Below are 144,179 nucleotides of genomic sequence, written 5' to 3'. Positions count from 1 at the left end.
TTTACCTGCTCCTTTTTTTGCCAACTATGTGCCCTTTGTCCAATCATTGATTCTAGTAAAGTGGTATTTAATTCAACTTTTCCAAAGGGTCTGCATTTAGTTCCTCTCCCAGGTGCCCGTACCTGAAACTGTGACAAATGTGGATGAATGGCTTCTTTAATGATGAGTACATCTCACCATACTAATGAAAAACAACGAGATATTTGAGACTGGGAGCTTACAAGTGGAGTTTTACCAAGTTAAAACTGGATCCAAAATATCACCTTCTCTTAGAACCTCTAATTAAATGTATTGCGTGAACAAAAGGCCATCCCTTCCAGGTGTGCTGTGTGGGTAACAGCCATTCTTTCATCCCAGTGCAACAGCAGCCACCCGTACAGGCTTTTTCTAATGAAATGCTCCATCTCTGTCATCAGACTGCCATTTCCACGATCTATTAAACCTCGAACTTTCATTGCACTGTTATGCATTAAATGCCATTGCCTTCTGCTATCCTGCAGCATTGTTTCAATTTTGAGGAGGACGGGTGCCTTGACGCTTCATCAAGAAGTCATATCATGATTTCACACTTTATGGATTTTTTGTTTCCCCCCCCCCCCGAGGAGTTCAAGATTACTTCCTGTGTGATTTTCCACCTTGTGTGGTGGCCTTCCTTCGTGCACAAATGGAGGATCAGTGGCTGGCCTTTAATGTATGCATATTGCTTAGTTTTCGTTGATGTTAATGTGTTTGCAGGGTTTAGCATTCACCAAGTCCAACACACTTCCTCTAAAGTTGCACTCCACTTAAATGACCACAGGGTTGAATTATGGAATAATCTCCACCAACAGAGTGGTGGCTCTGCATGTAATGGCACAGCTTAGATGTTTATTGGGATTTAGACCACAATATTTGCCCACAGGGTACAAAATAAATGCCAGATACTTGCTTCAGCCAGTGTGACAACTTGGGAAACCAGAAATAAAGTTTGCAAGCCCCAACATATGACTCAATAAACATGAAGCTGTTTCAATGAGGCTGAATCTCTGTATGTGAAAGCAAGGACGACAACCGCATCTCATGTCGTCATTTTGAGGTACTGATTCTTAACTTGAGGATTTCAATTTTATCTTTCTTTATACTTCTACTCCACTACATGTAGAAGGCATAAAGAAGGCTAGTTTAGACTCCGCAACGATGAAAAATTATCGGCCAATATCAAACCTCCCATTTTTAAGTAAAATAATTGAAAAAGCGGTTTTCCAACAGCTGACCAACTTCTTGGCCGTAAATAACTGCTTTGATGTTTTCCAGTCAGGATTTCGACAGCACCACAGTACTGAAACTGCTCTTGTTAAGGTTTTCAACGACATCCACTTAAACATAGACAATGGCAGAAGTTCAGTCTTAGTGTTACTGGATCTCAGTGCTGCATTCGACACAGTCGACCATTCCATACTCCTAGAAAGACTAAACATCTGGGTGGGACTCTGGCACAGCACTTAACTGGTTTGAATCCTACTTGAAGGACCGAGAATACTTTGTGTCTGTAGCTGATTACACATCAGAGCTGACTAAAATTACATGTGGTGTTCCCCAAGGTTCAATACTGGGGCCTCTTCTGTTCAACATCTACATGCTTCCACTAGCTCAGATTATGGAAAGCAACAAAGTGTGTTATCATAATTATGTAGACGACACACAAATCTACATAACTATGTCACCAGGGGACTATAATCCCATACAAGGGCTGGGTAACTGCATTGAACAAACCAACAACTGGATGTGCCAGAATTTTCTTCAATTAAACAAAGATAAAACAGAAGTAATTGTTTTTGGTACCAATGACGAACAATTGAAAATCACCGCTCAGCTTCAATCACTGATGTTAAAACCCACAAACCAAGCCAGAAATCTAGGTGTAGTTATGGATTCAGACCTCAACCTGAACAGCCATATCAAGACAATTACAAAATCAGCCTACTATCACCTGAAGAATATATCAAGGATTAGAGGACTTATGTCTCAACAGGATTTGGAAAAACTTGTCCATGCATTTATCTTCAGTAGACTGGACTACTGTAACGGTGTGTTTACAGGTCTCTGTAAAATGTCTGTCAGAAAGCTGCACTGTTGCACATCCTTTGATTTGCACAAGCTGCACATCCTACTGTTGGTTTACAAAGCTACCTTATGAACCATCCCGACCCCTTAGGTCGTCTGGGACCGGTCTACTTTCTGTTCCCAGAGTCAGAACTAAACATGGAGAAGCAGCGTTCAGTTTTTCTGCTCCACATATCTGGAACAAAGTCCCAGAAAGCTGCAGGTCTGCTGAGACCCTCAGCTCATTTAAATCAAGATTAAAGACTTTTCTGTTTGCTGCTGCCTTTAATTGAACCACATTCAATTCATATATTAATCAATTTCCTGCATTTCACTACTGTATTTAATTTCTTACACTGTTCTTAATTGCTGTTAAATCTCCTTTTCTTTTGCCTTATGTTTTGATGCTTTTAATGGTTTTAAAAGGACTGCACAATATATCGCCATTTCCTCCGGGACCGAGTTCGTGCAAGGCGTACACTATAAAACGCAGATCGGCAGAGATCTTTTCCAGACGTGGTTTGTGTGCGAGTAATTGCAGAATTGCGGCAGTGTATGGTTGATTGCGTGCAGCGTAATGTCTCGGAGACATCGATTATTGTTTCAATGTATGTTTTAAATCTCCTTTACCTTTGCCTTTATGCTTTTCATGGTTTCATGTGAAGCACTTTGAATTACCTTGTTGTTGAAATGTGCCATACAAATAAACTTGCCTTGCCTTGCCTTACATTTCAGAGGGTCAATATTGTACTTTTTAATTCATGAGATGTATTTGACAGCTGTAGTTACAGTTTACTTTTCATATTAAGATTTTACAGAAAAACCTTTTTGGCGTGCGACCTAAAGGGGTGGGTGAAATGCCCAAAATCTTCATGGTAATTTCATGTCACGGTAGCAGTATATACATCACTATACAGTAATCTGGCGCTGAACACATTTCTACCATTACCCGGTATATTCTGTCACATCACCCATCCCTAGTGACCCCTTACAGGAGCCCAAACAGTGTCTAGTTTGGGCTCCTTGTCAGATGTCTGTGAGTTGTTAGTAGTTCCACCAAAGAGACATTTCCCCACTTGATTGTTTAATTTAAATTCCTGTTCACTTTCAGAAAAAGCAAAGAATAGAGAAAAGTCCAACAACACACATTTGTGTTGCAGAACTCTGTTTTTACTTCTGAATTCAGTACTTTTACCTGCAATGGAGTATTTGATACTTTTACTCAAACAAATGATGTAAGTACTTCTTGCTTCACCGGGCACAACAAACTGAATGTAAACCCAAATATCGTTGTAATATTATCATATTTCACCCTGAAATTCAACAGCAAGTAACCAGAAAGTGTTTAGCTGCCAACGCCGACAACAAAGCCCAGAACCTGAACATGTGAGCAATCCAAGAGTGCTATTTTTAAAAATGTCTGACATCTTTTAATCTGTATGTTTACATCATGAAGAAGTTGAAGAATGAGCTCTGTCCCTCACCGGTGGTTAAATACAGTCGTACATATCGCTGTGACTTTATGGGAAGGCGTCTCATCATTTATTCTGTCAGTTGTAGTCATGAGATAATGAGACAGCGGATTGTTTGCATCACAATCCTTCAGTATTCAACGATAATAAGGCACTGTACACAGAGTTAAACAAATTAAAAGAGCGTCTGAATGAGGTCAAACACTTTCCATATCCTGCCTCATCATAGATCATCAAACATTCATGTCAAAGAGCTGGAAGCTTTTCCTTTTTAAAGAACAGTCCAATATCCCACTGCACAAAGTTCAGCACTCTTTTTTGACAGCAGTCCAGGGAGCATTAAAGCACTCCTGAGAGCAGATAGTGGCCTTATGTTTTATTAAGTATTCAACATTCATTTACACTTCAGACGGTAAAACTGCTTGAAAAACTCTCAAATGTGAGGATTTGCTGCTTTTCACTGTTTTATGTCATTGTTCGATTGAACATCTCTGAGGTTGGTCTTGCGAAACAAGCAACTTGAAGACATCACTTGAAGCCCTGACAAATGTGATGAGAATTCACTAATTGTTTGATGATTTCACAGCAATAAATATATAAATCAAGAATTTATCAGCGGACTAATTCATAATAAAACGGAAACTATTATTTCGAATGTCCTCTAGTCCCAACCACTTTAATCTTTGGAAGACAAATACCTGTAAGCATAATTAACATCACGTGTTCCAGTTTCTTGCGTAACAGCACACTAATGGTCCGCATGAGGCATTCACGGGCACGATGCCATCACAAGAACAACAAATCAAAGACATGCTGCAGTCATAATACCCAAATATTTACCAATTACAGAGTAGAGCTGAATTATTAATGATAGTATTCGTTAACAAACCCCATAAACCAGAGGCTCCGCCAGAGAGAGTTGTCTGTTCCCTCAAGCTTATTGAGTGGGATGCACAGGATCATTAGAGGCTAATGCTCGAGGTCAGACGCTGCAGTAATGAAAACATACAACCTCAAAGGACGACGCGGCAAGCTTAGAGGCAAGTCGTGTAGGATTGTCTCTTTGGATTTTGCTTTATATATTGTTACATCAAACACCCACACTGTATCGTCCCGATGAGCTGATATTAGATGATATTTCCCATCATGCTTTTTTGTTGTCAGTTTACAAAGAAGAATTTTGCAGCACACCAAGTCTCAGAGAGAACTAAAAACACAGAAAATGTCATTTTTTTTGCATTTAGCTTGATTGAATGATGCATGAATGATGCATATCTACAGTTTACATCTCAATTTAAGCAGCCGCCTACTCATACATTCACTAGAGCTGGAAACCGAGGAACATTCTGTTCATCGGCAGCTATTTTGATCATCACTCGTTTGAGTAATTTTTCAGGCAAAAAAAACACCAAACATTTCCTGGCTCTGGCTCATAAACTGTTTACTGAGGTGATACATCAAGTGAGAAGTAGGTTCATTTTCTCATCGACTTCTATACAATCAGACTTCTTTTTGCAACCGGAGGAGTCGCCCCCTGATGGCCAGATGAGAGAATGCAGGTTTAAGGCACTTCTGCATTGGCTTCTCTTTTCAGAGCCGGAGGTTGCCGCCTGATCCAGCCTCTAAAACATGAGAATTTAGATAAATGAAGCACAAAACAGATTCATTGATTATGAAAATACTCGTTGCAGCATTCCCTAAACTATCCAGCAACCCTAAACCGATACTCGGCCAGACAATCAGTGAACAGCTACAACAATCTGATCACATCTTCAATCACTCACAGCTCTCTCATCTCCTCATAGAGATCAAGCTAACTTCCAGCTGTGCTATGATATGGCTTCAATGACAATAATGCTCTTTAAAATCCCTTTGTAAATTATATTTATACACTTGTGTCCCCCCTCTCTTGTTTGCTTGTTGCACGGCACATGCCTAATCTACTTAAAACAAGTTGATAAACTGGTAATATAAATGAGACTGCCTGGCCATCAGCGTATCTGTCTCCATTAGGAAGCGGATCTGGAGAGAGTTTCTATTAGCTCACTATCAAGATGGGGAGACTGTGAGGAGGAAATTACGCATGTCACAAGACAAAGTGTGGTGCGGCCCACAGCTAAGCCCAATGGAGGATGAAAAGCCTTAATCAACGACAAGGACCACCGGTGACAGGGCACCATGATCGGCCAATGTGTCTCAATGGAGAAGATTACATCCAACCTCTGACGGATCGACACTTCCTCTGTACGTTCGTGGCTGGAGAGAGGAAAGAACAGCTTCTCCTCTCCTTGCTTTATTCGTTGCCATCAAAGGTCTTTCCCACATTTGGGTCATTCTTTTTTGTGTGTCTCATCTGCAAGGGTAATAACGCTTACTGTTCTCTGACAGATAACAGCAGCAGAGTGAGCCCCGAGAGGACCATAAACATGACTCGCCAACACTGTTAGACGGTAAATTACACCAACAACGGAATGGAAGAGTTCAAGATATCTGAGGATGTTCCCATGTGAGATACTTAAACTCAATTTAAAGGTCATTAGTAGGGGTGTAACGATATGCGTATTCGTATTGAACCGTTCGGTACGAGGCTCACGGTTCGGTACGCATGACGAACCGAATACGTTTGAATAAAAAAAAAAAAAAAATAAAAAAAAAAAAACTTTATTTAACCAGGTAGTCCCATTGAGATTAAAAATCCCTTTTGCAAGATGTAAGTAACAATACAAGATGTAAGTAACAACACTACATAACATTTTTTTTAAGGATCAGTTTTTGTTTTTTATGCTTATGTGTTGCTAAGAAGACACCCCAGAAGATGAGTCACTCAGGTATAGTTCCATCATTGTTCAAAGTCAAAGAATAACTTCATGATGTTAGTTTCAATGAATAAATATATTTTAAAATCAAGTACATTTCTCTGGCATTTATAGTTTTCTACTGTACCGAAACGTACCGAACCGTGGCTCCACTGTATCGTACCGAACCCAACCGTGAATTCTGTGAACCGTTACACCCCTAGTCATTAGCCATCTGAATGAGAACCCTCACAGTTATGTTACTTTCATATCTGTCTCCTGTGTCACTCTCTTGTCCTTGTCATGTTACTATTATGAATAAGTGTCAACAGCAAATTCTGCCTTCGGTTCATTTCTGTGCTTCATTATTGTCTGACCTTCCTAGGAAGACTTCATTTACTCACGATATGGCTCGAAGCAACAATGGGTGCTTTCCATCGTGCAGATAGGATGATGAGTTCAGGGCTATCTTACACGCATGACTAATAATAGCTAACTAACAAACAACAACAACAAAAAACAATGTATGTGGGCCTTTGTCTACCAATTCATGGTGTTGTGTTTCTACCAAAACAATTCACCGTTTGAGCCTCACTTGGCTGTAGCTTCATCCATTGCCAAGGTTACTGGCCATGCCTACTTCTCCTGTTGACATTCTTCTCCTTCATGGGGCACTGGCTGATAATTAACTTGATTTAATAGCCCTGGTCCTCCAAGACAACTGTGCTAATTAACACACATGAGCCCATATTTTCATCTTGCTCTCAAATTAAAAGGGTGCTAATTGTTCAAATCAAAACAGTCTGTCTGTATGCTGCATCTGCAACAATGGTAAAACCCATTCTTTGTAGGTGGATTTAGCTTTGAAAATTTTAAGTAGATTGTCTTTTTCATTTCATACATTCTGCTACAGGTGCCTACATTACCCACAACACATCACAACGGCACACAGTTTGGCCAGAGATTCATGAATGCAATGCTCGTCGGAGCGAGTGAGTGAGTGTGCACCTTTGTGTCTGTCCACGGCTGCAAACCAGATAATAATTTGGGTGGCCGGTTACGGCTGCTTAGCCAAAAGCCTCTCGTGGTTTGCGGTGACTCGAACTTTCGTTATTTTCAACTACTTTGCATAGTTTTCTACTGTGTTGTTTTTTTGTGAGTAATTGTCACTTGTTAGATGTTTTGCTATTGCTTTTACTTATTTACAGGCTGAAATAAATTCCATTCATCCATTTTTTCATCGATATTTTTAGAAAATAATCATGAATTTAGACTCTGATGATTTGTATAATAACAATGACTAAACCTTTTTTTTATGTCTGCGTTCTTGCCCAGTTAAGGGTTAACATCAATGATGTAAACAAAGGCTCATTTTCGAGTTCATGTTGAGCATTAAATGAAACATCCAAGCGAGTCAAAAAGTAGAAAAAAACTAAAAACAATGTCAGCGCAAATAGGATTCATCATAAATGTCACATCTAAAAAAGGCCACATGGCAGTTAAATCACAGTGTTAAGCAGTCTTAAACCATATCTCACTGAACGATGTAATTTCTAAATATCATAGATAATGCCTGGCATATCAAAGTCTTTCATCGCAGTGGTATGTGCTTCTTTGCTGTTGTAGATTTGCTGTATATTTCAGTTTGTGCCAGTGGTTATGTAATGAGGCTTGTCACCAGGGGTTGAGCCAACACAAGGGACCCTGCTCTCTTCTCTGAGTGCCAAGAAAGAGAACCCAGGGTTAGCAGGAGGAGGCAGGGAGAGTAAAAGCCGGCTTTCTAAATCCCAAAAGCTTTATATGAGATTGAATGATCAAGAGTGAATACAGCATCTTAATAAGAGCGAGAGATACTGTAGTTGCAGGACTTTTATCTGGATAAAGAGCTACAGTTGGGGCCGTGAATATTGACCGTGAAAAAAAGGTAAAATAGTCAATAAGGAAATGATATGTTTATTCTACATTAAATAGGAACTATAAAACAACTATTCATTGAAATGATTTTCTTAGTTTCTTAGGTGTTTTATTCATACAGTGATGATTTTTGGGTACTATGCATGATGATATTGTCCAATGTCAAGTCACGTGATGAGACGGTACGATGATGGGCTCGCCATACCAGCATGCACTCACTGTGACTACCGTACGCCACCGCCTACACCACACCACAGGTCTAAGATGTATTTCACGGCTGATATCAAATACTCGTCTACTCCGGGTCTCTACTGACCTTTACAATAAAGAGCCTGCAGATATGACAGAGGTTCAGTAAACTCCTGTGAGCGGTCAGGCTGCGGTTTCTGCAAAACATATCAGCATGGCACAGTGACACTTGTCATTGTGAACGGTTGGCTGGGAGCAGTGAGCATCGAGAGCCGGAGCTTGTCTCCACCCGGCCGCCTACAGTGATTAAAAATGGCAGGGCAGTTAAACCCTCAACCACGAGCGCTCTTCAGGGTATCATGTCATGTTTAGTTTGAGGCAGACTCCTGATGCTGCATTTAAACAAAAAAAACAAAAATATGATGTCGCTTTCTCCTGTTCTCGCACGTTTTGCAGCAATCTGGTGCTGCAAATGAACGTTGAGAGATCCGACACAAAGCGATTGTGCCTGTCAAGGGGACTGGCAGTTATCATGTAATAACAGAGTTTCTCCATGGAGCGGCACCTTGTTGAGACTTCATTGTTTTCCATTCTAATCTGGTTATCCCCTGCATTTCCAAATTGGGGGTTCTGTGTGTTTTGGACACCCAGCATTGCCAGCTTGCCCAAAGTGTTGTTGGATAAGCAGCAGCTCTCCACTTCAGGGGTCGAATCAGAGCCTGGAGGGAGCATCAGGATATAGCTTTGAATATAGCTTTGAAGCTCTGAGGGCAGGACAGAATTTACCCAACTGCCAGTTTAATGGATTGAGTCGGGCTTTTCAGGGGGGCCACAGAGACGGAGCTGTTAAAAGTCACAAGACAGAGGAAAGGGATCTGTGCTTTGCCTGTCTCTCACCCTCTCCTCTTCATTTATTCACTGTGTAACTGTGAAACAGGTAAGCAAAAAGGAGTTCGAAAACACTGACGCAGGCACACATTTTAACATCTAGTCAGTGGGTGCGAAGTCAATACCGCACAGATCAGCACATCTTAACTGTCGGAGTTTTTAATCGACATTTCAAATGTCTTTTCAAACAAAACTGCAATCTAATGAAATTACAGTTACAGAGGGTTCAGCTCTGGATAAACTCAATATGTCCGCTCTGAAAAATCAGTCATCAATCATAACATTCCTAAACTGCATTAATAGTGTTAACAGTGGGAATAAACCATATTTAATTGTGTTTTCACTGTTATAGAAAGGGTGTGTGTGGGGGGGGGGGGGGTGTAGAAAGGGAGAAATTAATTGAAAACAAGATGAAAAATGTCTATCTTAGAAAAAAAGAACCTCAAGGACAGCCATATGAGTCACATTAAGCTGGATATCAAACACTGCATGTGTCAGTCTGGCAGCCACTACTTTCATACAAATGATGAAAGAAACAGGAAAAGCTAACTTGCATACTCCAATGCTAAACAATGTTGCCTCACATGAGTGACAAGCTAACGTTACGGAGAGGAACAGCTTTTCCTTTCTTCCAGAATTATGCTTCCTCATATCACTTCTGATGGTTTTCTTGCATGCAGGCTTGATGTTCAGAACTATAAGATTGTGGCTTGGGCAGCAGTTTCAGCTGATCAGAATAACAACGCCAAACATGGAAAAACTGTGTCATCAAAGAGGAGCCGTCATATAAACTTCCCTGAGTCAACTGGAGAGTTTATGAAGCAAATAAAACTGTGGCCTGAATGTCACAGAATTTAAACAGCACCACTGTGTCACATAAGACAACATATTATGTATATAATGAGCTACAAAAATCTGACATTTACAGATTGGCAGCCATTTGGAAACTGCTTCTATCTACAACCAGTGTGTGTGTGTGTGTGTGTGTGTGTGGGTGGACAACATGTTTGAAGAACAAAATTGGGATAATTTTAAAAAACATATATATTTCAACCCACAAAGTACAGAATGTGAACAAATGTTAAAATGCTGCAGCATCTGTCGGATTGATTGTTCAGCATTGTCGAACAACTGCCAGGAATTGTGTTTTTTTTTCTTTTACAACACCAAGGAGGTTGAACATTGGACACTCTGTTACCATACCAATGGCAATGCCAGAAATCTGAATTTAGGTGGTCCTATATACTGATAGAGAGATATAATGTGTGTAAGAACCAAGGTGAGCGGGGTCCGGGGGAAAAGCCCAAAATTGGTGGCCTGTGGCAAATGCTAATGCCACCATTCCATCATGTGCATTGATAGTAATTACTGCATTTTTTAAGTGCCGATTGTAAACATTTCGTGGATTATTGTCACGCAAAATTAGGCTTCTTGTGTGTTTTAGCCCTGGCAGTTGGTAAAAGCTGTTAATATTTCAAACCAGGATTATTCCTGACTGAACTTTTGTAATTAAGAGTTGTTCGACCATATTTATTTTATTTATTTACTTTTAGTCACTGAGGATGTTCTTCATGCTGGACTTGAATGAGTAGTCGGCTGTTTGGCTGGCAGTCGACACTTACAGAAAGCTCTTCTTCTCATAGTCTACATTTTTCAGTGATTATGTTGGATGTGCCAGCTAAAGATTGAGATGGCAGAGGCACATCTGGGCACACCCAGAAAACACATTCAGCAGTTCCTCCGCGAACACCAGGATGAAGTCAAACTGCTTCCATGAACTCCAGAAACACATGAAACCTTTATGAGATGTAAAGCAGAACCCCTCCTCATTCACCCGCAAACGGCTGGAGGCTTACACACAGTTCTGCTGCTCAGAGGCAAAATGTCGGTCCGACTCCTCGCTTTGTGCCTGATATTCATATCCGAGTTGAGAATATGGTTTTAACGATGACAAAAACCCTTGTCTGACATGCATCTCTTACGTAAATGTGTCTGAATGAGCCACTTCTTTGTAAATTGACGAATATTTATGTGTTCAATACACAGTGAAATTAAATGCATGTCTTGTTCGCCTGATTAAGATCACTGGTATGCATCTCATTGAGGTGTCATCTTATGACGAAAGGAAACAAAATGTGTTTAATCAACTGCAAGACACTCTGAATAAGCAGATTATACGTAGTTAGGTGGATTCTTCTCTTGTCAGATCCTTCTATAATAAAGGATTTCCCCCCCACTGTGCGACCAGGGCGTTAAAGGGTGACAAAAAAAACAACCCCTCACCCAACTTCAGTCCTGCACAGACAGCAGTATATCTTCAATTTCCACGATGCCAACTGCATGGATGAATAAATGAATATCCAGCATAACGGTTTACATACAGCATGTGAGCAGTTTCATGTGAAAGAGTTGAAAGAAAATAGTTCCGACAATAAACTGCTCACAACTGTCTGCTGAACTGTTTCCATCGCTATATCAATGCTCTCCCTGTGTGCAGCGCTACTGTATATGAATGCATACTGTAATAACTGACATTTATATTTTTTGCACTTATTTTTTGTAGGACATTCTGAGCGACATTCTGAGCTATGAAGTAGTGAAAAAGCATAAAAACATTGTTCCAATTCAGTTAGCGTGTGTAAAATAAGCATCTTTTAAATTGGTAAAAGAAACTCAACGAATTGGACGCTTGAGTTAACGGTTCCAGGATGCAAAGCGCATCTGGAAAGTGTGTTTTTGCCTCCATAAGGAAGAACGACAGACGAGCCTTTTAAATTGGGCTCAAAGCACAAAGGCATCGTGCCGCCTATAGCCTCTTACACTGTAATAGAACTCAAAAGTGATAAATAAAGGCCTAACAGCTCTAACTAGTTGTCAGTATGGGGTTCTCCTCCCATTACACAACCCACTCTCTTCCCCACTTCTCCTTCCCTCCTCCTACGCAATCCCTTCTGCCCCGATCCATTTTAACCTACTTTCTCTCATTGATACTCTCTATGTTTAAATTAAAGGAGGCATTTCAAGGTTGTCTCCATCTTTGATCGTCACACAGTGGACCCCATAGGAAATATCAAATATTAAAGCAAGAGCTCCTTAGTAGTGCACACTTTGAGGCACGCTATGCCATGAGAATGCATAGTGTGATGCTCGAAATGCAAAGCAGGGGTGTTACAGGCTTTCCACGGAAGTTCCCACGGGATCTTCTTTCCACTGCTTTGAATCACGGGCCATGAAGGACAGAGAGCTTTCAGATCATACCTGATGAAGAGATGAGGAGGAAGCAGTCAAATCGTTTGGGGTTGTTTTCACAAACAGAGAAAGCAGGAAAAAAAATGCAGTTTAAAGGTGATTCAAGAAAGTTCTCCAAATGACTGAGGAATGAAAATACTTTTATTTCAGCGGCGAGGTTTTCTTCATCTGACTCATAAAATGGGCTGATGGAACACCAAATGACAATACTATGACCTCAGTTTACCACTTCCTTGGCTGAAAGTGTGGTTCTCTGAAAATGCTTCTGTCCCAGATCACATCAACGTGTCCTACGGAACTGGGCACCAAGAAAAATATGCGATCGTTATATTCAAAATCTGTAAAAAGTCGAAGACAAACAGCCACGAGGCTCCAAACAACGCCTGTGCATGTTTGCTGAGAAGCAGGTTCCTGCCATTATTCTGATGCGTTACAGACAACAAGCAGAAGCCCAGAGTGTCCTCCTACTTTTATAGAGAAGAAGCAATAATTCCCATGTTTGCAGGGGAGGCACGAACTCACAATGAACAATCCTACACAATAGACGCTTCTCACCAAAGACCCCATTTACACTTCACTTCGTATGTCTGTCCTCTGTGATAGTGACAGCTGAAGTGACTCTGAAATTAAACCAAAATTAGCCATCGTTCCCCTCCGTCTCTTTAAAGCGACAGATCACACTGAAAGTGCACCAAGCTGTGCAACCGCTGAGCGTGGGTGAGCGAGAGCGGCTTGAATGACAGCCGGGAAGACAACAAAACCTTTGTCTCGCTTGTAGTGCTTAAATAAGATCCACCCGCGTGTTTTCTGTTAGTTTATGGGTCGCTATTAGCAAAGCTAACTGTTATTGTTGTAACCATGGATGTTAACTGTGTAAGTGCACAAGTTACTCTTCTTTGGGGGGGGGGGGGGGGGGGGGGGGGGGGTTTGTGGCAGTTACCAAATAGCTTTAGTACCATCTAGACTGAAGTTGGGCAGATTTGCAGCTCGCCCTGAAAGACCAAGACGGATTGCAATCAGATTTATGATCTGGTTTACAGAGACTCATTCACTCTACGTGGCTAAGCGTAAACGAAAGTGAATTAAAAAGCCTCTGCGTTTGATCTGGATAGACGAAGAATGACACGACAAGTGTAAATGGGGCCAATAGGACGCAAACACACATTGCACCATGGCATCAAATCCCAGTCTGGAATATCTTTCAATTATTTCTGCTTGCTTTCAGTTGAGTGGATACGATAAATGTGTCGTAACACTTCTGTCGGTTTTATGTTAGGAGGTGATGAATACGAGTCAAGACTTTGACCGATAGTAGTGCGGAAATCCCGCATAAACACGTGAACGCTCATCGTCGGATGACGGAGACGGGCGTGTCATCAGCGACACCAACAACAATAGAGAAGTCTGTTGAACCGATCAATGCTGCTTGTTTGGCTCACATGGTGCGCACATCCTGTGGTAATGCCATTAATCTAAGCCGTGGAACAGTGTAAATGGTGTAATAGCATTGATTTATTGAGTGACGAATACAAACTCGTCCCGAATGAGACAAAGATCCACCACAAATATCACCTATGCACAATCTAATCGGCAGGACCGTGATAGCTGCCGGTTGCTCTGAGGGGTTTTGAGCCTATTTCTGTTGGTGCTGCAGCCAATGCTCGTCTCTTTAAGGAGATCTAACGATCAATAGAAACCCCCTATAAGGGCTTCATTATTATCATGCTTTATATATATTTACTAGGACTTAAACTGATTCTAGTTTCTCCACTGGAACAACTAAAGCTTCGTGAGTGCAGCCTCTGGTGCAGTGATGGTTCAAATGAAACCAGCACACTCCAGAGCACATGATTTGACACCCCTTTGGGAGACTGTGATGTCACCCAAAGACAGCGACAGTGCTTTCACAGGGGTGTGGATATTTCATTTTCTGGGTCAAAGCTTCTGGCCTCACTGAAACTTGGTAAAGCTAAAGAAAATAAATAAACACAGTCTGTGTTTTCACTTCGTTGACGACAGAGTTCTTGAAAGAGTTGCTCGATCAACTGATATTTTGTTGTTGAGACAGCTTATGTGCATAGAAAGCAGCACTTTACTGTGCCTCTTACATAAGTCGCAAGTCATTTGAAAGTCAAGCAAAACAACATTGAAGATCCATCGCAACATAAAAAAACTCCACAGAGAATACGTCTTTTTTTTTTCTTTGCCAATTTCCATCCTCCTGTGTCTCCGAGACAGATAAAGAAGAAGTCCTGACCCTCGCTCCAGCGGAGATGAGAAAAGCTAAAGGGGTTGTGAGAGTTCACCTCACGGGTCCACAGGGAAATGTCACTGTGGGCACATTAGCTCTCTGCTCTCCTCACTTCTACTGTCAAATGTCAGTATGCTAATAACCAGAAATCCATGTCCACAATGTCATGGCGTGCCATGCTGAGCTCGCGGGTGCTTCTGCGGTATTTTAAGCGAGTCCTCTGCGGATTCCCTGGGTGCATGTGGCTTCTTTTCAGTACATGCTAAGGCAGGTACGATCTGATGACACATTAGAGTTTCAGTGAGCCTTTCTGGTCTCTGCGGAGGGGAAGCAGATGCTGCATGTATGTTCCAAGGTATCACATTTCCAAACCCTCTGGGCATAACCAAAAGTGGAAATTGTGTATTTTTATATTTATTTTTAATAGAAGCGCGGGCAGGATGCAGATCTCATATGCATGGATGGCTACAATACATGCTGCATAGTGTCACTGTACCAATACGTATTCAGCACTTTTACTGTATGCTCGTAAGAAAGGTTGATGATATACACGCGCTTGTGTCGTTGTAGTCTTCAATGAAAAATCCCAATCGTCACAACTTGTCCCTGAACGCTGTTACATTTGATCAAATGCTAAGCTAACTTAGTTTGTTCCGGCTGTCCGAGGCAGCTTGTTCAGGTTGTCCTCTTCTCTCTCTTGAGAGAGGGCAGAGTTATGATCACATTGTCCAGTGTAAAGTGTGACAGGTTGTGCTTCCACATTATTTATTTCCCAAAAAGTTCTGTGAAAAGGGGAAAAGTCACCCAGTGCATACCTCTGACTGACGGAATAACTGATTAATTCATGCAAGATATCATGGGGCTGGGGTTAATGTGGATCGTTATGAATGTATCTGTATTGTTTTCGTATTAGATCGTGGACCGCGTGTCTGGATTAATATTGAGTCGTCTGACAGGGAGAGATACACACACCTAACATATGCTCACACACACACACACACACACACCAGCACAAAGCTGCCTTTCTATGAAGTGCGGCGGTTGACTGAGCAAGCATTTAGTGTTGGTGTTTGTTTGTGTCTGCCACAGGATGGCTCATCCATCTGCTGCAGTCCTGCAGCCGGATGGTGAGATTCCAGTGTCCAGTGGAAAGTGACAAAAGAGGAAAGAAATAACTGGCCCCATATGCTTAAGGACAACAGAAACACATTAAGAGCTGAGAATTACGCAGCAACCTCACTTCAAAGAGATGTACAACTATGCTCGGAGCGTTTTTTCCCTCTCTTTTGTCATTGTCTTGACTCACTTCTTTCAGCGCCATCAGTAGAACATTACTAAAGTGCCAGAGAGCGGTGCAGCGCGTGACACTTCTACAATGAGCACACATAGGTTGTTGCCTACGCATTGAACTTTTTGTTTTCAACACGTCTTGTTCTGTATTCATCGAGCAGCCTCAGCCTCATCACCACGTCAATGACAAATAACTGCTTTTCCAACCTTGTTGCGCACAAAGTAAAGCGAGCTCTGATTGTGATGGCTGTGTCAGGAAATTAGAGTGATTACTGTAATGTGGAAACCTTTCTCGCCCGCACAGCAGCTACAACAGCATGGACCTTTAATAGGTGCACCGCAGATAGAAGGGGTTTATTCTCCGCAGTAATTAGTGCTGTTCAGAGATGAAGCTCTCTTTAAGGAGAACGTTTCTTAATTGCTACCTTTGTCGCAACATTGCTGCTGTTTGAAAGGATAATAACAGCCGGTTAAAGTAATTGTTGCTGTATGAATTCATTTGTTGAATTGTGCTGGAACGTTCGCCCAAGAAACTGTTTTTTGTTCTGCACTCAAAGCTGTTGCATTGTTGCACAGATACTGCTTATTATGACTAGAAATATAGATATATGCTAATATGTTCCAGCAGGAAAACCTGATCATTTGAAGAAATAAGGGGATGATGTGCACCTCCAGGGACTTTGCATTTCGGAAATTACAATTCCAACCTGGAAACCGGTATTGGTTGTGAATTTAACGCCTTCAGTAATGCAGTGATATTCATGAATTAATTGGTAAACAACTCAAAGGTTCCTTGTGAAAGGCCAGTGCAGACCTGCCCTTGGAAATTGATATGCTGGCCATTGACAGTGATTCAAATGCATGCGGTTCTCCCTCCTACGCCTTTCCTGTCAGAGTAAGGGCGATAATGAGACAGCACGCATTATTTGGCCTTGCTGTGATCATGTCTTACCAAGCAAACAGCAGCAACGGTAACCTAGCTGTTTCAATGGTCCTGGAACTGTGATAAACCAAGCACTCTGCTGTAGGCCATGTGTACAACCACGCATACATCATCATATAAAGAGACGGTGACAGCAGTTGATACAAATCCATCTCGTTTTAATCAGTGGAAAATGGATTGCTGCAGATTTGGCACAGTGTGGTTTAAAAGCTATGAATGCAGGAACATGCTCGTACAGAATCTGCACACAGGCATTCTCTATCAGGCTTGTAACAAATCATGAATATTCATATTTTACACACTTCCCTGGACAATGATCTTAACTTCCCATCAATCTCTTTACAATGAGCCCATGTTCACTTTTCTCTAAGTTTGTATTGTTGAATCCTGTTTTATGCATCTGTATTTGCGGTAGAAATATTTATATATGTATGCATTATATATATATATATATATATATATATATATATATATATATATATATATATATATCTGACCCTGGACATCTATCACATGTCATCCCCTTGTCTCTCTCCCAGGCTTTCCTGTGTCTCAAACTTTGGGTAATAAATGTGAAAGATAAACGCAAATTAGCCGCCAAAAAAAAAGAAAAGAAAAAGATCTCATCCCCTGAAATGTAGATACATTCAGAGGGCTGAGCCTTTACACCCATTGCATGCCTAATCAACATCCACTGAGAGAGTTTTGGCTCATTAAACAGGCCCTTTGTGCTGGCATTAATAATGCAGAGGCGATGTGAGAGGCGTGATGTGCTCAAAGACCTGCCATCTAGTTAATGCACCATTAATCGTGAAGGTTAAGACAACAGCCTTGGGGGCAGCTGACCCCTCCCCTCTCTTTAGGAGGTAAAGTCAGAAGTGGGCACCTGGCCTCCTTGTCTCTGATGCTCATCGGTTCCACCTGGAACGCCCCGGACGGATACAAAACGGAGCAAAATGTACTCACGGAATAGAGGCATTAATGTGTGACACTTTGTTCTGCATTGTACAGAATTGATCCATTACACCCTAACTCCTTTGTGTATGTCAGACGCACATTTTTTTCACATTTGTATCTTGCAGTGCTAAAATAACAAGGTGAAATTGACAAAATATGGGTAGAAAACTATCAAGTTGAAGAGAGAAAAGAACAGGATGTTAATGTAAGTGCAGCTCTAAATTTAATCCTTAAATTCCCTCTGAATATTTTTAAGTACAATCCTTATCATGGCACCTGTGTTTGCTTCACTCACAAACATCCTGTCGCTCGCATATGAAGATGAAGACACAAATCCTCAATAAACATTTCTACATACTGGACAGAAAAAGTCTGAAAATAGTCGCGTTTTCATTGTGGTAAAGAGATAAATGCCTCATAAATTCCGTAAATGTATGAAATTAGGGGAAGAAGTTATCACGGTGACCAGGACTGTCGACTGACTTTTCCCCTGCACCCACGTGCGCACTGCTTCGCTTAATCTGACTACATTTCCCTCGACTGGGCACAGACTGCTAGCTTGCAGGCTTTTCTGACTCGCTCCTATTCCCTTTTCCTCCCAGCTGCTTCTTGAACTGAAATCAATGTTCCAACCCTTTCATGCTCTCTGAAGATTGCCTCAACCGGGGCAGAGTCTATCAGGCACCACCAGACTGACATTTCCCTCTAGCTGCAGCACCTACGGGGGGAGTCCATAACTGACTCAGCCCACCGAGGGACGGATAATCCCGGGTTAAAACCCCCAGATTGTGTGATTAATGATATATGTCTCGTGGTTGTGACCCTTGTTCTCTTGCTGTGATGCCTCGTGTCGAGCCCAGGGAGCTTTGGAGAGCTGACAAGGGAGACTTGTACAATTATGCACTGGCTCAGCAAAGCAGCCCCCTGGCGAACATAGCCGGAGCTTGACAGGACCTTTATTAGCAACAAGACATGCGCTGCATCAACAGTATATTAAGAAACAAAGCCGTGTGTAGCCGAAGTTATTTATACACTGTGTGCGCGGTTTGCAGGGTTCACAAAGAGTGTAAATTTATTCTAAATGTTAACTCATGTGTGGTTGAAGCTCGGCTTTTCTACAAACATGTATTCTGCATATAACCACACATATGTTAAAAGGTACCCTGTGTTGTGCGAGTGTTTCCCATCAAATGCATATCGCATTGTACTCTTGAAGCGTACAAATACACAAGTTCTTCTTCATAAAACATTAGCAAAGATGTTTGCGTCCAAGTTACGATCAACTATCAGTCTTCTTCTTCTTCAGCTCCGTTTTCTGCCACCAACTATCGATCAGTGTAATGAACTTTATAAGTACGTCTGCAGTAATAGTATGCTTTAGGGCGGAGCTACCTTGTGATTGACAGGTCACTAACTCAATGTTGTCAGGTCTGGGAGTTGTCAGTGTTCTCGTCTTCAAACTTCAACCCTTTCACAGTGTGTTTTCAGGTCATGAAAGTTAATTGTAACCTGCTGGTTGCCTGAAAATGTCTCAATCAGCTTTAGGTTGTAGGCTACTGAGCTCAACCGTCACGTTCTTCGAATGCTGGTTGCAAAAAGCCCAACGTTGATGGTTAAAAACCCTTCTAAACAGTAGTCCACAAACCAATGGCTGCCGTCAATTCCCGGAGGCAGTGCTTCTGGCTTGGCTCCACTAAACACAACTGCTTGTTCTTCCAAGTGAGAAGCCATTGAGGGACCAGGTCCTGGAAACTGGTTTTGTCAATAAGAGTCTTCTGCCTTCACCTTTCCAAAAGCAAGATTGGGATTTAGCAGTAACAACTATATCCTACAAAGAAAATGCAAAACTCGAAGTGATGCCAACAAATTTGATGATTGTTTACAGGTGAAGAGTTTTCACTTGGGGTTGCATACTGTACTAATCAAACAAATGCCGTTGACCTCGTTGAAAAAGGATTGCAACGTGTCTCCATCAGATCATTTTACCCACAGGAACACTTTAACGGCTGCTTGGCAAAGTGCTCAGACTAAAAAGTTTCAGACAGGCATACGATTTAGACAAAGAAGGAACAAATCAAATGTTTGAGAGCAAAGTCCGGGATCGTGCTTCTGAAATACTGTATGAATTTGAATACTCATCTCTGCCAAAGTGGAACATTTAAAGTACTTGTTTCAAGTGTCTCCGTTTCGCTCTTTAGCAGCTTATCTCCTAAACAAGTTGACTTCGGTGCAAAGCTAGGCGAATAAACTTCAGAGGATTGAATCTAATCCAGACGCACCTTAGATTACCAAACAGACAGCACCTGATGGGTTTAGCGATCAGCTTTTGTTCTTCTCCCCCAGACCCAAAAGATGAGTGCGTCACCAGAAGACGGATTACGCTCCAGTACTAATCTTCACCACAGCATCACCCAGCATCCAGCTGGAACATTTCTTTTCCAAAGACACTCATACAAATCTTTTGCATGATCCTGTTATCAAAGTCTTTCTCGAAGCTTTTTGCTCAGAAAGTCCCGATTGTTCAATCAGACACCTATTTCCTCCGAGGAGCCTCAAGTTAATGACCCCGTTTCTCATCTGGGCTCCTCCCTGTTTTCCTCTGGCGTTGAGGGTGAATGCTTAATCTTCAGGGGAAGCTGTCAGAACATGATGAATGCTAGCAGTAGACTGGCTCTCAAAAGCTGCATTCATTGTTAAGCACAATTACTAGAACAACATTTCTTTATTAAGCTACGTAAGATGACTGCAGAGGCACACGCAAGGCCTGGAAACTGGCACAGGGGGCTTTCGCTGCAACAGTGTTTTAGCATATTTGAGTCTGCAAAAGTTGTTGCTGAAATCTCAGAGGGTCGTGAAACAGAGACAGAGTTCTCACAAAAATGTTTTCGCCTTGATCTCCAGGCACAGATGGCCGTGTTGTGGGGCTGTTAACCCGTCCAACTCTTAGCTGTGGTTTGCAATCAATGTTCCATTCATGCTCTGCCTCGTCTTCTTTGATCCAAGCATTAACCAGAGAGGAGAAAGGAACAATTTACAGGTCCCACGCTTCACTTAATGGACCGTCTTACACGAAGTTAGCTTGGTTTACGCTGAGCTTTGCTACAAAGAGGTTTGCATTATCCCACTATCTGCTGCGGGAAATTCGACGAAAGAGACCGAGGCGAGAGATAAAGAGGACTAAGGAGGCTGTGATAGAGCAGGGAGGGGCGACTAATTAATGGGCTGTATTCAATTGTGAAAACTCAAGATGCACACAGCAAACCTGCAAGTATGGCGAGGGAGAGAGGGAGAGAGAGAGAGAGAGAATCCTACCATTTCAGAAAATCCAAGCATGTCAAAGGACCCTGAATTGGAAGGTGTCCTCCTCTATCCCTGCAAAAATGACGTTTGTGAGACAAAGACCTTGAAGTTTTGACACAAGGATTTAACAGCCAGCGAGACTAAACAGGAAGAACCCTGGAATCGAATGTGTTTCCTGCTGAAAGCCACAAAGGAGCCACAAGGCCGGCTGAGCCCAGAGGGTGTCTACTGTTCCTGTGTATTGACATGGAAGACATGCCTTCTATTTTATTGCAAGCGGCGGGGGAGAGCAAAGCCGTGCGTCATCTCAACCTCAAAGTTCTTTCTTTTAACAGGTTCTATTCTGTGGTCATTCATTTCTCTGACAATGTTCAGTTGACACATTCGGGACATCGCACAACATTTAACCATCTCTTTCTCATATTATTTATATTCGTATGAGATTCCTATGATTAGGCGTTTAATTCCTGGCGCAAAAACCTCATTTTCTTTTGTATAAAGTTAATCCGTCTCACTTAAACCTAGTGAAATAAGCCTGACCAAGATGTTAATACTGCATGCATGACTACAATTAAATATTATTTTCATTGTTGATTCATCTCCTGATCTTTTTCTCAACTGATCAATTGTCGAGAAAAACGTAATAAAATAGTGAAAAACTCTTAAGAGGCTTTTTGTTGTCCAACAAACGATTGTCCAAATGTGTTTTTAATCATAAAAGCCTCAGAAAACCATTTTTTTGCGGAATTTTTCGAAAATGACTACATCAATTAACCAATGATCAACATGTTGCAGAATGATAATACTGTCAGTCAGCCTGTCGACTAATTGACGAATTGTTTCATCTGTTAATGTATGAGATGTACGAGGAATAGCTTTCTGAAGACGGCATTTTCATAAAGGTTGTGTTTCATGTTACAGCTCTGTTCTATGTTCCTTCACAACAAATACAGAATAAGAAGCAGTGTGAGGATGTGTTCCAGCATTAAGTCATGTCAATTACAGAGTTTGTCACTTGACTTGGATTTTCACACTTTCCTCCGGTGGGGACAACTGGACAGGTCACCATTATCATGTCTCATTTAGCCACCAACACCTTCAATCACTGCAGCTCAACTGTCACCGACTCAACGCTCCTTGAAAGGAGCTTCTATAAAGTCGGAGGGCGGTTACTTCTCAAGTCCTCAAACAGCCTCTGCAGAAGGTCAGAGGCTTCTGATGGCAGCGAGATCACAGCTGACAGGGCCAAGCTCGGGGCCATTGTCACGAAGCCATGTGCTGGACCCCCTCGGAGAGACGCACGCATGCATGCATTCGTGACCGACTTGAAACGCTGCTGGAATGTCAGATTTTAGATTCTGTGTTCACAGAAGTCAAGTGAGGGGGTTTTGCAGAGCCGTTAATCACAGTTACAACCTTGAAAGGCTGCATAATGGCCAAATCATAAAACAGGAAATGAAAAGGACAACCCCTCCGCACCCACCTGGTTGCGAAGGCTTGGAACATGAAAAAAAAAATAGTGGCAGATTTTGACAAGAGCGCACTGGCAGCCCAATTAGCAATGATGCAAAGCTTACAAACTAATACCCCTTGATTCACTGTTTCATTCCTGGATTTAACACTCTGTTCCACTCCTCTTGGCGTACTGAGAACATGCTCTTTCAGCCACACTCCAGCTGCCCAGCATGCACATTTGACAAGACGACACATTTGACAAGACTAAAATCTTTAGTTTGGGGATTAACTCCATGTCCATGAGACCAAATGCTCACTGGGTACCCTTTGAAGCTGGATAGATCCATCTAAGAAGAGATGAATGGCAAAAAAAGAGGAGGGATTTTAATGTTGGCAGATAGTATTAAGCAAGCTGGGCTCTGCTCACCAGTTTATTTAGTAACGATACGTAAATAAGAAAGAAGAAAGATGAGTAAAGAAGAAAAGATAACAGGGGAGTCCATGAGTTACTGGTGGAAACAAAAGTGAAAACTCCTTCTTTAAGGTTACTGCTCTTTCGTCACAGTTTACGTTTTTTTAACAAATAACCAAAATGGTGATTGTTCCCTTACCTTGTTGCCCTAAGAGTTAAAATAATCAGTCGATTCATCAACAAGTCAAAGCAACAGAAAATCTATTGCCAACTATTATGATAATTGATTGATCAGTTCAGTCATATTTTTTATTGCAAAAATGCCAAATATCAATTCGTTTTAGCTTCTTAATTGTGAATATGTATTGGTTCTAAACGTGATCAGACTTTAGCATGACGTTGATTATAGTAACGTGTAGGAGGCGTCTCTAAGCTCTTTTTCAGCCACCTGTCCAGTAGACTACAACCTTCTACATCACAAAAAACCACTGACAACCAGCAACGTGCAGGTGTTCAAGAAACAGTGAAAATAAAAGATGAACCGCACGGGAACATTAAAATCAATACAATCACCAGAAGCCGTGATCTTGGTAAAAAAAAAAGGGAACCAGTAAAATTGATGAACATGGCAATAAAGAAAAGACTATCACCGGGTAGGAGTACAGGGTTTAAAATTTGTGAGAGTTCAGCGGAGCTCTTGCACAGAGGAAGAATGAAACAAGAGCGTCGGTGCTTTTCTCTGTGCACTGGGAGAGAAACGTGTTATTGCGGCCCTGCTGCTGTGACCTCCTGACACTCGTACAAATCCCTCCTTCCAGTAAAGAGTGCCGCAGGAGTGAGGCCTTTTGCATGTCCGGTTATCTCGTCTCAAAGGCAATGGGTTTTTCTGATTGATTTTGTTTTTGGTCAGAAGCCTGAAATATGGTTTGTGGTTAGCTTGAAATATTTTAACGTCTTGTTCTACATTATAAAACATGTCAGTAAATAGCCCTTTTTATGAATTTTGAAGCTTTTCCGTGTCTTAAAAAAGGTGGTTTCAAACGCCTTCACGCCGACTAGCACAGCCTCTTTGTGTTTACTCGCTCTCTCATGTGACCTGTGGTGTATTCCGTTTGTAGCCTAACGTTAGCTTTAAACGTCTGCTGATTGCATTCTCGCTTGAAAAACCATAAAAGTGATGTTTACATGTGAAGACTATCTTGCTGAACAAAACATGTAAGCATCTGTGTTTGCCACAGAGCTAATTTTCTGCAATAATCCAAAACTTGAGTGATGCTAACATTTGGGTGGACCAAGAATACGTCATCGCTGCCATTGACTGACAATTGAACAAAATGATCAAACTACGGCAGGTGGTGAGGTTTAAGAAATACTTCTTGGGGTAAAGATAATAATGTAATACGGATGCAATTGTGTGAAATGCATGTGTTTACAACTCACCAATGTTAGCCATTGTTTCAGGGAGGCACAAACAGCACGTGCCATTTTGTGAAACCGTGTCCACTTGGCACAAACCAGCATCGTGTCACGGGGTTTGGAGCTCACCCTACGTTTCCTGAAAACACCATCACAAAGGGAAGATTTATCTCTCTTCGTTCTTCATCAAATATAATGTTGCCCTCAAAGCCCTTCAGGAACAGTGAGCTTTCCTTTGCATCGCACGTCTGTATGGAAAAGAGCACAGAAGCGAACGGTGGTGTTCTCATGCCAACAAATCCACTTTATCCTTTCAAGCGTGGCTCAACATTGAAACCCTCTTTGACAGTAACTGGAGGGATGCAGTATTCATACAGTGACTTCTGTCTCCAGGAGCAGATAAACCCGGGCTATACTTAGGAGCTCAATGTGCGATTTGAAATATGTGATTCCTCACAAATAAGTCGGTGCCCCCCTATTGTTACCATCAAGGGAGGTTCACTTGGAGCGTTCGCTTTCTCTGATAAAACTATCTCCCTTGCACACTCTGAAATGTGCTCAACACTCTGAGCCAGCTATTACTTGACTGTTAGGGTGCCGCTCTTGGGGAGAGATTTATTGGATTCAGACTTTACATGGCAGCTGCCCCAGTCTTCCTCCATTTGATTTCTGTGCAGCAGACACAAAACAAAAGTCTCGTTCTAAGCTTGAAAAAGATTTGCCTGGCAGCTTTGTTGTTTCTTCAGACCAACAGCAATGTAGTATCCACACTGCGTAGGAAAGTTCAGACTTAAGAATGGTTGAATACTTCCAAATGAACTGCAAAAATATTCTAATACTCAGCCTTTACTGTGAAAGAATCGATTTTTCTTTCAGTCCATCCTCTCATTTTGTGCCATTCCTGTCTCTCTAATCCCACGCATGACACCAGCTTATCGAGCTGCAGGATACAAGCGTCACAGCATCATCTGGCTCGACGATCGATCGGCTTGAGCGGTTGTATTCATTCTCACTTGGTTGGGAACCCCGGCAAATGAAAAGCCGCATGTGGAGCGACCGCGAGAAGCTGTCCCATGTTCAACATCGACGTTATAGTTGTACTAATCCTGTTTCGACCGGTGAATCTACTAGGGTGTCTCTCTGAGTCATGTCTCCCCATGAAGCAAGCAAGCGGCAACATTAATCAGCTGCATTGACGAAATAAAAGTTTGGTTCGTTGCTATTTGAGGCTTGTCTGCAGCCTAGTTTGTGAAAGCAAAAAGGCATTACGCTGCAGCCGATCCTTCATACCGTCCGCTCCAGACGTTGGTCTCATTTGGGACACATTTAGGACAACGTGATTCAAGAGGGAACAGACTCCTCAACAGCAAAGCTCAAAGGGTGCTTTTTGTGTGTTGTTATAAAATGTAGTGGGACAGGAAAAATGTGTCCAAGCAAAGTGGGACACACGTAAAGCCTCAGCTAGAGCCGCTTGTTCATTGCTTCACTGCCTCTCTTACAAACATTTCATATCTCTTTCTCTCTCTTAAAAAAAAATTATTAAAAATAAAGGAAACAGCAGAAGAAAGTCACATCTCTCCTTCACCCCTACAATCCTTCCTCCATTAATGCGCATATGTGTTGATATGTTGGCAGAGCCTTAAAGGATTAACCATGAATAATTCACACCTTACAGTGCAAGGATGTTGCATCATGTAGCATAGAATCTGTATGAAGAGCCACTTAACGGCTGCAACACTGCGGCCGTCCAACAGTTCAGTCCTTTGATTCAATTCTATCATTCGGATGTGTAAGAGCAACAAAGGCGTCCGGCTGAGGGAAAGATATGTGTTCCTGCTCAGAAGATACTCTTGTGCTCTGCCTGCGTTCAGCCCGTATAGCTAGATTTGTTCATTTGAACAACAACAAAAAAGGAAATAACATTTGGGATTATTTTCCGGAACAAGGACACTATGATTCAGGCATAAACACAAAATAAATAGTCTTTTGAATCTGTTGTCTCTTTATTATGTCTCTGTGACCTCCTTAACGAGCTGTCTTGACTCATTCTGCATTCTCACCGTCAGACGTTCTCCACGGAAGTCTTGGATCGTCTTCCCTGTTAGCCCCGGGCAGTAGCACAGACTGTTTGTTAATGGAATCTGCATATCGCATGAAGAAAGTGTTCATGAGCGAATATGAATCGACCCTAATATCTCCGGCTCCGGTTGAGCGAGCTAATGGACAGTGTCCTGGAGAGGGAGAAGAGGGTAATGGAGAAAAGGGGAATTAGTTTTGAGGTGGGTGTCTGATGCCTGTCATGGAAATGGGATGAATGCAGAGCACATAGTACTATAGAGTCACAATGCATGTAATGCAGCTTTGTGCACACTCCCCTCAGCTTTCCATGTCTCTCAAGCACTTGCTCTGCTCCTGCACCCTGGTGTCCTTGTTTTTTTGAGTCTGACTCATCATACAAGGGAAGTTTCACACAGATTGACTGCGACAGTGACTCAGAATATAATGCATCCCCGGTTATTTGCGTAACATTTGCCACAAAGGTCACTCTGCACACTTGCATCTGAGATTATCCCAATGTCTAACACAGGGGTTTTCACAGGGATACACATATTTTATAACAATAACCGCTGTCCAGAATAAACATCCATACATTTGCTTTATCCAGAACTTGCCTGAGAATCATCACGTTTTTAAGTTTTTCCTCAGCATCAAAGTGATGGTTTTCTTTACATCCATGGGTACGTTGCAAACAGGAACTCCTGATATCTAACTCGGCTTACTTTTAAGGGTGTTCAGGTTTTCCTAAGCTCTCCCAATGCATTATTGGATCTGTTCATAGAGAATCATTTACCCTCAAAATGAGACACTCATAATAGGCATGACAAAACCCATTCTTTTTTTAATGTTGCTCTCAATATAATGTTTTTGTAATTAGAGTGGAAGGTATGTTGAAACCACCTCAACACACACAACAGTTCCACCCATTTCATTTACGATTTGCGTGTACGGTAAATGCAAAAGATGTCAACTGTCACATATAAAAACGGTTACAAGACCAACATGCTGCTGCAGACTGCATTACATCCTCTCCTTCTGCAGGATACTGAAGTGTAAATAAAATGGATTCTTCTCAAACACCATAGCCAGTGAGTCACTGCGTTTACAGGATCTGTCACTACTCTCCTCAGCAATGAGGACAGGCTTGTTCCCCCCCCCCCCCCCCTCGCTACTTTTATTGTCTGAAAAACAATAGTCACACTCATCAGTTTGACATCAATAATAATTAAGCTCCCGTTTCTTTTGTAGTTCAGCAGAAAATGACACAGAAACGGTCTATGTCACAGAAAGAAATGCTACAGAGGCAACTGAATATTACAATTCTCTCCTCTGATGGATTGCTTGGATAAAAAAGAAGAGAGAATAACGTTAAAATGACATTTCTTTAGAACAGTTGCTCGAGCTGCTCAACATTTTCCATTAACTATCCACGTGAACTTAACTAGTACCTGATCATTTACAATGAAAAATAAACATCTATGTATCCGAGCAGCCCGGCAGGCAGTGTAACCCTCTCTGTACTGAGGACTTGATCTCCATCCTCCACTGTGATCATTTGGTCTTTTGGGCCTAAGTATCGCCTCTGCTGAAGCAGAACGGCCAAAACAGCAGCTCTCTGTTGGATTAACTGTCAGGCGGTCCCAGCTACACTGTGACAGACCTATTAGCAGGCCGCATGTCATTGCGGGGCTTTGCAGACACGACAGGTTGTAAAATCGAGGGGGGGGGGGTGTCTTGCTGCATGTCTTTGGTGCTTTTCGGAGTTTAGAGAGAATGAATAAAACATCCAAGCATGACACCATCAAATACTCAAAGTAAAAAGTAGTAGTACACTTGTAGCACCAGTATTTTCTGTGCAGATTGTTTCGTATTTCTGAAGATAAAATATTCACTGCTTTGTTTGGTTGCATAGCGTTACATGTTCTTAGAGCAGTGTCATTGTTTGGTTCAAGTTTTTCCGGTATTCATCGAAATACGGAGAATAGGAGACACTAACTAAAGACATTAACTGCACGATTGTGAAAAACACCAGCTAAAAAGATGGCTTCGATGCTATTTAATACAAACAACAGCTGAAAAGATATTCTGTTGCTAATTATCGGCCCGAGTTGCCTCGGAAGCTGTCTGGCTTCTGGGGGTTTGCTTGTCTTGCTGTTTGGCGAGTAGCCAAAGGCTGATTCAAAGTTTAGAATTCCTTTCGGCAATCTTTGATCATCTGGCAGAGAAAAGGTTTTGCACTGTTTCAGAGGCCGTTCTCATGTGTCCCTTCATTCATTTCATCTTTTTTGCAGCTCTCAGATACTAAAGTTAAATAGCTCACAGAAGGGCCCTGGAGGGCATTCAGCTTCCCCATGCTTGTAACAAATTTAAGTAAATTGCACTCAATTAAAGCGTCAGAACAGAGTGTGTGGTGCTGCTAAAGCAAAATAGCCTTTATTCAAAAATCTCCATGCAGCTAATTTCTCTGGAAACAATTACCAAGATAGATTTTAAAATATCTATCAAGAAAATATATAAAAATCATAAAGTCTCTCTCCAAAACGGTCAGTTGATAGCAACCATGACATGAAATGACCGGAAGTCACTGCTCACTCCGCGCACACCCGCATGTTTACCTTCACTTTCCTTAAAGCCAATTTAAAGTGCAAATAAATGAGCTGAGCATTGGTGAGATGGCTTTATCGACTATTCGCTGTTGAAAATTGGATTAATTTGCACCCACACCGTAAACAAACAGACTTTAATCGCGATTCATTTAACTTTAATGAATGGTTTCCGTTCACTCAGCCGTGTAAAAAGCACACAAATGCCAAAAAAAAGAAGGCGTCCCTGTCTCATCAATTCTAGACACACTCCAGTAGATACTTAAAAGTGTATTCCATGGCAACGTGTCATTCCATTTTAGAGAAACCCTCAGTGGACTGAGCCCTACAAGCTCTGTCAGCCATCAGTGAGGGAGCGCACACAGCAGCGGGGGACCGTGTGCAGAGGAAGCCGGAGTTCCTCCCCGTCACAGTGTGGGGAAGACGGCTGCTGTGTGGATTCTGCAATTTCCCCCTCACTCCTGCTCTCTGCAGACAGCTGATGTTTTATCTCCTCTGCCCATCTGGGCCTTGTAACTAAACATCTGGTAAAGCTGCCACTGTGCGTGCAGTATTTCTCAGAGCGATGACAGTATAGGGCCACCGCTGTCCACCTCTTCCAAAAAGATCCCGAGAGACAGGGAGGACCTCATCCGAGTTGTCGGGGCTTATTCTTAAAACGTGACTCAATTATTACAGTGTTGTCCGGCACTTCCCGACTGTAGTTTGTCATCACAATGACGAAGGACAAGGTGATGTGAAATGTGAGCCTGCAGCTCCCTCCATGCAATCGTCAAATTAAAAAGCTATTTGCGGGCCATCCGTGCTGCAAATCTTTGCAAAGTATAGCATATGGCTCTAGAGAATCCTCATGGCCCAAACAACATTGACCACTTTTTACATGGCGGTTTTGTCCTGGTGCTTAAAAAACAGGTGTCGCTCCGGCATCACTACCCAGGCGCAGCTTTGAGCAAGTGCAGCAGTGTCGCTTCTCACCTGTTTGACTGTTTTCAACTCCATTATAAAAGGCCGAGCCTACGTGGCCGTCCATCTCTTCGAGGCTTTCCCCTGGAATGAAATGTTTTGCAGCGACTGGTAGGCCCTCATGCATTATGGATGATCTGTTTTAGAGGGGTGATCTGTGCAGGATGATATAAATATCTCCCTTTGGTTCCCAGCAGGGCCAGAGGAGCGGCACAAGACAGGCCGCCTTGAAGTGTTTAGGCCCGTCTCTATTATTTGATTTGATGTCCAAATTAAAGAAAGCAAAGATACACACGTGGCGGCGACGTCGTCTTTAATTCATGAGTCGCGGCGAAACTCTTGACTCCTCCGATTCAACGAGATTGTCCTACAAACGTGTACTCAACATGAGAGGGAAAGATGCGACCCACTACACCTCCATCCCCATTTAAATAATCGCAAAATGTCGCTGCTCCACAGTGATGCGTGCCTCTGTTATGGGCCGCACCGCCGCGGGTCGCTGTATGTTAGCACACAAAAGCAGCATGAAGTAAAGCCTGACAGATATGTGTGTGAGATGGTCAATTGAGGCGGAGAGAGAGAGAGAGAGAGCGAGAGAGAGAGAGAGACAGAGAGAGAGAGAGAGAGAGAGAGCTGCAAGACTCTCCCACTGTGTCCAGATCCTCTGCTCTATTAGTCTGGCACTGTGGGGGAGGCAGGACTACTGTTGCGAGAACACACACACACACACACACACACACACACACACACACACACACACACACACACACACACACACACACACACACACACACACACAGTACCCATTACCACTCTTGATACAAGGGTTATGCGAGGCCACGAGGGATCAGATGTGCAAAGAGCAGATGTGTTCACAACCCGAGGAATATTTTTTCTTTCGTTATCAGAATCCCATGCTCTTAATATATCACTATATTTCATAACCTTTTGGTTAAAACACTCCGTAGAGGTTGCATGAGCGGAGCAGTGTGCGGTTATGAAGTCTATGAAACGGTGCCAAGCAGCAGCGAATCACTTCTGCTCAAGGCACATAGAAATAATTCATCGCGCTGCTCTGAAAGCAGCCGGGGCATGAGTGCAACACACAACAGATTTCCCGTGTGGAGTGCTGGGTCTCCGGTATTATTTCTGCTTGAATTTTAGGATATGGAAACTAGTTTGCATCGCTGACTGTCCAATGCAGTTTTGAGTATGATATTATCAATTAAAATATGGAGAGCGTGACATAGCAACTTGTCTCCCATTCACTGCGTTAAAGACTATTACAAGGCAAACCCACTGCATTAATCCGTTGTATATTAGATCAATGCGATCGCTTTTAATCTATAAAGTTCCCTTTGCTCGTTCTGTTGATTCCTTAGTGTCTAACGCCTCCCCTCTCTTTTTTCAGGAGCCTGCTGTGGAACCCGCTGGCTCGTCCCATGACTTTCAGCCTGCTCGAAGGACCAAGAGGAGCGCTAAACGCACCCGAGTGATCCCGGAGAAGCAGAGAAGAGAGGCCGACTTTCCCGCCTTGTGATAATTCTCTCTGTGGACTCTGTCTCAGCTCACCCCCGTGCTGTTTAGTTACTGCCTGAAGCCGCCACTCTGAGGTGCAGGAAGAGAGTGAAACACAGAGGGGAAAGAAGAAAGAAGAAAGAAGAAAGAAGAGAGCGAGGGTGCATAATTAGTACCACCGAGTTTGTGTCAGAGCTATACACCATGAGAACAGACTTCTGAAGACGACAGTGCTCTGAAAATAATTGTGCCTAACCTTCAGGACATTTGTGTGTGTGTGTGTGTGTGTGTGTACATGTGTGCACGCCACTTTCTTTTTCAAAGAGCTTGAATTTGTATTTGGATGCAGATTTAGCCTTTCATTATGACTCTGCGTGGAGGCTTTGAGAGTGCGTGGATTGGCTGCAACAGAGGCGTCTGCTGCTGGGTGTTGCTGCTCACTTGTTATTTCTCCATCGCCTTGGCAGCCAAACCCAAAATGCCAGGCCACACACACCTCAATTCAGTACGCATCGATGGGGACATATCTCTAGGTGGGCTGTTCCCAGTGCATGCGAGGGGAAACGATGGCAAAGCCTGCGGGGAGCTGAAGAAGGAGAAAGGGATCCATAGGCTGGAGGCCATGTTATTCGCACTGGATCGTATCAATAACGACAACGAGCTGCTGCCGAATATCACTCTGGGGGCGCGCATCCTGGACACCTGCTCCCGTGACACCCATGCTCTGGAGCAGTCGCTGACATTCGTTCAGGCATTGATTGAGAAAGACTCAACCGATGTCAAGTGTCTCAGCGGAGGGCCGCCCATCATCACTAAGCCTGAGAGGGTGGTTGGAGTGATTGGTGCGTCTGCCAGCTCCGTGTCAATCATGGTAGCCAACATCTTGCGTCTCTTCAAGGTCAGTTTCTCCTCCTTCTTACTTTACTTTTTCTTCAACATCTTTCCGATGGTGGTTGCAGTGCACAGATATATTCCCGACAGGATGTTCCCTCCAACATGTTCTTGGAGATCAGATTCTCAGTTAAAATCAATATTAACCAAAGGAAAACTTAGAATTTCATTCCGACACTGTGGCGATATCACCACACTGTAAGCAAACTTCACCTTAGACGAATAAACATGCGCACACAAACACACACGCTCTTTCATCCCACACTTCACAGTCCGTGTCCTTATTGCTTCTCCTTTGACCTTTTTATTTTCCTCAGAAGCTCGAATCACAGTAGTTTCAGAAATGTCTTCCCACTGTCCAGAAAACTAGGCTCTGACGACTACGACACAATTCCCCTCACTAATGACATTAATATGCCAGGAGTCCTTAGTCCTTCTTCTAATTCATCCGGGTAAGCCAATGCATGGCACCATGAGCACATTGCACTGCTTTCGAATATAGTGCATAAAATGAGCCCCTGCATTGTGTTCGCTCAGCAGATGCAAACATAATGTGCAAATGAGAGCAACACATAAATAATATATGACAGAACGTTTGTAATACCTGCTCAGTGCTGTCAAACAAAACTGCAGGTCACAACCCGACTAATGAGCATAAGGACTGTGTCAAAACAGGTTGTCTCTTTTTCATAATATCCCTGGAAGAGCCATTTAGTATTCTTAATAGTTTTTGTATTTTATGTTTATTGCAAAAGTATGTGTGTTATGTTCTTTAGAATGTTTACTATATAACAGAGTGAAGATAATTGGTCATGTTGTAAAATGTGCTTCAAATGTGTGTTTTGCCCTTTGAAGTTAAAAGGCTCCTCTATTCTGTCCTGCTATTGGATATTTATTGGTTGACTCCTTTAAGTGAGTTCAGTGTAAGTTAGGCTTTGATGGAGCAGGATGTGGAGCAACAATTTTTCTGACCGCAGATTCTAGATTGCAGATTATAGAACGCAGATTATAGACTTTTTAGTTATAGCCAGTTTAAGTCAATGTTTTCGTACGAGGAAATTGTTTTGTTTATCTTTTACATGGAATAAAACCACTTTTAACTACGAGCTACGAGCCTCATCTTTGGACAGCTAGCAAGAAAAGTTTAGCCTGCAAGATCACGTAAATTGGACATGGTAGTCTACGCGAGTCAGAACCCTTTACATCCTGCAAGAAGTGGCCAAGAAGGACGGTAAAATAAGCTGCCACTACAATCCCAATATTCATGCCAGACTAGCTGCAGTAAGACGTCAGTGGTTATGTAATGTAACCCTTGCTCTACGAACACAAGTGAGGGCCTGTAATGGGCTTCCAGGGCTTGATGGACTTGTTTTTTACGAATTGACTGACAAAAATTGTGCATGTATGTGCCCAGTCATGAATATAATTAATCCTGTAGGGACTGAACATTAAGTATATAATTGTCTTACCGTTGCTTTTACTCATCCATGTTGCTTTTGGCGATGAGACAAGAGGCATTCAGGTGTTTGAACAACAAGATAATCAATATGAAGCTGCTGTTCTATTCACAAACAGCCCTATAGAAGATGAGGCCTGAATGCTCTGCTGTTGCATTGATTGAACAATGTCTCAAATGCCACTCTAGGGCCGACTAACTGCTCAGCAGAGGCCAAGAGGGCGAATAGTAAGGCAGAATACATACCGCATTCCTACATCCTTGCTGCTTTTTTAGAAAGTGGTGGATGAACTAGCTAACACAAGGCCGTCATCAGTTTCCAGCCGTCACAAGTCCTGGTCCTGTACATCCAAGTCTTTTTTTGTACAGTGTACAAACCTGGCACAGAACTTTCAACATAAGGGGAATACACATAAATTAATCTCGCAGCTGAGCAAAAAGGAGGTTGGTGACATATCTCATACAGGAATTGTCTCATAGCTCAGCACACCACACAAAGGGTTGGTCAGCACACTGCTCCATCACTCTATGTCACATGCCAACATCTTTTCAGGCTGCACAGGACTGTTTTATACATGCACTAAATCTGTGGGAAATGTTTCCAACAGGGATGCACTGATCCAACTTTTTCAGTCCCAGTCCTGATACCTGGGCTCTGGGTGTCGGCCGATACAGAGTACCCATCCAATACCAGGGATTCATAAATAACCTGTATGCCTCACTGTGTGCAAGTGGCTGCAGGATTAAATGAAATAAATGAAGAAATGAAACAAAGGCTTGCTGCCAGACTCCTTGTGGAGGGCACATCAAATCGCCAGCGGAGGGCCTGTCCACTCGCAAGCTTGTGCGACTTCTTCACAAATTGGCAAGCCTCTATTTGAGCAGGATTTTGCCAAGGAGTTGTTGTGTGTTCCAAAAAGTTTGCCAAATCCTGCAAATGGGAACAAATTATTCCCCCTCTCCCCCCCTCTAAAGGGCATTGAGCTGTTCCATCCAAGACTTTGTGTTCTTGTGCAAAAATGTAATTTTGTGTGAGTATGGTGCTACTCAGATACTGAAAGGCTGCACCAGTTATTCTCCCTCTGGACTGAGGTCAGAGTAAGCAGGAATCCCGTTTTTGATAGACAATGGCCTTAAAGGTATCTGCCCGTGGGCTTGAACGGCCTGCTTGAGAGGGCCTTGAGCATGATGGACAAATCCCACTGAGGGACAGAGGCGAATGCCACAGGATGAGGCCACTTCACTCCAACAAGGAAACACTATATTTCAAAAGGCAGCTAATAAAAACCCCCTTTCTCCAAACCACTCATAGCAAGAGCTAGAGGGAACATACACTTTGATGTATGGAAGGACAATCAAGACTCGAGCAGAATAATTCATTTCAAAGAGTCGGAAGTGATCTTGGCATATACCATTTCTGGGTACAATACTGGAATCTCCAGTCCGTCATTTACGTGATACAAGGAATATGGGCGGCATTGGGAGCAGCCATTAGCTGAGCATGTTCTGCATATCTCAGAGCTGCAGCCGAATAACCATGAGCTGCACCTGTCCGACTCTTTGCATGAACAGTGGGATGAGACGGAAGGACGGAAACGCATAAGAACAGGCTTTTATGTAATAGAGTATATGTGCAAATGCATCCACCTCCAATGGTGGATTTCTCACTGGTGTGGGGGAAAAGAATCACAGGGTGTTCAGTCTCTACACAAACAGTTGACATCAGTCCAGCTTTAAAAAGTGTATGGCTGTCTTGAGTCAGATGATGACACATTTCAGGTTTATTTTGGAACACCAACATGGCATGGCAGTACAACCAGGATGAAACATGGATGGTAAACAGGCAGGTTGGTAACAGTGGTGCTATTTGTAAAGTAATCAACCCTGAAAACCCCACGATTGTCGAACGTTATACGAGGGTTTCAGTCTGAATGTGTAACACTGTGGTAATGAATTGTATAAAGTGCAGCAATGAGTAGCTCAAATCCCTTTTTATTGGAACACCAACACCGACAGACAAGTGCTTCACCCTGTCTGAAAAACAGATGCCTATCAACTGAAAGTATTGTCTCTAACAGACACAGCAGGTCAGCGTGGCTTCCCCTTGGTATCTATTTCTTTATGTCTTTGAAATTCTTACTTTGTTCAGTGTTGGTTTTCATAATGTTACACCAAATGCCAAGTCGGTAGCATTAATTGCAAATAAAAAGCAGAGCCAGTCACAACTCTGGTGGCGACGTTTCTTAGAAAAATCGCTCTTTAGATATTCATTCCTCAAGTATTTCAAATAAACATTGTGGAAAACTGGGAAGCTCTAAAAGCCTTTAATCGACTTATCTTGTGTTTTGCAGTCGACATGAACATTTTTTCATGAATCTCACTGATATGGAAACAAGAAGCCGTGGAAATGTGATTTGTATGGGGCCCGGAAGTGGCCTCAGGTGAAAAGAATATCACAGGGTTTAATATTTTGAATGATGTTAACACTACACGAGTGGAAAGATGACAGTGACTATGCATGAAGTAGACCTGGTACTCGTTTTTTTTATTTACTGTCGTGAACCAGATGCATATCACCTCTTTGTTTTTGTTAAAGTCACATAAAACCATAAGTAGGACTCCCTTGAGTGGCAAAGGAGAGTTTCACTGCTCACCACTTCCCTCTAATGGCTTCAAAAGTCGGCTTCTTCTTCTGTCAACGTTTTCCTCACCTAAACTGCTGGGCTGAAACTAAACCCAAGATGATGATGATGTGGACTCTTTCTTTCGTGTGTGTGCATATAACACACCACTGGATTGTTTTGCAGACAATCCAGGTCTGATGATCAAAACACTAATAAGTTGTTATGAGGTGTTACAGCATGTGCTATGAGGTTTGGGGGCTAATTTATTTATTATCATGCTGTGTGTATATTTAGAGTTGCTCCATCAAATTGTCATGTTTATTTGATGACTTAAAAAAGAGACGCATGAAAGCATACAAAAAAAATAACATACCACCGATATAACGGCTGCTGTTGACGCTGCTTGCCGTCCTCGTGAGGGAAAGAATTTGTTTCCTGACTGTAACTGGCGTCATGCATGCAGTTGTTTTTCAAGCTCCTTACTTTTGGACTCTTCCTTATCCTGCTCACAGTCTTTGAGTGCCTGAGGGCGAAGTGTTTGCTCAGCACTTCAGAGCAGGCAGGATTCCGTCCCCATGGTGTGTCATGAATATTTTACTATATTGTTGCGTAATTTACACCCTGGGATTGGGGTTGAACGCTCCCTCTCCGCACGCCCTCCTCACAGGGTCCAGCCTTTGGTCTGTTCTCATCAGTTGTCTTTTTATACTACTCCATAAGCAGGAGCAAAGTGCACCAGCACTTGTGGTAATTAGTGGTTGGGTTGCGTATGATACTCAAGACAGTCTGAGAATAATTAAAGCCCCAGGCTTTTGATTGTGTCTCTTACACATCACTGAAAACAGCTACACTGGCTGGCTTTAGGGATATTGCTGCAGCAGTCAGAAACTGCAGAAGCATGCGCTGTGTTTCAGGTAGGCCAAGTTGCTTTGCTGAGACAATCATAAGCTCTCAGACAAAGAGGGTGGTGGCTTGGGCAACTTCCTCACAGCAGCTCTCTAAATTAGGGACAAGCAGGCACAGTCAGTCTGCAGGAGTCTTTCCTCTGTGGAGGAGTGAGCTTCGAACAGTGAGGAGAGGTGCTAGCAAGGTAGGCTGAGCAGAGAGAAGAGGTTTAACTATTTCCCTGTTGTGCCATCTGTGGATAAGAGAACTTGCATCCTACTTTCTCTTCCCTCATTATAAAATATTTGTTGGCTCTGTCCTTTTGTGCTTTGGCAAGATGTGTGTTTTTTTTATAGCTTTTTTTGCTGGAAACAGCTGCCTGCACTCTACAAAGTGATTTGAGCCGTTGTTCATTGCAAAATATCAATTTGTGCAGCTTTAAATTCTGTATGATGTCTTCTGACTTAATGGACATTTTGTCAACTCCATCAGAAATCTGATGGCAAAGGTTCAACCTTGACCTCTGAAGAAGTTAAAGTGTGGTCCACTGACTCACAATAATCATAACATAAGTAGGGCACACATTAAAGTCATTGTGATCAATGGGATTCTCGATCGTCAGAGTATGAAACAGTTATACGCTACACTTGTTAGTGCTCTATCACAGCTGGACAGTGCTCCCAAGGTTTACCCTGTCACCTTCACAGAGAGAGAGAGAGAGAGAGAGAGAGAGAGAGAGAGAGAGAGAGAGTCTGGATAGGAGAATTGATTCTGACTAATTGCACTCCCATTCTGTGCTAAGAGTAATTTGGTGCACACTACGCTACATTAGTTCATTCACGCAGCCCATTCCGTCAAACCCACCCATCCATGCCCAACAAAATCCCATGTACTCGCTGAAATTCCTACACCCGTCGAGTCTAACCGAAACAAACAAACAGGGAAGCGGAAAGCAATTGTTTTCAGTGTGCTCACAGACCAATGAGCTTCCACGGTTTTATCCGTGCCCCTCAACTTGACTTTTACAACTGAGCAGACTAAATCCATGACGCCGTCTCTCTCTCGACCCCAGATTGTGGACATACTCCATCCACCATGCTCTGGCTACAAAGGAGAAGCTCCTTTAGTTCAGGATTAGTTCCGACTCAACTCACTCTGCCCACCCAAGCCCAGGCGGTCAATTCTCAGGACAGTCATGAGTGAAGGCTGCCGAGAGCCTTGCCTTTTCTTGGCACTAGTTTATCCCCTTTCTCCTGCCGTCGGCAAATCCCTCTGCAGGCAATACGCACCACTGCTGGTGATCACCAAGCACGGTGACAAAAAGCTACTGTGTGACTGTGTCCTCATGTGCATTCTCTTTCTCGATATGTTAGGTTTCACTCAAATTAATTCCTGGCATATAATTAGTGTGCACTAGCAGGCCCACTGAGGGGATGCTGGCAGGAGGGTAAAAATGTATTTTCTTTTTTAAATGTGTGATTTAATTCTGCTGAGCATTGCTGTGAAATTCTCAAAGCCAAGAGGGACATCGAAGAGCACAACACAAACACCAACAGGGTTTGCTTATGTTCTCTGTGCTGGAGCTGTCCCTGTACCACAGTGGTTGCAATCCTCCAATCTCGTACATTCAGATGTGCATCTGGTACTCTGCTCTGACTTTTTTGAAGTTGAAAAGAAGAAGAAAACCCCCCCCCCCCCAGCGTCTTAAGAACTGAACAAACAGAGCCCTGACATCACATAGTTTCCCTTGAAAGAGCATGGGATTAAAGGCTTGGAGCTGTCTCACCTGCATAATCTCACCGTCAACCCAACAATCCATCACTGTCCTGCTGTGTTGAGGCTGTGCTGCTTCAAATTTACTCAGACTTAAACAAAGGGTTGATTCCACAAGGAAGAGAAAACAGAAAACCTTGAGTAGCTCAAGCTAATTCAGATATGAAGTAATCAATGGTGCCATGACAGCTTCCGTATTGATCGTGGGAGAGGGATTTTTATGTTCCTTTAATTTAAGCAGGCAGACTGACAGTGTTCGAGTGACGGAAAATGAGAGGTAACTGGGTGCTCAGTTATGTCTTATTTTCAGCACAGCAGTTTATGTGTTCTGCTCTTTAATAATACATATAAAACCTATGAAGAAGAAAAGGTCAATATAATAAAGATTTCATAGGGCCACTGTCAAGTTCCTTCAAGGGATGATCTTAAAGGGATTGTTCTGTCAGCCTAATGCCAGCCGTTATCTTGAGTTTACCGTGCAGTGGGGACAGAAAAAGAAAGTTTGGCCGCCTTCAGGCTAAGCAGCTTGGACGTCATCCCTTCCAGCACATGAGACAACTTTGGAGCCTTCCATGACTCACTGCTGTGTCACACAAAGGGATTTGCTTTCTGGTCAGAGGCAGTTGGTATTTACCATGAAAACACAAAATTCAGGCTATAATTTTGAAATAACTGGGGCAAACTGATACTTTACATTGTGATATCGTAAAGGGACAGCCATTGTGTGATACAGTGGACTTGATAGACAATGTGTTTTGCAAAACCGGCCTACAGAAAAAACAAGATTAACAGACTAAAACCATGCTAACGCACTCAATGAAACATCCTGATATTTGAGATGTTCAGCATCTTAGCTTATGTTAGCATGCTTACATATGCTAGTTAGCACTGAACACAAAGTCAAGTTTAGGCTGATGGAAATGTCATTAATTTTCCAGGTATTTTGTCATTAACCAAAATATTGAACAGATTGAACTACTTGAGGAAAAGTTAAGGGACAACCAATGTTATTATAATTTGTCCTGTGGGAACCATGAATATCTGTTTTGTGCTAATCCATCCAATAGATATTGAGATCATTCAGTGGATACATTAAAACTTTCAACCTGCTGGTAATGCTAGAGGAAATGTCAGAGGATCACCAAAGTCATTAGGGTTCATCGTCTGGAGAACGCAAATTCACACACATTCAAGTCAGTCCATACAATAGTCGTTCAGATATTTTGGCGTGGTCTAAACACCCATGACAACAAGGTGTTGGTTATACTCTGAAACTGATAATTGACGAGAGGGTTTTGCCTCTAATCTACCAACTAGACTGATAGTCATATACTTTCTATTTGAAAAAATAGAAGACATCAAGCACTAGCTACATTTTGCTTTTAGTAATGTTTAATGAGAATGTCATACGTCTTTTAATTGAACAAATACAAACTCTGCCAAAAGCGAGAGACGTCAAAACCATAATTTCATACGGTATTATTAATGTGCAGAAGTTCGGTGTTGCACCAGGACGATATAATGAGGAAAGTACTGGCGTCATGAATTATACTAATTCATATCTACATTAATTCCATTGATTTTCTTGGCAGAAACCATATGAATTGATTAATCTAATCTCACCCATTGCTTTGAAATATATTAAAAAAAACTTGTTCCAGAGATATTATTTATCATTTTATCTTTAAAGCTGTGGATCCATGCCATGAGTAGAGCTTTGATCAGCTTGAGCATAATTGCTTATTCTTCACTTCAGAAAAATCAAAATGTTAAGCGATGAGCCAAGAAAAAAAATTTTGGGGTTGCATTCCAATTTCAGAACACAGATGAATGTAAAAAACAACAACAAGCTGACAAATAGATGAAATGGTTTCAGTGACTGTGATATTTACTGTTTGTGTGCCAACAGGCAAAGATGAGATGAGGTAAAACAACAGCATGCTATTTGCGTCTCACAAGCCAACAGTACTATTTACACCCGATACAGGCACACAATAGATACTGGAAGTGTATATGTGGCCTACTGTAGGATACATATTGTTTCCTAAATCTAACATATAAAAGTCAGAAAATAATAAGTCAACTCTTGGTGTAAGTCTTCAGTTTGACCCAATCATCCACAACAACCTACTCCCTACACTTACTTTGCCACTATTTATACTACTACTATTACTACTACTATTACTACTACTACTGAATCTTTCTAACCTGTCACGCCAGATGGTTTGTTACACAGAGACATCAGAGAAGCCGTCATTGGAAAATGTTTGAAAAAGGGCAAGCACTTTCAAAATATGTGGCAGGGGATTGGATGAACCATCTGTCGCTTAAACTCTTGCCAAAGTGAGTAGAGAGAAAGAGAAGAGCAAAAACATCTTTTAGATTGAGAAAAAGCCTTCAGTATTTGTTGTTTGCTTTTCTTTCAATGAACAAATACTCTCCAGCTCTGACATAGCCGATGCTATATAGCATGTACACTAACCTCTTCAGGTTCCACCGTTGTTGCTTTGAGCGAACAGACGCCTCTCAGTGACGTCGCACACACCTAAGCCACGCCCATAGCTGCCCTCACAGGACTCTGATTGGTCCGTGCTTTGGCTCACAAACGCATTACCCGAAGCCCGACAAGATGAATTTTCGTGTGATCTGGCAGCATCGCAAGAATCCAGCTGCTTTGTAAGCTACAAATATTTCAGCCAGCTAACTATTGCTAAAATAAGTAGCATGTTCAACTTGGCCAGGTGTGAATAGCTGAATAGCTGCCGTGTGACTACTGATGCACTTAGACACTTGCAATGCATCTATTCAGATTTTTTTATGCTGTTTGAAAACATTCAGATCCTTTGCTTCTTGCTTGCTTGAGCTCCAGTATGAATTTGTAATGGTCTTACACCAGATGGTCCCACTAGCCTCATCCATTTGTTTGCATTTTTTTCCATCAAGATTCCACTGAGCGCTTCCAGTTTTCTGTTTCGACGGCAGTGCAAAGGTGGAGCGCTGCCATCGGGGAAAGAGACTATCTGCATGGCTTTACGGCGGCTGCCATTTTATGAAGTCAGTTGATATTTAAAACCAGAGTCCAATGAGACTGACTGCAAATATAGAGACATAATTCAGAAGCCAATCATGCATACTCTCCAAATATTTGTACACATTCACACAACCAGCTGGCAGAGGGGGAATCAGGCTAATTATCGCCTGAAAAGCTTCCTCAAGCGATAGATCCTTAAAGACTAGCTGTCCGTTTGTCACCGCCACCCCATCACCTTCTTTAACCTGCGATCATTAAGCTATCAAGATTTGAAGACCTTCCATTACAAACACCTGGCTATTGACCCGGCGTCTTCAAGCTGGTGAGACAAGATGTTTGCCTTGTCTGAAAGTCAGTGTTTGAACATGTACAAATCAGAATTCTAACATATTGCTGTTGATTTCTCAAAAAGGTGACATGTTGGCATTAAACTTCAAATGACTGTTACATAATAGTGGCAAACTGGAAACATCTCTGCCCTGCTCCCTCTGAAGATAATTTCCTTAATTCTTGTCATTGAAATGTTGTATCAATGATGATTACACCATTGTGGGCAGTTTGAATTCAGTAAAATCTTTCTACACATGGCATCAACAGAAGTGTAGCTGTGTTCAGCAGTCCGGACAATAACAGCAATAACAATAGTAATAAAACAGAATAATAGTCATCTCTCATGAGGCCAGCGAGCCACAGATTCTTCGTGAAATCTTGTCCTCCGGAACCAGCATTTTTAATTTCATGTGGAAGTAGTGTTTTGTATCCTGAGGTCCTTTGTGTTAGTCACCGCTGATCTGCCTCATATACCGTTTGTTACACAGTTAAAACATATCTTGTAGGTCACCTTATCTAATCTCGGTTGCAATAAATTAAATCACTTAGTATGAAGTGATAATAATTCAATATGTGCTTCAATAACAATAATGATAATAATTAGTGCTGGGCAAGTTAACGCGGTATTATCGCGTTAACGCATTAATTAATTAACGCCGATAATTATTTTATCGCGCGTTAATGCAGGTTTTTTTTTATTATTAAGCGGACATTTTCCGAATACAAGAACCGGGCAGCGAGCAGTGAACAGCTGTTTGTGTGGCATCTCTTCCCGTTTCCTTCATCTACATTCCCCTGGGTCCTAAGTCCCTCCATGTACAGCTTCTTATCACCCTCTATGTACCAACATACATTTATAACAAATACCACACATATTACACGGTAATCAGCGTTGCATATGTGTCTGACCAAAATACCAAAAAAGTAAAAAATGAAATGATTCATTTTGAGTTTTTAAAGTGTTTTTGTTTGGAATATGTATAATAAGCATATCATTGAGTTATAACTGCTGAGAATTTAACAAACATTAAAAAAAGAAAAAAACATGACGTAGAAAGGTTTAAGAGCCATTAAGACAACAGAAATGCTCCCAATCTCGTATTCAGCACCTTTGATTTTTACCATTTTATTGTTTTGCCCTCAAATTGTCTTTTTGAAGATACAAAGTTTCAGAATTCAGAACTTGAAATGCTAGATAAACGGTTGTTGATGAATAAAATTGACCTGCAGATATTTAACTCTTAGTTGAAACTATATGAAAGAACAATTACAGCACACCTTCATTAAGTATATTATCGGCCAGATGTAACGGTGCAGGTAATGTACGCGCAAAAGTTGCGGTCAGATTTCTTTGGATAGTTTCCAGACTTCAGTGGCCACAAGTCCTCAAATTAAAACAACAAGGGTCCTCTCCACTCCACATCTCACCTCCCATTTCCTTTCATTGTCTTCCCTTTTTTCCCTCTCCTCCCATCCCCTCTCCTGTGTTGATAACTCCTTCTGAGAAACCGCTTCCACCACTCCCCATCGTGCACCTCTTCCTCTCTGTGTTTGGGGAAGTTTGGTTAGATTAAGGCACATAAACGACTTGGTTAGGGAAACATCATGGTCGTGGTTAAAATAAATCAACATCGATTGTTGGTTGTAAACAGGAAGAGAATTGCAGCCTTGCGTAATGCGTGTACAAAAATCGTTGCTGGCTCAGAATTATGTTTTTAGGACACATATACATAGCTAATAAATGATGCGTATGTTTCAGAGAGTTTTTACTCTCCCTGTTTGTCTGCACACGACTTTTGCCGGTTATACAGATTTGATTCCAGGAGCTCATGGGTCATTGCCAAGGAGGCTGCAGTTCCCCATCTCAAGCTACTCGTAGTGCATTTCACACACCATGATATCCTCTCAGGGTTGGGATCTCTACCCTGCGGGGCTCCTCGATAAACTCGTGACGTGATCCACAACCTCAAGAGTGTTGCGAGTCCCTGCTGCTGTCCCACGCAGCGAATGAAATGTCGACAGAGCATCAGTTCAATCACATTAACAATGTCACATTCTTTATTTTGTAATGTACGACTTTCTGTGTCAGGGAGAGAATTTAACAGTCTTTATATTATAGCCTCCCGTATTTTTGTTTGACCTGAGATTTACTGTCTCGTGCGTCGCAATAACACGGCAAAGTCGAAAGTACAGATGGTAAACCCACAAGATCCTATTGACCCCTGCTCGAGTGCGACCATCACTTAAAACCCGAGTAGCATCGACACGGGGATGAACACAGTGAATGGATGGATTTGTTCCAAAGTCATTCAAAGGTGTTGTGCCATTAGATTTAAATGATAGTGCAGGCTGTGTGTGGGAGATCAATATCCGGGAATGAGCATAACTAATTCAACTTTCTATAAATTCTGTCATTGATATGTTCAGCAAACAAATGCTGTTGATACAAATAGTGGAGTTTCCATCGTGTCAAACAATCTATTGTGTGCCTCAGGGGAATGAAATCACTTTCAGATTCCACCCTTTGTGTTGGAATGGAAAACATTGTTGCAACACGGATTTATCCATATTATGTGAATCACAAGAGCAAAATTTGCTACATTTTTTTTGTCACCATTTCTGAATAAAAGATACATTATATATATATATATATATATATATATATATATATATATATATATATATATATATATATATATATACACACTGCAAGATATGACTTTTGGTGCATGCAAAAGGAGGAAACACTTTTTCAATGAACTGAAACATAGTAATAGCTCTATTTTGGAAAACATTCCTCTGTATAAGTAATTCAGCAGCCAAGGGGGGAAAAAAAAGCTTTAGATAAGTATATTCAATTACGGAAAGCAGGTAAGTATGCCCAATGTGAGTGTGAAACTTACTTTTACACAAACATAAACTAGTTTCAATGGTGCTTTGAGAGTTCTAGATAAACCCGGAGCAAACTCTGGGTTAAATCAGCTTTTTTTCTTCGTTTCCCTTCCTACGGTTGGATTAGCAACACAGGATAAAGGTTACAGCTGGGTAAGGGGGATAACACTGTTTACACCAATCAGGGAGGCGATCTATAAAGTTAGCCGGAGTTTTGAACCAAGGAAGAACATGTTTTAAATAACAAGAGCAGTCCTTGCAGCAGCGAATGCATCCAGCCAGCCACCGGCCTCCTAACAGCTTGTCTCCTCTAGAAACAGATTACCTGTGCAGACGAGACACTTTTGTGTAAAAGCCATTGGCATCGACTCAGTGAATACATTACCTGCCTGTGTACTGTTCTCACAGTTACTCAACTCGTCGGTGTTAATGGAGGCGTCACGTCCTGACATAGACACCGAAGGCGAGTCTGCAGCTGCAGCTGAGTGCTTTTACCACAATGTTGTTTCAAGTATTAAAAGCACAATAGACGGCTCTGGTTAGCCGAAATAACGTAAAAAGGCTCCGCGAAGTTACCCGCGTTGTAAACAAGGTGTGGCGGACTAATTGTTACCAGCGAATGCTGAATCACACGTGATTCATTCATGAATTACACTGTCCTTTTGTTCAACAATATGAGATATGTGGAACTTCTTTTGTTGTGCGTACAGAAATGCAAAAATAACATCTTAAAATCCTCATTACCCGGGATGCTTGGAAACTATTCAAGGAGCAAAAGACGGTCCTCGGTCAGCACTCTGGATTATCCAGAATAACGTTTCTAGTGCTGTGAGCACCACAAACAAAATCCAATTTTATTCATTGCTATTCAGAGATATACTGTCTGTCACTGTTGCTAAAGTGAATGTGTTGTATTTGGCTCAATATGTCCATCAATTCTGTCCATCCTGGGAGAGGGATCCCTCCTCTATTGCTCTCCCACAGGTTCTTCCTCTTTCCTCCCCGTTAAAGGACTTTTTTGGGGAGTTTTTCCTGTTCCGATGTGAGGGTCTCGGGACAAGAGGATGTCAAATATGTACATATTGTAAAGCCCTCTGAGGCTAATTTGTAATTTGTGATTTTGGGCTTTACAAAAATGAATTGAATTGAATTGAATGTGGGCCTTGTGTTTTAGCCAGTCAGGGAGAATCAGAGAGTGAATGCATGTGTCTGTCACCTGCAGCTTTAATGGATATCAGAGTAACATGAGGCCCTCAACAGCACTGCATTGACGTCATCACATACAATCTCAGTGTATTTGACAGATCTCAAAAGTCAGCTAAAAGCATCACTACCAGGTTTAAAAAAAAATAAAGATTAATCAGTTTCAACTTTGAAGCAATGCGACAACCAGTCGGTAGAGTTTTATGATTTTCAGCAAATTTACTTATTGTTCTAAATATTTCATGCTGCCGTCAGTCTTCCACATCGCGAGTATTGCACCTATGTTTCATCTTATTTCCATTTGCAGGTCCTAAACATCAAAGATCTCCCTCAAGTGAAAAGCCTGGTTTGCTTGCACATGGAGAAGTTGGCTGTCTGTTGGCATCAATGTCAAAGCGCACACAGAAATGACTATATTGAAACACTCAGGCAATCAGCCTGCACTGCCCGCAGACTTTAGCAAGGCACAGCTTGATTTTAAGCAGGAGAAACTGCAGGCACACTCACTCAGCCCACTCTGTTGTCTCATAACTGCTGCACGCTGCATGTGCTAGCAATGCTTTTTCGCCGCCCCGCTTCTCTTTTCTGCAAGTTAAGCTGAAAAAAAGGGAGTAATGAAATATTTAAAATCCAAGTATTGAGGTTAGCAGAGGAGTGCCTTTCTTTCGCTCTGCGTCCCGCAGACGTTCCACATGTAGGTGTAGGTTGACCTTGATTTAATTAAATTGAACGACATGCAACTTATCGGGAGACGAGTGAATGATCACCGGAAGATTTGGATGGTGTCTATTGGTTCATGTAATATGAGGGTAGCCAATAAGAGTGGACTGCCTTCCACTAGTTTACAATGCATGTTTCGATTGTTGTTCCATGTAATTTGTCTCTGTGGGATGGGTTCTAATTTGACTCAACAATCTCTGCAAATGAAATGTGATTTGCATTACTTTGTTCAGTCCAACAGTTAGTTGTCTGCAATTCAAATGCTCTTCAACGGGGGACAAAAGGCCACCCCAGACACATGGCACTCTGAATACTGTGTCAACCCTCAAAGCTTCTAACAAGGATTTACTGATCTCCTATTTTGTGGGAAGTTGATAGTGAGAGAGTATTCTATTGTACAAACGTTCTTCCTGTGTTCTCCTAAAATCTTCTCAATTGACCTCAAATAGCTGATCCAGAAACTGGTTTAAATTTAAACAACCCTCTGCTTTAATGTAACAGTTCTTTTTTATGGTCTGTCATAGAAAAGAAAGAAATAACCCCATTACATCTTTTTTTTATTTAGGAATGGGGCCTTAATAGCTTTGCAATAGATAATGAAGTGGTACTAATCAGTTGCCTTCAAGTACTTAAGGGATACTCAGAAGGGACTCAAATCCCATAATATTAAAAAGACAGATAAAATCTACCCTAGATTAATTTAAAGTTACAGAATGACAACACGATCTACATACGTTTGAGTTGAGAAACTTGCCAATCGGATAAAAGCCAATGTCTTATCTCTTATATCAGTTTATTAAAAGCTTCAAACTTTTCTTTATTTTTTCCCAACAATCTTGTTCGTTTTGATTTTGCCCATTCAATACACATCCGATGGGAAACAGCCAAAGCACACAGATCAATAGTGAAGACAGAGGCTTTAAAAGCTGGCAGGATGAATGGATGCAGAGTGCTTTGAATTATTCAATGGCGCTGTCTCTTTTGCGCTGACCGGACTGTTTACGCAGCTACATTCCAAAGAGCGGCGACCAAGATGTTAAATATCAGAGCAGACACCATTATCTCATTACTTTAACACACCACTTATATTCAAGAAATATGTTTTCTTGTGGGAGACAAGCAATTCATTTTTGTTTTGTTACAAGAGAAATATAGATATTTGTATAAAAACAGCCGTCAAATGAATTTAGACCCAGTTGAACAGCGTAGGATGATATCGCTGGCTGTCCAGATGGAGAAAGTGAGAATGCTGCTTTTTATGCAAAACATGTCTGCGGCTTAATTACATTCAGTCGACACAATTTGGCCATCGATGACAGCAATAACTTGAAAAAAACAAAACAACAATCAACCCATGATATCTGCATGTTAGCACACAAGCTTACTCAGCGCTAACAGAGCTTCATGATCGACAGAGCAGCCGGGGCTCTGAGGAAGTGACAGGTGCAAAACAAAACACTCCAAAAGAGCACAAAATGGACATGAATATTCATTCCTCTGGCCAAAATGGATATGAATATTCATTCCTCTGGCCTCGATTATGGACGCACAATTGCCTAACTCTTGAAACTAAAGGCCCTTGGCTGCAGTATACATTAACATGTTGTATATGTCTTAAATGTAATCACTCTTTAATTAAAATAATGTTTACTTACTGCATTCTCTGTCTTTCAACTTTCTTTTTTTTTTGCACAAATTGTAAACATTCACGACGTGAGCTACGAGAAGACAAAGTCACATGTGCTTTCATTCCCTATTGAGCTGAACTACCAGGGCGACGCTTGGAAACTCAGCCAAATCAGCAGCCAAATCAGCCAATCACATTTCTGGCACATTTTGTTCCCGCAGCCACTATGGTTAGTGTCAGGGACAGCCGTGAGTCTTTTTCTACTTCTAAGAAATGGCAGAAATTAAAGTACTCCGTAGTACAGGAGGGAATCAAAATTGGTTTTAAGTGTTCGAGCAGAAGATTGAATCCAAAAGAAACTGAACAGAATAAAAATAAATCAAGTTTTTATTTGAATGTCGGTTGAAAAAGGAATGTGCAGGTGCTCGAAGACATTTCGAACATTTTGTGATTTAAAAGTTTTAACGACAGTAAATGAAGGCGGTCATCGACTTTAATCTGGACGAAATGTTGGATGTGACTCTGTTCACGCTCTGCAGCAATATGTGCAACATGATACGCTCAATAGAAAATAAATAGACTGATCTATTCAGTCCTTAGATTCGAATATAGTTGTCTCCTTTCAAGTCCCTGCAAACCATTAAAGGAAATATATCTTCTTCACCATTGTTTTTATCCATAGTGATCCATAGTCGACAGTTATCCACAGTGGATGTTTTTGTGTAATGTGCAAAGAGGAAATATAAATGTGTGTATCATATCTTATCACAAAGCTGGAGAACACAGTGTGAAGAAGATCACAATGGAAACATTGTAGCACTGAGTGCAGTAACTCAGTGGACACACTGATTTCATGCTGCATGTATTAATCAAACAGGAAGTGCTCTGAGGTCCTGTTGCCTCCATGTAATTACTGCAACAGCGAACCGGACATGTTTGATGAAAACTCTTTGAGAGATGACGGCAGGAGAGTAGACAACAAAGACGCACTCAGCTCTACTCAAGTCAACACCTGTTCCCATTTGTTTCCGAAAGACTGACACACCGCGACCTGTCAGCCGGAGCTCGGGGAAACGAGATCTAATTAGCTCCAACCTCCTTCTCCCAACTCCGAACCACAATTATATCTCATTTCCTGACACTCCATAGCAGGACAGTTGTCATCAACTTCCACTTTTATCAGCTATCTGTAGTGGCTCTTGACCAAATAAAAAGTGGTCGGATAATTAGTTCCCCTGGGGAACAGGAGGGGGGAGAAAAAAAACTCTGCATTGTTTGTCGCTTGAGGCTATCTTTTCGGAATTATTTGTCAGAGAAGAGACAAGTGAAATAAAACAGCACAGAAGAGGGGGGAACTAAAAGTGAATGGGTTTGAAGAGATGGAGAGTCTCCAGTGGTGCAGGGGAGAAAGGCCGCCGAACCCACCGGCGTCAAGTCCTAAAACTTCTGAAGTGTTGTAGCAGCCCGTGAAATGGCTTCCTGCGGTCATGTAACCCAAAGTTGTTTCAAGGGGTTGCGTATAATGGCATGTATTCCACCACCTCCTACTAAACCACTGAGCGATAATGGCAGGGAAAGCATACAGTACATGTGGGCAGAGTCTTCAGGCTTTGTTTCTGTTTGTGTTTATCAGGCATCCACAGATCCCTTCCAGTGTGGGCGTCTAGGGTAATGGATTAGAGTTCTGGTGCCAGTGATATCGTGCTTGAGAAAGAACTGCATATTTTAGAGGTTCTTTGTCTCCATGTGAGGCCTGTGTATTTCACTGGTGAGTTAGACTGCTACTGATATGCCCCCTGGCATGGCGGTCCAGTGTGAGCGTAATTTAGTGCAACAACAGTGGCCAACCCGAGGGTGTGGAAGAATGGCGGGGTAACAGGCTGGCCAGGGAGGATTAAACATCAGGCTCACTTAATGCCTGCAGAAATATCGATCTTTTTTTTGCATGCAAAATGCAGCCAGGTGCACCAAAAACGTACTCCTGGCAGGTATTATGTATTACACTACCTGCCAATGTTTGAGTGATGACTTTCGTTAAAAAAACTGCATCAAAGAAAATAAACACCAGATGTTTTGGTGCTTGAAATAGTGTTTCTGTTTGTTGTGATTGTTGGCAAGGGGCATTTCCTCACGTTACCTGCACATTTTTCTCAGCTTTTTACAAAATCGGTCCCATTTCAAGTGACACATTTCAATTTCGGAAACATCTCGGTGGAAATTCGCAACAAAAACACAGAAAGGTGTAAGATTTCCGACGACAGTACAGCACATCGTCCCACGGCTTCCCTGCGCGCATGTTCTGTCACGAGCATTCTTTGATGACTGACATCATCTGTCAGCCATCAATTTTAAAACGGGAGCTTAAATGGAGGGAACAGATGCAAAGATGAAACAATGATGAAACAATAATGAGATGCTTACTGACATCGTATGTTGATGCCTCTTGAAAATCCTGAGATGCATAAATTGCTCCCGTGTCTCGAGTGGAAAGTTGCGCAGCTTCATCTGATATGTGATGTTGTCAGCTTGCATCCTGTGGCTTTGTTGAGGAGAGTCTCCCACCTCATCAATATCAACATCGCCATGTCAGGATTACTTGAATTAAAGGCTCAGAGCCGGTAGACTACATTGATCTTCACTGAAAAATTCACATTTGTGCATACCATTAGTGAGTTGAGGAAGCATCCAAACCATTGAAAGAGCAGCGGGGATCTCCTGATATGATATTGAAAGTGCCCACATTAATTCTGCTTGTAGTCCACCGTGGCCTAATCAAAGCCCACATAAGTAGAAGCCCACGGAGAGCATTTTTATGAGCCCATCGAGTGGTGCGGGAATGAGTCCTAAAACAAGGAAATCAGTCAGTTATTTTTCTCACTTCTACTTCCTTCTTCTCGGAGTCAATGGGGTTTCTGAATGTTTTTATTGGTTAAATGCCTGAAATAAGGTCCGTGGTTAACACAAGCTTCGGAGAGTTTCATGTTTTATTTTACAATTTGAAATATGTCAGTCAATATGCCTCTTGTGAATTTAGAAGTTTGTACATTATACTCAACGCCATCACGCAGACTTCACAGCATCGCTGTGTATACTGGCGCTTATGCGACCATGTTTCTTTATAGCCCAACGTTAGCCCATGAAAGTGGTGTTCAGTTGTGGAGATTATCTTGCCGAACAAAAGATAAACTGTTTGCCACACAGCGTATTTTTTCAACATTGTTTTTTTTTCTTTTCGAGGAAGCCTAACTTCCAGGGTTGGCATACAAAAACACGTGGGCCCTGCAGTACTCTATTTGGAAGGCTTCATTGAAGGCCAAATGCCAGACCATCACAGAGAGAGGCAGTTGGTCTTCAAAGCTCATGTGATAATGTAACATATTGGTTGCATATCCACAATTCTTAAACCTAAATAGCTGATATTTTGGCAACTTGGGGGCAGTGGAACAAGCTGCAAACAACAATACCGTATTATAACTTCATATAGCAGATCATTTATTTAGCTTTTTAAAACAACGGGGACGGATCCAGCACGGACAGTTATGGGAGTGAGGGATGAGGAGGTAAGGAAACATGAGAACACCAGGGTAGGGAGTGAGGGATGAGGAGGTAAGGAAACATGAGAACACCAGGACACACATGGAGAACTCTGTCAAGCTACATATTAGACAAAGTGAACATCTTTTTTTCTACATAGTTATCCTCAGTCTCATCTGCTTAACTTGGTCATGGAGGCATCAACATGTAATAGAGATGTTAAATTAACAGTGAAAACTCATCATAGCTTAATTTAACATCAGTATTCATAATTACACTTCATGTTTACTTCTCCTGATCTTTACCTCCTATAACAAGGTCCATAGGGGCATCTCAATAAATAAACATGTTATATTATATTATATAAGTGTTATTTACTGATTGTTTTCGTGTTGGAATACATGTTAAATATTTAACTGCCAAGTAATAATGCGTGTTTGATACTTACATTGTTTTTGCATTAAATCATACTGGGATGTTTGCTGAAATTGATAAGATGGCCCTACCTAGAACATGTTCCACCAGCCGCCACTGCTCTCCACCGACTCCTGAAGGAAATATCTGGCTCTTCAGCTGCTAAATGCACCACCACGTTCACCAGCGTGTCGCCACCTGTGCCGTTTGTTGCTGGTGAGGAAGCGTGCAGAGAGGGCTTTTAAAGCTTTCTTTTTTTTTGGCAAAAACAGCTGCCTGCTACCTTTGGAAACGATGCTGATGAGAACTGTGAGAGAATGAAAACAATAAGCTGAAGGCCACTGAAAGCTCTGTCGAGCTGAAGGAAACTGAAGAGCCGATGGATGGTTCGCCATGGGTAATACAAAAATATTGATCATAGCAGCTTTAAATTGGCTATGAAAGGGTTTACAAACAGATTTAGTCAAACTGTATCAAGCTTCGCTTTGTCTTTTAAATCGTGAATCAGAGAATTCAAAGTAGGCAGGTGCTGCTCGAATCTGATTCAGTGTATAATCGTCCTCTGCACACGTTTCGTCTTCTCTGGTAGTTTGACCACCGTGCACATTCTCAGAGACGACGGAACGGTTGTTTCCACTCTCGAGAAGAAAAGACAAAACAACATGCCATAGGCTTATCAAAATGTTTGAAAAATATTGACTCTAGCAACACAAAAAGAGTTACATGAAGAATATAATTGATAAGTGTTTGTGTTCTTCTGTTCCTATTAGAAATACTGCACACACACACACACACCTGCCTGTTCTATCACTACCACACGAAGAGAGAGAAGCAGAACTTCAATATGTTGGTGCTGAGAGGCAGACTCGTTGATTGGATGTTCAAAATAAGAGCGGAGTGAGTAAAATGAATCACACCTTGACATGATAAATAAACCAGAGGCCTTGCTAAGCCCAACAGAATGAAAATGCAGCTATCCCTAGACCCCGCATATGAGCCAGAGTTCAGCAAATGGAAAGCTACCGTTAATGCTGAACTAATTAACGGCACACGACAGCAGCTCACTGCTCGCTAGTGGACCGGGACCATTATTGAAGGAAGTGAGGAATCACGACCGGCATTAACTCTGACGTAAAACAGCCGCCTTGCTACCGGATGCTCAAAAGGCCGAACACTGAAGTTATACATCAATCGTCACATATCGCCCGATTTAAATAAATCAATGAGGCGGTCTTAAAAATCTAGCAGCATACACTCAGCTACTGCTAACTCAGCTGATGCTTCACGCCGCTCGTGCCGTTTCTGGTTCTGCCTCCCACGTTGCCACATGTCACCGTAACTAATTAAGCTGCTGCCAGTTTCTGCTGCAACACCCGCTAAGAAGCAGAGGGTTCGTACTTGGATTGCAAATAATTATCCCAAATGTCATATTTTACAACTATTTGCCATGTAAAGATAAAGTGGAGTAATGTACCCCAGCAGAGAATGAAGCTGCTTCCTGTGAGTGTTGTAATCCGAGCTTCTCCTCGCTTTGTTGAGCTCATGGCGGCTCGTACGGCACTGCGCTCGTACGGCACTCGTATGGCGGTGACATTTGAAAATGCGGCGCATCGTCGTGGATCCTCCATTTCCCCTGTTTGGGCTACATGCAGTTTTGCAGTAATTTGCACTGTTAGCACCGCTAGCTCAGACGTCGCCATGTTGAGAGCCGGTGAGAGGCGACAGAAATGCTCCCAATCTTGTGTGAAGCACCTTTAACCCTCATCTTAAAAAAAAAAAAAGAAACAATTTGCCTTGCCAATGTAGGATCATAAATTACATTGTTAGGCATAAAAACCTTGTTGAGTGAAAACCGGAAACATCTGACAAAAATAAACGTTGTGGTTAATTTGACAATCAAGACGTGGGCATCGAGACATCTTAATACAGCTGAGTCTCAGACTTTAAGAGTTCGTCCAAGACAAACGCCACCGTTACGCTACATACTTTTAAAACAAAATAACTTCAGATCAGTATAAAGCACATGTATCAAACTCAAGGCCCGCGGGCCGAATCCGGCCCGCCACGTCATTTTATGTGGCCCGCGAATCCGCCAGCAAAAAAAAAGATTAAAATGAAAAAATGATTTTTGTTTTGGAAAAATAATTAAAAGTTAGACTTGAAAATAAAACTACCCCCATGGTCGAAATTATGAGATAGAAAGTTGAAATCATGAGATAGCATGTTGTCTGTGAACCGACATTAAAATCACAACAGGTGGACAGGAGAGGCAACAGCCCGAAAAGCGGTTTTCTAACAATTGAAAAAGATCGACAAATAATCCCAAAATGTCCACGAAGAGAAAAATTGATGCAGAGGGAAGAAAATGTAATGAAAGATGGGAAAGCGAATACATGTTTGTGCTTCAAGGAGAACAACGGGTCTGTCTTCTGTGTTGTGAGGCGTGTTGGTGATGAAGGATACAATTCACGTCGGCATTTTGACACCAAACACGGAGCTAAATTTAGCCTCCAAGAAAAACATCAAACTGTCCAAGAATTAAAAGGCAGACTGCAATCACAGCAGAATATATATCTACACAAGCTACAGCCCAGTGCATGCTGAAGGTATGTGAGCAGTGCTCCGACCAGATACAGACTTTTACAAATGTCAGTTTGTGAAGAAACACCATCGCAGACCGAGTTCATGAACGAGCAGCAATCTAACAACACAGCTAGCTAGCTAAGCTAAGAGACGAGCAGGTACTTGTATTTTTAATGATCTGTTGATGAAAGCACAGACAACACGGATACATCATCTATCCATGTTCATCAGACCTGACTCTCAGTGAGCAGCTCTTGGATGTAGCTGCCATGCACAGGACGACGACAGGGAGGAACATTAGTGATGCAGAGAGGTGACACAAACAGCTTTGAACAAAGTTAATGTCATAACTTGTGTTTGATATTTGTCTTTGTTATTTTCGTTAATAGTTTGATCTTTGATAGAGTCATGTGGGTTTCTTAACCCTCAATTAAAATGATTTATCTTATAACAACATAAATGTGTTTAAATATCATTTTTCATTTATATAACTGCATGTACAATATTTATACACTTGAATAAACAACAATCAAATGCAGAGAGAGTTATTTAACAATATGTTGGGGAGAAGTTAGTTATCGTCTTACAGTTACAACCGGCCCTTTGAGGGCGACCGTGATGCTGATGTGGCCCAGAGTGAAAATGAGTTTGACACCCCTGGTATAAAGTGAGTGTGAGTAAGACATCGTGCTTGCACACAAATTGACTATTTAGCATTCTGAGTAACACCTCAGCTGCAAACTTGCAACTTTATATTCAAGCTTAGAAGTTGTCCAGAACTTTCCCCTCGTATAAATATACTGCTGCAATCTTAATCATTCCGGGGCATCCAGGATGCTTGCTGAACTCAAACCTCAAGTGAAAAGATTTGTAAGCATCCACCAAGAATTACAACTTGCTCGCTACCTCCCACACATGAGCTACTCGGATGAAGATTGTGCTGTTGTCTTTCTTCTTCGAGGCTGTTTCCGAGGTGCACAGCTTTGTTTTTTTATTTCATTTTATTTATTTATTTGTTATTGCGCTCATCACAGACTTTCACACGACTGCTTGGATTCATTAGGGAAGTTACTTGGAGAGCGTAGTGCTATCTGCCAAACTCAACCATCTCTGGGTGAAATGGAGCGTCGCATCAATTCAGGCAGAACACTGCAATCATGCACTCCATCAGGCGATCACCATTAGCTCTTACAGTCACCAATCACATTCAACAACGCCAATGAGGTGGTCGACGCTCCCTTTGCTGATCATTCAAGCCAATACAACACCACTAACACGGGTTTTAAAGAGTCCCGTATCCTGACCAACCGGCAGGTGTCACTGATCTTTAACTATTTGCACAGATATTTTGTTGATGAAAGCACTCTTATCCTGCCATCTGTACGACTCGTGGACACACGACGTGGGTACCTCTCGCTCGCTCTTTGTGTAAAGCCTTTAGACAATCCAATCGTCTTGAATCTGTCAAACATTGCCACTTCACGGGCAGAGAAATGTAGGTGCTTGAATTTTCTCCATATTAGCATCGCACTTGTCACAAACAAAACAGCATCCTCGTGTTTCCAACAGCAGGCAGACTGCGTTTGTGAATGGGAGGCACGATTTTACACTCGTACAAGACGAACAACATCATTGAGGCACTTTTTGATTATTAATAGGCTGTAATGTCTTGGCATGGTCTTTAGCCTTGTTCTAGTTATGGATTTAATAAACCTGCAGTCTGTTTTGGCGCAGAAACTCAAATTACTGTCTCATGAATAATAGATCCTGTTTTAAATACCGTATGCTTCTCAATTCATCAGCGGGCATCCAGTACACTTAAGGACATTCTGCCTCCGCTAATGTGTTTTTTTTGGGGATTTTAGGACAAAGTGTGTGAGTTACATTTTCAGAGAGCGATTTCTTTGTTTTCGTTTGTGAATTCCAGAGAACATTGCATGGTGATTCAGTGGAATGTCTGCAGGAGGTGAATGGGGATTATACTACACTGAAGCCGAGTGTTGAATAGTCACTGTTGACGGGGTTTATACAAGCAAAAGTAAGGGATACCCTTTCGAAGAATCAGATGGGCTTATACACAGACGGAGTATAATAACTTCAAATCGCTCTCTTGCTTACCAAACAGAATATATGCTTTTAAATCCAGGGAAGGATACATTTTGTTTTCTATTCAAACGCTAATCTTGATTCACAGTCATTTAGTTGATCCGCTCCTTCATGAATTCAAGAAAAACACATAGAATAGATGGTGGTCCCAGACTGCATGCCATTAGGCGGGACAGTGGAAAGTCTGCATGAGATGGAAACATGACTGCGTCAGTTCCAGAGTCACTTTCCCCAAATACAGGCCAACAAATGCCCAACACGGCATGTGATGCTTGCAAGTTAGCAGTTGTCTGATGCTCGAGAGAGAGATGTTACTTCCACTTTGCTTGACTGGTGTCAAAAGGCAGAATGGAAAGCTTGTATTCGGGTTTATGATCACATATAGTGGATGAACCAACCTGAACCAAGAGCTGCTTTCAGAACTAAATGATGTGACTGTACTTTGATGAAACCCATCAATGCTGGCGCCAATATTGATTAAAAAAATCTGCATTGGAAATGCCATTCTCTAAAGTAGCAGGGTGTGTTTTACATAGACGGGGACATGGTTTGGATTCTGGGATGGCTATGTAAGGATGGCCTGAGGGAGATTCAAATACAAGTCACTTCTGCTTCAAATGCCGTGCAACAGTTGTTTCAAAGTTAAGAATGTTCAGTTTGTTTCAAGGCTGTCTCTTTTATGAATCCAAACTTCCTATTAAGCTCGGTGGGAACAGTGTGTGAGTGAAAGGACCAAGGGGCAGCACTCAAGCTGTTCATCCAGCTTGACAAATTAAATGATACTCCATATTGACTAGGAACTGATATGGTGTCATCTTTGTACCGCCCACTCGTCATCCTCCTCATCTGTACTACCATGACTCTAAAACATACCTGCAACATCGGTTCTGGGTATCTGCTGGTACGGCAGCACGCACACACACACCATCTCTGTTACACTGGCACCGGCAGCGGCAGCTAATTTTTGCCTCACCGGGGCTCATTAAGCCGAGACGCACAGTGAATATTGTTAGCAGCAAACACGAGCAGCAGTTAATAAGTTGAGAGCAATGCTTTCGTTTTTTTTCTCTCTTATTTTGTTTGTCTGTGCCAGTTGGGTAGCTTTTCTTTATTTGTTCTTCTCTTGTGCAGTAGAAAGGAAAATTACCTCAGAGACACTAAATTCTGTGCTTCTGTGCACACCAGGGTCGGAAGTAAACTATTTGCCACGTACCACTGTGGCTGCTGGACTCCAAAATCAACCAGCCACTCAACAGACCACCATTGTTGTTTTGGCTGGTGAGTGGAGTGAACCGAGCAGCAACTTGCATGTTTTACCAGCATTTGGCTGGTGCTAATGTCCAACCCTGGTGTACACTTAGAAGTGGGTCATTAGATGTTTGATTCTTTTTAGAAATGAAACACTATTTGTGTTATTGTTGTTACTTTAAAGGCACATTAGCTGATGTATCATATAGTTGTTCTGATTAAGCTTCTGCTTACCTATACTACAGCATTTTTAGTCGACAGGAAGCACAAGGGTCAACATCCACGTAAGCAGCTCTGTGAGGAATGCTTTTGGGTAAACGCTAATGTCAGCATGGTAACACACTCAAAAGGACAACATTGGTATGTATCATGTTTAACATATTCATGCTCTTATTTTGTAGTGTTATGTTAGCATGCTGAGATTTAAAATGAGCGCTAAACATAAAATGCACCTGATGGGAATGTTATTCGTTTTTGTAGGTATTTGGTCATGAACTAAAGTATTGGCCAAATGAAACTGTTGAACTGGTAGTGATGCTGGAGGAAAAGTTAGGGGTAACTAAAGTTATTACAGTTCATCCTGAGGGGGTCATGTACGTCTCAACCAACTGTGATAGCAATCCATCAAATAGTTGTCAAGGTATTTCAGACTTTGGGTAGATTAACGATGAGAAACTTGCATTTAGTTTTAGAAGCTTTGCCATGTTTGTAACATTGGACTACACATCAAAATAATGCAGAACGACAGATTTAAATGGGTAAGTCGGTCTGTCTATATTCTCATATTAAACTGCATACAGCATGTTGGTAATTGAGGGGTGCAGTTTAATATCGGTCACCTTTATTTCTCCGAACCCCCAAATCCCAGGAATGAATAGCTTGTTTCTGCAATTTGTATCGTCTTGCATGTCCACTGCATATTTCACTGCAGAGAGTAGTGCACCTGCTGACAAATATCCCGTGAGTTATTGGTTCACAATCTGATCCATAAAATGGGATGTTTTTGATGTACACTGTTTTCAGCTTCAAGCTGTGTTGTTATGTTCTTTCACATTCGTTACATAGAGTTGTGACTATTTCATGCCACGATTCTGTCGCAGCACCCAGTTATGACTTCAAATCCCCAAATTTCACCCAAATTTCACCCAAGGATTTTGTGGGATTTGGGAGCAATAGATCAGGATATTCACCTTTAAAGTCCATCATTTAAGAAAAATAAATTAATTAATTATTTTAAACACAAGCTTCTAAACCTCCTATTGTTGTGTCCTATTATTCTAACAGCAGTAAACAAGTTTGTCACACTGTGCAGTACTGATTTTTTACCAACAAACAAAAACGTGTCTCTCGTTAATCTCTGCAGGTGTGGGATCAGTGTCACTCATTGCTGGAACTGTTCTGGGAATTGGTCCAAAACAAAAGAGATATCATGAAACGATGTCTCTTATGAAATCATGTTTTACGCAACAACAAAAAAAAAAGAGGGTGTAACACCGGCGGGCACATGGTAGAAAACTTATTTCACCAAATTAGACACGATTTCATCAGTGTTTACACACCTGGGGCAAAGTCGAGCTTTAAAATTCAGAATGAGAAATCAACAGACATACAGTAACTAGCCTAATGACACAATGCAGAATATGAGAGGAAAAGAAGCTTTGTCAGACGCTGAGGAATGCAGAAAGGCAATACTGAAGGTCGGATATTCGTCTTCAATACAAATATTGATTGGGAAAAGCGTACATTTTGTAAATTCAGCGTTCCCAACTTTTCATCTGTTCTGATCACAGAGAGCGAGAGACACATACGTTACAAGATTCATTTTTCTATTTAGACAAAAGGCCCAGAAATGTTACATTGAAGAAACATCCCACACCTGCAGGGCCTAATGAGACGCAAGGAGTGACATCTGTTTCCCCAGATGTTTAGCTAAACTGAAGTGGGTGAATACTCACGGTGACAAAAATTGTGTGCTGCTGTTCAAATAATACGACATGAAGAGAGAAAGGAGCTATTATGCAAAATAAAATCATAGTTTCTTTTTTTTTGGCACCTGCGACCTATCAAAGGCACCAAATCCTAAATGCAATACTTGTGAGCAGATAAACCAGAAGCAAATCTATCAGCAAAGTTTGAAGAAGGTTCAGTTATCAAAACACAATCATGACTTGTTCCTACACAGTTCCTACACAGCTCACTTCCATAAACTAATGTTCCTCCCTTAGCATTATTGATGAGTGCAAAGCGAGGTTTAACGAATGTAAGCAGTGTTGACTCATGATTTGAGATAAATGTGCAGTCATGCATTCCAAGGAGGGGATTTATGTTCTCTACCCTTCAGCAGAACTATCAGCAGAGTGATCGTTTGTTTTTCTCCCCTCCCCAGTGCACTATTTACCAGCTGGGAGGAAGTAAATCTCATCATCTAAATCAACGAATCAAACAGGAAAACACAGTCTACCGGAGAAAGCCCTCATAATCATACGAGTGTCCTGAAACATGAATGATGAAATAACTAATTAGCCGAGGTTAAATATCGTAACCTTAAACATAGCAGACAAATACAATTTAATTCACTTGATTAGAATTTTTTTTCCCCTTCTATGGGAGGAAGGAAAAAATAGAAATGAAATACATTTTTTTAATTCAAGACTTTTAAAGATATACGAGAGAGCTATAACATTTATACTTTCCCTTTTTTTTGTCTTCATGAACATTTTCACACACACATCTATCTGCACATCCCGTATCCACTAGCGTATCTCAGGCCAGTGGCCTATAGAAAACAGGACTCACTGTTGCCTCAGAAACAGCCTGATGCAGATGCAACAAGGTATGGTCCACAGGGATCCTGGTCAGTGCTGACTCCAGCAGATTCCTCAGCAGCAAATTCACACTCATTCCGTTACACCTAATTGTGAAAGTGCTCGCATAGATAGATCTACAGTAGCTTGAGATAATACAGTGTCTAAAACCATCTGATCAAATCTGACAATATGTCTAAAGTTGATTTTTTTTTCGGGAAAAATGCATATTAATGGTGTTTGCAGAAATTACTCAGAGAAAGCATTCATTGCTTCACGTCATGACAAACACTGTGGCTTCCTGCGGGTTTTTGGGGGCAGCTGAGTCAGTCAGCCATGATGACAGCCAAGGGCACCTGCTAGCCTCGCGGTAACCAAGCAACTCATCTCCCTGAAAAGCAACGCAACATGTTGAGCACAGAAGAAAAGGAGCACTTCTGATACACTAGATAAGTCTGTGCAACAGATTGGGTGAGGAGCATTAGCTCAGAGTTTATCTTCACTGCTCTGTTCTTCATGAGCTGGTTAACACTAGCTACCCGAACAATATCCACGGCTGGAGCTCATTATCTCAGAATACCTAAATTCTCTGTGGGGTTTCTTTCACATCCTGGACGAGAGAGGCCGATGTTTCAGCGGCATCAAAATGGAGAAATGGCTGATGCTATGCCACTTTAGTTCAAGTGGCGCATGTCGATTCTAAATGGATCGTCACTGCTCTACTGTGATATGGCCTTTATAGACTGTGTGTTACACTGTCACGTACCACTTCCCACCGACATATAACTATTCTTATTGACACACGCTGATTATAATATGTCGCTGCTGTATATAACCTGTTTTATTGTTGGAATGCTGTTAAGCATTCCAACTATTGTTATCCTGTTTCTTTATTCATATCTAAAAACTTGCCTTGTTATATGATGAAAAAAAAAGATGCATTATGAGTCACAGTCACAGAGGTACAAACAGATAACAGCAACTGCTACCCAGACAATTCTTTAACTGCAGCACGCTACTCTTGCTGGAACTCAAATCTCTCAGACGGCAGTGCAGAGGCCCTGCTTCTCCCATCCTTTAGAGGTTTTCAAACTAAAAGGAAGTCCTATTAGCTCAGTTACGCCTGGGATATGTGGCTGATGGGACGATGTCCTGGAGCCCAGTTTGACACCGCGATGCTCTGCTCCAACAGTCAGTCTCTCTCGCCCTGGGTGCTGCTGTGTGCAGCATCAGACCCACATAGAGGAACTGTAAGGCTGCAGGAGCCTCTCTCTATCTCTGTGCCATGTGGCTCAATACTGCTCCAAGCAAAGGCAGAAATCTTTAGAGGACATCCAGGATCACTCCGCAGTACAATAAACCAATCCCTCCCCTGACTTTATTACTGCAATGTGTCTCACTCTGAGAGCAAATACACAGTGAGATGGGACTTTAAGTGTCCATCAAAATTAACCATATTGCACGGCTCTTGAGTTAAACAAACCTTTTGAGTTCCACTAGCTTCTGTAACATTTCTTTCCTGCAACATTGTTGCACTTTTCCATGTTTTGAGACGAATCTCCATCCACTGCAGAACTAAAAATACTCATAGAAGTTGATATTTTTTGAACATAGTTCACCAATGATTACTTTGTGAGCATGTACAAAACTAGATAATATAATTGCTTACGTCATCATAACTTGGTTTTTTTACATATCCATAAAATGGAGATGTTCTCACTCAAGGCATTTTTATCAACCTCCGCTTCTGCACCACACTGTCCTCGCTGTCCTGCTGGTGTTACTGACGTGTCTAAACTCGCTCTTCGTCTCTTGCCAATGGACTCGCCTCTTCTGTCGAATGGAGACATCCAACCTACAATTGTCTGGGGCTTACAGGAAATGGTATTTGTTGACGTGGCAATAGACACGTTTTTTGTTATAACCTATCATTATGAAGTAAATGTCGATTGCATAATGTAATGACTGCTGAATAATGACTCTATAAGCCCTGCTTTCACTATGCAATTCAATCTGTGTACCAGAAAAACGAAGGCTTTAGTGCTAAAGTTGCACCTATACTTAACTATTAATACCGCTGACAGATGCTTCATATAAGAAATAATTGTTGAAAAACATAAACACATTCATACTCTTCTTATTAATGGTGCATACGCATAGTTGCGACATAATAAAATATAATATCTGACATTAACATTATTTTCATACAAAAAATATAATGTCTATAAATGGAAGGTACAACATTTCTACCAACTCAAACAATGTTTCATCTGAACCCATCAATGGTTAAACTGGTGAAATCTCTGTATTTTTCAACATAAAAGAGCTAAAGTCTCTTTTGTTGAACTAATTTAGATAACACAGGATTCTCTTAAATATCTTGTACCGCCTTGACTAATCTTTAAGTCAAGCCACAGTCGTCCTCAACAAATCCCTCATTTAACTGAAATCCATTATTTTTAGAAAAAAAGAAATCCCATGATTCTACAGCCAGGCCCTCTAGCTTGAGTCAACATGGATCAACTGTTAGACTCGGGCTGCAGCAATGTCTCTCTCTGTGTCGTGTCCCTAGTCCGTGCTAAGGCCGTAATATTTCAGGGGAATCTCACATAAAACAAAACCCATTCCTTCACTTGATTGCACTGAAACACGAACATTCTCACATCTAAAAACCTAAAAAACATTTGATTTAAATTCTCTTAAGCAGCTCAGATTGACTCATAAGGGGATCTCTGCTTTTGTTGTTCATGCCAACAGTTTGCTCATTGAATAAATAATCATACATCAAATTGGAATGTCGTGTATTGTAATTACAGCTTGTGTCACTCTGGTTTATTCTTTTAAATTGAATGAGGGACTGCAGCTTGGGAAAAATGAAAAAACATTGCTAGAATCCCACGGAGAGAGAGTCAGCATGATGCTGGTAAGTGCACCATTTTTGCTGAAATGTTAGCTCCGCTTGTTCTCCTCCTCCACTGGCTCCAAAACAACCGGTTGAAAGTGTGGCAGTTAAATCCGCTGAGCCAGAGAGGACCTGCTTAATCATTTAGGAAAAAAACGAGTACTTTCTTGTTGGTAAGAATGATAATGAAGTGCAAAACCCTCTTGCGTTTTTTGTTTTTTTTTGTCCCTGGGAGTGTCTAATGAGAAGAGGTGCCCTACTTTAACAAAGACTCTATTTTCTGCAGCGCACACAAAAATCCAGGGAAGACAAATATAGATAACATAATTAAATCAAACAATGTGGAAAGAAAATAGGAGCTCAGTTCGATGAGGAGCTCAAAATGGTGAACTGGATACTGAACAGCAAAGCCGGAGACATTCGACACATTCAGGCAGGATGACGGTAGATGGTTATTTATGTGATGCTCTGAGGAATTAAAATGTGGGTTTGACATAGCGGTTTTAATTAACACTCACGCAATAAGGAAACAAAATAAACACGCCCTTCAATCTTCTGTTTTATCTCCTAAATGTGTTCACTCTTGTAATTGGATGAGTTAAAATAGAGTTAAATATGTTCTTATATGTGAATCCCTAGTCAGGTGACTTCAGTGTGGAAGTTGCTGGCAGTTTTCAGCACACACTCAAGTTCTGTTTGCACTCTGAATAATATAAAAAGTGGAAAAAAAGGTAGCAAAAACACCCTTATCAAACTGCCTATTTATGATTTAATATTTTATGAACACTGGAAGCTGGAGTGCGGGACTTTTACATATAAATGAACACCTCTCACACTCAAGTCCTTGCCAAACGAGTTCACACAAAGCTGATTCGGCGTATCGCCACCAGGGAAAGCTCTCTGCATTCTGCTCAACACCAGAGTTGTGGCGTCTGATGACACAATACAACAATATATCAATCTATATGAAGTATTTATGGATTCATAAACTCCCTCCGCTAATGCCATTACACACTACTGATACATCTGGGAAGTAGATCCTGAGTTAAAATATTTGTTATTCATATTTTTGAGATCAAGAATAAATGAAAGAAACTCCTAAGTTTTTAAACCTGCATGTGAACGGTTTGTACATGTGTATAAACAGTTAATACATGTCGACGTGTGTATTTATATACAGTTCGATATAACTACAGCTTATACCGTGTTATCAATCATTCATCCAGTTACAGATGCTTCAGAGAAGACGGTATATGGAAAACAAGGGGGGGGGGACGGTTAAGTTTTACCATTGCGAACCAAAACAGTGTAAATATGGAGACAGTGACTGACAGCGTTTATGTATATTTAAACCAAGCGTAGGACTCCAGCTTCTGTTCAACTTCAACAATATGGCACACCCAATATTTCTTTTGATAAAATGCTGTTTCAAGAATTTAGAAGCTCTTTTGAGTTTTGTCACTTTCCAGTGATGAAATGAGAAATAACATGTCGCGTGGCACTGACAGACAGACTTAACAACAGGTTACAATGAACACCTGTAAGCTCCGTGACCTTGATCACTGCCTCTTCGTGGCAGGTGCCATCATAGCGGTTATTAATAGAATCGCTGCTGACTGCACTCCAGCAGGTCGTCGATGTCGGAGGGATTCAAATCGCTGCAATCTAATGGCTTTCATTTGGATCTGACAGCTTGGTATTTGCAGGTCCCTCTTGAATTGATAGATTGCATAATTTGCAGTCATTTGTTTACCCAGCGTGTCTTGTGTGAGCTATTTTGCCTCCGCAGAACTGCTAAATCACAGAACAGGAAACGGATATGATTAAGAGGACGAGTTTTAATGTTAAAGCCGATTCTTGTAAAAAAAAAAAAAAGAAAATTGAAATTGTTTTCGCTCTGAACTCACACAGGTTTTCTAAAATAAATGTCTGCATCATTTCTGTTTAAAAGCAGGTTAGTCAAAAGTCGTGAACATCAGATGGCAACATTATACTGGAGCTTGTGAGCTCTATCTGATTAACCGTCACTGGTATCAGGTGATGCTGACGTCTAGACTCCCCCTTAGGGTTGTTGCTGCCATGTGGCATAATCACACCAGCTTGCATGGTAGTCTCCACACAGATGACAAACTAATGAAATCCCGTCCAGAGGGAGTATGTGTACGATGGTAATCTGAGAGCATCTCTAGCGGAAAGCCAAGCAGCCTCAGCTGAGACGTGATCAAAGAGATCCAAACTGTGCTGCTGTAGGGAGGTAGAGGAGCTGCACTAAAACACCGCAAGAAACTCGCCGGTCAACAGCTGTGAAAAGACGGATCCATAAAAGATAAGCCTCAGAATTTATACTGCCGTATATCACATAGTTGTAAATTTGGAAAGAAGCTGAGTTTCATCATCATCCTTGCCCATGTTTTGAACCCAAGACTGAAATGTCAGGTATTTCCTGATACTGGCACTGTTATATTGATCAGTAAGTCATGCCATATTTGTTGATTTGACTTCTTTTCGCCAATGTGAAGACAATCTCTGGAGTCGAAATGTGGAAATGACTTCCACCCTGCCTACAGTGGCACACAGAGCAGGAACCCATAACCCAGACTAATGTGTTTCCATGCATGTCCTTCATGTCAACGTAACCAACAGCAATCTGGCTTTATGGGTGGAAAGAGACGCATCGGGCCAGAGAGAACAGAATCAAGTCAACATGACTGAGAGTACACGCCAGTCCACAGATACAAGCCCAACGCGAGCCTCTCCCTAGAGAGACTTTTTCTTTTCTTCTTCTCCACTTCTCCTTTGGTCGTGCCGACTTCAACACGTCCTTTGGTCGTATGCTGAAACATTACATGTGCAGGAGAACATAGAGCATATGTCTGCTTTTGCAGCACGCACACAGATGCTGTGGGTCATATTAAGGGAGTGACAATGCCAAAGGCAACATTTGGTTTCAAGGTTTTCCTCAAAGCTCTAATCTTTTCTTTCCATGTTCTATCAGTGGCCGACTGGGTCGCAACAATTAAATGACAGTAACCACTAAAGTGAATGTGATTCACATTTCTTTTGTCTGTAGGAGTAACTCATTTTACAGATAATATACAGCATGGTCAATCAAACGACCGCTATGGCTCCACATATGATATGGTGTGTTATGGTGGAGAGTAAACAATACAATAGATCATCTTGTGCTGTGAGGGGAACATGATGCCAAAGGGAGATAAAGCCAGAAATGGCAGGAACATGAGAGCGTGTTGGTGCCTAGTTAATACGTGTGGGAGTAAACATGAGACAGTGAATTATTTTAACAGAAAATAATCAATGAGCACGTTTAAGCAGGGTTTAATAAATGACAAAAAGGCGCAGAGTTTTCTCGCTCCTCACAGTTTCATGCAAGTGTCCTCCAATGTGAAGCCATGCGATGAGCGACGGATGGATGTCTACAATAAGGTTGACAGATTAAGAGCACAATACACACTGCCTGACGCAATCAAAGGCAATACATGTTTGTATTTTTGCTTTGCTCGCTCCCCGGTTGAAAAGGCAAAAGTAAAAGTACAAACAAAGCAAAAAATAAACACCACATGCACTAAAATATCTCAGTTTCCTTCCCTCATATTTGTTTTTTGTTGGCAGTTTCTACCTTACTCTAATGATAGATAACAGCTAGTGTGAGTGGCATTTGGTATTTCCACGCTGTGACACATTGGGACTGCACAGTGGAGAATGCCATTCACTACTGCAACAGAGTTGCATGCACTTCTGCTGAGCTGTCAGTGCATGTAGCCTCTCGTTACGACTGGAATTTATGTTGCTGTGTAAATAATTAAAGAGCTGTGTTTGTTCTGCAGCAATAAAGAACACGCGGAGAGTCGGTATCACAGCAGGAGCTTTTTTTTTTTTTTGCCTGGAGGATCTTGATCGACTTTCAAGGAATGTGATCATTGTTGCGTCTTGGTGGCTTTCTTCGGTAGGATCAGTGCGACGAGTGGGCGAGAAGGTGAGGCACAGGCTGCCTGATGGGATCTGGGAAATTGGCAAAGTAGTAAACTGTATAGGACCTTGATGGATGGTTTGGAAGAGAGATGCAGAGTCATATTTTGGGAGGGGAAATCTAATTTTCTCAAAGCTACCTTAAGGGAGCACTGAACTCAATCAAACAAATGTAATCAAACATGCCATCGCTCTTTGTAGCTGCAGAGGGATCTCTCTGGCCACAGACTTATAGTTCTCTCTCTCTCTCTCTCTCTCTGTCTCTCTCGTCTCAACACTCCATAAACAAACACACAACAGCCAGAGTGGTTAAGGTCACTCAGGGTTTAGATTGGACAAGTGCATGAGGGAACCACTTTATTGCTTCTGTTTGATGAAATAATTGTGGTTTTATCTTACCGGCTGAAGGCTCACATTGAATAAAAGGCAATGCAGATGTAGTTCTCAAACAAAATAAGGACAGTAAACCAAATGATGTCGTGCTCATGTTTGATGCACAGAACTATGTGGTTCTGCAGCACCTGAGATAACAACATGGATAACAAGGACGGTATCAGTTGCTGGCTGACAAGACCCAGACAGGCTGCTGCTGTCGATATCTGCTATATGTGCAATGCTTTGAGCGCCTCAGCACCAAGCATACATTACATCTCTGGGGAAAAGTGAATGGCAGTGTATTGATTAACGAGCCCTCCATTTGTACGACACCACTAGCACCGAAGCTGCCTTCAAAGCTCTCTGTAGGCGCGTTTGGAATATGCTGACAACCACGGTTATTGCTTTCTCAGAACAATGGTGTTGTTTTTGGGGATCAACGAGGTCGGGCGGCCACAGAGGCTTGAGCCACCGGGTCCCCCACCTTCACAGTCAGAGCCGCCCAGGACGGAGGGAGATGTGTAATGAAAGCCCATTGGCTGGACAAAGGGTAATTCAATCCATCAGGAAGTGTCATGGGAGATGTCATTTAAATATCCTGTTGGCATGTGAAATGCATTATCAATGATTTCGGCACGGTGCATAAAGGGACTTAATGCAAATTGTGTTTTTCTGACCAACTTACACAACTGGTTTGGGTGACCATTGTTTTGCTGAAGAATACAAATTTCAGTACATGGCTGCTGTGTAGATACAACCAGTGACCATTCACTTCCTTCACAGGCTAGCTACTTGGCCGGCAAACAACAGGCATGAATCAGACATTATGCTGCCTCGAATACTTGTTATGTAATCATAAAGCCAGACTTCTGATAAGACAAAAATACATTTTCCTTTCAATTGAACTCGATTTGTAGTGACATCCTATCAGGTTGTAATTAGGACATATATTTGCCATACCAAACGTTCTCAACTCTGCTAGGTTTCATCATCTATGATTAGACAAGGGAGTTATGGAAGTATTCCTATAATGTGTCGATCTATATTCATTCTTACCTAATGAGAGAAGAATGTTTACATGCTTGTGAAGCTGACACAAAAGCATGTTTACCAGTCATGTAGCTCACGTTGTTTCCCACCCCAGGGACAAGCTGTAAGCGAAATCAGCCAAGACAGACAGACAGACAGACAGAAAATATATGGGAGGGGGAACTGTGCCTTAAAAAGGTTAGTTCTAACAGAGGGACAGAAATAAAGACAGAAATCAGTCTTCATTGTCCTCAGTCCTTATAGCTCCCCAAACAAGGCCGCACAATGAAAACTGATTTCTAAGAGAAGGATTTTCTCAAATTGCAATTTCCCGAATGCAGCTGCATGATAAATAATGTTTACCAATGGCCAATTACCATATCAAGGGATATTACAGGCTGACGTGTAGTTGTGTGGAATGAATAGGAGAGGAAAATGTACGGAGGTTCACACAAAGGTCTCTTCCATTAAGGATCAACAACTTATAAAAGGCCGGCGGGATTATAGGTTCCGATTCCTCTTGCAGATCTTTCTGTTTGCTGATGGAAATGTGTCAAAAGCAAAATTAATCCAAATACAATGACTGCCTTGGCTTTCAACATTCATAAATAATAGCCCTGCTTTTCAAAATAATAAACAACCTTTGTCTCATTAAATCAGTCATATACAGTCCTGTCCATCGCCTATGTGAACATGTTGCTATGGTGTTTGTATAGGTAAAATATTGCCAGAATGTGTTATCAACTGGTATTGCTAATCATAGCTAACCTGGCTGGAGGAAACCCCATGAAGTTTTCACGTCATTCCCAGCTCCTAATTCCGATTTCCGAGGTAAATAGAACGCAGCGTGAGTATTGATAAGGCAAGGCTATGACTTTGAGGTGATTGATTTTGGTTGGGAGAAAAGGTCATGTTTAATGACTTGCAAGTGCTCCATGCCAGCTTAGATCCATTCCAATACCAGGCAGGTAAATATCAGACAGAACACGGCCTCATCAAAGTGAAAAGGGATTGAATTAAGAGCTTTTTCCCCTCCAGATATTCCACTGCAGGTAAAGAAACGACACTGTCCCCACACAGTATGCGATTTGTGAGGTGTAGATCGATTGCAAGAAACTTTGCAAAAATCTCTTTGGGATATTTGGATGATACCGATTTCCAAACTGTGTCAACCCGACTTATGTTACAGAAGGTTGTGAAAGTATGCAGGGCAACGCGCTCCTGCTGACAAAGCCTGTGACAGGCTCTAGAGCTCAGTGGTCCCTGGCTTGTTTCTGCATGTTGGAGGCAAAAAAGTAACTCTTGCTAAGACGTGCTTGTTACGCAGCTAAAAATAGTCACTGAATAATTAAGAAATTACACCTGAAACACATTTCGCTATCTCACACCCATATATTAACACCTCTTTCATATCAATCCCAGACTCTTGCTTTAACTTGACTTACTTGTATCGTGCCATTTAGTTCTAATAACTAAATGAAGTTGCAGAGGACAGCAAAAAGTTAAAAGTATTCTCACTCAGGATGGCAATGCTGTCTACCGTTGCCGGTATTCTCTGCTGGCCTCACCTAATTTTACAATCCTGCTCTCTTTCCCTAAAATTATATCTGATGTGTCCATGTCAATGTAGCATAAGACGTGATTTTATAGTCACCCCAGAAATGTATATTGGTGAAACAAATTGCTATGCCAAAGCAATGAACCAAGAGGTAAGAATGAACACTTTTATAAAACCAAAAAAGCAAAGCCGACACTCAGTTTGTAGGTTTCCACCCTCTGCATGCAGAACCCTGAGTTACTGCGACTTACACACATGAGCTAATGAGGGCTGGATGATATCAGTAAAAGCTCTCGAGCCACCAAAGAAGGCACAGAAAAGTTGATTTGATAACCTTTCGTCAGGGACCACTTTAGTCCTGTTGTGCACACGGTACAGAGGTACTTAAGGAGATACTCATTTCACTTAACTATTAACTGCCAGTACCCTTGTCTCCGTCCTCCACCCGCAAGTATATTGATTCATCACAAGAGTGGGGCCTCATACTAGGCTAAGATGGCCTAGGTCTGGATTCTTTGACACTTTTTGAGTGGGGACTGTTCCCGTCTGTGATGTGAGGGATTGTCAACATGAGTCAACATGTCAACATGAGTTTATCATCTCAATCACTAGTTTCTAAGTCTTCTTCAATACAGCATGATGTTCATTTTGTAAATGATGGTCCCATTTCAAGTAAAATAAACCATAAAGCGGAGTATGCTTTAGGGCGGGTTTACTGTGATTGACAGGTCTCTGCCACTACCTGAGCCATGTACTGCGTCTGTACGTCACTCCTCCGCATTCAAGATATGGTAACTTCCGTTTACTGGTTGCAAAAAGTCAAGATGGCGACCGCCATTATCCAAGATGGCGACGGGCAAAACTCAAGGCTTTATAATGGCGGTCCACAAACCACTGGGTGACGTCACGACGGCTACGTCCACTTCTTATATACAGTCTATGGTTGTGACTGACAAGAAACAATACCGAATATACCTGCTTCATCCCAAAAGGACTCTTTCGCCAGTCTTAATTAGTGGGTCGTCTAAAATCAGCGGGAGTCACACACACATATCACAGACTTTCCATCATACCATTGCTCTATTTATGAGCCTCCCCATACACCAGCACTACTCTCCAGGGAGGTCATTAATTTGCCTCTCTGTCAGTGCTATGCCCCACAAAAAGTCCATCAGAACTTGCAGGCTGCTTATCTATAAGGATACATTTGCTCCACTAGAAATTATAGCCGTGTGTATTCTCATTGGAAAGACGTCATTTAATTACTGCGTCATGACAAATGCTGTAAGAAGCCCATAAGACAGATGACCCTCTTCATCTTTTTTTTGCTTTCTTGTGTGTTAGTTTCAGACAGAATTTAATTATCTCTAACAGGATTCACATTCATGTGACGTTTCATGACGGACTGCTCTGGAAAATAGGACAAAGCCAACTTATCTTAGTGGCATAGACCAGCGGCATAGCCAAGTGCCACGCATTGGCTCGGATGGACGATCAACACTCCACAGTATTGATTTCTTTTCTTTTGAATATTCTTCATTACTTTCCAACAGTTCAAGTGTACAGCGACAAGATATGCAAGACAGAACAAGGTGGACGATCAGATGTTTTCCAGCGTCGATAAAATGGTCTCAAGATAAATGTAATGCATTCGATGACTCCGATAACCTCGGGCTGCTTCTTGTGTGGCTCTTTACTCCCAGCTCCTGTCTCAGCATTTATCAGCGGACCACTATAGTAGGCCTTGACCTGCATGAGCTTATATCGTGCTTTTCATTCCAGGCATAGTGCCACGGTGGCTGTGAAAGGTGTTTTACGAACTGTCTTGTACGAAAGAAGGTTGTGCTTGCCCATCAGCACTCATCCCTCCTCCCTGTTTCTGCATCTCTTTCTTATTTACTGCCATATCGCTGCGGCTTTTCGCTGAGCTAGGGAGTTTTTGCCCGAATTGGAAAGCCCCGGAGGGGTGAATAGTCCATCTGTGAGAAGATACATCATTTGTTGGGATTTGCATGTCACAGAAGAGAGTGCGAAGAAGATACTTGCATTTAATCCACCTGATGTTAGACAACTAATTTGTCAATGCACAGACTGAATCACATCAGAGAAAAAGGAAAGGTTGTGTTTGACGTCGAAAGCAAAATTGGATCGATAAAACAATATCCTAAATATATTTTGGGTGAACATCATTTGTATATATATATATATATTGGTCTATAACACCTGCCACTGGTCAATGGTTCTTTGTTGGAAGCCCTGGGAGTGTGTTAGATACATTCATTGTTTATTTATTCCATATTGACCATTCTGCACATGAATAGGAGGCTTAAAATAGAGAAAACTGTTCATATGTATACTTCCCCACAGAGAGACTCTTTGCACACCCATTTCTTGATTTTAGACTTATCAGATTTTTGTGAGTTTGCTTTATACAGAGCACTCCTCTAATGGCTACAGAATAACAAATGCACCAGATTATTTTTAGTGCAGACAAAAAAAAGCACATAGGGTGTGGGTTGGTTTTATCCTGAAATCAGTTCCACAGCAATTTACTATCATCATGTCTAGCAATGATAAAAGTTACTGTAATTTTCTAGTTTTTTAAGTATTATGTATACTAAGTACATTGTAAGTCAAGAGAGCACTGGGGACATACAAATAAAGGCAAGTTAACAAGATTTCGAATGCTTTTTATGTGCTTTTTATTTAAAAAAAGCCTTGTTCTTGTTCTCAGATACTGAATATTTTCTCATTCGCTATAATAAATAGCTTTTTTAGGATATATAACAATATATAACTGAAATATATATATATATATATATATATATATATATATATATATATATATATATATGTATAAAATAATTAACATGCATATCAAATAGTCAGTTGCATCTAAAAAGTGTTCCTTACCGTAAATCTGCACAAAGCTATATTATTGAAGACGTTAATGTTTTGTCTACATTTTTAAAGGATGCAGAGCTTCCCATTAAGATGATTGAGGCCTGCTCATCTGATCTTATGAACACAAGGTTTGTGGTTTGTTCTCCATTAGAGCTGTAGAAGGCTGTGGCTCCCAGGTCAGAGACACTAACGGTGGGGAATTGACCATTTAAAGATTACGGTTGGACAGCCGGATGTCGTAGAAAAGGCTCTGCTCTTTGAGGGAGCTCTCCAAGAATCTGAGTCGCACCTGTGTGTGTAATGCAATACGAGCAGCACCAGAATGATTATGAAGTTGACTCAACACTTCCCTAAAACAGTTTCAACTAGAGAAGTGCTCTCAGTAGAGTGCAGCTCTCCGCCAGTTATGTCTGCAACAACTACTGCTGTATTGTGTGATTGAATAAATACAACCCACAATCGGCTAACCCCCCGCAATCTCGACACTAATGGGCTGTAAGGCATCGAAAAACAGTTATGCAGTTATGTTAGCTGATAGCGGTTAGCCAAACACTTCTTCCAAAACAGTAAGTTAGCTGTCTTCTTTGATTCCCAGCACACTAGGTCACCAGCCTTAGTCTTAGGCGTACGTGCTTGCCGGCTAGCAAGCAAGTAAGCTCGTTTCAGTGTGCCGCTGGCCAATCCAAACGATCAGAGGAGAACCATTTTTATTAAATCGCATTCGAGTTCAAGAGGAGTCATCAAAATATGAATTCTACTGGAAGAGAGAGGGTTTATAATGGAAAACACAAGTTAAGTCTTTTTTGACATATATTTGGCAAATACATCTTTTGATCTTACTGTAATCCGTTTGGCGCCTCTCTGAAGGAACTCAATTTTACACCTCATAGGAGAGCTGTTTTATGTGTAGACAGGGGAAGGGGGAAAAGTGGAATAACATAAATATGTAATAGCCACCCTACAGTTGAATGGCTTTGCACTTTCAGTCTGGGCTCCTTCCTGAACATTTAGGTAAGGATCATGGAAAGGACATACAGTAAACACCACTACTCATTTTTATTTTAAATTATAGCTACAAGGACTGTTTGCAGATGCTTCTCAGGTGGTGCATATTCCTTTAATGTTGCACACTTCATCATGTCACATTCCCATGGGGAGACCTTCATAACAGTAAAGTGACCCATATTGTCTAGAAATATGTTCACTTAACTATTTCGCCATCAGAGAAACAGCCTTTCTTGAACAAACCCACAAAGTGCAAAAAGGTTTTCGATTACCGCAGTGCAAAGCAAACACGATTAATGTAATGGTTTAAAGAGCAGGAAGTTGCCTGGAGTGAAGTGTTCCCACATTTACGGGACCGAATTAAATCAAAACGATGTTTGTTCCCTTGCAGATTTGAAAGTTGCAGCACAAGGCATGCGGTGCACATTCATCTTTGATGAGATCAACACCAAGAATACAGTGCCCTCATTCGTTACATCCGACCTCAGTACTGTCTAATCCTGCAGGTAGAATTAGTTGGCGAGTGATTTTAGTTTTGAAAGTAGGAAGGAAACGATAGAAATACCTTCCGTGCTGTTTTACTGCAGGTTCTCCACTGATGGCATTAATGAATTGAAAGCCCTATCCTGTTTTCTTTTCCTCAGGCTTTCCGCTGGGGTTTACATTTCCCTGCTGATACAGTTTTCTATCAAGAAGCACTTGAGCCTGGTTTGTTGGTTTACAGGACTGAGCTCCAATTTCTTCTCTTCACATCAATGACAACACTTGTTTACCTTGTTCACTTTGGACAAATCTTCGAAGTTGCATCCCGGATTCAATTTCGCTCGGCTTTGTAGTATGTCTTTCTGAACAAAGAGCTGGGCACCAGTGGTTTCTCTGACCTCTATTTGTTTTTAATGCTCCCTTTGAAATGAGCCTTCTATTCCCCCCTCTGTGGGATCCTCTGACACATTTTACAAGTTTACCCAGTTATGAAGGTGAAACACTGGCTGATCAAAGCCTGTTGGGAAGCTTAATGAATAGAATATGACGTAGATACACACACAAATGTTTGAACATACCTTCTCCTCATTAGGCAGGTGCGCATTTCACAGCAGTTTGTTTGAATGTGTGCATGCCTAATAAGTTGGGAACAGGTGAGATGAAACATTTTTGAAAGATCTACTGCATCCATTCTGTAATTATAAGGCACCTGAAAGACTTAAGAAGACGGAATGGAAGTTTATTTGATGATCTACATATTTTATAGCTCTAATTGAGTTTGATTGCGTCTACTTGAACTAACCCACATAGCCTCACCTAGCCTGGTACAGTATCCCACTGTGTGCATGACAAATGAGGAAAAGGAAATACAAGATCATTTGGCTCACATTTGTGGATTAACACCCACTTGGAGAGCCAGTTATTTTGAGGAAAAAAACACAACATGCTGCCTTCTTTGTAGAGGTTCAGTATTATTCCATAATGTGACACATTTCATAGAGGATCATTCAGCAAAGTCCAGGGCTGAACGGCACCATTTGATGATGAAACTTCCAAGGTTGAATGGCTTGAAGTCGATTGCAATTTACCAAAATACATACTGAATCAAATGTTTTAGGGGCTCCTTAGAGGCACAGTCTTCATTAATTGACATCTCATCTTTCATGCTAAAGCATGAGTCTCTCTCGCTCTCTCTCATCTGCCTTTTCCTCATCTTGCCTGACTTCTTTCCTGAAGCAGAATAAATAGTGGTGAAAGAAAGCAGGAAGGAGTGAAAGTGAAATTTGGGACACACCCTCACATAAATCCGATGATGCCATAGTTTTGAAATGGCTCCCTGTGGTCCACCTGCAGGGAAAACTCATCTGAATTCCCAGTCACTTCAAATGATGATGTCTTCATCTATTCTAGATTAGATGAATAATGCCACTTAATACAAGGCGGAATTCTGATGTGGTCAAGGAGTCCATGCTTTCGTATTAACAGATGGATCATCTGTGTACTCTATTTTGCAGCCGTCTGCCACAATATATTTTCAAACCACGACTAGGGGACACCACAGTCAGAACATTTCTGGTTCTACAAACAGGCTGTTAAACATTAAAACCCCTGACAAGAATCTTTTTTTCTTTTGCATAGAGGATTTTGAGTCATTCTGCAGCCATGCTAGCAGCTCTGTGAGGCTATACTTAGCATTTAGCTCATTGGCTTCTATAAAACTAACCTCCTGTGCAGCAAAAATGTAATGAAATCCAACACTTGCTATTTGCTACCAGCTTAGTGCTTGCCTCTAACCCAAAAATTGAATCAACAACTTTTTCTTCGAGAGATGGATCCAAAAATTGGAAAACTTGCTATGAAGAAAAATACATTTTTTTTTATCCAGTCCTGTTGAATTACAAAACATATCTCCTGCTAACTTTCCAACATGGACATTTCATGAATTAGAATGAGTTTCACGGGTATTATGCAGGAGGAAATGGAACTGGTTCAATAAAATACTGTAAATGAGCCTATTTGAATGTGTAGGAGTCACATTTCATTGTTCTAAACATGATATTTCCCATCAGGTTAGGGTGTATGTTCAGGAAAATGTGATTTTATGTGAACTCATTATTTTTAATTCGCTCCATCCTCTCGGCCCGTTATCACCAGTTCGACCGATAACACGTGTTCGTGCCTGCTGCTGAGGATTATGGCTACTGCCAGCAAACCGGAGCCCCAAATGCGAACTGGCTTGGGCTGGATTTCTTTTAGGTCATAAATCAGTGACACAGAAGAATGAATCAGGCATGTAATTATACAAATAAGTTGTGAAAAGGCCTAGAGGGGGGGAAGAGGAAAAAAAACAGCCACTGCTGCAGCATCATTGGTTCGACCCCTGGCTGTTTCTGGCGTGGCTCTATCAAACAAAACTGGCAGTGCTCATTGATGTGAAGCATTGCAATAAAATGAATGTGAAATTCTTCAAGAATTCATGATTCGTAAACAACGAGCAGCCCGATATGTACTGTAGATGGGTTGGGGACCACAGACCTCATGATGTTTAAGACACTTTTAAGATTGGCCTAGATCGATGAATAAATGAATCTGACACAGCGTGTAAGACTCGTTCCGAATATTCCCCAGAAAATATTAAATCCATTCATGTCCCAAGGCACTGTCGAGAATTTCCCTTTTTTCCCTTCATTGATGTCTTTTGAACCAATGCAGTAGAAAATGTGCGTTGCCTGGGGAGAGGAGACGAGGAGGGCACAGGTTCAGGGATGTTGAATACAAAAGAGATATCCATTGTGTTAACCGCAGACACGTTCAGACATTTCATTATATTTCACTTTTATTAATTATCAGTTGTGAATCTCCAAGAGCTCTCATATAAGACTCTGACTTTTCATAGCTGTGTGCTACTTGATAAAAATCACTCTTGTGTCAATATTTGAGCTTTTTTTATAAGCTCGATATCGGCAGACACAGATCCCTTTGTTATTTGATGATAGTAGCTGGTCTACAAGGCTCCATCTGTCCCAAAAAGCATTTCAACCGCTCTGAAGTTAGCGTAAACCATAAACAATTCGAAATTGTATCCTTTTACTTAGTTTTTTCTTCGGAAAAAAAGACAATTTAAATGATAAGGAAATAAAAGTTTGTATTTTCTTGGATTAAAAGATATATTGTCATTAGTAGTTTTGATGATGTATTATTTCTCACCAACACGACATTTTTTCGAGATCACTTCGATCGTTGGCCGTTAGCGGTGCTACCATCGTTACCATGCAAAATGATCAGAGATCAGAAAAAGCATAAAAGCCGATGTCCTGTGATGGGTAACGTTAAACAGTGGTCCGTTACACCACTCGCTCCAATGCTAATTCAATATAATCAGAGGGAGGATCAGTGGAACATGAGCATTAATTGCATTTTTTTCCCCTTCAAATTTTGTGGTGAACAAGTACATTATTGTTGATGCAGTAATTCATTTATCACAAATGTAATTTAGTTCAAATCTCACGACATTCTCAACCTTTAGTTGAATTCATTTGCATGTTTAACTCAAGTGATAATTCAATTTGTAATGAGATAATTAATCACAGTTGCCATTGTCCAAATTAATGATTGCCACAGCTTAACAAATAGAACAACAACCCTGAGTAGGAGCAGCATACAGTGGCTTTGGGAACAGGGGATGAACAATGAGTGCCAGGGCACATCAAATATTTAATTCAGCCGCAACATTTTGTTTTGTTTTTGCTGAGGCAAAGTATGAAAAATGAGCTACCTATTTGTGACAAAAGGTTTGAAATGAAATGGAACAGCCCACCCCTGCACGAATGGGGAAACAAACCCATTTAATATATTGCCTGTCTGTTCTCTTTTTCCAGAGATACAAAGATTTATGCAATCCCCAATAACGCAGAAATAGCTGCTAGCTACTGTGTGGCACTGTGTGTGTGTGTGTGTGTGTTTGCGTGTGCAATTGAATAAACAAACTATGACAAAAACAGTTGTGTAAACTGGTAGTGTACATCATATCACATCCAGGGCTTTCACAGCTGCACAACTTGTAAATCAGGTCTTGGAACACTGAGGTTGAAGTGGCCTGAGGATGTTTGGTGCCAGGATGCAAGCTGATAAGTGAAACTGCAGATAGTTTCACTGTGGAAAATACGGTGGAAGTTACACATCAGCCAATTAATCAATTAAGCTCCAACTCTCCAACGTGTTACATATTCAATGATTCAATTAATCTAGAAATCTAGAGTTTCTTTAGACTGTTTGAATGGCTGCGGCTGTCCAAGTGCCTTTGAGCGAGACACCGCGTGTCGTAGGATAGTGATAAAAGCACAGAGGAAAACAGGGAGTCGTTGATACGCAACACGTTATATTTAGCGTTTCTTGGTACATTCATGAATACAGAATACTGCTGCCAATACGATTGGCTGGTTCGATTGAATTCCTTATTTTTTTACTTTTACTAATTTTTGAACTTGATGGTGGACGGTAAATATAGTGCACTAAGCAGCAAACATTTGATTTCCGACATAGCTTACCTCTCATAGACACAGACTTCCATGCACACGAAACATTCAGAGTCACACTTTGGTGGAGTTGTCAGTGGACTTTCACTGGGAGCAGAGCCAAAATGTTTTTAACACAGCTCTTAATGTCTCTGCTTCGCTCCCATCCCATTGAGAACAATAAAAGCGTTTGTTGACGGTAATGTCACACTTTCTGTCTGTCTGGGGCTTCAGAGTCTCCTGAATCCATAAAGAATTGAATTTTATTAAGAACACTAAAGTTGAGGCATCAACACTGCTAATGTGCTGCTAGCCAACTAAACCTGCCAACAGAAGGGAACAAGAGTGCAGTCTTGCTTCGCGGTGTAATTTGTGCTCTCAAATTAGTGATTTGTGCTCTTGATTTAATATTGTTACTGCCGTGAGACACCTGCTTTCAAGCTCTGCCTCTTGCTCCCTTGCCGCCGATAAACCACGAAGCTCAACCGTAATGAAAAATATCCAGTAGCCGTAACTAGGCTGCCTCCTCACACAGGACCACGCCTGAACGTCGAGCTGTTCTTCCACATCCAAAACTATTTGTGCGGCCATGCCAAAATCCCTCGTTAACTTTCTTCAACGTTAAGTTTAGCCTCTTTCAGACTGTGAAGCATTAGCAGGAACCATACCACTGTCTCCAAATTAAGAATGGCACCACAGTGATTATTTCATTAACTATTTATATTGATTTCAAGCCAGTCAAATCTTTTGGAATAAAGCACTCAGCCCTACTGGACAAAGAGACACCAACAGATGTGCTTATGTTACCTCTGAATATAAACTCAGTATCTGCGCCCTACTTTGTATCGACTCTAACAAGCGATTCAGGCATCGTGTTTGTGATGAACATTTAGATATCCAATAATGCACTACAGTATATCAGGCGACAATTCCACCTGATCTAATTCATGTTCATATGTTTTTTATGTGGTGTGGAACAACTTTCTAAAAAAGTAAAATACGAATTAAATATTAGACAATATTAAATAGAGAGTTGAAAGAAAGATGGGTAATTGCAGAACACAAACTATTATTTTTAATTAGGGACACTGGCTGCCCTGCACCCTGTTAAAGTGCTGTTTAAGCACTTTAACAGGTGTAAAGCTGGTTATTGGTTCATGATTAAGTTACAGATTGCTGTCAGTGCGTGGCGTTCATACGTTATCCATGTACAGCGTGCACAAACATGGATGGAGGTTAGCATTCCGTTAGTGGCTTCTACTGTGTTGTTGGAATTGGAGTTTTTGGGGCGATTATTCTATCAGTTTACAAGTCAATATATCTTTTTCAAATTGTTGTTTTTTGTCGTGTGCACTTTCACACAGAAACAGGTGGCGAAAAAGCAACGCTTTTTTTTCTGGAAGAACGTTGACTGTTCTGAGATTTTGCAACTCAAATTAAGAACATCAGCCAATCACGTTGGGCGGAACAATATTCAACATTCAAAACTTTAGTGCACAACAGCACAGAAGCTTTGTAGTCAAAACCAAGATGGTAAGAGTTATTCACTCCTCTCAACCTTAACAACGGCACCAACATATCAGATCCACTTCTTCCTTTCTTACCTTTCACAATAAAAGCCCTCGACACATACACTGCGTAACGGTTTACCAAAGGAAACTCAAATTCACTCTCAGAGCATTTTTTTAAAAGGAAACTCAATAGATTAGCTCACAGTAGTTTAGGATATACAACTATTTACCTGGGTTAGTTACTCCTCTCAATTGTTACAATGTAAATACCTGATGTTTCAGTGTCCAGTATTATAGGACTCACTCGGTACTATTGTATCGTTGTTTTCCACCACACAGGTCAAAGTGAAACAATTCTCAAGAGGCTTTTGATTTATAGAAGAAATATTAGAGTGGTGTGGAGGGAACGTTGGAAAATATGAAGTTAGCCCTGACGATACATTGCAGAGAGGGGGGGGGGTCAGATCCTTGGCCCGAGCATCTGTGCAGAGCTTGCATTGTTCACTTTACTCTCACCATATTGATCTCAGTAACAATGGGTTGAAAGACCTCGATGCGCTTTATGACTCAGCACATTGGTTCTGCAGTTAGTCACATAACCTGCTGTTTTTTTTTTACTTGGCAGAAACGAAGCGTCTTAAAGACACAAACACTGGAACTGTTGAACGGCTGAAAATAAGAAAGCACATAACAATTCTCTCCAACACAATAGTTTGATCAATCAGCATCATTGTTTAACTTACTACTGGGGGAGAATGGAAATCTACACCGTGGAGATTCACTGACTGGAGGCTTCACCTGGATAACATTCAGCTGCTTCTTAACTGAATGGTGAAGACTACAGCGTGTGCCTGAAGATGCCCGCGAGTATCAGCCATTTGGCTCTGCGGAGCTCCTCTGAGAGCAAACACATACTGAACATGAAAACCAGGAGTAAAAACATCCTGTGAATTAGAGGCTGTAGCAGCAGTTATTAGGGGGCTTGTACAGTTTCCCCTCAAGGATACAGACAGGCGAAGGCGTCAGGTGGAACTGACCACTGGCTGAACCCCGCTCCTCTTAGCTTCTGTCGCTTCGCATGCCAAGCTTTCCACTCCAGCACTGCAAATAGTTTACAGTGGCACATTTAGGACTCGAGCATGTTTTTACATTTTTAAAACTGAAACTTATCTGATTTCATCAACCTCAGCTAGCAACTCTGTGATCCTCCAGCTGACTTTTTTTTAAATGTTTCCATCGAACTAGTTTTGAACATATAAGGGTCCTAAATGTGTATGTGATGGCTACATAATATATAGTGTACAGCATGTTACAGTAAAACTAAACTTTATTTTCACAAATCTCTCTCGCTTTCCAGCTTCTACTCCATCAGCTGACTCTGGCCGATCACTCTTAAAACCGAACAGATTTCGCCACAAACACAATCATATCTTTGCTGTCAAATTTAGAATAAACTGTTTTTATCAGTTGCCATTTTAGTACAAATTGGCGCGACCCTCCTCCCCCCCCATTCACCTCCAGTCTTCATCACATCAGGGCCCAAGGTTCCTTCCACATCAGAAGTCTCGCTCCTCATCCCATCATATTATTATCATATTATTTCTGTATAGAAACCATGGCATCACTACCCCCCTTCCCCTAAATATGACTTTGTCACGTTGGAGTCGAATCGCCAAGGACTCTCGGCAATTCTCCGCAATAACTCGACTGTGCACCATGTAATCAATGTAAAAGTTCACTCTCAATGAAGTCTCTCCTGATCGAACTGCAGTCAGTTCATGCTAAACTTTTTCTTTCAGTTTTGTTTTCAAATCGATGAAATACATACTGCAGCCAACATATTTGCAGGAAGTATTTACTGGAACATTTCCAGAGCCTGACGAAAGCTTTTCATTCCCCCCCCCCCCCCAGCAAACAGTATGTACAATATTTCTGTACAGTTCTAATGAGCATCATTACTCCTGCATTGATACAGTGCCAAATGAGCTCATTGAATTTTTAAAAAGGCACAGTTATTTAAAGCAAGCGATTTGAACGTCAAATCTGCATCATAAATCTACTTGAGACTCACATTACAGCAATTAAGCATATTCTCCAAGGCCATTAGCAATTAAATGGATAGTGTTGGGGTGCTGGTGTGCAGAGTTAAGAAGCTCTATAAAATTGAGGGGGAGGGGGACGACGTAGTGAATTGGTATATATATATATATATATATATATATATATATATATATATATATATAATTGGTATACTCTGTATGAAGTGATGGGGTCACAAAGCACTCTCATCAGACAGGCTGAGGAATTTGCTGAGGAATTTAATTCCTGAGTCAGTGCTGCAGAAGTGACTGCGTTCTGTTAGAGGAAGCAGACTGTTCAACACTGTCACTGTAGTCCACTGAGCAAGAACTCTCGCCAACACGAACACACGATCAGCCCTGCCCTGTGTGATTGTTGCAGCAGAGAAAGATCTCTCAGGAGAAAAATACAACACAAGGGGAGCTCTCCTGCAGAGCCCACTTATTTGCCAGATATGGGACTCGACATGTCACGGGCATCACCTCAGTACACGACAGCAGCAGAATTAAAAACGCCACGAGAGAGAGAGGGAGAGAGACAATTCCAAATCAAGGGGGGGAAAAAAACATTTACTTGGATATTTTTCATGCATTGCATGATTATGCTGACAAAAATGTTTCAATTGCTAAACTACGAAACCACATTATTCTTTGTTCTTCTTCAAATTCAGCGACTGGACTGAATTTTGCAGCACACATTTGTAACCTCAAACAAAGTGTTCTTTCGTCGGCGCTTTTGGAAAAGGTTTTGAGCAGCTACTGTAATACACAGCGATAACAGGCCCCGAACTAGCAGGTGCGGTCTATCAGCAGGGATTCCTGAGGGATTCCTGAGGATATGTTATCTGGGTTTGTAAACAAAAACAAACAAACAATCCTGCTGCTGGATGCCATGGGAAGTAGACGCCAGAGAATTTGTTTCTATACATGTGCCATCACCTCATATTTTACATAGCATGCTTATTTCGCAAAATTGCTAAATATAACCACATCTAACACGAATACATTGAAGGTGCAAATTGATCATGACCACTGTGCTGCTGTGGTGCTTCAGAACATTGAAAGTCTAAAATGAGACATTATTAACACCTTCGCACAACACATTTTCTGATTGCTAGATCCTCGCCTTATGACGTCAAGGCAGTGCGAGAAAGAAAAAAACTGAACGGGTTCACACTTGTACTGGTGACAAGAGGGAGAAACACGCAGACGTAAAAGGGAGAAAAGTTATGCCTGCCGCCGCCGACGCATAATTAAAGTGAGCAAACTTTGGGGGGGTCAGGTGTGCCTCAGCCTGCCGCCGTCACCGGGTGTTAAAATCAACAAGTTGTGTGGACTGCCGCCAGTCGGCATGTCCAGGTCAGTGTCGTCCCACGGGGACGTGTGCAGGAAGCGTGTCAGCCTCCAACACGGATGTCATTCGGTGCTCACAGTTCACGAGGCAGAGCGATTTGCACAAGCGATTCCTAGATCTAAACAAGCCAACCGACGCAGAAATGCTGCGAGCAACCCGGCACAGTGTGATGGCCCGGGACGACCGGGAGCCATCAGCGCGGGAGGCTGACATTCAACATGCACGCGGTCCATTAGCACACACAAGATAACCTTTTCTGCCTTTTGCGCCTCCTCTTTGAAAGGGAATCAAGTTAACAAGGCTGCTTTTGAATGGTGTGTTTGCCGCATCACAAGTCACGACATGAATGAATGAATGAATGAAATGTATTTATAGAGCGCTTTTCACAGACATGACATCACAAAGTGCTTAACAGCAGAAATTTTAAAACATAAAAAAAACACAATATGACCCGAGGGTCAATAAATTACATACACAGAATAAAAAATAAAAAATAAATAAATAATAAAAATGAAAACATATTTTAAGAGCAGGTCTAGGACATGGGTTTTTACTCAAACGCCAGCCTAAAAAGGTGGGTTTTGAGCTGGTTCTTAAAAGTATCTGTGAGGCGTAGAGTTGCAGGCAGAGCATCCCAGAGCCTCGGGGCCACTGCCTCAAAGGCTCGGTCATATGAAGCCACGCCTGCGCTGAAGCACAACTCTAACATATTACAATCAAAAAAGGACTCCAGGGCACATGTTTTACATTCATTTACTGTAGGCTTTAACCGGAGGTTCCTTGTTGCAAAAATAAAGTGTGTGTGGATGTGCGTTACATGAACTATTGAGCTGTGGGTGGTGGGCGCGGATTGAACAGCTGTGCTTCTAACACAGGCGTCAGCGACAAGCAGGGAGCACAGTGGTGGTAGCAGGATCAGTGCAGCTGGCCACTTTAAAGGCCTCCGCCGTGTGAGGTGAGGCAGAGAGGAAAGGGACCGCATCACTTCCACAGTCAGTGGAGCACATATTTGTGAAGTACAGTGTTGGTGGGTAAAGTCTACTTGGATGTAGCATTGCGGGATGTGAGGCTACTTTATTTTTTTCCGCCACAACGTAACCTTTTTAAATTGAGATTTATTCAAAGCACATAAAAAAAGGGCGTCCGTCTTCTTAGCTACATTTTAATTGATTTCAAAGTGTTTTTTTAGTGTCATATTCAAGAGGTGACAGTATTTGTCAAAATCCCCAGAGCAATGCTGAGGTGCCGTGACAAACAGTGTTTGGAAAGGAAGAGCAACATTTCAAGTGTCAGTCATGAGATGAAAGGGCAAAGTCCTTATTTATCTTTGAAAAAATGTGTTGCTCCAATTCAACTTCTATTGAAAGAATTCAGAAAAAACAAACAAGTGATGGCATAGGAGGGATGTGGATAAAACAATTTTTTCTTTCATTTGTCGACATTATGTTCTTTTGTTTGAGTTTACTTTAAGGACGAGTACTCTGCTATAATACTGAGCTGGACATGCACATTAAAAGATGTTCACCCACTGACTCTGTTGTGGTTTAAAGCAGCTGCGACTCCGCCTTCTACATCTACTGCCTGAATTCATTAACCCTGGAGAATCAGGACCAAAAAAAAAAAAATGCATTAGCATGAATAGTGCGTCCGTATTTGAAGTTAAACCATGAAACACATTATTGAAGGTCATAAAATCTGCTCAGTTTACTTCTAAAGCGTGCTGCACAGAAGCCAGAGGAAGATCACAGAAGCAGCCATGAATCTGGAATAACTTGAGCAAGCAGAAAGTAGGATTTCATACCAACTAAAACCACTTTCCCACTCAAAAAAACCCCCACTAACACCCACTAACATCTGGATTTCTGCCTTCAGTGGAAAATTACAATGGCTCTGCAGTAGACACGGCTTTTTATCCACTCCAGCGCCGATCGGCAGCGATGGAAACATGACACCAGAGTGGGAACGATTATTTTCTGCCCCTTTTCTGGTGCGGTATATAGAATAAATGAAATAAACCGGGATTTGGACGATTATTATAATTACATTTATGTCCAAAAAACCCCATGATTTATACGCTCTTTTCTCAAAGAACCAGACTCCAGTCAGACGACAATGATTTTACCTCACTGATCATTAAACTTCAGTCAAACTCTACAGAAACCAGGAAAAGAAAAACAGAAAAGCAATGAACAAGAAGTCTGTTGCTTGTTTTTTGCAGGTTTTCCCGACGTTAAAAAAAACAACCTGCGTATACGTGCTTCCTTCAGAAGCTGCCTCCAAGCAGAACTCTGGAAATTGCCATCTACAGCAAAGCCATATCAAAATTGTCTAAAGCAGTTACAATCACTGCAATAAGCTTGACTTCGTTATCTCTTAACAGTTGTCTGATTTCTAACTGTTGCAGGTAACACAATGATATTGAATGATATTTATGTTTTTTCTAGCCTTTCACATGAAACAATGAAGGCTTTGTGATGTCTGACAAGAACACTGGGTACTAATGAACCAATGGCACCATGAAACAGGCTATAAAAGGTGTTTCAACACGGAAGAAACCTCACATTATGCTCGAGACAAGTGTGAACCCCATAGCAGCTTAGTGTTGCTCGACTGGTGGGGAAAGTATATTTTAGCTACAGCTAAGCCTGTGATCATCAGGACAATTTAAAGCAACAGCACGCCAACTGTGGAGGGTGAATAACAACCCAAGGAGCAGTTCAGCAGATGTTAGGTGTCATATCATAGTCATGCGTTTGAACATGGAGCTGCAAGGAACCGCTCCTGCTGAACAATGTAATGCATTCAACACAAAGTAAACCACATCTCTCTTCCTCCCCTGTAGATCCCTCAGGTGAGCTACGCCTCCACGGCCCCGGAACTGAGTGATAACACCCGCTACGACTTCTTCTCCCGGGTGGTGCCTCCAGACACCTACCAGGCCCAGGCCATGGTGGACATCGTCAAAGCCATGTGCTGGAACTACGTCTCCACGGTAGCCTCCGAGGGGAACTACGGAGAAAGTGGTGTCGACGCGTTTATTCAGAAGTCCCGAGAGGACGGTGAGTCTTCCCTTCAAACATTCCTTCCAAGCATCCCAGAGTTTGTTCAGACTGATGTGAGAGGGGGGTTCCCGCTGTGAATTTCCTTTTGAGAACCATCGAGAGGGGTTCCCTGTGATTGGACACCTTTAAACATCCGCCAGTAGGCAAACTCGCCTTGTAAACAAATCGATTCATTTGAGAAGTCAAACGATTTAGGTTGGTGCTACATTGGATCCGATGCCACAGTTGGTATATAGAGAGAAGCGTGGTTTGTCTGTTGCTGAAGGGTCCTGTGCTTATATGTCGGAATTTAAACCATTTCTTAGATTTAATGAACTGAATATGAAGAAGTAGCTTATAGGGCTGCAGAACTAATCGAATATTAACCAGAACACGTTTTTGGATACGTACAATTAAATGAACACGATCGAGTAATGTACTGTCGGCCAGGCGGGCAAAAAAACGAAAATGCTCTGAATTCAGGTCAAGAAGTACCTTATTTTAAATCCTATTTTTGATGCAAAGCTTTGTTAATGAGCAGAAATGTGGCACAGTGTGAAAGTTAAAGCAGTGTTCTGCTGGTTTGAGTAAAACGTTTCTGTACAGTTTTACGTCTATGGACTGCGAATCAGGACCGGTCTCATTTTCGATGCCAAGCTTTGTTAATTAGCAGAAATGTAGCACAATGTGAAAGTGAAAGCAGAGCTCTGCTGGTTTAATTGTGATTTATGCTGAAGTCCTAATTCTTTCCATGAAATAGCTCCAGACTTCAGGGACACATTTGTATCTGCCACACAAGAGCATTGAGGCGATGCTGCGTTTTGGGACGCATTGACGGTGTGAAAGTGAGGCTCCAGCGCTAAAGCCCAGAGCAACACAAGGGGAGGGTGTTGTACGGTGTTGGGAATACAGTCCGTTTGGCACAGGGAGCTGCCGGCGCACGCTCAGTCTGACCCCTGACCCTTTGTGAAGCACAGAGTAATCACTTCCGACATGTCCAGTACTCTCTGTGCCACTGCGTCCCTTTCTTTCCTGCCAGCTCTACGCTGCAGCCCATCATCGGGCGTCGTGGAGAAGCACCAGCAGCAGATTACCCGTGGAGAGAGAGAGACCTCCAATTTGTCCAGCTCAGTTGCCTATTTGCCTAACAGCCCATGCAAAAGGGACTCAAAGCCCAATATGACAGTTTCAATATGGTTTGAGCTCCTTCTCTTTAAAAAACAAATGACAAAAGACCCGATTTTTCCCCTACCTTTAAAGATACTGGTGTTTAATGCTAATTAAGGCCTAACCTTGCAGATGATTTTAACTATTTTGATATATCCTCATAAAAAGGACAGATGTAAAGAGGATAACATCTTTGGGTTTAATCAACAGACGAAACAGTCATGTAGAGGATTACATGGGTGGGTGGAAAGTGTGATTCCCTGAATTTTTTGAGATTTTCCAATCTTTTAAAATCTTTGCTTTGTTGGAATAAACTCCCGTTTTATAGAGCTGTAGGTGTCTGTGAAAGGTAGAAATAAAATATCAAATAATTGAGTTGGTGGCACTAGATGAAAACCATAAGTCAGTGTAAACAAGATTCAAACAAATCAGAATAAGACTTGAATGCGATAGGAAAGGTATTTAAAAACACTGTTATACTGTAAAGGTTGTAAGTATACAATGTGTTGAAGGGATAAACACTTTATTCTGAGAATGAAACTCAGAAGGATAACCTGCTACGCGTAGATGTCTCGGAGCGCAGGTGTAGAATCCCTAAAGGTGCCTTCTATAGTCACTCAGCACAGCTTTCAGTGAGTCATGAAAGCACTGACAACTTCTCCTTATTCCATCGCTTCGGTCTCCAGCCACAGAGAGATCTGATACTTTGTAAGTCAGTTAACTTAATTAGAAACGTTTTGTAAGCATTCAAGGGGAAACATGCTCGTTGCATCATGTCGGTTATGTATTTTTAACATGGTGGTTTGTTTGGTATGTTGGGATTAAATCAGTGATGTGGTCGTGTTGACCTGTCTCAGTTATAATCTCACTACTATTTAGGCTGTCAATGAGAAAATTGCAGCAAAAAACATCTGTGCATGTGCAACCATTAGGACCGCTTTGATTAAAGTATGATTAAATAGAGGTAACTAGCAGTGGGGCAGTATAATGTACTGTATAATACAATTCAATTTAATATTCCAAAAAAAGCTAACAAACACAGGAAACGTAAGAGCGACGAAGAGCTTCAGAGCTGATGCTCTTCGGCCGTCCAGAGCAAGAGGTCGATGTCTGCATTGAATCATTTTTCCCCCCCGTTGTTCACACGTGATCGCCTGGTTGCACACGCACCCCCGCTCCACCGGATCATCGGCTGTTTTGTCCGACTCGCTTTGCCATGGGGCCTCTCGTGACGCCTCTCGGTGTGATCGCTCCCCCCTTACTACGACAAACCAGGATTTAGACAAATATCTGTCGAGTCTTCCGGCCTACAGCTCCTTTTAAATCTGTCAACTGGAGTGATCGTTTCAAAAACATCTACAAATGTCTGTTCCCTACATGCTGGAGTATACCGTTTGATTCCCAGGTCCTCTCCTCCTCATTTAGACTGATTGATTATAGGACACAGACACTGACACAGACACTGACGGCAGCACCGTCAAAACCAAAGCCACAAGTATTTGGCTTCTAAATGGGTTCTGCAGTTGTCTGCTCACATAATAAAACAGCCAGATCAGAACTGGCCAAATGTTCCATCTCATTCAGCAGCCAAAGGCCGTGCTGAGCAGCAGTCTCACCCTCCTAATGTCACACTGGTCCTGTTTTCACTGTGTGGAAAATAGATCTTAGCTTTGAATGGCAGATTTGGGTATGTTGAAGTAAGATTAGAACCACGTACATTCTTGTCTTTGTTATTTATTTCATTAAAAATATGAAAATAAAAACGACCACCAACATCTTGGAAACTGTATAGACCGAGAAACGCCAAGCTGTTTCCAGAAGTAGGATCAAAAAAGTTTTATCTTCTTAAAAACAGATTCAGAAAACAATAACTGCAGTATCGTGATAATAGATATTTCCTTGGACAGAAGTTCAGCACCACTTGAAGGACTTTATCTTTGAGATAAAGATATTTGTTTTCAAAGCCGTTCCAGCCGAGATGCTTTATCCCTGTAGAGAAACCGATGTGTTGACCCACGGACCAAATGCCTGTGAGGTGCTAACATCAACACACTGCAGCTGCTGTTTCTGTGCTGAGGTTCAGTTATATTTCCAGCACAATCTGAAGCTAGTCTCAAGCTCGTGAATGAATATAATGGTTTTTATATATTTTTTTTATTTGGCCTTTTCTTCACAGCATCCTGCAGTTTAATGTTCCTGTTTAAGGCTAGCTGGGGGACAAATGTAAAAATGTCTCCGGTAATGTAATCAAAACATCCAAAGTATTCCAGCAATTCAAATTTAGTTTTACTGTATTTCCATTTGCTTCCTCAAAAGGGAATAGAATGAAATACAGTCTCTGACATTCCACAGATCAACTTATATGATGAATGTTTTTTGATATAATATTTTAGGTCAGTTCAACATTTTAAAGAAGGATATATTAGCGTGTGTGGTGCGGTGTTCATTTTTTATAAATGGCAGTTTTGTTTCCTCTAAATACAGCATACTTGTAGCATCCACTGTGAACAATGTGTAACCATCAATGTTTAAACTCAAAATGAAGCCAATGTGTTCTGATAATCCAGATGGCGTTTATTACAAAATGTGAGAGATATGGACGGGCTCTTGAATTGAATTGTAACAGTTCTTCAGTGGTGACAAATCAGATATAACAATGCAGTGATGCATTGGCGTCAACATATCTAACATCATGATCCAAATTCTTTGTTTCTTTCTGAATACTGCCAATTTGAGTTTTTGGGATTTTGCTGACCTCAACATTTCTCTTGGATAAGAAATAATCGTATTTTCTGTGATAAAAAAAGCATGACTCGTGTGGATATTTTGTCTGCAGGAAGAGCCGTGTTTGGTACTGTGGGAGATGTGCAATCTGCTACGAGGAGAAGACTTTTACTTTTGTGTTTTACCATGTTAACTGCCTTCAAAAGGGGGTGGGGATTTTAGCAAGCTGCTGCTCCTTGTCTCTTGTTTTATAGGAATTTTATGAAAGTAACAGATCCGATGATCTCGTATTGAGAATTCAGCCATAATATGATACAACACATGCAGCTTTTTAAAAAACAGCTCTGCTGTCAGCTCTTTCAGTGATTAGAAAGGTGAACTAGAGTGCAGACTGCCGCCAGGTGTGTCTTCAACGACCACTGATGTATTGTGGGAATAAATTAATACAACCCACAAATGGCTAACACCTAAAGTGCAAATCAGATGTGCATTTCTCTTGCATGTTGCACACAACAGATACACTTCATACAGTTGTGCCAAAAACAAAGGTAGTGTGTGTACTCATAGTGCTGTTAGCTGTTAGCGGTTAGCCAAACACACAATCCAACACAACGGTGTACAAACCGTTTCGGCCCCATTGTTTCTTTAGGCGGCTGGGGGTCGGCGATGCACTCAGCTGTGTCTTCACTAGCGGCCCCTACCGGGGGCCACTTAGGAGGGGGTGAGTGAGGAGCCAGTCAGCAGACAGTCAATGGCACCATGAAACAGGCTATAAAAGGTGTTTGAACAAAGCGCGAGTCATAACAACCGCGCTACGTCCTTGAGCATGCAGCCGATATTGTCTCTCCAAAAATATTGTGCAGTTTTCTGCAGCAGAATGCGAGATTAGCCGTCGACAAACACAGAGGTGCACATTCACTCATTCACTCAGTCACGGACTCACACTGTCACACTCACTCTCAGTCACAGACGTACACGGGAACAATCGCATGAGCCTCCTGGGGGAGATAATTACGTCTGACATGTTGCCATTTGAAAAACCCGTCATGATGATGACAGCGTTCAGCAAAAAAAAAATAAAATCCAGGGGCTGACACACTTACGAGACAAACAGGTTCTGTATGTGAAGCTTGCACGGTCCAACATTAAACATTTATGCCTCATCTGCATCTTCACCGATGAGAAATCTTTCACTGGATCTGCCGTTTCCTCTTCCAGTGAGAATAAACTAGTTAATAAGAAAAAAGCTTTTTTCCCCCTGACTGTGTCATTTGTAATTGTCTCCGCTGGAGGATCGTGCGATCCGTCGCCTGTGTGGATACATCCCTGAGTGAGCGTGCATCTGTGTGACGTTCCACATCCTGCTGCAGCAAACTGCATTACATGTTGGGTGGCCAGTTATGGCTGCATACTCAGGGACCTATCGTGGTTGCACACTTTCTCGTCGCTTTTAATTCCTGTTTTATACGTCCACTGACTGCCTGCTGACTCCGGACTCGCTACTCTGAACCGACCCTAGGCCTGTAGGGGCCACTGGGGGCCTCATGAATCTGACCCCCCAGCTGCTACAGGGGGAATACAGTCTGCTCGCCTTTATTGTTTTCGAACTACAGTATGTGTTGGCTAACCGCTAACGGAACTATCCACACACACTGTGCTGTATCTCACCACCACTCAGCCACCGCTACACGAGTAGACAGCTTCGTAAAAGCTTGATTTTGATTTGAAGTTTGTTTCAAGTCGCAGCGCTCGTCAACGTCACCATTGACGGAGGCAGCCAATCACATCAATTGTGGGTTGTTTTCATTCAATCCCGCAATACAGCACTGGTTGTTGAAGACACACCTGGCAGAGATCTGCACCCTACACCTCTCTGGTTTCTGCTGCTGCGCCGTCGCTGAAAAGCTCCACCTTTGAGACACAGAGCCGTTTTCAAAAAGCTGCAGTTTCATTTGGGTCCTTCTCATTGTGAAACATCTATCACACCGCCCCTTGGGATTAAGGCCGGAGTGTCATTGTGGAAGATGATTACAAGAAAAGAGGGATAAAAGGTGTTTTCAGTATGATGTCTCGCTGTTGTCACCATTGAAATGCAAGGCTGTCCTTGATGTCTTTTGCTCCCCTCAGTAGATTTCTTTCTGTTTGTGCTTCTCTCTGAAAAGCTGCTGTGCCTCCAGTGTCTTTATTAGAGTGTACGTGCCTCTGCGGAAATGGAGGCCATTTTTTTTCTCACCTTGTAAAAAGGTGACAAAGTGGATATTGCACACTTATCATATTCCTGTATGTAATCAAACGTAGTGGATTTTACAAACTCAGGTGGTGACACACTTTGAAATAAAAGTACTACAGGAATATATCTTAGATACATCCAATACATCTCAACCGCAACAACGTTTTTAGTTTTCTTTCCTGAGGTTTTTTTTTCAAATCTGACACATATTGGATGGATCATTTCAAATCATAATCAATCAGACTTTTTCCTTTTTTGTAAATGACAGTTGAAGCCGAGGCGGAGAAGGATGGCAAAGCTCACACACAGCACGGGGATGACAGGGCGATTATGCAAATGTTAGAAATGAGGGTTGCGTTCTAGCCTTTGTCATGAGGGAAATGTCAAGAGGAACGACTGGAATATTCATTAACCTGAAACGCCTCGAATGTCTGAAAAAGAGGTTTCGGTAACGTTTTTTAAATGTTTTGTATGTTTAACGCCTTCTTCTGCAAAGATGATAAATGAGGTGTTAGCGCGACGCCAATTTGTAGCTTCAACAGAATTTCTTGTTTAATCGACTAACTCATTCTAATTTGTGTTCAAGAAAGAAAGGAAGGGAAGAGGAGAGCATGAGGAAGGAGGCTAGGAGTTGATGTCCCCTTGGCTCAACATGTCAAACAGGAAATCCCTGTCAGGCCTGTCAGACAGCTGCTCCTCGTGCTTCAGGCCTCATTGAGTGCTGATAAATGCTGTCTGGCTTCTGAGCATGAAGAGAAACATTGAGATGAGAGGGGAATTTGCTATGACTGTGCAACCACCTGTATGTTTGGTTTCTCACCCATCAGCCCCATACTGTTCACCTGCTGGCATTACTCAACTGCACATCCACCCTGTGGTTAAGCCACCAGGTAGAGCTGGAGCCATGTGGGAATGTTGCTGTGAGAGCCAGAGCAGTTCAACGGCCACATATGAGGATATGATAAAAAGAAAAAAGCTGGGAAAGTAATAATTTAGATGTGTCAGAACAAAGGCTGGCATCCGAACAAGGATTTTATCCGAGACATTAACGCAGCACGTATTTCACTTCTGTCATTACTTGAACAAACGTAGAAAAGAGGTAATTTACAAAACCCAAACAGTATAATTTTGACTGGATTTCCTCTTTTACCTCTTTCCACTACAGTTACATTGTTATGCTGCTGAGCCCATTTAGTACTTTTTTCCTTTTCCACTGTTCATTACCTTTTTGTTTGATTAGTACTTCGCAGCATTTCGCAAATGGTTCCATGTCTTTAAAACTGTCACTCACAGCTACACTTCCGAGGACTGCTTTATGTTCCTTGCGACCACCTGGAGCGTGATACCTCAGACAGTGTGAAACTCAATGAAGGGTGTGCAGAGAGAGAGAGAGAGAACGATTGTCAAGACTCTGCCACAGATCTTCTATTTGCATAATGTGCTTCATCTCAATCACGTCACAGACACTTGCCAACACTTCCCCAAACTTTCCGCTCAGAACACAAAACTCAAATCTGTGGGTCTGGTTATGTGGGTCTGGTACAGATGTGTCTGTAACATGTGATTAGGAGAAGGCGATCTGTTCTGCAAAATGTGCAAATAAGATATTTTGTGATTTACTGAAGGAATTCCAGCTGTTCCGAGAAATATTTAACCTTCTCCACTTTGAGGCCAGAAGCTTTGAGACCACTATTTTGCCACCATAACAACTAAACTAAACGTAGCATGCTTTGAAGTTTAAGTTTCTTGGAGAAGTGGTGTGCCCGGCAAAGCTGGTCTGGCCGCTGCAGGAGGCTGTCCAGGGGCCTGCCGGAGGCAATATTAAAGGTGAAGCCACTTTATCACAAATAGATGAACCTTCAAATGGTTGGATTCTGCTGCAGCTTAGAGGGGCACCTGTAAACCTTGGTCCAGTCTGATGGCGCAGCACATTTTACATTTAAAGTCAACTCTTCAGTATAGCTGTTGAATGGTATGCAACTATTGATTATTCACTCATAAAGCCCTCCACAATCAGGCCCCCTCCTACCTCACTGACCTGCTTCACCGCCACACTCCATCCCGTCGGCTCCGCTCCTCTGATGCCAACCTCCTGTCCCTTCCACTCAGGACCGAGCACCGGACGTGGGGCGACAGAGCCTTCATAGCTGCCCCCTCCCTCTGGAACTCTCTCCCCAAACACATCCGAGACTGCACTGACCTTTCCATAATCCAATCACAAGTCAAAACTCACCTTTCAGAACTGATTTTAATGTGTGAACAACATTGTGTGTTTTACAATTTTAGCGTATAGCTTTTTTTTTCTTCTTTTTTTTGTTAGATGATGATTTTAATGTAAAGTGTAATAAATAAAATGTATTATTAATATTATTAACTGGTGAGAAAGCTTCAGCATTTTGTCTAAAATCCATGTAACGAAATAGTGAAACATGTCCATTTCTTTTAAATTGCTTGTCCAAACGGTCCAAAACCCCATAAACATTCAGCTTACTATTAAATATAACAAAGAAAAGCATCTCATCCTCAGCTAGCAAACCTCTGAATGAATTGACTAATTGTTGCAGCTCTACTGTTGAGCAAGTTTTCTGCCATTTATGCGGCTCCGGCTCTGTGACCACACAGAACTTGCTGCTGGCTGTATCAGCAGGTTACAATGACGAATGCCAGCAAAGTCTAGAAGCTATTTATCACAACCTCAAGCGCTGATAAAGAAACTATTATGATGTGCCAGGGGACGCGAAAAAAAAGTGATTTAAATTCCGTATATCATCCATTATCATCCATCTGTTGTCAGAAATGTTTGCCGGCTACTGGAGGTAAGGTACGGAGCCTGACGGGCTCACATCAGATGTAGTTACAGGGACGTTTTCAGCATTCAGTGAGAATGAGCACCTCGAGGCCTGACTGCTCTTCACCCGTGCCTACGCCTGATTAGACTGCAACATTAATGTCGGCTTTGCCTCGTGTGAGGAAGCAGTCTGCACTTTTACACTTTACTCTTCAGCTGTTAGGTTTACCAACATTTTCGTCTTAAGAGCTTTGCAGATTCTCCGTGGTCCCACGGTTGTCAGGTGAATCATTTTACCACAGTGCAGAAAAGCTCATTTCACAGCGCTTAGAGGCCTGTCTTTGACTTCTAAATCATTTGCACCGAGAACGAAAATGTCATTCAGTCATTTTGTAATCTAATTTATAGTTAGCCCCAGAACCTGTTGTCATGTACCTCGAAAAATAAAGCAAGGAATCGCTGTCTGTCTGTCAGTCCGTGTGTTCTTCAGCTCATCTAATTGACTTCATACTTTGCAGGTGTGTTGTTGGGGATGGAGGCCTTTGTCTAATTTGGTGCAGTTTGAACATGCGACATGTTCAATATATTAACAAACTTTGACAAGAAACCCTGAACTGGGTGTGTTTTTAGGGCTGGATTTAGTGATTTGGGGGCCCCAGGCAAACCCTCTATTATTTAACTTTTACCCGTTTCTCCAACTGGGAATGTTGGTATTGACAGTGATAGAAGTAGTACTCCAAAACAATTCTAAAGTTACACTATTAAGACCATTAATCGTAAAAACCTATTAATACCGCACAGAAAAAGTCCTGCATTGAAATGTTATTCTTCAAGTGCAGAGTGAGAGAGAGGCGTTGTCAGCACAATGCTCTTACATTTAATGAAAGTCTGTTCAAAGTGGAGCTTTCAACTGTAGGCAGGATAGTTCAATGAATAATAATGCATCCGAGTTCAATAATAATCAGATTTTATTTTGTTATATTCAAATCTGAATCTGCAACTAAGCCAGTAAGTATAAGTACACAAGCAGTAGGTTTCTTTTTTTAAGTGCTTTGGGTGACTTTTGTAACTGATTTTGGGGTTCAGTGAGCTAGAATAGTAATGTGATTCAATACTTTTAATATCTAAACATAATATTAAATCTGTAGCTTTTTGGGGCCCTTTTAGTTGGGACCCCAGTCCGTCTACATTGCAAGCAGCACGCAGCAACACCACAGGCCCGTTCTGAACAGGCATGCTTTCAACGATCACTAGGATGTTAAGTGATCGTTGAATACGATAAAAATACGATGTATTTCCAGCAATGCACCAGATTGAAGGACGTGTGTGTGATCAATAATACGTACGAAATAACATGTTCCGTCACTGCTGCCCCCTTGCCCTCCGTGAGCTTCCCCTGCACTGTGGGGATGACCAGAGAGTGGGTCCATTTCCCTCCGGGACTTACAGCGAGCTGCTGATATCGGAGCAGAGTTGCTGACAGATGTAATACCAGCACTGGTTGCCGTTTGGCTTAAGAAAATAGCCATGCCAACAAATACTTTCAGTTGATCCATCAACTTTCAGGCCAGAGTGCAACTACATCTCCACACTGCTGTGTTCTCACATGTACTTTCGCAGATTGTTAGCGGAGTCATCAATACGAGCTTGAGTGGATCATTTTTTTCTTTCAGAGACCAAAGATTAGACCCACGCAGTTCACAACATTCAATTCAACAAGCGAGTCAACAGTGCGGCACAAGTTGGGGCAGTAAAGCTGCTTCATTGCTCCCTTTCCGTACCTTTATTATCGTGATGGAGAGTCGTCTGTCTCAAATGAATTGCCTCAGCTCTTGGTGCAAGAAATCTTTTAAAACAATACCAGTAGAAGTGCTCCCGACAACCCATCTGCCAATCATAAACATTGCAAATGTAGTGGGTTAAATGTTAACAAAAGACAAACACTGCATTCTCTGTATCTGTATCCCAGTAGCAGTCCCTCTGTCGGCTAAAATATGTATTTTATTTAAACATCTTTGTTTTGTCCACTGTCAGGACAAGATGTGTTGCACATACAGTACGCACAGAAACTTGAAGGAGAAACAGTCTCAAATGTTGCCTTGTGTTCCTTTCAATGTTGGACTATCAGTTTTGTAGCCTCTTCAATGCTTAGTGCACGTGTCAAACTCAAGGCCCGCGGGCTGAATCCGGCCCGCCACGTCATTTTATGTGGCCCGCGAATCCGCCAGCAAAAAAAAAAGATTAAAATAAAAAAAAGATTTTTTTTTTGGAAAAATAATTAAAAGTTAGACTTGAAAATAAAAGTATCCCCATGGTCGAAATTATGAGATAGAAAGTTGAAATCATGAGATAGCATGTGTACCGACATTAAAACTATCACAACAGGTGTACAGGAGAGGCAACAGCCCGAAAAGACGTTTTCCAACGATTGAAAAAGATCGACAAATAATCCCAAAATGTCCACGAAGAGAAAAATTGATGCAGAGGGAAGAAAATGTAATGAAAGATGTGAAAGCGAATACATGTTTGTGCTTCAAGGAGAACAAACGGGTCTGTCTTCTGTGTTGTGAGGCGTGTTGGTGATGAAGGATACAATTCACAACGTCGGCATTTTGACACCAAACACGGAGCTAAATTTAGCCTCCAAGAAAAACATCAAACTGTCCAAGAATTAAAAGGCAGACTGCAATCACAGCAGAATATATATCTACACAAGCTACAGCCCAGTGCATGCTGAAGGTATGTGAGCTGAGCTCCGACCAGATACAGACTTTTACAAATGTCAGTTTGTGAAGAAACACCATCGCAGACCGAGTTCATGAACTAGCAGCAATCTAACAACACAGCAGCTAAGAGACGAGCAGGTACTTGTGTTTCTAATGAACTGTTGATGAAAGCACAGACAACACAGATACATCATCTATCCATGTTCATCAGACCTGACTCTCAGTGAGCAGCTCTTGGATGAAGCCGCCATGCACAGGACGACGACAGGGAGGAACATTAGTGATGCAGAGAGGTGACACAAACAGCTTTGAACAAAGTTAATGTCAGAACTTGTGTTTGATATTTGTCTTTTTTATTTTCGTTAATAGTTTGATCTTTGATAGAGTCATGTAGGTTTCTTAACCCTCAATTAAAATGATTTATGTTACAATAACAGAAATGTGTTTAAATATCATTTTTCATTTATATAACTGCATGTACAATATTTCTACACTTGAATAAACAATAATGAAATGCAGAGAGAGTTATTTAACAATATGTTAGGGAGAAGTTAGTTATCGTCTTACAGTTACAACCGGCCCTTTGAGGGCGACCGTGATGCTGATGTGGCCCAGAGTGGAGATGAGTTTGACACCCCTGGCTTAGTGCTATGACAGAAGTGCAATCTTCAGAAAATACTGCTCTTGAGACTCATTGCTTTGGTACCGGCCTTCAGTCCATCACTTTTAAGGAACAGCTTTTGAAACACTTCGAAAGTACATTTGAGTTCTTTGCAATCGCTCACATTCAGAATGGAAAGCTCTCTCTAGCTGAGCAGATGTGTCAAATGAAACGTTATCATTCGTATCCACTGCTATGCCCAATTACACTGATAAAAATGACAAGCTACGTGTCGTAGGACTACGTATGCTATCAACTGTGCAATTGTGAATATGCTCAAATTCATGCAGTAGAATTTATTTCTACATAAAACGATAGTCGCCTTGAAAATGTCCTTTGTGGCGTATTTGTCCAGTCGACCTGTAACTGTCTGAATTTGTCCAGGCATGTTAAGTAGGTATCCTCCTGAATTCTGCTTTGAATGAATTCAAGCAAAAAACGTTTGTTTAATTCCCACACTAATATTAAGTTGATGTGATTATCAGCATTGTTTTGTCAACACAACTCAAAAATAATGTTTGGAACCATTTAATTAAATGGCGGTAATAGGACCCCTGCATTACTTTTAGGGTAAGATGAAAACATACACATTTGTTCTAGTCCTATGATTATTGATGACCCCAAATATGTAAATCATTGCATACTTTTGTTTCAGATATTTTAACAGAAATGGAGGTATACTTATTTTATCGTAAACATGTGGGAAGATGCATCGAAGCAATCATCGTCTACTTCTAATCTGATCTAATTTCACACATCACCATGCAGATGTCTTTCTTATTGACATCAGATCATCTCCCCATGAGTACATTTAAAACTCATAAATGACTACTGTATACAGCAAGCTAGGAAATTTCTCCTTTTCCTTTTATCTCTGCTTCTTTGACACCCAAATATTCAGCAGCATCACTTTCTTTCAATAACACAAAGGCAGGTTACAGAGGAGGTCTACAGCTAGTTTTTCAGAATATACATAAAGGCTTGTAGGTTTATACACAGAGTACTATTCAAATTCAATGAGGGGACAATTAAAGGACACTTACCATTAGCAAATAACAGATATACCCAGTTTGCTATTCTCAAACCTTATTGTAGGGAGACATTTTGCAATGTTCCCACGTGTTTAAATTCAGAATCATTTAATGTATTTTTAATGTAGATACATAAGCCATGGTGCAATTTGCTTGTCTTTGATGAAAAAGGTCATGAAACTGTGGTGCATTTGTTAAACTATCCAATTCTGAAAGACTACTTTTGAGTTAACAATCACCAAACAGTACAACAGCATTATACTTATTATATCTCACAGTCTAGTGCCCTCAAATGTTATAAATACAGAATCGGAACCAAGGACGGAGAGAAAAATGCTGCCTCAGCATTGTGAATTGATTCGAACTGTGCTTGAGGTGGTGCTACACCTTTCAAAAAGCCTTTCACTTTTGTGTTGACTTTGGATCCGTAACACATTTTGGTAATTATATTGCCTTATCTCCTAAGAGTCCTTTAATATTTTTCATTACGAATGAAGAGGCCAGACATCTTTCAATCTGATACAGAGCAATCTAGCACCGTGTGCAGCCTCAAAATGCATCAGGGAATAGATTCAAAACCCTCAAAACCGGATTTTCAATATGGTTATTCATAATGCAATGCTATTGCACTTCCTTAAATAATACAGGTCTTTCTATTTTCCTGGCCTCTCAGTATATAACCCATCTATTCTCCTGCAGATACGTATTTACATTAGCAGAGCCGAGGCAGACGGAGAGCATGCGTTTGTGATATCCGAGAGGAGAATCTTGACTCCCACCAGCCTCACATCTAACCCCAGTCCAGCCGGATTTTCGCAGCAGTACATCACGGTCCACCCAGGGCTCAACACAGGGTCTCTGATAAGAACCTGTGGACTCAGCAAGTCCCTGTTAATGTAGCCAGGCTGTGCAGAAAGCTCACTCAGACACATCCACGTGTTCACAATTCATTTTAAATGGAAAAAAATATACTGTATACACACACACACACTATATATACACTGTACAACACTCTCCGGAAAGAGCTGTTTGGTCAAAGGATGAGGGTTCGGCGTAATGCAGACAAATGACAGTGATCTATATGTGGAATTGGGGTCCTTTATCTCCTCCCCTCTAATAAGAAAGCCATTCATGTGGTTCAAATTAATTGTATTCTCTTCCACATTTTGCGCATCATGTAGATTTTTATCATTTGTGTTGTTTTTTCCTCCATGTTGCAGGCGGGAGTAGGCCAGTTCCATCTCAGCCATCCTCATGTAATGATGCAGAGAAGGATGAAATTTGGTAGTTTGGGGTTATCTTTGTGTCTCAGGAGTCTATAATAATTATCATGGCATATTATATTGTAATTGATCCCCTGAGGAAAAATATTTTTTTTCTTTTTTATCCTCTCAGACCTGCACAGTGAAGTATAGGAGCACAGAGTCAGCGACAGAGCAGCGCCTCAGGGATTGAGAGGGATTTAGTGTCCTGCTCCAGGACACTTAAGGGGGGGGGGGGGTGTTTCTGGAACAGAGGACTAAACCTGGGACTTTTCTGTTCAGGGTCACACTCCCTAATGATTTGAGCCCAGGCTTTCACACACTCACCCGCAGCTGTGGAGTGGAGAAAGAACACAATCAGCAGCTAATGTACCAATATTAAAACACAGCACATTCCCTGCAGTTAATCTACGGTCAGATTTTGCGACCATGGGATCGGTCCGATTTTTTTAGATTTGAACAATACAGTTTTTTCTTGCCTAAAACTCAATTCCATCCATTTTCTCTCCCTCTCGGGGGGTCTGAGCGTGTCCCAGCATGCACTGGGGGAAAGGCAGAGAAACGTTGTGCAGGTTGTTGATTTATCTCAGGCCTCTGATCAACTGATTTGCATAAATCATTTGGTTTACAGTTTACTAACTCAGAGGGGATATTATTCATCTCTCCATTTGGTGTCATCAGCTCATCTTGTTTCACATTGTTCACTACTTTGATCCCGTCTGAGAGTTCTTGTGCTCGGTGAACCGCTGTGATCACACCGCTGAGGCTGAGCGTCACCGTCCTTTACATTAGACTGTTGGTCAACAGCCAGACATTGTACGTCGATGCATTGATGGAACAACACTGCCGTTCAAAGCAGATGGGAATTCAAAGCTCTGCGCGTTTCAAACAGGCTGTGTGATGGTTAACCGTTTGTGTCTGTTGCCTAACAAATCATCTGCCGCCAAAGGAAGTAGCAGCTACGCTGTTGTTTTCAATCAGCGTCGACGAAATTGACAATTACTCAAGCCTGCGGCAATGGAAAATGATTGAACATCAGTACTGTAGAAGCAACATTAGTTTTGTTTGAGATCTATGCATTTTCACGCGATATAATGTTCTCCAGCTGCAAATCAAGCCTGCTTCTGTAGGTATCTCCACTTAAGGCATCCCAAAAAAAACTATTTATATCCCGGCACCTTCCCTGTAACACCCACCTGGGTGCATTTTGCGTGCTTCTGCACTACTTCTCACCGAGCACAGGCGCCTTGCTGCCAGAGAGTATTTAATGTTCGTGGCAGCGCTGTCTCTCCCACGGGTGTCAAATGAGAAGGAATATTAGTGTTCTGAGCTATTAGGAGAGCAGAGACTGAGGCGGACAATGGAGGACTCGAGAGGGGAGGCTCGCAGTCTCCTCAGCAACGGATATTTTTAGAGGTGGCTTTTAGACGCTCGGATGTTAAGAGTGGTATGGCCGAGTGCCGGGAGAGAAACACACCGCTTCACTGTACCAGTAGATTTGATTCAGATCATTTATTGGGGTTCTAGCACACTGCAACAGGTTATTGGGAAAATGACCAAAGTGGCGTGAAGGTTTATCAATGTTTTGATTGGTTTTTCACTTTGCGAGACCTATAAACACAACCCAGTTGCTCAGTTAAGGGTTTAACACATGTCACCGATTGTTAATCTGCATAATGTTCAGGTAATTTTGATGTCTGATTGTAATTAATCAACAGACAAAGCACACAACACATGAGGTAAATGGTGCATGGGCTGCAACACATTTCTAATTAATTGCTTTATAATTGTCTTTCTTTATGTTAAGTAACATCAGGTGGGAGCCGAAGGTCTGGTTCAGTTTGGGAAAGTCTAATGAGAAGCGGTGTGCAGACGAGGAGGGAGGGGGGGGGGGGGGTCTCCCTCATTACATCCTGTCCGATCGTAAAATGGAATCCAACAAAGTGTTTTATTGAAAATGTTATCCCTCTTAAGAGACTTGTTTTTTTAATTTGCTAAAATTAATATAAAATATGTAATGAGGAAGACCTATAATTACCAAGCCCAATTAAACGCCACTTAGGCCTTCGGAGCAGCTTGGCGTAGCTGGATCAAGCTGTGAAAGATATCTCAGTGTGCAAATACTGTGAAAACAACATATTATTATTAGGTCTGCATGTACGCACGGTATGGATCAGTGTGTGCCATGGGAAAAAACCCGTGTTTCCGGGAAAGTGTTCGCAGCAGAGCAGAAAAAAAGGAATGCCTACTTGGAGCAGGCGAGTGTGATGTTTGGTAGCTGCTCCCTGTCACGGAGTTTGAATTGGGGTCCTCGAGTGAAGGGAGCGCGTCTTTAAACCTTTGCACTTAGAGAGCAACGGACGGACAGATGCATGGATGAATGGGTAGACGTAGCAATGAAACTAATTGCAGTGTCAACCCTACAGCTAACAGAGTTACAACGCCGGGCCCATGGAGGGACTTGTTCAGTGTGCATCAACTCCCACGATGCTGCTCCTCCTGGTATTCTCTCCAGAGGTTACGCAATGCTGCAGCCTGCTGCTGGTTGTGTGAGAAGAGAAGGAAAGAAGGGGATGAGCGCTCTGCTTCCACACAGCAGATGTTGTGGGGGGGGGGGGGGCTGCAGTATCAGTGAGGCAAAGACAAAGAATATAATGATTGATAGAGCCTCTGAGAGCAGAGAGCTTCTGCTGCTGTTAGATTTCCCATGTGTCTATCATGGTAGTGTGTGTGTGTGTGTGTGTGTGTGTGTGTGTGTGTGTGTGTGTGTGTGTGTGTGTGTGTGTGTGTGTGTGTGTGTGTGTGTGTGTGTGTAATGGCACAGAGAGGCAGACAGATAAACCTTCAACACTGACAATCGTAGAAAGGTACACAAATATTGTGAACTTTGAAATAACTTATATTTAGCTTCATTTGTCTTTGCACCGTCAATAAATTGTGCCTGCAACATGAGTCTCAACACCTACCGAGTAAAGAACAGCAATTCCACGACTCGTGACCACTACTGTACGTACGGCTCTGGCTATTTATAGCACACGTGTCATTAATTTGTCAAATTATAATTCACGAAAGGGCAATTCATAAGCATGCACATACTCTGTGGCATTTTGGCAGAGCCACAAAACTGTTATCCTGACAAGTTGCGTTGCGTTTTTTTTTTTTTACCTCGCACAACATAAAACAACCTTTGCAATGAGAAAAATGACTCTGAACAAATGGAAGAAGTTTTCAATTACACAATTTATAGACTTCCAAATGTCTACCAAATTCCCCTGTCTCACTGGCAGCACCATAAACTGAATTGATGGGTCTCCGTGCCTCAAAGTTGCCCGCTGTGGTCCAGGGAAAGATATTTTTTTAATACCTTGTATCCCTCATACTGTGAAATATGGCACCTTTGCACATATTACAAAAAAAGTCCAGAGGATGGAAAAAGATTTGTGTGGGTTAAAAGATGGAAGGAAAAACTATATGAAAAACAAATATGTCTGGTGAACAAGGGTCTGAAAGAGATCCCCTGAAACAGCAGCATTGATGTGCATTTGACGTTAAAATGTCTGCTAAATGAGATGCTCGGATGTTTTGCAGAAGAAAAGGCACTTTGTTTTTTCATTAAAATGTCTAATTTGGAAACATTTCTTCTTTTGTCTTCCAACTAGGAGGTCTGTGCATTTCCCAGTCTGTGAAGATACCACGTGAACCAAAAACCGGAGAGTTTGACAAGATCATTCGCAGGCTGAGTGAGAACCCCAACGCCAGAGTGGTCATTATCTTTGCCAATGAGGACGACATCAGGTGAGTGCAGTGGAATCCTAATTGCTGTCAGTTAATAGAACTATTGACCCGACTTTTAACCACCTATTGATTCTACTGAAAACACACTGCTATGATAAGTTGAAGTAAAGCGTTAAGAGTTTTCTTAATCAGCTAATGTCTAAATGTTGTTTAGTAATGTCTTAACCTGAGGCTGCCTCATGTACTGACATTAAAATGGCACACGTCTCCTGTGTGCATTAATATATTCAACTGTCTGCTACCCGCATGGAATTATTTATGAGTTATAAATGGCACATATGATTATGTTTGGGCGTATTCGCATTTTTTTTAAGGTTAGTCACTGTAGAAATCTAACTGAACACATCGTGTTTTTCTGAGCTGATGATGGAAGCAGCTAAGGAGTGAGCGTCCCACCTACTTCTTATCTCCGATGAGAGTTGCACAAGCGAGGGAGACAATGGTGGCAGGTAAAGAAAAAGTTCAGCTGAAGCGCAAGCGCGCATTTCAACTATCCTGAAAAAAATGCAGGACTTAATAGAGTGAGACTAAACTCGCCCTACTAAACATAAGAATTAACTTTAGTCTTTGTTCATATTTGATAGCTGCTAATAAATAAAATAAATATGTATAGGAGCAAATACAAATGGGTGTTTCTAACATCGTCACCCAGCTCTCCTTGCGGGGATGCGAATGTATCGTTTAAAATTCACTATCCATTATTAGGACGCATAGTCTGCATTAAGAACGAGGTAATTAGTTGGAGGCTGAATCAACACAGCACTGTTGTGGTCATTGCGAGGGGAAATGTTTCCCAGCAACCAGTTAGTAGGCCAGTGTATTCCTGGTGGAAGTGGGCAGTGATTTGGGGCAGTCTTTTGATGATGACCTGGGCAGAAGTCCCAGCGCTCATTGACTTAATCCGGTCCTGATAAGGGGTAATAGTCTGGATAAAAAGTAATGACAGAAAGCCAGGAGGATTTCAGCGCTACAGTCCTGCTCTATCCTTGAACCCAGTCAGAGTGAGCCGGCAGGAGCCCAATACCAGCCCCAGACTGTCTCTAGAAGGAATAACAGACTCGAGCTGTTTTGATGGAGCGCTATAATTACACGTAAAAATAAATACACTGCCTAGTTTCAGCTTCATAACGAGTGGGAGGAATTCCTTTTCTGTTGGTTTGCTTTTCATAATCTAGCCAAGTAGGTTCGTCCTTGGTTGCGTTGCTCTGTGGGAAAATAACATGCTTTCACAACGTTAAACTAATTATCATCTTGGACTGTGCGCTTCAATTATGTAAACATTGTATTCCTCCACCTGATTATTTTACACTTATTGCATATTTCACTGATCAGCTGAAGTTTTTACTTTCATTGTACGTTTTTTGGCAATCATGCCTTATTACTCACAGTTAAGACCTTTACATTGTGTTGAACTCGTCGGCCTGTCTAGTCACGTCTCCGCGATGCAATCACCCGACGGTGAGAAAATCGATTTCTATTTTTCCGACATTGAGCCCATAACTGCATCTTGAGACATGCTCATTTCACTAAATTACTGGAGAGGAGACTCAGAGAAAAATCATTGTCAATCAAACATGCGTGGGGTCATAAAGCTAATGTAAAGTGACATAAAGTTAGTCGGATGACTCATTGCTCGCCCACACAAAACAAAACATAACACAAAGTCTTGGGAGAGAAGTTAAGACAGTATGCCATGCAAAGGAACAAAGCTGATGTTGGATACAATAATATTTATCTTTTCTTCCAGCACCTTTGGGGAGATTCGAGGGTCGGTAATGCTTCACATCACATGCCAGGTGGCTGTGTTTAAATTTGATGTTGCTGTGCTCGGGCTTTCTTGATGTACCTCCGCTGCTACAGCAGAGCTCTTTTTACAGCTCCCCAAACTAATCTCCGCTGGCAACATGCCTGGACAAATATGACAAGGGTGTCATTCTGCCACAGCCGAGAAGAACTACCCTACACGGGGATTGGACGGCGCGGTGGCTTTTCAATTCTGTTGAAGTGCCTCGGTGCAACTTTGTCCGGACTCAGAATAGAATATTCTAGTTATGAAATCACCCGTATGGCCGCCACACTTCCTCTTTAGGGTGCATTTCAAATAGGAGCCTTTTTTTTATAGGCTATAGATCGCTGAATGTGCGTGTACAGTAAATACAGCAAATAAATGGCAACACAACATTATACGGTACAATCAAACCGCTGTCCTCCTCTGCCCCACAGGCGGCTCCTCCAAGCAGCAAAGAAGGCCAATCAGACCGGACATTTCATCTGGGTGGGCTCAGACAGCTGGGGCTCCAAAATCTCCCCAATACTGAACCAGGAAGAAATGGCAGAAGGTGCTGTCACCATTCTACCCAAACGACAATCCATAAAAGGTATCCAGAACACGCCCTCTTCACTTTACCTTGCAGAAGGCTCTTATTGGTTTATTTTGGTTTATTATTGGTGTTTGTTTTCCTTTTCTGGTTATTGTAGTCTATGTTTGCCTCCCCTCAACATTCAACATAAATGATTTTTTATGAGAGAGCTTCAGATGACCATTAATGTGTTTTACTGGCGAGTGTTTGCCACCGCTTTAAAGCCACATTGGACATTATCGCTGTATCTTACCTTTTATGTTGCTCAAACAAATATTGTGTCATATATTTCTTACGTTTTTATTGTTTATGTTGTATGTATATATGCTGTAGCAATGTTGGTGAATGTGAATATCGTTGTCTATTGACAACAGAATGGCCACTCTCAGACTTTAGCATAATGTAGCCATGTGAAAACAACATAAATATAGTAGATATATGCGGTATGCTTCAATGCCGTAGAAAATTATTCAGATAGCATGGATAGCGTGATAATTCATCAACGTCAGCACAGTGAAAATATGTTATGTTGAATCTTTTCATGGGTGCCGGAACTAGGGGGGGGGGGGGGGGGGGGGATGGAGCCCATGGTGAGAATCAGGAATCACTGCATCCTCTTGAATAACTCCTCTTTATTGGTGTTTTTACTTGTGATACAATGTGGTTTATGGTAATTGTCATGTGTGTGCTGGTTTATAGTTTTAACCATTAGTATACAGCAAATACTCAGAATCATCACCAAAGTTATCCAGCAAGACCGGAGACCAAAAGAGTTTACATTTTGCTCAGCATATTGAAACGTCAAAAGGTGATTGAAGTCTAACGGCATCTCAATTCTTTCAGGTTTCGATCGCTACTTCGTCAGCCGGACGCTGGAGAACAACAGAAGGAATATTTGGTTTGCAGAATTCTGGGAGAATAACTTCCTGTGCAAGCTCAGTCGGCACGCTGTGAAGAAAGGATCCGGCATCAAAAAATGCACAAGTGAGTCTCCACCTAACAGCAGAGAAGGCGCTCGGTCAATGGAGAGCACTCAATCAATGACCAAGTATACTGATTGGGTCTTCTGTGAATACATTATGCGTGCGTGTGTGCATACTTGGTGTGCATTAGTAAATGTATTTGTCCTCAGGGAGAAAACAATGGCGCTTCTCGAATTTAGGTTAAATGTAATGGGTGGAGATAAGTGAATGAGAATCTCTAATTTCGTCAGAGAGAAATTAATGTTCACATTAGTCGTCTGTTGGCTACTTCAATGTGCAGTGGGCGACAATAGCAATCATAGAACTCTGCCACCGCATGCGCTGAAAACCTAATCAACAGTAATTTCAATCAGCCCATTAGAAACAAGCTTTCAGGTTGTTAAAATCAGTCGGCTCCCCAGGCCTGTCTCATCCCAGTGTGCAGTGCAAGGCTGCATCTCAAGTAGTCCAGGCTGACGGATTTAAAGCTGGTCACCTGTAATGTTTCCAGGCGATACATTCCTCAAGTTTATGTTGGAGTAGCGTACAACACAAAGACCTATACGCTGTTCTCTGCTCTGAGAGAAGCCGATCGGCTTGTAGGGTTGCGGCTGTCCTTCACTGACCCATCCCTGGTGGATGACAGTGCTCATGGTAAGAGAAAAGTCCATATAAACTGTGTGCTGAAGCATGAAGAATATTATTCAGTTATACATACATATTTAAGGTGGAGAAATTTCGTTTTAGCCAATTTCTTCTGTTAACAAGTCATTTTTAAATGCTTTTTCAAGCTGAATTACTCATTTCGAAGACGCTTATGTGCACATCTCTGGTAAACACCAGATTTAAGGTGGTGCTTTTATGTGATTCTTTGCAGAGAAACTCAGTTTTACATATCTGTCAATAAAATCAACTGGACAACAAAATCGTATGAGTGTTCGTCCACTAAGAATTTCTTTGGTCCAGAACAGCATTAACCAGTGTGATAGTGTTAAGGAAACGTTGCCATCAATCACCAAGAGAGGGTAGAAATGTGAATACAAATGAGAAAAACTCCCACACACTGTCTCTACTGCTGGAAGATGAATCAATGACGCTTCTGACTTTTTGGACTTTCATCAGGTATCATATAATATATAAAGAGGAAAGGATTGTAAACAAATAATTGTGATAAAACACTACAGCACATTCCTTTATGGAGCCGCCAACTATCCAAAGGTCAAAAAGATATGTAAATAAGGGCAAGACAATAAATCTTACAATACTAATAAGGGGGAAAGTTATCTTAGCTAGAAACTCCCAAAACTACAAATCTGAAAAAAACATATACATATATAAAAAAGAAATACTTTTTATCTCACCAACCAATAACTTCCCCCATCCACCAGTTTTATTTTGTGACTTTCAGTTTAACATATGTTCCACAGCCTACTGTTGAACCATAATCTTGACTATTTAATATATTGTGTCGACATTTTGTCCTGAAATGTTTTATTTGGTTGTTTTGATTTGGTCTTTCTTATCCGACTAATATTGGACACTGCATCCTCAAAATGTCACCAAACACCACAGCACACAAACTAAATTGGAACAACACATGAATGGGCAAAGCTAAAGACAATTAACTCGAGATTTAATTGCCGCCTCTCAAAACAACAGCGTGAGAGATATGCTTCCAACAATCTACTTTTGCAGGTTTCAGGAGAATACGTAATCTTGAATAATTTCTTTATTTATCAGTTGTCATGGTGGCTGCTCTTGGCCCTAATTGCAGCAGGCCCTCTTTCTTCCTCTGAGTAGCCTCCAGGGCACAGTCTTTTTTGAGGTACAATCATTTCACTCAAGAGCTTTTCGCAAGTACTATCACTAGCCTCCGCTTGCTCCCTTTGAGCACTATCATTTCCTGTCCCCACTCATGCTTTTTATTTTTCTACTATAATACTGAATTGCAGGGGCGGACTGGGGGAAAAAAGTGGCCCGGGAGTTACTGTCAGACCGGCCCACTCAATACACGGCGCGCTGCCCACTCAATAGTCTATATCTATTAGATATAGTTTATATCTCAAAGACCTCAGAGTTTATTTTAATACTGAAGTAAAGGAAGCTATAACTGCTTATTTTGCCAACCTAATCTCTTCTTCAAAGAGAAATCCCAAGATTCTGTTTGACACAATTAAGAGAATTGTTTCACCGTCTGTCTCCACTTTACCATGCTATTCTGTTGACGATTGCAACAAATTCCTTACCTATTTTAACGATAAGGTATTAGGTATTAGGTCTGGCATTCAGCCTGGGATCTGTTCATCTACTTGTAGCTCCTCGCAATCTCCTGCTGTTCTGGACTCTTTCCAGCCTATCAGCCTTCAAGACCTGATGGACTTAATTAACAAAACAAAGCCATCAACTTGCCCTCTGGATATAATTCCATCTTCTCTATTTAAGAAAGTTCTGCTAACTATTGGCCCTGCAGTAACATCTATTGTCAATTCCTCATTGTCTACAGGAATTGTCCCTTCCTATTTCAAAACATGCCACTATCCAGCCCTTATTAAAGAAACCTAACTTAGATCCAGCTTTTCCCATGAACTACAGGCCCATATCAAAACTGCCTTTCTTGTCCAAAATTTTAGAGAAAGTGGTGGCCAAACAACTTACTGCTGCACTGGAGAGGCACAACATGTATGACAAGTTCCAGTCTGGGTTTCGTAAGCAACACTCTACTGAAACCGCTCTCCTGAGGGTTTTGTGTAAAAGTAAACCCATGTCCTAGACCTGCTCTTAAAATATGTTTTACGTTTTTATTTTATTTTTTATTATTTTTTATTTTCTCTTTGAATTTTTTTATTTTCTCTGTGTAGATAATTTATTGACCCTTGGGTCACATTGTGTTTTTTATGCTTTTAAATGTCTGCTCTGTTAAGCGCTTTGTGATACTACTGTCTGTGAAAAGCGCTATAGAAATTCATTCTTTCATTCAATACATGGCATGTATTTCGCCGGTCTACAGCGGCCATTCGCACCTCCGCCGGCCCCGCCCCGACCGGCGCCCGGCACGACCGCACGGCGCAGACCGCGGTTATGGAGAAAAGTTTTTAAAAGCACCGTAGTGTCCAGCCGTGCTATGGAGTCCTCGGATCGCGAGGAGCAGTATAATGTCAGTTTATACTGTTGATAGAGTTTTCACTGATTATTGACTTTCGGTATTAGAGTAAATTGAACGTGTTCTGTGAAGCATATAATATAGTCGGGCCGGCGATGTCAGAGACCGGCCCAAACCCCGTCGGCCTACCGGGGATTCCCCCGGTATCCCCGATGGCCAGTCCGCCCCTGCTGAATTGTATAGATCACACATTATAAATCGAGTTTTTTAACAATATATTTAATAAGTAGGAACGAGTAAATTCCTCTTTTGAAAAATCTGTGTAAAGCTGTAATCAACCACCATATGCTGCAGAATCCAATAATTCTGAAGTTTTCTGATCTGATCAGAGCACTCGCTGTACATCACACTATTTCACGCTGCTGAACCGTAAAATACGATGCAACACGAACGAGAACTGGCTGACACGACAGAGAACTAGTGAAGAGAGAGACAAAGTGGTAACAACAGAAAAATGTTGCACTGGATCATGGCATGAGATTCTCCATCACAGTTGCATTTGTCAGAAATGAGCAGGGCCGATACATCAAGCATGCTTTGGGGTGAGCAGAACAACTCAAATCTACCTGGTTGAAAGTGATACAGAGAGGAAATTGTTGAATGATTTACTTTTTGGATTGTAAAACATGAAACATGCTGGAAAGACAGAGAGAGCAAATCAATTTGCCAACAGTCCAGCCATTTCATGTCGCATTTCATGCAGCCTTTCCTCCATGCAGCCATTTCATGCTGCATTTCCCATCATTAGAGTTTTCTGACTGGGGGTTGTTGGCAACGACGAAAGCCTCTGCAGGTGCACTGCCTCATGTTCGCGTCATTCCGGCACACACAGCGAGGCTCAAAATGTGAACGGAGCAAAATTGTCTCGAGTCACTCTGTTGCTCTGCATCCCTGCGGACATGAGTCATCCAGGTCACCAGACACGGGTATGTGCCTGGACGCCTGCTCAATTGTCTGATGTCCATTGCTCACTGAAAACATCAAGGACAACAAGTGCAGCTCAGCAATGTTCTCTCACCCTATTTGATTCTCGTAAGCTGCAACACAAATAGTCAAGGTTCAAGTAAAAGAGATGCCAGACAACAACAAAGAGATGTTCTCGTCACTGCGGTTATTATGATTGACCTGCAGTGGTTTAGAATCATCACTCTGTATGATATTACGGGGGAAAAGATATCCTTTTTTTTACACTCAATGTCTTAGTTTGGATGATTCCTCATTCGCTATCCATAGCTTACAGCTGCAACAATGAGTCCGCTTCATATGACAGGCCGTGTCTTTGGAGGCTATGATGGCAAGCACTGCATCTATTTCTGTCCCTTGGGAGATGATGCCCTTAATTAGAACAAGAAAATGGGAGGGGCTTGTAATGGCTGTCAACCCAAGTTTGGCTCGATTCCCAATGTCCACACTTAAGGACTCACAGACTTGGAGGCACGTTCCTGCAGAGTCTGTTCGGGGGTTTAGAGCTGTCGAGTGCCTGGAGGAAATGCCCACCACTCAGCTTTGTGACGTTAAACACGGAGTTATCATTCGGGAGGGGAAAGGGCACATAAAGAGGAGGGTGCATGGGTATTCAGCCTTGCATATGAAATGTACACAGAAACACTACAAGGATTTAAGATTATACATAAAAAAGACATGAAATCATGGGCTATATTACATACCAGGTTTACAATTGTGACCGAGCATCTTGGGTTCGTGTATAAGGGCACTCTCTTTATTTTTGTTTCCCCCTTGGACCAGAGGCAGGAGTTGCCCCTTCGCTACGGCAACCCTCAAGGGACATATCATCTTCAACACCAGAACAACAAACATGAGACAGTCTGTTACACAATTACCTCTCGTTTGAAAGGATAAGTGACTGGACGTTCAAATCAGGGGGTAAAAAACATCGAATTAAAACCTGCATTGTACATTACATGTTTTGTCGTCGTCAAGGTAATGTTATTTGCTGCTAAAAAGTGCTATCCCACTCATATTTGTACTGTTTTAAGCTCTTGCAGCATTTCACACCAGGTGAGGGCTTCAAATGGCTTCTTTTGTCCAGACAACTGGCCAAAACACTCAAATGTAACACAAACAAAAGGTAGCAAATCCTAAAATTTGAAAAAGGTGGAAACATAAAAAACTGGTTTTCAGCAGATTTTTTCATTTATATAGAATAGTTTTCCAAACCTAACTTAATTAAAAAATATATATTCAATCGTGGACACTATTGACTAAAATTCTAAGCATCACAAAGGTTGCAAAATAATTTACATTTTCGTTTCCTGCTACCTCGAACGAAAAGGTCGCAAGAAAGAAACTATTTGCCTTAATTGAGACCTGGAGCTTTCTGGATGATTGTGCTCTTTCAGAATCTCAAGGTTTGATGAACACTCCTGGAGCCGTCACAAAACGCATACAGTTGCAAGGTTTGATTCTCATTTACGTCAATGCTTGTTTTGCACTGCTGACTAACCTTGGCGCAGCACATCTCCACATCCAGTTACCGTTGTCATCCATCAGACAATGGAGCCGCGATTCAGAGCACGAGCGTCTGAACACGCAGCGTGCGTCTGAATGTGGATGTGTTCTGGTAGTTCTTCAGGTTTTGAGGAAGGAGGAGATCTGCTAAAACTAAATATCAAAGGCACTACATTATTAAAGATTTATTAAACCACGACAACGGTGAGATCAAAAAGATTTGCGGTCAGATTACAACACAGACAGTGCAAACAAATTAGACACCTTTCAGAAATATAGATAAAAGACTCAATTACAGGATTATGTTTCGACAATGTAATAGGGCTGTCCTCGACCAAAGACATTCTTAATCGGCTCACACTCAATACGATTTTGGCGATCAGTTGATTTAATTGAATTGAACTAACAGCTTTGTAAAACTGAGTTTCTCCACCACCACACAAAAGCACCACTTTGAACTCTGTGTTAAGCAGAGATGCGCTCATTATTTTCCTGAAAGTAAGTCCGTCAGCATGAAAGAGCCTAAAAATGACTGCTCGACCTACAACATAGCTTAAATAACAGACTACAGGTGGCTCAACCTTATTGGATGCGGGACCCGGAAAGCTAGCATAAGCGTGGTCTTGTGGACCATGAGGTGGTGGAATGGTGTGTGTAACCAAACTCCTTTAAAAGATCTCCACCAGACATATTTAAAAAGGTGTATAAAAACAATCTGTCTTTAAGAACAATTCTGTCTGATATGGGTTTTTTTCATTGTTCATTGTTGTTTCACACATAATGCATACATAAGCACTTATACACACACACACACACACACACACAGAGAAAGAAAGCGTGTCAATGGAGAACTTCCTTTTCTTTACGACAGTCAGTCGCCTCTAACATTTCACTCAGTCAGTAAGAACAACAGATCTCAGTCAGATGTACAGCTGATATAAAAAGTTTTCTTTTCTCGCCCGGCAGGTTGTGTCGGGAAAGAAAATCCCTGCTGCCATTCAATTTACGCATGGAGCTTACCGGTGGCTCCTCTCTGTGAATTTCATTTTGATGTTACTGTGCATGCTGTCTCACCGTCACTCCGAACACTCGAACAGAACGGAGCCATCGTTTGTGATATTCGTAACACCTGGGCTTTTTACGAGTCTAAATGTCTGTGAAAAGGGCCTAAAGCAGAAATTGTCACAAACGGCCTTGAATTTTTCTCGTTTATTCCTCCTTTTCCGCACTCTATTCCACCCCTGATCTCCACTGAAATACTGTACTTTATAATAGAGCAGGTGGGGGAAAAAAGCTTTGGTAAAACACATATACGCACTTTACATACGGATTACAATCTTCAGTCTAATTTCGTGGCTCTCAAACGGAGATCTATGGGGTCACACATGATTAAAAGGATCAGAAAGCAAACAAATAACATTTCTGTTGCACAAAAATATGTGTAACTTTTAGTAGTTGTTTTATTTTCTTTTTTTCGTTGAATTCGTGGATGCATTCACCTGTTCACGGCCATAAAAATCCTTCACGTCCAACACTTTATGAGGTCATGAACTAGGGATCACGAGCACATATTGCTGCCATATTGCTACATTTTAACAGGCCAAAAGCCCAAAAGACAAAAGTTGGAAACCACTCTTCGTACTGACCTGCGTGTCTTCGGACAGTGAAGGAACACTGACGGAAACAAACATGCAAACTGCATACAGAATCTTTTGGCTGTTATCTGAACCTCTGAGGCGTCTTGCCATTAATGGGCCAAATGTTTGTATATTTGTGTAAACGAGAGAGAGAGAGTGATTCAAAGAGACAGAGAGCAACACATTAAAATGAGAGAGGCTGTGACAGCCAGAGAAGGAGACAGACTGTCTATCCATGCTTCACTTTGCCTGTAGCACACATTTACAGAATAACTGGGGCTATTCAAGCTGCTTAAACATTCAGAGTCTTGTCACTGATGTTAAATTGCCTCTTCTTAGCGAGCTAAGAGCACTGGGGGAGCATATAGATAACAACAAGACAAACAAAAACGATTCATCTGTTGAAAGCTGGCACTTGTTTTGAATGAAGTGTCGGTTGAGATAAGAAATGGCTGCCACAGACATCTTACAAGGCGTGCAAACAAAACCTGATTTCACTTTGTCAAACGCTGTACGTCGCTTTTCATCTGATCACGATGCAGCATGAACAGCGCCTTGTGTTGGGCTCGTCTTGCCACAAACCTGTGAATGAGAGTGGAAGGGCCAAGCATTTGTTGAGCTAACCTTAAAGCGATATAAAACAGTTTGTATTTTGTATCTTTGTATTGCCAATGTGTGAAAGGACTCTAATGTCATTCAAACACAGACCTTCACAGACTTTCTCGGTGGCTTGTAACCGCCTATGGACTGATTTCTATGTAAAGCAATTGGAATGCTTTGCCAGGTAAATCCAAAGACGTGGCTGGCCAATTGATTAGCATGCCATTTTCAGCTGATGTTACGAAGCTAAGGTTAGCCAGCTAGCTGTAACTTAGCTATGCAGCATGGATCTGGTGTTGGGTGCTTTGTAACCTCAGCTAATCAAATAACTTGCAAACGGCAAGCTTGTTAGTTTCATGGAGCCTGAGATCCAAATTAAATATAGGACCCTTACAGATATTAAAGTTATTCTAAATGGGATATATGATTGTAATGTAATGTCTCACCGTGCGTACAGAGTGTGAGCAGACACGCGAGCAACAGGATGTTGATTGCAGTTTATGGAGGCAAATCACTGTCAAAATCCGAGAGCGCAAATGAGATCCACGCGCGCGCAAATCAAACAGCCGCGCGCGTATTTTACTTTGACGAGCGCTTTTAAATCACTCCGCGAGGGAATTTTGCTGTAATTAGTTGCTGTAATACAAATTGTTCCATGACTTCCAAAAGTTTTTTTTCCCCTCAAGCTGAGTAGAGTTCAAAATCAGGGGGATTTAATCGTCCGTAAAAAGCTTCAGCCTTCAAAGCACAGGAAAAGTGACTGACACAGAGCATCTCCTGAGACACATGAACCCGTACAACAGGGTGTCAGTGGTTTTGGATTGACAGCAATAAGTTCTTAAGACATTTTCACAAAGAGTAAAAAAGTGTCAACTGTTATCTGTCACTTCAACGATCACTTGTCGTCGTCCCCGTTTCTGACTACAAAATATAATGAGACAAGAATACGAAATACTTGACTGCTGATACTTTGCATCAAAACTATTCATTCTGGCAGCGATGCCAATATGCAAAAGTTGCAGCACTTTTTCAATACATGATTTGAATGGATTCACACAGGTCTGTCTGAGGTAAATCGTTGTGTAGCCCAAGCTAATGCAAGTTACTTTTCGCGAAATTGTCTGAGTAAATTTGAGTTCTCTCTGGTTAACGGTTACCTAGTGTATTGTATATGTCTAGGGCTTTTATTGTGAAAGGAGTAATAACGTTGTCTGTCTTGGAAGACTGTTGTCTTTTCTCTCACGGGCTGCAAAGTGAATCTATGGATTCATTTTGATACTGACAATAAATAAATTTTAATATGAAGGTATGAGAAAGTGAAGATGGGACCTTTCGTTTTAATCCTTTGACCTTTGCTGTATATTTATTTATTCATATATGCAGTTGGAATTAAAATTGGACAGATTATTACTGTGGTTATAAGTCTGAACAAACAGTGCTTTTTTCCGACATGTGACTGACATGTTCAATTGCCATCAGATAAACCTAAAGAGGTGCGTGTCTGAGGGGGCTGTATTTCTACTCGAGCTACTTTTTAAGAGGTTCAAACTTTTCCAATCTTGCCGGTTGGTTTCTGTCAGTTCTTGCCGTTTCTTGAAGCAGTCACGGTGTCCTGCTGCCACTCAACCCATCTGGCAGGGCACTGGCTATCAAAAGCATTACGCTGCTAATTGAAAACTTGCTTGGCGGTTAACACATTTCCAAAGCATTAGAGCAACCGCAGCTATGATTCATATACACCTGTCCTAACTAATTACATTAATGCTGAAGAATGATTCGGCCCGTCTTGCTGCGTCTTCCTCCGTCTCTACTCCATCACACGCTGCTCTCTTGTGTAATGGATGTGAGGCGGCCTCGCCTTTCAGGGGACAAACACAAAGAGATCATATAAACAAGACATGCGAGCGTCCACCAAAATAGCCTCGTTGAACAATCTCGAGTGGCTCTTGTCGACGATGGGCAGACCTTTATGAGTGAGGTTGCACATTAGGGCTGTCAAAATTGGCCAACGATGACATTTGAATATTAGTTTTCAAAAAAAGCATCGGTGTTTTGTGCTGAACTTCTTTCTATGCATTCCTGTCACAACATAAAACCTGTTTTCTGATTGTTTACGTGACACTTGCTGTCAGGACACGGCGTCTCTCTGTGCGTCCAAGTTCTCTGCCATACGGTTGTTGAATTATTTCTTGTTCAGCTTCAATTCCCACTGAATCAAAGCACTTTCATGATATCAAATGCATCAATCGGCACTGGCTGATTATATTATGTATAAATATATATATTTTTTTATATAAGCGCCTGCGTTTTTTTGCTCATTTAGTGAAGCACACAAATATCCTGCTGTAATATTTTGAACGTATTAACCGTATCTATATTGATCGATAAAGGCTTCCAATCTTCCAGGCAGATTACACTCACGCGCTACGTTGGGAGGGGAAATAAAATCAGTAATCAATACCATGGAGGAGACAAGAAAACTATTTTGGTTCAGTCAATGTTTGCCGTCAGTCAGCCCGGTGAAGGCAGGTCAGCGAGCTGCTGTCCACTCAGTCGGGCAGAGACGTCTACGCGCTGCTCACGTCTGGCTTCCAGTGGGGATTCGCAGTAAAACGTTACATTTCCCTTTTATAATTAATGAAAGCGATGTTAACGTGGTGCATTCAGTGCGTGCGGAGCAGACAGCCCCCGCTATACATGAGACCATGTGGAGATTCTGTGATTGATTTCAAAAAAGAAATGGCATATAATCAACAAGCAATTCAACTCCAATCTCGAAAGAAATTAAAATCGAGTGAAAAAATGACGGGTTCACAATTGAATAATCGAGCCTCTTGAAAGGCTGTCATTCGGTGGATTTTACACATCTAGTTATCAATGTTCAGTTCTACATTTGTGACTGATGATGAAGCTTTTTTGTTCTGAATATTACGTCAGTCATATGAAATATTCTAGTCTTGACTCAGCATGGGAACATAATGTATGTACGTTAAAACTTAATCTGTGGTAAAACCTTTTGCAGTATTTATGAATTCAAGTGAGTCATGTATGGACTCATTTTCAAGAGGAATTTCTGTGTTGCCGTTTCCTTTTAGACCATGAGCGGATCGGGAAAGACTCGTCCTACGAACAGGAGGGGAAGGTTCAGTTTGTGATCGACGCGGTTTACGCCATGGCTCACGCTCTGCATAACATGCACAAAGATCTCTGCCCTGGCAAAGTCGGCCTCTGCCCCAAGATGGAGACCATCAACGGCACACTGCTGCTCAAGTACATCCGCCATGTCAACTTCACAGGTGTGTACTCCTGATTCCACCGAAGGTAGGCCCATGTGCAAAGCTGTATTCTACCTTGTATGTATTGCGTAACGTGTGTGTCCCGTTTGTTTTTGGGTTCACCAAACATGCTCATAAACAGTGGCTTCCAATTATCAGGCGACTGAATGCAAATTACTGCGAGCACGTAGAAGAGGCAGAGATCCGTAGGAGGGTTGACAGTCAGCAGCAGAACAGCGGGTCTTTATCACAGCGGATGATGTGCAGGAACTGTGCTCAGTGAGATTTCCCGCCTTATCTTGTCAGCGTTGAATTGCCCACGCAAGAGATCTTCTGCTCGAAGTGCGCTGAATGCCGAGTTAAAATTGTACATAAACGAGAGCACCATCTGAAACAGGCATCAGGAGTTCTCCAGTGGCAATGTAGACTTGAATGCTGACCAATTCAGTGGGCTGTCATCTCAAATTGACCTGACCTGATCTCGAAGTGTACCTGAGCAATACACTGAAGCCCCGGCTCCCCGGGCGCCTGTGATTGGCAGCCCACTGCTCCCTAACATACAGGGATGGGTCAATGCAGAGACAAATTTCCCCCATAAAAAGGGATTAATATAGTATAATAAATAAAAAAAAATAAAAATGTAATAAATTTGTTGGCCGATATGCAACTAGAAATTGCTGTACAGAAATGCCAGACTCGGTTTGAGGCAATTCTGAAACGTCCTCTCAATCCTGCTCTTGTCACTAGCCCTTCGTTTAACCTGCAGTGGTCTAAGGCTTATGGGAAATAGTGTTCTTTTAAGGCAGCAATAATATCATAAACAACAACATTAGACAGTCTTTTAGAAAAAAATAAAAAAAAACTATGTGGTGTGAACCGCACAACATACTGTGCAGTAAGTTTATGCACCAGGGCTGAATTTATTTTGGTATTTGTTCTGTTTTTATGAATCTCAATGTGATTTTAAATGAGGTGTTCTTATTTCTGGAACAGAAGTTCCTGTGTCACTTCGGCTTTCTGCAAAACTATGGAAGTGTTCCACCGAGGCCAAGTGGAAAGCCTCGTACACCATCTGTAACTGCTGTTGTTCAGCAATAATGAAAAATACATTTGCAGCATGATAGTGTTACATCTTACAATTCCACATTTCAGAGCTAAAGCTGCACCTTATTCTGTTTGTCGCCAGTCGTCCTGGGAACAACTACACCGTTTAGATACAAAGCAAAGACTGACTCAACTACACGTTATCTATTTCTGCATGTGTGGATAGTGCCCGAATAATTTACAGAAGACAAACGTCTCCTCTGCACATGTACCCTTTTGTGGATTTTGTGCAGGGGTAGCTTCATTGGCTGAATTGTTTTAGACACTGTTTTGTCTTGTGCCATTCATCTTTGATGACTGCTTTTTGGAAATCTTGGAAGAGGATGAACACTCAAAAACATTCAGCTCAATAATGTATAAAGGGACAGTTAGAGGACCCTCGTTAACAGTCTCGACACATAACACATAATTATAGAAATGTACCACTGTGACATAGCAACAAGACAGATGCACTTTGAAAAATTAAATCTGGGCTTACAGGTAGAAGCACGGATGCATATTTAAGGGGGTCATGACAGCAGCATGTGCATCTGCTGGCTAGTGAGGAAATAACAGAAATGTACACTGAGCGGGTTCTAACTTAGATCAGCGTTACTGGTTGGAACAACTTGAACTAATTATACAGCGGATGAATAGAGGGTCAAAGTGTTTATGCAATCATGCAGAATGTAAACCTGCGCCACCCTCACAGATGATTATACAGCAGAGGAACATTTATTTGTGTGATAATAACTGGGTGGTATCTTCAGGGTGAGGGGCGGTCACGCCTCTGAAAGTACAGGCAGGAATAATTTGATGTAGATGAGAAAAATAAATAGGAACTTCTGGATGAAGCAAAACACTTGCCCACTGCTGCAGAATCCAGAGCTCAGTTTGCAGCTTGGCTGAGAGCCTGAACTATCTCAACTATCACTGTCAAAGTCAACCAACCGTCAACATTGGTTTCTTTTAAACAGACCGTTTGATTTACCTTAACAAACCGTCGCTTCTCTTAACCACAATAAGGTTCCTTCATCTTAACCAGTTAGTCTTGGTGCCTAAACTGAACCAAACATGAACCATAGTGGTGTTTCTTTAATAACCACATGTATATGAACAGTATTGTCAGACAGCATTGGCCTGCTGACCGAAGCGTTTTATAGTTTTATAAATGGGTGACAAACAACATGTGTTGTTGCCTGGTTTGGATGACTCGTTGGATTCCATCTTTGTTTTGATCTGTTTTGTACATCATATTTTGTACATCATGTTTAGGGTTAGGAGGTTAAGGCAAGGCAGGTTTATGTGTTTGATAGAAAATGCGGATCTATAGGTTGGAGTGGGAGGGAGGATGTGGAGTTTACTTTATTTAACGTCTCCATCTTCGCTGCTCCAAGTTCCCCATTCCAACAATTAAAAATCGTAAGGCAGTCATTTGAATGATAATATCGTTGTTTCATGAAGGCACAAAGGGCAGAGAGAGGGGTGGCAGCAACAGGGGTCAGTTTCGTTGGTAAATAAATTTAGGTTATATTGCAGAAAATGTACAAAAACGTTAATTTGGCATTTCCTTGCTCAGATGTGGCGTTTGGTTTATTGGTTGATGTAAGAGACTTTTAAAGTAGACACAAAGTAGCGAAGGGACAAAGCAAACATGGATATGAATGTATAGTAGTATGGAGGATTCTTGTATTTGTATTAATGTAGTCAAAGTAACCTTTATTGTTGGGGTTGATAAAGGTTAACTTGACACTTGTGTTTGCAGTTACTTTTTAACCCCAATGGATATTGAAAGGAAACTTTGCAGCGCTCAGCAGTGTTTTACTGCAGGCCCCATCTTCAAAGTCAAAACATTGTTTACCTGCACCGAGCGTGCTCATTATCATGTAAGCAGGTCAGTCCTCGTTTGTGAAGAATAAAAAAAAGAAGATGGAATTGTTTACAGTTGTAAGTCATATTTGGAAGACAGATCTTTCCTCCCAGCACTGGAGTAAAGCTTTCATCTGAAGTACTGTTCAGCAGACTTGTGTTGAGGAATAAAACTGCAATTCTTTATGCATTTCTTCATTCGTGGTGTTGTATTACCGGATGGCTTGTCAGCACTGAAGTCGTTGGGGTTGCTACAGGGATGGCTAGAAAAATCAATGCTGCACATTACCGGATTGTTTCCTTGCTTTTAAGAGTCTTTTGGCAGAGAGGATTTAAAAAGGTTCGGAGGAAAACAACAGGAATGTCCACATGACCCCAGTGTATTCTGGGAATTCTCGACAGACGTCCACGCTGACTTAAGGAAAGAGAAAAACCAAGCGCTGCAGATACTGTAAATGAAGTGGATTCTTATCGACGCATGGCATTAAGATTGTGTTCCCATTGAAGCTGGTTATTCTCAGTAATGTATTCAGTGGTCGTCAATAGTTATCCTGAGGACATTTAGTTTTACCGAGTAACCTCGTGAGACATAAACCCGATAGTGCAGCCGTGTTACAAGTGTTGTGATTAAAAGTTGGCTGTAACATCGGGTTTACAATGTCTTTTAGATACAGCTTGGTAAAGGATCTTTCCTGTCCAGGGAAGTAGGACTATTAAGCAGTGCAGAAACTTGTGAGGATAGAGTTTGAGACTAAATTGTTCCTGAGGTCAGTGTCAGAGAGGGAACGCTGAAAAGATAATCAACCCCACGATCAGTCCTTAACTCTGGCCAATTAAACGCCTAATAACCATGTAAGACCCGGCTTCCATTTACAATAGAAATAACTTAGTCTCCGACGGCTCGGGATCTTTGTATTTCTAAATCAAAGCTTTGCATTTCGGAGGAAAACGTGGTCATTCTGTTTTCTTTCACTCGTATTGTTAGGTTTGCAGCAAATGCCTTCATCAAAGTCACTGTAACCACCTCTGTGCTTTTGAAATGCAACGGCAGAATCTGCATCTTGTTTTGGTTCGTTTTCATACAACATTTGGAAAGACATTGGATTTCTCGTGGCTTTAATGGCTTTTAATGGAGTGGAAGGGTAATTCTTTTTAAAACTGCAAACGTGACATATTGGAAATGACTGTTTGGTTTTGAACACATTATCAATTCTTAAGAGAGGCGGAGTAGAGCTTTAACTGCGTCTCCTTCAATAGACCAGTTTTACAATGGAGAGTAAACATCAGGTCAAATATAACTTTTAGAGATCACTGGTCACGTTTTTTAATACACTTCTTAGAGCTAATGTAAACATCGTCATAATTCATCTCTAATATCTATTTATGTTGCAGACGTCCTGATTGAATATTTTAACGATCATCAGTAAAACTTTATTTCACACTGATGATGAACATTAAACGGTGTAATTAGTCTGCGCTTCACATGCGTGCCAAACCGTGAGCGGGGGGATCCGTACGGGTCACAGATCGGCAGCGGTTACACAGCCAGTCACAACTACAAGGAGTAAATGTGAATCATATGTTCATTTCTTATTTATAATTGCATGTTTCTAAAAAATACAGTCAGTACACACAGTACAGTTGTGTTAGTTTAGCTCTCAAAAGCATAAACAGAATTTTACACACACATTTTTGAACCCAGTTTACACTTTAGAGTTTAATCAAGAAAATGTTTTACTGTGACCGTTCCATTTGTGGTGCATTTGGGCAGAGCTGCAGCTGCTGACGGTGTGGTTTTTCCCCCCTAAATCACGTGTTTTTTATTGCTGAGATTTTTGAGGAAACACTTGTTATGCAGCGTTTCCTCAAACATTGGACCTGGTTCATAAAACAAGCCGTTTGTCAATGTTTGCTGGCTCTGCACGAAAACACGCACCTGCAAGAGGTGAAACTAATCGATTAAGGCAATCAAAATTAGTAGTAACATACATCCCACTCACTTCCCTGTATTGCTGAGATGGGCAAGAAGAATTTTCATAATTGCACATGACCGCCTGCTGTTGTCTTAGACATGCCCTCTAGATAATGCAGCGGGAATACACTGATGCAATTAGATCCTACGGGTTCTGATCAGACCTCTGACACACAGAAATCTGCAGAAGGGAGAAAATGAACGTGGTCTCAAAGCCTGACTCGCAACCTTCCAACTCTGACTCAGAGGTTCAAACAACAATCAATACTGTGACCTATACTCAAGGCAACAACACACTAAAATAAACAATTCCCTTTAATGTTAGAACAGAGGAGAGTGTGTAGTCAATAAAAAACCCAAATGATGGAAAACACTGAGGTGGTTTCTGGACATGAGCATCCCTCTCCCTTTAGTATAGCTCTAGAATTTACTGTACACAACATTCAAATATTGACTGAGCAATCTAATACACATTTCAGCTGCACGTTAACGAAGGGCATTTATTCCCCCCCCCCCACGTGTTACAGGATTGCTGAGTGTTCGAGGGTCGCATTGAGGGAGAGAAAGCAAATATGGTAGAAGCCAATAGACAGAGAAGGGGATGCTATTAATGGTGATTTGCTCAGAGAAGCTCGGCGGTGGGATCCCGTGACTAATTCTGTGAATTTTTGCTCCCTTTCACCACGATTTTATCACACGTTGCGAAGCCGCAGAGGGGTTTTGTAGGTTGGCTCGGCAACAGGAAGCGCGGGGATGACAAGAGACCTCAAAGTGCTAATCAAAATCAGTGCCGTCATTCGTTAGCACTCCGAATGGGGGGACCTTGTGGATTACAAGCAAACGGGGGCAATCAGCAGAATGAAGGGGTGTGAAATGATGTGGGAACAGCAACAGACAGCAGCCCCAGCCCTCCTCAAAGGACCAGGACAACATGGCTGTCAACATCTATTTTGCTCCCATCATTAACACTGGAACAGCATTAGCCTGAAGTCCCCTTGCAGCCTCATTACATCTGACAGCATTGTGGGAACTGCTTGGGTTCGTACGGTAATGTCCAACACTGGACTTCAGCTTAAAACAACAACATATCTATATATATATATATATATATTTTTTTTTCATCCACAGGAATCGCTGGCACCCCGGTGGTCTTCAACATGAATGGAGACGCTCCTGGACGCTATGAAATCTACCAATATCAGATGACAAATAACGCCACAGAATACAAGATCATTGGCAACTGGACAGATCAGCTCCACTTAGACGTACGGATGTTTTAAACATTATTTCAAACATGTCTGATAGATTGATTGTTGGAAAAGTGAAGCATGCAGAGTGCCAGATGTTTGTGCTGGTGTTCATGCACATTATCTCCATCAGCATAAATAATCCACCAGATATCCAATATTTGGTCGTTTAGCATTTCATGACCAATTCAACTCTTGACAAAACACTTAAAAATATAATATTTAGCTCCACCAACTGGAAGGATGAATGTTGTGACCCTTATTCCTGTAGAAAGGTATGAAATGGAGGAATTCCCCTTCATCAATTAACAGAATAAGACAAAACTATCTCAACATATATCTTCTCATCTCAGCATATCTTCTTCCAACAGTGCCAAAGTGGCCTCTTAACCATTTTATGTGACATTTACAGCAACTTCAATGTTGCTACACGTAGTAGAGCTTCTTTTATTCACCTCCTCATAACGTATCACTGTTATCAAAGACGATGCTGAATGCATCTAGCTTACGTCGGGTTTTATTAGGCAACAGTCGACGGAATACTATTAATAATAAATCATCCTCTTCCTGGTTGGCATTAGAATTCATAAACATGCAGGCAAACAAATGCTTTGGGTCAACACATATAAACATATGCACGAACCACAGAATCTGTAGCTCTGCATGTGTTTATCATAAAAATTGCTTTGTGTTACATGCCAAACTTTGTGAGGAGCAATGTTTATGCGTCCTTTTGTTGTTCTGCATCATTTATACAAGAGCTCCCGGCGAGCCACAAACGGTTTAAGATTACTGTAGACATCGAGGTCCTGAGCCTCTGCTGCATACTGATCGACTTCACCTGCACGGCAGCATCACCTGCACACCGCATTGATAAAAAAATAAATAACATCAGTAATACAGCACAGGCACATGAGACTGCAGTAGCACGCAGACTGGATTTAATTTAGGTCCTCCAGTCAGTGCATTCCCCGTAAGTAATTAAAACGGCAAAGCCGCTTCCTGTTGAGTTATAATCCGATGGGTTAACACGATGATGCCCCGATAAAAAAAATAAACTGCAGCTTTCATGTGGCGAATATCCCATTTACAGTTTGCTCAGTCGATCATGCACTTCTGTGTGTGTGTGTGTGTAAACTAACCTACCAAGTGTTAATTGAAATGTGTCCTCGTGCATTATGCATTATGTAACTGGTGTAACGATAAGTAGTAAATGGTGTTCATGTTTTTGCTATACTGACCCTTACAGGTACTCTTTAATTACAATTGTGAGCTGGTCAATTGAGCTGGTCAAAATGTGATACTACTGAGTAATTGCCCGGTATTTATGCACCTTGTTTAGGTTTCAGGGCTGTGAAATATATGAGAGAAGATTGTTGGTGTGGTGTGGTGGAATGAACTGGTAATATCTCGATACTTTCCCCTCCAGACCAAAGAAATGCAGTGGCCTGGTGCAACGCAAGAAGTGCCGTCCTCTATATGCAGCCAGCCCTGCCGGCCCGGGCAGCGCAAGAAGACGGTGAAGGGGATCCTGTGCTGTTGGCACTGTGAGAACTGTGACGGTTACCAGTATCAGGCCGACACGTACACCTGCAAGATGTGCCGCTTCGATTTGCGGCCTAACGCCAACAACACTGGCTGCGACCCCATCCCCATTGTGAAGCTGGAGTGGAGCTCCGGGTGGGCCGTGATCCCCGTCCTCATCGCTGTCCTGGGCATCATGGCCACTCTGTTCGTCGTCGTCACCTTCGTGCGCTACAACGACACGCCAATCGTGAAGGCGTCGGGTCGAGAGCTGAGCTATGTGCTGCTGACGGGCATCTTTCTGTGCTATGCCACCACGTTCCTCATGATCTCCTCTCCGGATGTGGTGATTTGCTCCCTGCGGAGGATTTTCCTGGGCCTGGGTATGAGCATAAGCTACGCGGCGCTGCTCACCAAGACCAATCGGATCTACAGGATTTTTGAGCAGGGCAAGATGTCGGTCAGCACCCCTCGGTTCATCTCCCCGGCCTCCCAGCTCGTCCTCACATTCACCCTGATATCGGTGCAGCTCCTCGGGGTGTGCATCTGGTTCGGCGTGGACCCGTCGCAGGCCATCATCGACTACGAGGATCAGCGCACGTCCAATCCCAAAATGGCCCGTGGCGTTCTGAAATGTGACATATCAGACCTGTCCCTCATCTGTCTGCTGGGTTACAGCATGCTGCTGATGGTCACCTGCACGGTTTACGCCATCAAGACCAGGGGGGTCCCCGAGACGTTCAACGAGGCCAAGCCCATCGGCTTGACCATGTACACCACCTGCATCGTGTGGCTCGCCTTCATCCCCATCTTCTTCGGGACCTCGCAATCAGCAGAAAAGGTAAATATTATTTCAAATGTGGTGGAAGTTTTGCCTCATTTTTTTTTTACAAATGAGCTCTTTTAAATTTGTACACAGATGCCAATGTTGTCACTTAGCTTTCATCAATTTGAACTAAAACGAACACCATGGCAGCAGGTAAATTTCATTCACTCGTGCACGTTGCATGTCACTTTTCCATTTGGAGTTTTTATATTTTCGATGCGCCTCATTGTGAGCAAAATGGCCACTCAAATGCTGTTTGTTGTACAGCATCAGCCTCTTGTGTTTGTGGATACTGCCATCATTCATCATGAGACGATGGGCTTTGTGCGCCGCTGTGGGGATTACAAGGCTTTTAGAGCCGTCTTGAGGATAATTCATTAAACTCAAGTTTGCTTGGATATGTTTTCCGTAATTGTGTTTCTGTGCGTGTTTGATTCAGCTTTAGCCGGCGGGAATACCGAGTAGTCAATCACCGCACCTTCAGGCACACACAAACAGGTGATACAGGTTTGTGAAGTAGCACAGAAATCACTGTGGCTGATGATGTTGCTTGTCACAAATAACCTCTTACAAGTGCTAATTTAGAGGTTGCTCAACACGGAGGTACACATTAAGAAAGCAGACAGAGGAAAAGTCAAACTACTGGTAGCAATAGAGGCATCGGTATGGGAATACTACTGTTTGGCGCTGCTTAATAAACTTACCAGCATCCTTAATACTGCCAACAACATAAAAGAGTACGTTATAGAGCAACAAAATAAAGAGAAAATGTGTACATGGACATTTTGTTCTGGTAAAGTAAAAAGAGGCAAATTACAAAAAAAAAAGTAGTTTCTTGGACAAACTTTAGGAATGGGAACTCTTTGTTCTCCTCAGTTTGAAAAAAATAACACTATCATTCTTCCAAATGACTCGTTTGGTACTAAATGTACTGCAGCCCAACAACGATATTTGATAAATACAATGCAAGTTATGATTGGAAAATGTCACCGGGAACAGTTGCTTTCAGTATCAGCCTGCCAAGTAACACACGAGGAACATTTAATTATAGAGAGAAGAATTGGGGGAACGGTGTTTTCAAGTTTCCTTTGCTCTCTGTGTGCCGTGCAGCACAGCAACTCAAAGCTCAGCGTTAGCTAACACACTAACACACAAACACATTTGGAATAAGCTTGTGGCAGAATCCATTAGGTCCTCTGTGCCCGCTGTGTTTTCTGGAGATGTGGCGGAAGCCCTTCAGGATCAACAGGCGGCAGAGCTGTTGCCTTAATGCTGTGAAGCATGCACACAGCTTTACTCAGATTCTGGCCACAAAAAACAACTAATTAATGAAACGGGCAGCCAAATAGAAATAACCTTCACGTGCATCTCCACCACTGAAGAGCAGGTGAATAAACCGAGCAGAGAAATCATTCTCAATCCAATCGGCGCTTGCACAATTCAAAGACTTGTTACGTTGTTATAACAGAGGGTGACGGTCATATTAAAGTCCACCATGAAATAATACAATCTGTAATACTGATTGTATACAAATACTAATAGTTTGCAAATAATTTCATTCATCCATATTCAGAAAACCCAAAGCCCAAATATGTGGGTGCAAGGCCTTGGAGGAGCTGTGTTCGTGTCTTCCTGTTTGCATGCTTTGCGTGTAGGTAGGGACAGCTCTGGCAGCTGTCAGGACGAGCGATTTGATCCCTAATGACATGAAAAGAGCAATCCTGCTCCGGAGAAACTTCATAATGCCTGAGCCTTCTGAGATTTCCTGTCCCCGGCCCTGTTCCCTCGCTGCACCGATGGAGCAGTTTGGCAATCATATCGGCGTGTCAGAGAAAATTTATGTCACCGGGGCCGATGGAAGTGGACAAGGGTCCTGGCTCTCCTCGCAGAGCGACTCTACTCTGCTCTCCAGAGGGGTGGCAATATTGTTCCGAACTCACCACAGGCCACGTGTAATCTTCTCAGGAGAATACAACCCCCCCCCCCCCCCTTCACCTAGGACTGCTTGCATTGCAGTGTGATGGAACACAATGCCCGATCACTTCCATTTGGCTTTGACATCTTTTTTTTTCTCACTTGACACGGCTTTAGGGAACTTATTTTGTGCAAGGCGTCTCTATAGTTTTTTTATTACATCAACATATATCAGTCACTGTGCGACCAGTCATGCTATTTATTTCAGATTGAACATCTTTGCTTTCCCCCCTAGAACTGAGTGCCCAATAAGATAAGGTCCTACCTATAGTATGCACAAACAGAATGCTGCGATCGCGTAACGGTAGCTCGTTTCTCAGTCAAATTAACAATGGACATTGAACTACACCTTAAGATGTACCCACCTTTTTAGGCTGGCGTTTGAGTAAAAACCCATGTCCTAGACCTGCTCTTAAAATATGTTTTAATTTTTATTATTTTATTTTTTATTTTATTTTATTCTGTGTATGTAATTTATTGACCCTAGGGTTACATTGTGGTTTTTTATGCTTTTAAATTTCTGCTGTTAAGCACTTTTTGATGTCATGTCTGTGAAAAGCGCCCTATAAATACATTTCATTTCATTTCATTAAGATGGTCTGCAAAGGTTTGTTAAAAAAGAAAAAGAAACAATTATAAGCATCGTGAAATGTGAAGATAAATGTTGCACAAGCTGATATACAAACAGTCATGACCCCACAGTGGGAAACACAATTTACAACTGTTGACATGCTGGTGGTTCAGGGCCCTGTGGGATATTCCCATGCCAAGAGACTCAGTCATTTGTGATGTTTGCAAATGTAATGTCAGACAAAACCTCAGGCAAATCTCTCTGAAGGATGTCTGCCAGCTGTGTGCAGACTGTACCCTCTTCGCCTTGTGTTCATCAACTTCAGAGGACCGCAGCCATCTTGTTCCGAGAGGCAAAGTCAACTGTTCTCTAATTAATGGTTCTGACACCGGATCACTGTGAAAAGATGGAGCGGGATAATGATGAAATTCCTTACTTTGATGATTTTTCTTTTTTAACGTTCGTTATTGGAAGTTCACTTTCAATCTAAAGAAATGATGCTCTCACATTTAACATGAATGTGTCGACATCAAATATGACCTCATTATATGTTTTTACATGCCGTGCGCTGACTCACCGCATTCCCCACAACAAATCAGAGACGGACTGTGTGTCCGAGCTCTGGGATGATTATCATCAATGAAAAATCACTTGCACGCACTTTTGATATGCTGCAGGATGTTTCTCTCCGCTCCACAGCGGTTTGCCTGCGGCCATATATCTGCTGAAGCACTTTGAATGACCTTGTTGTTGAAATGTGCTATACAAATAAACTTGCCTTGCTACCCAGCTGTGAGCTGCAGCTGTCACTGGCTTCAGAAAGCACAGTTCTTATGCGGTTGCCTAAAACCTCGGTGGTAAAGACATCAGTACGCCGACTGCACAGACACCTAGCAGTGGGGCACTGCTATTAGTTGTGTATAATAAATAAGCAACCGCATCGATGAAAGCAGAGCTCAGGGGTGATGAGCCCAGCACGTGAAATTAAAAAAATATGAATAAAGGGCACTCTGATACAGCGTGCTGTCCAAAGTGAAGTTCTCCTACATGTGAAGCTGTGATTTACGTGAAAACGTTACCATCTAGTATTCATATATTACTTGCGTATGGCAGTGTCTGTCCTTCAGGCGTCGTTTTAAGAGCCTCAGTCCATTGAAAGCAATACATGCCCGGCCATCAGATGGCCCTCAAACCATTCTTCTTCGTGCAGCTTTATTCGAAAATTGGCTCCCAGAATAAAAGACATGAATTTGATTTTCCTTGATGGACTTATTCAAACTGTGCAGACTCGACAGTAAGTGTGCTCAATGTAACCTGATATTCCAGAACTAGGACGTCACTGCCCATCAGTCAGTGAAGCCTGGACAAATGATTCTGTTTGCTTGTGTCTCTTCCATAATACAGCTGTACATCCAGACCACAACCCTGACCATCTCCGTGAGCCTCAGTGCGTCAGTCTCCCTGGGAATGCTCTACATGCCCAAGGTCTACGTGGTTCTCCTCCATCCGGAGCAGAACGTACCAAAGCGAAAGCGCAGCCTGAAGGCTGTGGTCACCGCAGCCACTATGTCCAACAAGTTCAACCCCAAAGGCGGCCTGAGGCCCAACGGCGAGGCCAAGTCTGAACTCTGTGAAAGTCTTGAAACACAAGGTTGGTATCACACCTGATGGCGCAATAGCGAGAAAATAAAGAACTAAAATGTTTTCCAGAGAACCTCAGCCAGGAGCTGATTTTATGCTGATGCAATGAGCTGCTTCTCTGGAAAAAAAGAAAGTAGTAATGAACCACTACATCTACTTGAAAATAATGAAATTATTTTCTATGAACATAACTGATGGCAGAGTTATTTTGCACTTCAGCAGTTCTGGGAATTAGCAAGCCTTATGTGAGCATACAATCAATTAGGGGACCATTTCAGTGGCATTATATTATGGTTTCTGATCCACTGCAGAAAAAAAAAAAACTGTGTGAATAATAGGACTGACCTCAACCAAAGAAAACCTTAGCCTGTTAACACTAATCGACTACTTAATTGTTAGTAATCGACAGATCTGTACAACTGAGTATCTCCATTGACCAGAGATGAGCTCATAGGTGTCTTGGAAATAAGTCATTCAGCCTGAAAAAGTATAAAACAATGGACTGAAGAATTCTTAGTAGACTAAGATCCAAACGACCAATTAGTTGACTTATCGGCTAAGAGTGGGCAGTGCTCGTCAAAAACAGGAAGTAACTTTTCTGTTTCACCAGGATAATCCATGCATTTAAATTACATGAAACAGAAAAAAAATAATTCTATTCTCCCTAACAGACCACACTGGATTTGTGACAGTGTGGCCACATTATTCAGATTTTTGAAAAGGAACTAATGTGGCACAGTGTTGGGAAAAAGGTGATTTCAATCACCAAGAGGAAGCGTTTGAGACGGCCGTCCCTGTGTGGGGCCATGGTTACATCCAATCAGGCAGCCACACATGTTCTGATTACTGAAAGTCCTGATTCTCTACTCTGACAGGCTCAACAGTGTAGAGTGATTTGTATTGGAGCAAAAGGCCAGCGCCCACATTTGTAAGAATGCCTTTTTTCCGACCTCAGAATGGAGTCATTATGTCTCATCCCATTATAGAGCCCATTTATAGGTCCTGATCTCACCCTCTGGTTTGAACTGTGAATCTAACAACTGCTCTTTGTGCTTGTGTGTCAGACCATGTTGAGGGAGGGGAGCCTTGTGAGGGACTTTAGACTCTCAGGTAACCTGATTAGTCGAACACTTTGCCCTTTTTTAAATCTCCGCTAATGTTCACTACCACACCCGTGCCTGCCTATGCTACGCACAAAGCATCCCGGCTGACACAGCACCCTTGAATGACACCCGGCAGTAATCACACCCTCACAAATCCACCCTTGACTAACAGACATTGACTTGGGCCGACACTATTGGCGACTCGGTGCTGCGAAATTGCAAATCAGCAAGGTGAAGTCTGATAGTGTGGGAAGATGACACCACTCCGTCTGAGTGCAGGACACAAGCGATAGCCACGTGTCCCCTGCAATTTGTTTTCCCCCGTTGACAAAAAGAAGGAATTTGCAGTAACGTGACAACAACAATAAGAGGGAACAGGAAAAGACAGATGGGTCTGCCAGCTCCAATTCTTTCTGGACCGTCTATTCTTATTCTTTGTCTTGGCCTTGCAGCACCTAAATATTCAAATAAGGTTCATGAATGTCCCCCCCATCCCCATCCCCATATATTCGTACACCCAACATGGCACCAACAAATATACGGAAACATTTACCATTACATGTCTCTCCTCGACAGCACTTTTGGCTCTGGCTTTCAGCAGTCTTCTGATTGGATTCATCCCCTCTGACATATTCAATCAGCCAAGACTGCTGCGGGCAGATTGGTAGTGTGATTACCACCACACCCAGCATGCTCGCGAGGACAGTTTCATTAAAAAAAAAAGAAAGAAAAAATGCCGCACACGACATACTGCGTGGGCATCGGAGCATGGCTGCGCACACACACACACACACACACACACACACACACAGGTAGTGTACTGTGTGACGGTGGTGTTTCTGGGCTTGTTTCGGTCACGGTGGTCTGCCCTCCGGTCATCTGTCTTATTCACGGCTGATCAAAAATTCCATGAAACATGAACGAAAACGAATGTTAAAGAATAATGAGCACCATTGATGAAAAGACTTACAGTGCCAAGTCAGATCACATAATGTCTAATATGCTTTACAATTGTAAATCTCACGGTGATACACTGACTGCTGCATGTTCCGCTTGGTGCGCAGAGAAACCTCAGGTCTTTGCATGCGGCACAAGACTCACCGTTGCATTTCATACCGATGCTGTGAATCTGCTCGGTGGCTCTATTGACACAATCAAATGAGATAATCAGCTGTGAGGAAAACATTATGAACAGAAGATTCCCTGATTTCATTAATGCTGCTGTAATCGCAGGTACTTACAGTGATATGACCAGTGAGACAGCCTACGAGTCGGATTCCATCTGCATCACTGTCTTGACAAAGATTTAAAATGTCTGCAATGTTACCATGTACAATAACAACCAACACCAGTTATTTTCTACCCATATGCTATGAAGTTGTGTGAAATCTTTTTTTAGAGATGAAACAATAACTTGATGTATCGGTTAGTTGATGAGCAGAAAATTAATAAGTAACTATTTTGATCATTGATTTATCGGTCCAGGATTTCTTTTACAAGCAAAAATCCCAAATATTCTTTGGTTCAGGCTTCTTAAATGTGAGGATTTCTCTATTTTCTGTCATTGTACATTGAATATTTGTATTATTATTTGGTTGGACAAAACAGATGTCATTTTGAGCTCTGAGAAATGATGGTGTGAATTGTTTTCAATACATTTCTGGAGTTAAACAAAGAATCCATTAATTTGAGAAAGCGAGTGGAAAATTAATTAAACGTCCTAATCTATTGTAGATCTTTATTATTTTGCATCGTTGTAACAGTTTGTTCTAAATCAGTCAAATTTCGACTTCCTTCAGATTTGCAAATTCTGTTTCCCATTTCTGTTTAAATGCAACACAATGACAGAGGAGGTGTCATCGCTGTAGATACAGCTTCCCCATTACTACACCCTGCTGTTGTGATTGGTTCCACCTGCACTGATTTGATGAAGGTACCCAGAAATAGCGCTTCCCATCAATCTGGACTCCAACATGTGCACTGACAGAGTACCGTTGCGTGCCTACTTGAATCTCACCCGTTGCATTTTTAACCCTTTCCTTCCTTCTCCCGCCTCCTACCTTCACTTACAGCGTTGGCTTCCAAGCAGACATACATAAGCTACAGTAACCATGCCATCTAAGCCAGGGATGAACAGAGGAGGCGGAGCCAGCGCCTGCCTGAGGAGAAATCACCTGATTCTGGGGAATACTGGAGGACTTCCAAAGCTGCAACAGCAGAGAAGAACTGGGGTGGAAAGATGGGAATTTGTCACTCCATGAATAGAATGGATGTCATATTTTTTTTAGAGAATCAGGTAAAGGCTTAAATGGCGAGTTTATGAGAAATGAGTAGTTTTTTGCAGGAGGGAGATGTGTAAGGGAGATTGGACAGTTCATTTTCCTCTTCCCACCCTTTGCTGAGACACACGTGAGCGTTGACGTCTCCAGATGAACCACCCGGAGTCTACACTATGTTTCCCTTCTGAAGTGTAAAGCACACAATTTCAGTTCTGATCTGAGGCTGAATCGTTTGTTTCATTTCTATAAAAACAGGGGGGGGGGGGGGTGTGTTCTGTTTTTCACTCAAGTCAAATGCAGTCCACAAGATGAAACAGTGTAAAAATAAAGTCTAAATAATGTTTGGTTACTGATATTATTGGGGTTGAAAGCTGCAGTACTCTTTAAACTGTACATGCCTTACTACAGCACATCCAGTATTCCTACATGAGCTGACCATATCTGAAACACCTGGAAAATAAAGCAGTGGGTCATCCCAGTTTTTGTCTTTTGGATAAATGTTTCATAAAAACAACGACGATGATGATGATGATGATGATGCCATCATCTTGGCAAACCTAGTGTACAGTCCCAGAGCATGCTTGTGGGAGCATCACGTGTACTGTGCTGTGTTGTCAACGTGTTTGGAATGCAACATTTGTCATGGCCGTCATTCACAGTGGAGATGTCACTTTGGACCATCACCCACTGGGTTACCCTCTGCTGAGTCAAGAGGCATTTAAAAAACAAAAAGGAGCAACATTGCAGTGGAATACCTTCACCGCACTTCATTACTGTCAGTCGGGACCTAAAGACTTGTTGATGCATACTTTAAGCATCCCAGATTTACTGGCCTTTATTTATCATGCGCTTGTTGAAGCCTTTGCCAATTCTAGGAGTTCATATTTCGTTAAACTTTCAGCCCAGCTAATATTCAAAAATGGTACAATTCCTGACAAAACAACAACACATTTGCATTTGGCATTCCTTCCAATAAATTACACCAACTGGTATTTCAATATTATCCTGTGTTTTCTATATTTGTGTATTTTAATGTTTCAAGATATACGATTTACAAAAATGTGTTCATCATTTTTACAGCAGTGGAGCTGGAATAACCGTCTATTCTGTCACTTAACACTTGATTTGTGAGGGAATAAAACTACACATCGGTCCGCTGTCGTACCAGATATATATTAAAGCTTACAGTGTGATGGATGACATGGGGACCTCTTATGATTAGTGATAGATGCACACGTAATCTGTGTTCACGGCAAAGGATTTTATTCCCTTTCTGAGTCATGAATTTCACGGCCGCAGTGGAAATAGTTAATGAGAGTTTTAATAGTATTTTGGGTACAAAATTAGGCTCATGCAGCTACTCAGCATGAAGACCCATTTGGAAAAGGTGCAAACCTTTGAAATGTTCAAAGATAATGAAATGGATGACATGCAAAAGATCTGTGTTTTACCTTTCAACACACCCAATACGACCATTTTAGGGTTGACACGAGCTCCGTTTAAATATTCCCCACAATCCTAAAGAACATCTTTTTGGTAAATGTCAGATTTTCACAGATACAATCATGAATCACTTAATTTAGCCTGCGTTAAGTGACAGGGATGCTAATACATCTACAACTCTATGCAGCTTTTAGGTTCATAATCTATACATTTCTTTAAATTGATAATCCCTGCTCATTCTGTCGAATATACATCGTTCATTTTGAGATGAAGGGGGAATGTACAGCCACTTGATAAATAAAGGCCAGCGCCTTCATTCTGTGACTCGTTTCCATTAAACTACTCCTGCCATTCTTTCCATGGATCCTTCATGGTGTCGTTTCATGTTGCATCCATTCCCTGTTCAAACATCAGCAAGAGCGGACTCCGTGTACAATGTATAATGAAGTGTGTAAACTCCGTTTCTGTCCCAAGTCTCCAAAGTATTTGGCTCTGGAATTTATCTCATTTAAATGTTATCCTCAGCGATGCAAAAATATGTATGTTGCATGTCAAAACTCATTACAAGTCATGTGAACAATCTGAGAGGAACGGTGTAATGTCCAGAAGGAAAACTACTGCAGATGATTATAAATAACTAATACTTTGGTTTGAATCAATGATTCTCTCAGCTTCAACAAAAGTCGACGGTTTTGCCGCAAATGTTGTTTTCTCATCAGTTGATGAAGTATCGTTTGTGGGATTGTTTGTGTTTGTGAATATGATAATTTACCGCTTTTTTTTGCCACAACCCCCCCTACCGCCCCTTTATTTTTCTAAAACACTTTGTCTGTGTTACAAAAATAGAATATGTAAGTGCTGACTGAAACTAAGTGGCAAGTTAATGTACGTTATTACAATGGATTGATCCTGTCTGCTTTATGTACTGAAATATGAAAAAAAGAAAGATAAAAAAAAGAAATACAGTGCCTGGATATTTATGAATTGTCTATAGAAAAAAAAATTACAATGTGTAGAGCATGTTCATTTTTATACAAGATATTTCTAATAAAAGACTGTTTTGCTAATAAAGTGTGGCCGCGTGTTCTTATTAAGCATGTGTTACAAAGAAAAGTGCTTCCATCAGCTACAGGTAATGACCACAATCATCATTATCAGTAATTACATCATGAATACAAAGTTGGCGCTACATTGAAGACTAAGTAAAGGCATGCTGTGTGATTTGAACTGATGCACAGACGGGATGTTTGTCCTTGGACGGACATTTCAATGAGCGATTACCTCATCAGTGCCCGAGAACAGGTGTTCAGATTTCTGTTTCAATCAATCTGCTGGTCGATTGACAAAGAACAGATAATCTATACATTGTTGAAGTCATTTGTCAATCAAGAATTCTTCAATGTCAGGATGTGCTGCAAATGATCACTAAATGCATGAAATACACTAAACCTGTAACGTGTTCGGGAGGCAATGTTTAAGTCAGGCCTTATGTTGCCTTAGACATGAAAAAATGATGCCAGTCACTTCCACACATTGAGGCATACAGGTATTAGTTAAGTACTGGTCTCGGATCAGTACTCGGTATCCACTGATATCCAAAACCCAGGTATCCGTATCAGGTATCAGGACAAGCGTTGGATCGGTGCATCCCTAATTCAGTTTTTGTCAAGCACCTGGAGACTGATGCATAATTTATCAACATGATTTAAGAGTGGGCGGCCACATTCAGATCACATACAACGTCTCACCAATGCAATGGCCCAGAGCTAAGAGTTGTACGTCCCACGAAATAATCAGGATTCCTCTTTTTCGTCATTTTTACGGCTGAATCGCCCAGCCATGTGATTTGCCAAAAGGAGAAGCTGTCATGGAGCTGAGGAGAAATGGATTTCAACAGCAGCTAAAAATAGAACATTGGGAAGTAACATGGTGAAGATCTCAAGGCCACTACTGAGCTGAAACCTCTTTTTGAACATGCCCCTGTGTCATTGTATTGACAACAGAACATGTTGAAGTCAAAGTCGGCATTGTTTGCTGGGAGTTTCGCCAGCAATCAGGGCCTTAACCTCGGTTTAATGGTGGATCGATATGGTCAGCCACACTTGCAGCACAAGCCTTGAACAAATTGAGAAAATATCATACTATCTCTAAAAGAAATGAAAAGTAGAGCCGGTGAAACTATCTTTATAGTGCATTTATTGCAGGGTGGAAATGGCCACCTGGATAATCCCTGATACAACACTGTCATTAGCCCTGTGTCTTCTAAGTGGATCCCCTGCCCTGCACAATTAGCAACACAGCAGTATGAACAAGATTCTATAGTCTCTCTTTCGCTGCAATATATATATGAGACTTCCCAAGGAGGTCATTTACATTTTTCATGTTCTAATAAGGTTTCTCCTCCCCAGACCATGCACCACAAAGCATTTATTGGGTTTCATAGAAAAGCAGGTATTTTCTTTGCAAGCCAGTATGTTGTCCTAACTAATGTGACCACAAGAGTAATGAAAAACACAACTCTGGAAGGAGTGCGCCCTTAATCTGCAGGACATTTGGTCTCGGCTTCTGAATTTGCACCACCTCAGACACACGTCATAGTTAGCACACACGTCTTCTCAATAAAAACCGCCGTGCTGTTGTCTTTTGGCCTCACCTTACTGAGAGGTAATTCATTAGTGAAGCCTCCATCCACCTCCAGCTACAAATCACGATGTTATTTTTAAAATTTTTCCTACAAAAACATTCTACAGAAGCTCAAAAAAAACATTGCCAGATTTCCATCTTTCCGACAGTACATCATATGTGTGACGAACGCTTCAGAAAAAGCAACTGAAACTAAGCTTGAAATTGTGATATTTCATCAACAACATTTTATTATACATGTCTCATTTAACAGACATTTAATAAATAAGAGCCAGTTAAAAGAAATTTAGAAAAGCTGGTCCACCTTAAAGACCAGCCCACCTTAATTGAGCCCGAGTTGTTGCTGACTTTGGGGCTTACCCCTACACTTTAATCAGCAGGTAGCAAGCAAGACACAGGAACCTGGTTTGGGTCATGAGGAGTTGTCCCATTTATTCACAGACGCACTACAATTTGGTGGACATTTGTTCCAAATTTTAAGAAATTCCCTGAAGGTGTTCCGGAGATATTGCATCCACGAGAACGGACAACTCAAAAGCACAATGCCTCCGGGCCCTGGCTCTCAGCGGGGCAAAGGCATCATACAATGCACACAAGCTGCACTGCTATAGCAGAAAGCTGGAACGTTACCGGTGACTTCATAGTCATCGTCAGCGACATTGTGCCATGCTAGCGCTACACTGGTGGGAACCCTGACAGAGCAAATTGTATTGAATTTGCCACACCATATCCCGCCACTTCGTCACTGCCAAAGCATACCATCGTCTTCATCTCGTCTACAGGACACTGAAGTACTTGTCAGGCAGGTACAGAGTCGCTGTGACTGCAAGGAGGTCCCCCCCCCCCACCCCCACCCCCAAAGCACTGCGTAAGGAAGAGGTAGCCCATAATATAAACAGCTGTCTGATAACTTGCCATTGGAGACATACATCCGTGAGAAGCTGCTATGAGATCATTTGCCGTCAGTCATAATGAATCAACCCAATTAGCAGATGCCTGCCTTGAATGTTAAAGAAGAGAGAGGGGGGGGGGGGGGGGGGTGATATTCAACAAATGTTTCCTCAACCGGACTTGAACCAATTACAATAAATAGTAAACGTTGAGGCTTTAGAGCCAACATTGTATTAACAAGGAGCATATGGACAACAAATGACCTCCCATGTGATGAATTTGGCAAACGTTTTGGCAAAAATGTGTCTGGTGCCAAAAACATTGAAACACAGGCCTGATGTGAGGTGCCATTATAACCGTGGTGTTCGTTGTCACAGAGATGGATCTTGCGCTTATGTTTTACTGAGATGGTGAAGTCGGTTCAAGAAGTATTCATACGGCAATATCGAAATGGCCCAAGAAAAGAATAGTACAGCACAGGCATGGGTTAGGAAAAAGCATAAAGAAATAGGTCTTAGTCAGATATTTGTTTGGTTGCTATTAGGAAGGTACTACTTACGTGAAGGTTTTGTTTGAATTAAATTCCAGCTACTGCTGAATAGTTTATAACCTTGCTAACCCGAGCTACCCTTTGTCTGTGCTACTCACACAGTAAGCAATGAGATTCTGAATTGGATTTTTCTGTTCAATTGTTCATGCATGGTGTATCAGCCCAGGATGCCCTATTCTCCGTATCATTTCCTACAAATGACCAAGAAAAGAGCACATCTTTTCCCCATTAAATGCAATATTACCACGTCAACATTCCCATTGTGCAAATTAATAAGTACTGTTCATGAGATCATTTAAGGGAGTACATGCTGAAAATAAAAAGGTTTTTCTCCATTTGAAATATTACTTTAATATTTCCACTCTGCTGCTCTAACCAGCGAGCGGTTACTTTATGTCGTCCCCGGGAGGAAAGCATTAAAATGTGTCTGAGGTGTTTGTTTCTTCCTGGGAGTGGTGAAGATACAGACCATGATGCTGAGGCTCTGGTGAAGGTGGATTGAATGTGACCCTCCTGGATTGTGGCGCATCTCAATGCGCTTGATGAATGGGGTCAAAAACAATCTTGTCCTGTCTTTGTGGTCAAACACTATATGGTCGTCCTTCTTCAAACACTTGACGGTTGTCCTAACTGCTGCACGCAGTGTTTCATTTATCTTAACTCCACGCACGTGTCTCACGCTGTGTGACTGACGTTTGCACCAGACCGGGTTTATTGAGAGTGATGGAGCTGGAGGGCTGCGAAGCTCTAAAGACAAAAGGAATGAAACTAGGCCAGCTGGAACTACCTGTTTACTGTGTAAGGTTGTATTTTCTCATGATATAAATACATAGTGGATGTATAAATATTAAGGTTTCACATCCCAAAATACATATTAAGAAATAAACTATTCTCTTTGTCACATTAACCCGATACTTTAACCAGTTTTTATGAACTTCCTACAAGAAGGAAAAATAAAACAAAAGACTGGGGGGGGGATTTCCTGGGTAGCACAATAAATCACAAGGACAACCTATACACTGTTGTGTGGCCCATTACAGCATGAAGCCCACTCTCGTTTCTCCTCAAGGGAAGTGTGTCCTTACTCCAGTAAGGATGA

General features: G+C 41.8%; 1 protein-coding gene across 1 annotated transcript; it reads left to right on the top strand.

The window, feature by feature from the left end:
• Window positions 1-32,119: 32,119 nt before the first annotated feature.
• LOC306781561 (metabotropic glutamate receptor 4-like) lies at window positions 32,120-137,396 on the top strand (the record flags this gene model as incomplete). Its single annotated transcript, XM_079274462.1, has 10 exons — window positions 32,120-32,653; window positions 88,419-88,635; window positions 106,866-107,001; window positions 109,225-109,379; window positions 110,205-110,345; window positions 121,285-121,485; window positions 127,517-127,653; window positions 129,065-130,000; window positions 133,935-134,181; window positions 137,347-137,396. The coding sequence occupies 10 exons, from the start codon at window positions 32,120-32,122 to the stop codon at window positions 137,394-137,396; spliced, it is 2,754 nt and encodes a 917-aa protein (XP_079130588.1).
• Between the last annotated feature and the right edge of the window lie 6,783 nt (window positions 137,397-144,179).

Source organism: Melanostigma gelatinosum (genome assembly GCF_949748355.1).
Source record: "Melanostigma gelatinosum genome assembly, chromosome: 8".
NCBI lineage: Eukaryota > Metazoa > Chordata > Actinopteri > Perciformes > Zoarcidae > Melanostigma > Melanostigma gelatinosum.
This window is presented reverse-complemented; position numbering and strand designations above follow the sequence as displayed.